The 121,896-nt window shown below is 42.2% G+C and overlaps 4 protein-coding genes across 4 annotated transcripts in view; 2 read left to right on the forward strand and 2 right to left on the reverse strand.

Moving 5' to 3' along the window:
- abcb5 (ATP-binding cassette, sub-family B (MDR/TAP), member 5) overlaps positions 1-1,918 on the forward strand; it is a gene marked incomplete at both ends in the record, with an annotated part of 7,237 nt that extends 5,319 nt beyond the window's left edge. The window contains 1 exon segment of the mRNA XM_083679402.1: positions 1,910-1,918. Within this exon segment, the coding sequence (XP_083535528.1) occupies positions 1,910-1,918 (9 nt within the window).
- On the reverse strand, positions 1,388-4,377 carry sp8b (sp8 transcription factor b; the record flags this gene model as incomplete). The annotated part of the gene is made up of 2 exons (XM_083678201.1): positions 1,388-3,790; positions 4,357-4,377. The coding sequence occupies 2 exons, from the start codon at positions 4,375-4,377 to the stop codon at positions 2,459-2,461; spliced, it is 1,353 nt and encodes a 450-aa protein (XP_083534327.1). The 3' UTR covers positions 1,388-2,458.
- A 20,589-nt stretch (positions 4,378-24,966) lies between these two features.
- Positions 24,967-95,651, forward strand: LOC310811284 (dynein axonemal heavy chain 11; the record flags this gene model as incomplete). Its single annotated transcript, XM_083679403.1, has 83 exons — positions 24,967-24,990; positions 25,099-25,290; positions 57,299-57,445; positions 57,613-57,806; positions 57,948-58,137; positions 58,245-58,344; positions 58,575-58,786; positions 58,918-59,139; positions 59,457-59,624; positions 60,236-60,352; positions 60,435-60,572; positions 60,683-60,807; positions 60,890-61,085; positions 61,248-61,352; positions 61,446-61,841; positions 62,388-62,720; positions 62,879-63,133; positions 63,239-63,408; positions 63,625-63,847; positions 64,228-64,344; positions 64,478-64,564; positions 64,664-64,822; positions 65,042-65,125; positions 65,248-65,406; positions 65,536-65,658; positions 65,784-65,906; positions 66,606-66,830; positions 66,930-67,021; positions 67,151-67,277; positions 67,378-67,530; positions 67,645-67,878; positions 69,938-70,069; positions 70,315-70,475; positions 70,633-70,789; positions 70,996-71,141; positions 71,272-71,388; positions 71,490-71,628; positions 71,745-71,837; positions 71,962-72,156; positions 72,398-72,475; positions 72,600-72,732; positions 72,888-73,015; positions 73,242-73,390; positions 73,614-73,764; positions 73,891-74,022; positions 74,171-74,344; positions 74,958-75,162; positions 75,498-75,663; positions 75,837-75,939; positions 76,043-76,282; positions 76,397-76,558; positions 76,682-76,875; positions 77,007-77,169; positions 77,981-78,104; positions 78,263-78,405; positions 79,038-79,199; positions 80,665-80,898; positions 81,199-81,345; positions 81,464-81,577; positions 81,798-81,941; positions 82,381-82,563; positions 83,091-83,192; positions 83,304-83,438; positions 84,941-85,114; positions 85,399-85,634; positions 85,814-85,936; positions 87,781-87,985; positions 88,137-88,301; positions 88,605-88,745; positions 89,029-89,199; positions 89,713-89,835; positions 89,986-90,179; positions 90,279-90,427; positions 90,503-90,630; positions 91,011-91,238; positions 91,408-91,599; positions 92,751-92,870; positions 93,913-94,155; positions 94,314-94,496; positions 94,669-94,784; positions 94,914-95,026; positions 95,120-95,260; positions 95,404-95,651. 83 exons carry the CDS (start codon positions 24,967-24,969, stop codon positions 95,649-95,651), a joined length of 13,389 nt encoding a protein of 4,462 aa, XP_083535529.1.
- A 2,567-nt stretch (positions 95,652-98,218) lies between these two features.
- LOC310811530 (rap guanine nucleotide exchange factor 5-like) lies at positions 98,219-120,824 on the reverse strand (the record flags this gene model as incomplete). Its single annotated transcript, XM_083679719.1, has 18 exons — positions 98,219-99,999; positions 100,397-100,451; positions 100,555-100,619; positions 100,780-100,867; positions 101,121-101,171; positions 101,277-101,367; positions 101,686-101,864; positions 102,010-102,129; positions 102,421-102,518; positions 102,930-103,079; positions 103,465-103,543; positions 103,818-103,848; positions 105,819-105,916; positions 106,023-106,172; positions 106,495-106,604; positions 112,630-112,730; positions 113,546-113,685; positions 120,636-120,824. The coding sequence occupies 18 exons, from the start codon at positions 120,822-120,824 to the stop codon at positions 99,881-99,883; spliced, it is 1,914 nt and encodes a 637-aa protein (XP_083535845.1). The 3' UTR covers positions 98,219-99,880.
- Positions 120,825-121,896: the final 1,072 nt, after the last annotated feature.

Below are 121,896 nucleotides of genomic sequence, written 5' to 3' on the forward strand. Positions count from 1 at the left end.
GCAATTAACCAAATGTCCCTCATGTTACCTCATGTAGATATGGCTATGTATCACTGCAATGTTTCTCAAATGTCTAAATTACTTAGGAGAATAAACGTGAATATAAAAAATACACATAGTAGGCTACACGCAAATCAGTGATGCGGAATTTTCGTATTGTGTTCCATATCGTCTCAAGTGAAACAAAACACGTTGAATTTTGAGGCTATTCCAAGAAGCACATTACAGTTAGGCTACTTTATCGCATATCGGAAGTCATTCAGTCTACTTATCTAACTTCTGCACCATTATGTACTTACATCACTTGAACCAAAGCCTAACTTGTTGATCCATCATTATGACTTCAGTGTTCAACTCTCCTCTGAAAGGTAAAGCAGTATGAAAGTTTTGCACTGCAAATTTCTAAATATTTCCTAATGTTAAAACACAATAATACAGAATTATATATTAGCCTGGGTATTGACTGCACTGAGAATGTATGTTTTATCTTCTTTTGGTTGTCATCCACTTTGTGTCCATAGCCTAATGTTTGCTTTTGATATAACTATAGTAGGCTTAATAATATGAACAGTATCATTTTAATAACTACTTAAATATATGACTAATTACCAAACCCACAAAGAGGGAGTACCTTTAAAAGTTCTAAACATAGAGCTTTGAGTTATAAACCATAATTGGAATACCGCGCGACAACATTTCTGCCTGGGTAGGTCTATACGGGATTGTTAAAGACCGATGCAAAGTTGCAAACACATTTGTAAAAAACAAAACAAAAAAAACATAGACTCTAAAGGATTTCAATTTAACTAAATTGTCAAGAAATTCCAGCAAACATTTTTTTCTAAATGTTGTAGGCTTACCTTACCATACTTTCTCGGCGTGAAAAGTAATTCTTACCTCTCTTAAATTGATCACAATTGTCTTTTGTAACTTCCTTGGGCTAAAAGACAATTGCTCAGAATATAGAGATATTCGTATAGCATGTAAGCAACGTTTAGCTTATTTTGGGATGGACATTTATGGTATTATCAGAAAGGAATTTCAGTAGACTAATAGGTCTCCGTTGTTTTCCCCTGATTCATTTCTTTAGAAATGTATGCAATTGCATAATAGAAATAACATGTATTGAAGAATTTTCTATTTTCTCCAACAAATTGATTAATCAAAATACAATTTGATGGAGTAAAGCTTTGTGAATTAGGCCTAGGCCTACTTCACTTCAAAAGAGCTGTTACGTAATTTGCCATATTCCCTGATATATGAAATACCAATAGGAAAACTTTCACCAGGCCTAATTTTGTCCGTTTTTGTTATTTTATAACATTGCAGAGAATACACTTTTGTGGACGCAATTATTAAGCAAACAAACTGAGTCTAGGAATTGATGCTGAGTCCATACTGACTTTATTGAGTGGCTTAAATTAGAAAGCCAATCTCGGAGAAATTATCATTGTGAAATTAACGTCACTTTACAACATGCTTACTTAAATTAAAATAGTGAATAAACAGTGAATGATTTCGAAATCTTACAAATAAATTCAAAGTGCGTCTAATGATAGACCCCGAAATACAAGTAAAACTCGTGGTTAAATATAACTCCCCACAATACATTTTTCATATCCTGACAAAAAAAAAATCCAAAAACACTTCCGTACATTTTCTGATATTTACTAGAGCCAATGTACAACTAGAAATTACTATACAAAATCGTCTCCTGGACAAATACACAACTCACCTTTACATTGGTGTGTAATAATTTCCTAACCTATTACATTTCTCATATACAGCCATTTTGCAGTGACGTGAAATGTAAGTAGATTTCTTACAAACTTGGTCAGGCTCTGACAGTAGGCCTATCTGAGGAGCGATTACCAATGTGCGATATAATTGTATCTCCAATATTAAACAGGTGGTGTGATAAGGTAGGTAAGGATATAACGAAAACGTTATCACATACAGTGATTTGTTCTTACAAAGCAGCCCTACGAAAAGGACACACACTGATCATTTCTAGTGTTCAATATAAAGTGCCACAGTTTGGTTTTGAATAAAAGTACGTCAGCAGTAACACGATATTGCAGGCCACATAGCACTAATTGACAGAACAATGTTTTCAATTTCTTGCTTATTTGAATATCCATGTTGCGTTAAACACCCAAGAGTACCCCAAAGTACAGTACCCTAGATCAGTCTGTGCATTAGAAGAACATTTGTTTTAATCGTGCCCCAGTGTTCCATTGCCGAGGATTAGGCTACTTCATCACTATTGTATTTGAGCTGTACTCCCCAAATGCATCATAGGCTGAGATATATTTTGATCAGTAGTCTTAAGCACTTGATTAACTCAAAGATATATCACTTCTCATTACTAAATAGGAGCATTTTGCACACACAGTATGTCCACTGTAGTCCCCACCCTTCCCTCAGATAATCTGTTTTCCCAGCCATTATGAGGGAGTTAGAAAGGCCGTTCTGTCCCTGGGGCAGAATCTGGAGGCAACAGGTCGGGGCCCGGGGAATGGCATGGAGGACTCCCCGGTGCGCTGTGCTCGCTGTCGGTGTCGCTTCCCCTTTTTCCCCCGCTGCCGGAGCCGGACCCAGCGGATCCCCCGGCGCTATGAGTTTTTACATGTTTACTCAGGTGGTCGCTCCGCATAAATCTCTTGTTGCAGACCGGACAGGCGAACCTTTTTTCCCCGGTGTGTGTGCGTAAATGTCGCTGGAGCTCGTCAGAGCGCGTGAATCTTTTCCCGCAAAACAGCCAGTTACACACAAAAGGTCTCTCACCGGTGTGCCACCTCAAGTGCGCCTTGAGGTGGGATGTTTTCCCGTAAACTTTCCCACACCCGGGGATGTGACAGCTATGGAGACCTTTCCTTCGGAGACTCGCTCCCGCCGGCCCCAGTCTCTCCGCCTCCTGACAGTTAGGGCAGTCGCAGGTGGCTCTGCCCGAGTAGCGCCGCGCGGATGATCTCGGAGAGCCCGCTAACGATGCAGGTGGACCTCCAGACAACATAGTCCCCCCCGCGCCGGCTAATGGAGACGGGCTTGAGTCCGGGTAAGAGGACAACACCGGCTTGAATCCGTCCATCAGGTGCTGACCGGATGTCAAAAGATGAGGAGAGGGACTTGTACTGAAGGCAGAGTGACTTAAACTGGAGTAATCGGAATTGTATCCCCCCAAAGGAGAGTGCAACGACGTCTGGAGTCCACCGGAGTGCAAGGACGTCTGTAGTGCTGCCCCATTCGGGTTCTGAACATCAATCCATCCCGCTCCCACATCCCACCACGCAGAAGCGCCGGTGGTGCCAACCTCTCCTGTGGGGATACCAGGATGGGAGGATTTGAACCAGGACTCATACGGGTGCGCAACGCTCATTCTCGGATAGATACCTTGTAGACTGTCCACTGACGTATGTACCTTTGAAATAAAAACTGGCTGGTGGCTGGGTTCTTGAGAGCTGTTTGAAACAGAGGCCTGAAATACAGAATAGTCGTTTCCAAAGTGGGAACTGGATGGGGTACCAGATGTTAGGGAGAAGGCACTGGATCCGGCGGAGCTGTTGCCAAACGAGTCTGATAGCCCAGCTCCGTTACGCGACACTCCGAAACCGGACAGGCCGGATCCTAGGCTGCAGCTGCTCGCAGTTGCTCTCTTCCACGGGTGGAAGCCTTTTCCAAACGTTGAAGAATTATCCGATATGGACGATGGTGAAGGGCTCGGACTCCCTATCTTGTTACATGTCGCAGCCAACATGGCTAAAGGAGTCGATCCTAACCGCGGCTCCTCCTGAAATGAAACGAATACGATGTAAGTTATTGCTGTTAACGAACGTTTCATATAAAATGTAAATGCTTACTTGGTTATATAGGCCTAGTTACTCTGTTATAACATGCGCTACAGAAAAAAAACATAGGCTAACAATGATTATTTAGTCAGTGAAAAGTTCACGTCGCCTACGTAGGCGAGGGCAACTTTGTAGCCTAAACCATTTCCATTTGTAATTCTAGCGAGTCATACGTTTCAATAGACTAGGCTACTTTTTCCAAGTCATAATAGAAGCATAACATACCTGTAGATCGAGGTGAAACAGAAAGCACAAAAATGTAGCTATAGCAAAACTATGAATTTACGTGAAATATGACATGCAACAACATGCGCGTCTTGAGCACATCAGTAGAAAGTTCTATCCCGTCTCGTAGTTGCGAAATGAATCTCAGCTTTTTTTCTTGTGACCCACTTGCTTAAAACATAATCAACGAACTGTCTTTCCTACTGTGACCGAAGTAATTTTAATCCCCTCCGCTGGACAATAAAAGAACTAATTAAACCAGCAAGAAACCCCATAGACTCACCCCTAGAAGTGAAGTTGCCATCACAAAAAGTGCCCTCCTCAGAGGATCTTTTTATATTTATGAATCAGAGCACTGTTTTTTTAGAGGTGTGCAATACAATGATGTGTTCCGCCCATTCCACCACAATTGTAGGTCCTCTCTGGCTTTGAAGTACCGCTGTGACACGGGCGACCAATCAGCGCCTCTGTACCACCACACTGCCACATTCTAACGTGAGGTCATCAATAGACTACTTCAGACAGCTCTCCACCCCCTCCACCACCTTCTTCATAATAAAGGAACGGAAGAAGGTAAAGTTAAATGAGAGTGAAAGGAATTACTTATTGAAATTTACAGAGAATGTTGTTTCGTAACGATAAAATAAGAAATACGATCTGTATAGGCTAATAATATTTTCTTATCTGTATAGCCTATACGATGATAATTATAATTACTAACATTGTTATTGCCCTTTTTAGGCTATAGTATTATTACAGTGAGACATATACTGTATTGATGCCATGTATACGTCCTTATTCCGAACCTTTACTCCATTCACACGGTTACTTCTAGGAAATGTGTCAGTCACCCCTCTCTGGCATATTTCCCTTCGAAGTTTTACATTAAAGTTGTTGTCATTACTTTAGTTCATATCAACAACGATTACACGGCATACAAAAGACTGCATTGTGCTCACAGGACCAATATTACCATTTGAAATTTTCACTTTACTGTAATAGCATTCAATTATCTTGACAATTTTGATTAAAACTGTAATGCATTGCATTCCAGGAAGGGGGTTACTCATGCCAATATTAGCGATGTTAAACTAATATTTTTTTCCCCTTTTTATCTTGATACTTCAGTCTGGCAGTAAGAGTGCGTGTGTGTGTGTGTGTGTGTGTGTGTGTGTGTGTGTGTGTGTGTGTGTGTGTGTGTGTGTGTGCGCGCGCGCGCGCGCAAGGGGGCACAGCTCAACAAATAAAGCATCAACTTTATTGCATCATCTTACCTCCTTTATGTTTCGCAGCTCAAACTGTTTAGCATTGTTGACAACACTGCATCAACTTTATAGATAAGCCTTATGTCATGACATTTAAACAGTATTGCATTGGGCCTTACATTATTGCAAGGGCACAAAAAGGCCTTTTCAGTTGCTATTATGCGTTGCCCATTTGTTTCGTTTACTTTCTCAAGCTCTTACACATTCGATCAAAATAACACAAACTTTAAAATATATATATATATCGAATAGAATTCATAACGTATCAACGTGTTGTTATTAACCTATGCAAGTAGGTCTACATGGTAATAATTTGTCCATTCTGTTGCATAATAAGGACTTGTAGGCCATACGTAAGTTGAACCCGAAGGTTCTCTCTGGGCTCTATTAGCATGCAGTGTGCATTCACAGCATAAATTTCATTTGAATTTCAAATTTAATAACGCAGGAGGTTTTTAATCATCCGCATTTTTATTTGTTTGATATTAACATGCTTATTGACCGGGTCTGTTGACCAGCTTGGTCATTACAGGACAGCGAAAAGTTAATTAAAACGACCACGGATTATTCATCACATCATCTGCCTAACCCATGTCGCTTCCTTTATTACATAGCGTGATAGATGGACTATCTGATTAATTCCTCTGTTTCTTCGATTGGACAACAGCTTTTTGGATTTAATTTACGCTGCTTGAACAACCCCAGGTGTATGCTTAGTCAAAAATGTGTCCAACGCGGTGGAAAAAAACAACAGCTCAACCAATTCTTTTTTAGGATCAGAGAGAAATAAACATAGGAAAATCCACAATTCAGATAGGGTGGTCATAACAAAAATGCGAAAATACAAAATTCAACAGTTCTGTTGTTGTTTGCAGTTAAGTCCATTCCTACCCTATATTTACATGCTAAGCTATATTCTGCGTGAACACACCACTCATAATGTTTTTGGAATATCTGGTCTTTAGAAACAGTTCATAAATGTCAAAAAGCCCACATGTTGAAGGGACCACTTTGTATTGATCTCAGTTTTACATTTTAACTTTGCTTTTGTTTGCATAATTCGTTCTCAAACAGGTGTAGAATAGAAACATTCTTTGAAAATGAACAAACTTTTAGTGGCGACAACTGCGTCCATTAGTTCTAGCCTTATTTCAAGAAACGGAGGATCAAACATTAGTAGTAAACACTCTATTCAGTACTTTAGATAATGATGAAAGAAAAAGACAAATACAGAGGTTCCATGATAACAAAAGTCCTGTACGAAACCTAACAGGCTGCATAATGATTTGTTGCCGTCGATTTTGCCATTAAAACTATTTATCTCAAATTGCAATAAGATCATCTGAAAACGAGGCAAGAGCGAACAAAATTATTTTAATGTCCATAAATGTGAAGAAGCCTACATACCGTGCTGAACTCCGCGCTGTATTGATTGACCCTCGATGTTTGCTCTCAGCAGAGCAGAGCGCACCATCCCCTGCAGCCGGTGTGTCGTTACAACAGTGGACCCTGCAAGATAAATGTTACTTTGGGAATTGAGTTTAATTACGAATAACTGGAGAGCGAATCGACCACCGGTGGTCTAATCAAAACATGTGTTCGAGCCATCTGACAAGGTTGTGGAGTCATGCTTACCTAAATATCCACAAATATAAGGTTACAACTGAGGACAAACATAAGCGATGAAAACATATGATGCTCGTTCGTTTTGCTATAGGCTACATTTGGAATAAGATTAATAAAATATTTTTTCTTTGCACGTGATTTTCACGCATATGTAGCCTACACCGGTATGCGCTATCTCTTTGTCACAATTGACAAATTGGTAGGTGGTAGGCTATTATCAACACGACTGATTTGATAGGTCAGTGTGATAACGGAGCCCACCATGCAACATGTTTCAGCGTGTCTCTGATGGACGATCTGAAAGTGATGGTAGATATAAAAGACTATAGCATCTTGAAGAGTTATAACCCACTTCTAAAAACAATCAAATGAATTCCACATTCAACTCAGGGGTGAGTATTTTAGACTGAAAACAATGCCTTTTGTAGGGCTGTTCTCTCATAAACCTTACACAGTGAGGGTTGGCCTAAGTTCACTGGGTGGGTGCACAGGTTGTTCTTATCACTCGGCAGTAACTGTAAGCCACGTTGAACAGATGTCCCCATTGAAGGCTTTCTTCTTCCTACACGCATCGGCTATATTACCATCATGAAATCAAACTCAAAACCTGTCCCCTTCGCCGCCATAATGACCGCGTTATTATGGGCCGCTGAGCACGAACAAAATGTGCTCAATATTGCGTGCTTTAGAATTATTCTGCTTAGAAAACGAAGGGAACCGGGTCTCTGCACCTAGCGATGATTTACAAAGCAACTCGATAATCTGAAGGCCCTCCTGGTAGACCACTCTTAAGTAAACTGCCGGTAATTACTTGCGGCTTGACACAGCTATTAGTGTACTATCATGACGACATTAGATCGCTCATCGTTGCATAAAATCATGCGAACAATTGTGTTGGAAGAATTGAAAAGGGAGACCAGTGTTTTTGGTTGAGGCACAACTTCACTTCACCTTGGCTCAATTGAGTACAAAAGTGTTGCCAAGTTAAGGCCCCTCAAGATTCAAGTTAATCATACTTTGTTTAAAATGATCGTTTGTGCCTTAAAAGTCTAATCTACATTGTATGTTAGACTAGGCCTACATGATCATAATGTACAATCAATCATTGACTGTTGATTCTTCTCCACCATTCAGGATTTATTCACTGTACTGCCATAGGCAGTAGAGGCTGGACGGTATTGGTGTAGCCAAGATGCGTGTGCGGAAAGTGGCAGAGCAGGATTTCAGCACACCACTAGTTTTGAGTTTAGAATCTGCTGGTGTTGAGGTTGCTCTCTGTTCACCATGAGGTTGGAGGGAGCAGATGTCCGTCTGCACTGTGAGCTGCCAAGTGGGTCCGAAGCAGGGGAGCCACAGACACAAGGGCCCAAATGGTGTGACAAAGGATGTTCAGGAAGCCCCTCTCCGCCTGGGTGAGCCACAGAGAGGGCCTCCCCTCTGCCAGCCAACAGGGACAGAGAGAGCCAGAGCGGGGGCAGCAAATCCATGTGTTACAGGATACTATTGTTGTTAAGATGCATGCACACATAAACATGTACACGTACACATACAAGTGCATACACACACACACACACACACACACACACACACACACACACACACACACGCACACACACACACACACACACACCAAACACAAAGCCCCACAGTTGGGCCAAGATGGCCTTACATGCAGTAGATTGTATATTGAAAGAACGTAAACTTACTAAAATATTGTTAATAGATAAGTACATAATTTATTTTTTGTTTGTGGCTCATCCCTTTTTTTTCTTCTAATCTTAAGTTTTCTGAGATTCATTTAAGTAACACCATAAACCAGAATTGTCTCAGTGACTTCCACATCATATTCATGTCTATCAAATGAGTGTCCGTAGGTGATAGGAGAAAAAACTCTCTGAAACATCTCATTCTCAATCTTTGTTGAGTTTAGTCATTTGCGCGAATGATATTGTCAATAGTCTTTATGAAATTACATCCCAGAAAACTATAATGCTCTCAATAACTGTGATACGCTATCAGAATTATTCTATTTTAAAGAGATCAGTCAGGTGGAAAATGTTTGATATCAAGTATATCTGAAATCTCACTTTAGTTGAGTCCGGTGGGTTTCCCGGGCCATGAGGTCATCAAAAGTGGGCGAATATAGGCCCTGAAAGTGTTCCAAGCACAGGTGTGCAGCATGGCCTGTACTGAAGGGGAGCACTGGACCATAAACAATGATATAAATGTCTGGCAGATAAAATGGCTAGTTAACAATCTTTTGACTGCTCTAACCTCTGAGCTTTTGTCGGGTATCGATCAGCCAGCTGCTCCTAGCATTGTCTAGCAGGACGGGAGCCTCTTTGGTTTAGGCATGAATGGACGGGGCCTCCAAAGGCTTTTCCCCCCTTTTAACTCCTCTGTTTTTGAAATAGAAATCAAACAATGGAAACGTATTGATTACTGCTTCATGAAATACATTGTTTAAGGTTTGATTTGAAAACTACTTTAGCACTCAAAAATAAGAGTTCCATTGGAATATACAGTATACAGTTAATTCCCTTGGGTAATTTCCTTGTTATCCCTGTTCTATTTTGGATTTTCCATTTCAGACAGCTTGTTGAATAAAATCACACATGGACATTCTGTCCTCTGCACAGGTGTAGTGTAGTAAGTTTTGGCTATATGTTTAAAGAACGGAGCCGCTCAGTAATTTAGATGAACATAATTGGGCTCTATATAATATCGTGATAATTGTATGCTAAATAACAAATATCCCCAGAGGTCCAGCCCGCATGATGGGTGCTGTGCTACAGGGGATGTCAGTGACGGCATGGTAATGATCACTCTTAGCACCTGTCTGTCAGAGTGACTGCATACACCAGGCTGCATGCACACTCCCAGCTGCTGCTGAGGCTGAGCAGCCTGTAGTTAGGCCTCTGTCCAACTGGAGGGGCCAGGGGAAGGATGGCTGTCTTTACTGGGGCACTTACTACCACTGTTACACCCGTTTGTTCTGCTCTCACTCTCACTTGATCAATATGTGTCATCATCATTGTGAGACACTGACAATTCTGTTCTTTTCTTCTGTCCTCTCTGAGTCAGTCATCATAAGAAGGGCTCTGTCTGACCACTCAACTACTTAACTAGCGTGTGCTCAGGATGAAGAAAAAAGAGAGGCAGAATTGTTGATATCTAGTTGACATCTTCTGAAATATTCTCCATAATTAGTTTACATAATTATTCTCATAGCATCTCAGAAATGTGTCATGATCATCTTCTACCAATTTCAATGATGTCATGTGAAGTATTTCACAGTGTACTTGTTGTTTGTTACATGTCTGAAGCGATAGATTACTGTGTCTCCAACAGTTCATGATAAAGGCAGAGTACAGTGTATTTTGCTGCCATTTGGTTTGACTACTGCGTCTCTGGGCCATGAGGTCTCCTTATTGACATTCACCAAGCCCAGCTTTGCACTTTGTCAGTGTGAGCGGCAGTCTAAGAGACAGGCGGGCGAGGCAGTCATACAAAGTGAAGTACTTAGGATTAGCCCTGGCTCTTCAAGTTTCAGTAATTATCCTCCTGGAGGCATTCTGGCCGTGTGGGATAATAATGGAAGTCCGTGTGTACGCCTGTCACCTCTCAAGTGTGGGTGGAGGAAGCCAACCAGAGGCGCAGGGAAGAGAAATGTTTGCCTTCCTTGTTATGTCATCGATGGAACACAATAGCTACAGAGGACTTTTATTGTTCATGGATGGGGGCTGAGGCATAGCTTATACTTGTGATATAACTGATGATGGATCTAAACAATGATGGTGTTCTCCAACTTTAGCAACAGTATTTATCAGACTAACAATGTTCAAACAAAGTGATAATAGGCAGTGAAAATATGTTAACAGATTTGGTGTTGAATCCTTAAATTAATATAATTTATTGCAAGATGAAGTTGTAGAAGTAAATCTTTCCAAAACATTTGATCAAAAACTGAGTGTGAGGCAGTAAGCAATTATTCCATTTGCATGTTTAGAGTGCCTGATCCTGTGTTATTCATTTAATGCTAGCCACAGGCGGAAAAACATTTTCTCTTCTCTATTGCCCACCAATGACAGACAACATGCTGTCATCTCGCTTTACCTGATGCGCTTGCTCTAAAGTTTCTTTCAATGTTCAGATAATAGAAACCTCCTATCTAGCAGAGAAACACAATGCTTTAATTAAGACTTGATGCAATTTCCCAGAGGGGAAATTGTCTGCTTCCATTAAGTTAGTTTATCATATAGTAAAGAGGTTGCCTTGTCCTTCCCTTCCCTGACAATTGGTTTTAATCAGCTAGCATGCCTCTCCAGGCTTATAATTTATGCTAAATTGACAAGGGTGGTAGATATCTCAGAAAATCATTATGACAGGGCTCAGGTCACTGACCGCCACTAGCTTTGACTCCAGTACTTGTGATTATTCAATTCAAACAGCTTATCATTGTTTACATACATTTTTATGAACAAGAATATTTGTTATTGTATTGTTCTCTTTGCTCTAGGCTACTTTTAAGAAAAGTGATTTCTGAAACTGCTTTGATATTTTGATGAATTGTTTTGGTGAGAGAATCGTAAACTGTGATGTTTTTAATCATAAGAAATACTAACTGACACAAATTGATCAACAGGTTTGCTGGCTTTCAGTCCTTTGCGCATAATGCATTAATGTCATGTTTTTAAAATGACAACGTAATTTGTGTGTCAAAGGAAAACCACAATGCATATCATTGGATTATTTTGATGATTTCACAATGGGCTCCAAGATGTCTGTTTTGACTCCACGTGGCACTTACAAATGCAGACTATGCAAGTGTGAAAGTACAAATTGTGATTTGAAGTAGGGGGGGTATGGAGAGAAAGGGGGGAGGCAGGGGGATGAGTATGAGGAGGAAGCTGGGACACACTTCTCGCCCTGCAATTTAATCACTGTATACCCAGGGAAGTATTGACAGTTGTCCTGTGGAAGCTATTAAAGTTGCTGTCCAAGGTTAAATGAAATTGCAGTTTATCAAGGCAGCATTGAGAAAATAAGGGAATCTGTTCATGGCTGTTGATTAATGTGGAGCGTGATCAACACAAGGGGTTCATTAAGCTATACATCACGGGGGTAATTTAACATGTCATCACGCCTGCTGTCTCTCCCCTCCAAACGTTTGGAGTGTGTGTGTGTGTGTGTGTGTGTGTGTGTGTGTGTGTGTGTGTGTGTGTGTGTGTGTGTGTGTGTGTGTGAGAGAAGACTCCAAGCTCCCCACGGCAACAACTGACACAGTCACAGTCTCAAATATTGTGGAATGGACGTGCGTCCCCCTTTGTTTCTGCATGACCCACCCTCCTAACCCCTTGTTATCTATTTAGAGAATTACTGAGATAAAGACAAGTGCCTCTAGTATAACATATCATATACATTACTTATGTACATAGTGTAATGTGTATGACAGTGATACACATGACTTTGTCATATCAGCATGGAAGACTATGGAAGTATGACATTCAATATACTGTACTGTCTACTACATTCCATGTAGTGGTGCAGAACCAGCATATAGTGGATCCGTTTCTCCCTCCTTGTTATGAATGCCAATCCCGTCATTACCGTCCAGTGTCCAGCTCTGTCTTATCAGGGAGGATTTTGATCACTTGTGATTTCACTGCGGCAGACGTGCATACATAGAGGTATGCTAATCAGCCCTGGGTCCTGGTGGCGGTTTTTTCTTCTTCTCTGGGATTTGTTTACTGGCGGATAATTGATGGTGCTTGAGGGACAGGCGTGAGTCGGACATGAATCACGGGCGACGCGCCTTGTGATAAGGAGCTGAAAGTCGCCTGTAATTAAGCCGGGCACTAGAGACCAATTGTTTGTAGAATGATTTGGCCGGGGCTAATTGACACTAATTGTTTAATCTGATTTTCTTCCCTTCCACACCGTAACTATAGTCAGGCCCTCTTGTGCACTCATCCACAACAGTGGATTAATAAAGGCCCACACTGTGTTATGAGAAGGGGTGGGGTGTTGGGGTGTTGGGGTGTTGAGGAGGCAAAAGTGCTGTTATGGTATTTGTATCAATATGTAACATATCATAGCTGGCACTTTATTCATGACTGTAGGTAGATAGTGATGAAGATAGAGAGCTTTTATCACATGTTGGATACAAGTTGTACATAGAATGAAGCAGTAGTAGCTACAGGGGATTGAAGCCAACTGAAGCACCTCACCTCATGCCTCTAGCATGACCACATATTATTATAACAATAGCTGTAATGTACTGTGTAGTAGACATTTTCTAGATACTTTTTGACATGAAGTATGACACTTTAGCTTTTAGAACATCTCCACCTGTCTGTCTCCTGTACCTATTCTTGTTGTGTGACAGTGGTTGTGGAGATGAGGTGTTTAAGAGAGCTGATTTATGAGATTTGGAGAGGGCTCATAAATTAACACAGTAATACTCCTTGGCCCTCCCACCCTCCCCACAGGAGCCATCCTAACTAGTGGGGTACAACAGCTGGCCTGATTTAGCAGTGCAGGCTAAATTACAATGCAGAGCATCACACTGAGAAACTATTTTGGTTGAATGACACATAATGGTTTTTAATACCCATAATACTTTATAATTATTGGGTCAACATCAAAGCGGCTAAACATATTTTATGGCTCATTAACCAAAAATGTTCGGATCTCAAAGGAGAATATGTACAGGCATGTTCACAGTAAGGCCAACTTTCTTCTTCTAGTGTATGGATATAAAAACCTCTAATGACAATTGTAGCAACATGAACATGTTAGGAGTAAGATATCTGAGCATTGCTGACCCGTACATTTCGGGTGAATTAACATTCATGATACTATTATGATATATTTCAAACTGCGTAGATAACTTGACAATTTACCAGAAAATAACTGAAGTCATGACAGTGCAGTTGGTAAGCGAGAAGTGAAAGTGCTTCATGGCCAGTCTGCTTTGGACAATATCTCTGTTGCTTTGCAAGCCTGCATATTCTGGAGTGTGTTAATGTCAACGAGATCAAGATCTTCTGGTCTGAAATTAATGGCTGAAATGAAATTGGTCAGCCCACCAACCACTCACCCACTTTGATCCTCCTCTGTCCGTGCTCCAGATGAATATGGATATATTGGCCTGGGCGGGCCATATTTAGCATAAGACACATTAATGTTGATGAGTGACACTTCCCAAATATGTGTGCAAGATAAAGTCAATTAAGTTGTCTGGACACTCAAAACAAGGTAACAGATGATTCCCTTATCTTGGCATTGTAAAAAAAAAAAAGAAGACATGTTGGCAATATGCAAGATTGATCTACATACCATAACTTGTTTTATGCTGTGTCCAATTATATGATACAGCTACTTTGATCATGTGAAGTGTTTTCAAACAAAATATGATGTTTGTTTCTTGTTTGTTTTTGTTACTTTGTCAATGAAGTCAACCATCTGCGCTGAACAAGTTAAGATCAAGTTAACCATCTTAGGCACAATGTATCATTGAAGACAGATGTCATGCGAAATTAACGCTTCCTACATTCTAAATGGAACTGAAAGACATTCATATATAGTTATTGAATAAGCAAGAAATAACTTGTCCATGTATTGATATATATATATAGCTATAGCATCGACTATAGAATCCCACCACCTTGATCAAACCTACACAATCATGCATATATAGAGGAGCCCACATACTGTGAGATGAATATTACCACACACAAAGCATGCTCAAAAGCAAACAAAGATTCACATGAGGCAAAACATGGCTGCTTATCGTCAAATGTCTATGATTGATGTTGTGTTTGGCTGTCAACTAAGATACTGTTTAACTCTCCAAGCATGAATATTGGCAACATAAAGCTAAGTCTCTGATTCTGTGTGTGTGTGTGTGTGTGTGTGTGTGTGTGTGTGTGTGTGTGTGTGTGTGTGTGTGAGTGTGTGTGCAGAGTAAATGATGAAGTAGGGCAGATGATTAGAGACAGGGGGGATAAGACTTCCCTCTCTATCTGATTAAATTCACCAAGTCTGAAAAACGAGACCGTGATGGATGGCTCCTTACACATGAACATTAGATCTAACATCATTACATTTAACAGCAATTAAGCTTGTAGCTTTTTTAATTAACACAAACTATAATGGGATATTAATGTTTATTAGAGAGGTATAACACACACACACAGACACAGACACAGACACAGACACACACACACACTCACTCACTCACTCACACATACATACACACACACACACACACACACACACACACACACACACACACACACACACACACACACACACACACACACACACACACACACACACACACACACACACACACACAGCTTGAACTCTGGCTTTCCAAAATCATTGGATCCATAGGCCTACAGTCTTAGATAGAGGCTTGGTAAAGCTTACACTGGTGAACCTTAATAGAATAGTATTTAGCATTGTTGGTATGGAGTTTCAGACACAGAGTTGGAGTTTGATTGATTATCATGCCAATTCTGCTCAATTTTATAATGAAATGTCATTGAATTGACTTTAATATCTCATCAAACATAACCTGAATTTGAAACATCTCAAATTGACCGTCTCTATTGGAGGCTGTTGTAGCACAGCATTGTGCATTATTTGCATTCCAATTAACATTCATCTTCTCTGTGTCTCTTTTCAATGAAGTTTGCTGATTTATAGTGGAAGGTTGCCTTTACTTCGTGCTAATAATTGGATGCTATTGAAAGGATGAGTTTCATTGATTTTGTGGATGACTGGGAGCATTACTGGCCCAGACCCTAGATTGTCAGCAGGGTCTGTGTTGAGCTGGGATCGATGTCTGTGAATCTTCCCTCCTGGTTTTTATTTACTTCTGTCTCCATTGATTGAAACATGCAATAGTTCAGGGGCCTATTATCACACTGATGCAAAGTTTCTCTGTCTATCGGTGAAATCGCTCCCTGTGTTTTCAGCAATATCTCACTCCAGCCAGTACTCTCATCTATTCCTTTCTAACTAATGAATAAAGAGTATTACTATGACCTATAAGTATCAATCATGGACACCAAAGCAGACAGTGACTGAATGCTCCAGCAAGAAAGCAAGGAAATGAAATCAAAAGATGCTGTGATACTGGAAAAGGAACATTTCATAAACAAACTTACTTTCATAAACAAACATACTTTCTCAAAGTAACTCATAATTCATCTAGTATCTTAACAGTATTAATTAACAGTATTAACAGTATAAATAAACGTATAATATAGAAAACATTAAACAGCAAATATTGTCAATGCATATAGAGATGTTCAGTAAAAGTCCTAGAATTATAAAACAAACAAACAAAGAAATATAAACTTTTTGTTCTCTCATTGTGCATTCAACTGAGGGTCCTTAATCCAATTTAGTGCTCTCAGAGTCTCCAAAAAGCCATGCATTTTATATTCAGGAGCTCCTTCAAACAGATAACTTGTAGAATCTACCTTGTAGTTGCTGCCCGGGTTGATTATTTTCACAATACAACACGTATGTGCTTCTGTAGCTGTGGCCCATCCTGCGTTTACATATCTGATTTCCTCAAGAGTTGGGAGAAAGGTCAGTGTCCTATCCAACTGGGATTCTCCCGATTGAATGTAATCAGTATATACTTGTTATTCTGAGTGCCAGGCCTTTCTTTTATTTGCTGGCCCAGAAGTTAATTTCCCTGGTGACCTTTTGTGTAATAAAACAGTATTATCTGTTTCTGGAGCCACTGGGAGGAAGCAAATTAGCTTTCTCAGCAGCGTTTTGTCACTAAGGTGATCAGTTATAAGTTTATTTACTTTAATTAGATTAAGGGTGCAATAAAGGCATGCGTCTGTGTGGGAACTGCTCCCTTGTCTAGTTGCATTATCTGATCCACCCGGCCAGTGAATTGGACAATGGCTAAGCATTTTAAAGATTATTCACTCAGTCTCCGTGACAAGTATTGGTGGTCAGTGCATTCAAGGGGGTTGATGTTCTCTACATATAAGATTGAAAAAAGTAAGTGCTTAATATTTCAAGGAAAACACTATAAAGAAAAAGAAACAAAATGTTATATCTCACTTTTATTTTTGAAAGATGTAAAGAAAATGTTATTGACTCGGTTTGACAGAACATTTTATGAATGCCAAATTCAGCCTGTTGACAAAGGTTTAGTAATTGAAGTGTTGTGAGCATATACACAGACATCCAAGGGGGGAATAATCTGTTGTTTAAAGGTGTTAATTTCTCACACCTCTGCACGAACATATGCCATCTGATACCCAGGAATTTCTCTAATCCTTCCCCGGTGTTTGATGGGAGTGGAGCAGCTCAGTTTAACTGGATCTCCTCTGCTTTGTCAAACCCACTTAACTGCTCATAAATGCTCTCCACACCTCTTGAGATTTTATTCTATTTTTCTATTTTACCCTCATTTATGTTCATATTTACCAGAAATGTATTCACTGTAAGGAGTTTGTAGTGTACAGAATAACTCAGATATTCAAATGTTCCACAGAGAGCCATACAACTAAATAAAAGGGTTCATTTGCATTGCTTCAGACTGATTCTACCCATAGCCTCAACTCATAGCTTTCTACACCACTTCTACCCATATCTTCATACCCACTGTACATGGGTAAATTCCTCTGTACATTGGCTCGCTCAAACTTACAACTAGTGAAACCTAATGTGGGAGAGAGTAGAAGCAGAGCTGCGGAGGCCGAGGTGAATGCAATGCTTTACTGACCCGAGGAATCTCCTTTATTATGCCCTCTTTGTGCCTCTCCCTCCGCTGCTCTGTCAGGCCATTCAGGCCCTGTGGCAGCCACCTACATTATATCCTGGATGGGCAGGACATTCATGCCTTTTTAGCCCATTGTCCTTCCCCCCGGGGTGAGGGCCCAGAGCGGGATGTGAGAACCCCAGGCCGGCCATTGTGTACCTCCGCGCTCTTCACACACCCGGCGGGGGACTTCCTTTCTGGTGTCACCGAAACCTGTGTGGTGTAATCCGCAGCTCCCCGCTGAGCAGGATGGGAAGGTTATTAAAAAGTGCCCCTAATGTCTCGTTAATAAATCGCTTCCATTTTCCGCTTCATTTCAAAGTAATCGTGTTGGGAATCCGGAGAAGGAGGAATGTGTTATCGTTTCCCTGTATTTAGGGGGTATCAAAGCAGCCCAACGCAGCATTCTGGTCAACTACATGGATCACAAATAGTACAGCTACAGATCCATTAGACATGTTGACATGTGACCCTCTTGTCCCAAGTTTAGTATGTGAACTGTTGCTCCACACGGATGTCAGATTGATATTGCGGGGTCAGGCTAAAGGGTGCTGATGATAGTATGATTGCTGGAGGAGGGAGTTTTAAACAAGGCAGCGCATATTGAGTCCAGACAGAGGGTTTGGGTTAATGGTTAGAGCACTATACTCTGACCCAGTGGGTGCTGTGTTTAGGTCTCCTCTGGGGCATCACTATGGTACTCTTCGCAGAGGTCACTTCAGTTAAAGTGCTGTGGTTAAGAGGTTAGAGAGCGGGGGTCCCCACAGCGTGGTAACACAAGCACTCTCCATGATGCGATAGAGGTGGCGATCCCTGAGCTGCTGGGCCTGATTGCCACAGTGGGACCTGGAGGGGAGGTTAGGGACAGCCCAGGACTGCTGGGGTAATCCCATTAACTGTGACTCCTCCGGCCCCCAGTGTGCATGTGTGTGCGTGTGTGTGTGTGTGTGTGTGTGTGTGTGTGTGTGTGTTTGTGTGCATGCGTGCGCGTGCGCGCGCGCGCGTGTGTGTGTGTGTGTACGTGCGATTGTGTGTGCGATTGTGTGTGCGATTGTGTGTGTGTGTGTGTGTGTGTGTATTGACCCCAAAGACATTAGCCTGCCCTATGGGTCAAAGGCCAGGAGAAATTAAAACACACGTGAATCATTCATCAAATATGAGTGTCTCCTTCCTCACAATGACCTGTTAGTATGAGTAATTACCTGTCACAACTTGTGAGTTGAGAGGCCTAAATCAGTCTACTGGACTAGCCTACATATTTCACATAACTACAAGTTTGCCCATAAAGTCCTTGCTCTTGCTTTTCCTAGGTCTCTGTTCTTTTTAAGTTTCGTTGTTACAATGTGTCACAATATGCTTACTCTTTATAACAACTTACTTACATACTTGATATAAGTACCGTAGAACGAATTGCAATTGGATCTTTTTTTAGGAAGTAAGGGCAAAGTAGTAATTTTCATAGAGCCTGTTGTTTGACAGTTGAAAGTAAGTGTGGCTCAATTAGTGTGTAGGTGACTGATCCTGTTTTCAAAATCAGGTTTGACAGCTTCATGTGTTGGTGCAAAGCTCAGTCATTAGTTAAGACACAAATAATTACTGAAATGAACGACACAGAAGTCCAACCTTCACTGTACTGACAACCCTCGTCTGCAGTTGAGTGGTATCAATTATCATGTGTCATTTAATTTTGGTGTGAAATAATTAGTCTAAATTGCATCTTGAATATATACAATATATATTGAAGTCCTTTTCTTCCATGATTTCAGCATTGAACTTTAAGATTTAAGATGTGAATTATTGTGTTAAATGCTCAGAGATTGTGGCTATTACATGCTATATATGCCCCTAAACCATCTCTGCTGCTCTCAGTCAATCAATTCAGGACCATATCTGGAGAAGCATAAGTGGGGCAGTTATAGCAAACAAAAAGCTATCAGTGATTCTGAATGGAGAAAAAAAAACTAAAGGGGTCAAACGTCAATGGCAGCGACTATCAGAGAGGGTGGGATTGTTATCAATAATGGCTTGTATGATTGAGAGTGAGAGATTAGAGTGGAATAAAGCTTTGGGTGGGTGGTGGGCAGTTTTACTCTGGAGTGATACACACATGCATACGATACACGTGTACATACAGAGACGCTTAGGTAAACGCATGTCATCTGGGAACATGAGGACTGCACAGATGAGGACTGCACAGATGAGGACTGCACAGATGGGAGTGACCACTACATTTGCCACCACTGTGAATCACACAAATATATCTGTGGCTGAGCATTGGGTCATTTTAAACTTTAGGCTACTGATCTTTAGCCTACCTGTTCATGAGATCTAATTAAGATGTCATTTTGTATTTTGTTGCTCAGACAATGAAGATATTATTTTTGAAAAGGATCCACCGTGGATCAAAACATTGTTACCATTAAATGGTCACTCTAGGATTTTGTGATTCTGCCATCACATAAAAAAATTAACCATTCGTATTTTGCAAGGGCTTGCAATTTTAACCACACTTTTACAGTGTAAAAGGGTCCAATCAAAAAAGGGCTCACAATTTTGACCAATTACAGTACTGTTATCCAGTCCAATCAAACCACACATCAACAACTGTTTTGTCCCCTGTCAGCGTGTTCACAGTTGAAGCTGATAGTGGACAGCTGACAGGCAGAGCAAGGGACAAAAATTCGCTCAAATCCGGAGCAAATGTACTTTTTGGATTAAAATACTATACTGTATAAAATACAATACTGTGATCCAAACATCCTCCTTAGAGCATGAATGATTAGAAGACAGATGTACATTTCTGATCTAAAAAAAATGACTGTTCTAGGTTTAGTGGTCTGAGTAATAGAGTTAACTGCAAACAATGTTACAATTGCCACTGGTCTCCCCTACCAATCAAGAGTTTCTACACTGAATTATTTCAAGGGTTACCAAACCACTGGCCAATCAACCTCACACAAGCTCGCTTGGTAATGGCCAATCCATATGGTTTCCGCAAGCAGTACACAGAATGCTCTTGTGAGCTTAGCTTCTTCCTTCTACACACAATACACAATGTGAAGTTACAAGAGAATGTACAGTATGTGTATAACCATTTTCATCAGCGTCTGGAGACACACACAATATATAGCTGGCAATCAGATTTGACTATTTGTTGCTTTCATGCAATGATTTTACACTCAAATTCAGACTAATGAGGAACATTGACTTCCAATATCAGTGTACCCTCCCCCCATACCTCTACTGGCTGCACACTCAGGACTTCAATTTAACTCTTTGCACTACTAATTGTTTACACATCCCATATTTATCATATTGGTCTCTATTTATACATCTTACATATGTAACATACCCCAAGACCTATATATCATATTGATATTCATCTCATGTACACTCACCGAACACTTTATTAGGAACACCTGTACACCTTCTCATGGTGGAGGTGGTGTAATGGTGTGGGGAATGTTTTCTTGGCACACTTTGGGCCCGTTAATACCAATCAATCATCACTTGAATGCCACAGCCTATTTGAGTATTGTTGCTGACCATGTGCATCCCTTCATGGCCACAATTTACCCATCTTCTAATGGCTACATCCAGCATGATAATGCACCATGTCACAAAGCAAAAGTCGTCTCAAACTGGTTTCATGAACATGACAATGAGTTCAGTGTTTTAGTGTTTCAGTGGCCTTCCCAGTCACCAGATCTGAAACCAATAGAACACCTTTCAGATTTGGTAGAACGGGAGATTAACAGCTTGAAAGTGCACCTGAAAAATCTGCAGGAATTGCATGATGCAATCATGTCATCATGGACCAGAATCTCAAAGGAATGTTTCCAACTTCTTGTGGCTATCAATCAATGCCACGAAGAATTGAGGCTGTTTTGAGAGCAAAGGGATTAGTATAGTGTTCCTAATAAAATGTTCTGTGAGTGTATATTCACTTATTATATTCATTTATTTATACTCACTGTAATATCTATACTATAAGACCATGCACTGTCTACAATATGTCTTTTGCACTATGCCACTATTTGCACTATTTGGTTAGATGCCAAACTGCATTTCGTTGTCTCAGTACTTGTACTTTGTGCAATGACAATAAAGTTGAATCTAATTTAATCAAATCTAATCTAATGAATCACAGAACCACTTTTCTATCTCAATATCCAATGCATCCCATTTTGCTTTCAATACAGCATAAACACGTTTGTTATTTGTTGTCTGTGTTTTGGACCAGGACCTACACAACATTTATGAAGGCAGATATTGAGGGTAAGTAAAAAGGTCATTTTACATGTAGTCATTTCCATCCCAAGTTGTGTACTCATTCCAAGTAATTCAGTTGAGCCTACAATTGGGAGTTATTGGTATTTGGGACAATATGGTCAATATGTCTATTGATCAGTTTGAGGTCTTCTCTTGTCTGTCAATAGTAGTAGATTAATCTAATTATGGTTCCTCTCTCTTTCACTCATTAACTGTCACCACGGGAACCCTTAACCACCTCCAACCAGGGACAAAGCCATCAAAACATTAGGACAGTCCTGTTAGTCTCCTACTTCTCTCCTCAGCCAACTGCCATAAAGCCTTCACAATGCTACCATACACATTTCATTAACATTTATAATAGTACATCTTTGTCATGACATATGCAGTGGTTAGAGCAACTGTTTGTCTTGGTATTCCTGATGTATTGATATTATGATTTTAGAACCCATTCATATGGGCTTTCATACTATCACAGTCCAATGCTTTCCTTTTTACTACACAGTTGCTGCATATATTGTTGCAAAGAGGTCAGAATTCATTATGGTCTATCTATCTTAAGAACACACAGTCCCACTCCTGTAGCTACACTGTTTAGACCAGGTCAGCCTTAAGGCTTAAAGGGAAACTCCTCAGCATGACAGAGTGCATTGAGTTTAACAGAGGATGCCTGACACAGGATAGCAGAGCACAGAGAAGAAATGGGCAACGTCCCATCTGAGCATTGAGGGGCCTGGCACTGACATTTCCATGTAAATACTAGTGCCCCACGGTTTCAGCCAAACAATTATTTATACTCCTCCTCTAATCAGTCTTTTTCTACCCACAAACAGTCTTTCTCTGTCCACACACACACACACACACACACACACACACACACACACACACACACACACACACACACACACACACAGAGGAGGGAAAGAGGGCACACTCACTCAAGGAGGGAAAGCGGCTTGTTTGTTTGGCCTGTCACTTTGCCCTGGAGTTTGTGTCCGTTCAGTGACTCCCCTATCTCAGCAGGATTTTCGAGGAAAGTCATATGAGTTGGAAATCTTCTCTGGCAAGTGCAACACTTCATCAAGGGTGAAGACTCCCTGGCTATCAGAGATGTATCAGTCCGTCTGATAAAGCCCTCACCCAGGTCCCCGCACAGCAACATCCCATCATAAATAAAAAGAGCAGAAAAGAGGCCTTTGTCACTGTTTATCTGCTCTGCTTTTCTTCCTCGTCCTTGATTTCCTCTTCAGAAAATTGATGAACCCTTAAATTGAAGCGGAGGGCTTGACAGGTAATGGTTAGCGTGATAACTGCTCAGATTTCATCAGCCAGGATTTTTTTTCTCTCTGTGTGCAATTGTTGAACTTTCAGCTAGATTACCTGTCATCCAGTGCATCAGATACAAATGTAGAGCTGGGGAGATACAGCCAATGCTGATAGGAAGAGAAAAGATGGCATGAGATCCTGGAAAAGAAAGGAGACACATTTAGCCAATCTGATAGCAACATACAGTACAACACATCACTCCAATCACAGTATGGTTCTCTTTCAGTCAAACCCCCACTACAGGACGCACACTCTGTGTACCCATTAGCTAAAGACCCATATACAATCACGCCTGGTACAGGCCGATGACGCTTGGAGGCAGACAGCCCCACCTACCGCTCATAGGCCGCACCTACCGCTTCTTCTACCGAGAATCCTATGATTCTCCTGGGCCGTTACGTTGTCTCTACTTGAATCCTATGATTCTCCTGGGGCGTTACGTTGTCTCTACTTGAATCCTGCGGTTCACCTCGACTTTCAAAGAAGAATACTGACAAATTTGGTAAACCAAATAAGACAGTCTTCACCTTGTGCACACCTGCTACTCTCTGAGCTAGCAGTGTAACACGGGAAGGTTGATAGCTAGCTTGTGTACTTGCAATAACTCTGAATTTGTTTAAGCCCTGCTAGCTTGATAATAATTCTTACAAGAGGTATGGTATTCCTACAAGAGGTATGGAGATCTACTGTGCAGATGAAAAAAGGCAGTACAGGGACAAAGTGGAATTGCTTCACCATGGCTTCGACGCCCAACGCATGTGGAGTGGTCTTCAATCCGTTAAGGACTATAAGGCGAAATCGATCTTTGTTATGCACACCAATGCCTCTCTTTCAGACAAGCTCAACACTGTGGTTTCAGGCCAACAACACAGAGCCATGATGACTGTGTGCTATCAATCTCTGTGGCCGATGTAAAAAATACTTTTAAGAGGGTGAATACTCACAAAGCAGCCAACCCGGACGGCGTTCCAGGTCGTTACATCAGAGCATGCATTGACCAGTTGCAGATGTTTTTACAGACATGTTCAACCTTTCCCTGTCCCAGTCTGTGGTCCCCACCTGTTCTAAGGTGACCGCCATTGTTCCTGTCCTAAGAAATCCAAAGGTAATCTGCCTAAATGACTATCGCCCCTTAGCACTCACATCTGTCATCATGAAGTGCTTTGAGAGGCTGGTCAAGTCCACATTACCTAACACAACTGGACCCCCTCCAATTTGCATACTGCCAAACAGATCCACAGATGACGCAATTGCCATTGCACTGCACCCTGCTTTATCTCACCTGGACAAGAGGGGCCCCCCCAGGGCTGTGTGCTCTGTCCCCTTCTGTACTCACTGTCACCCATGACTGGGAGGCCACACACATCTCCAATTCTAAATATATATATACACATATATGCCATTTAGCTGACACTTTTATCCAAAGTGACTTACATTGCAGTTGTAGGCTGTTGTAGGCCTCATCACAGATAGTGATAAGACAGCCTACAGGGAGGAGGTACAGTAAGAGGCCTGGCAGAGTGGAGCCAGGACAACAACTTCTCCCTCAACATCAGCAAAACACACACACACACACACACACACACACCCTTCCACATCGATGGGGCTGAAGTGGAGAGGATCAGTAAGTTCCTTGGTGTACACATCGTGGTTCCATCTCGCCAGCGCCTGTTCTTCCTCAGGCGGCTGAGGAAATTTGGCATGGACTCTCAGATCCTCTCCAATTCTATAGGTGCACATCGAGAGCATCCTGTCTGGCTGCATTGCCCATGACCGCAGGGCTCTACAGAGGGTGTTGAAAATGGCACAGTACATCATAGGGAGCAAGCTTCTGGCTGTAGAGGAAATCTTCTCCAAGAAGTGTCCGGAAGGAAGATCATTATTGTCCCAAGCGAAGAGCCAATTGTTCCACCCTCATCCCAAGGTGATGGATCTATGAGTTTGGCCTGTGAAAGGTCCAACCTAGACTCGGAAGGCTGGCTGTAGCAGTTTCCTACAGTAAAGCAATACAACAGGGTAGCAACCCCTTGCCTGTTAATAGATCTGTTTAAGAGCTTTGTTTAAGAGCTCTTTATTTATTTAAGAGTCTGTTATTTTACCCTGGATTACAACTGCTTTCAATTCAAACTATTTTTTTTACAGTTTGTAACTTATATGTAGAGTAAAATCAGAAATAAAACGTTTATAGTGGTTGCTATCATTTTCAAGTATCTCCAAATATATTGACAGAAGTGTTCCTTTTGTAACACAGTTGGTATGTTACTTGTGCAGACAGTAGTTTTGTTCCGTACTCAGTATGAAATTGCTCTGGTTGTTTGTGAGAGACAACCTATGAAATTTTGTCTCCAACAGGCACAGTCTAATCTGCATTTGATCTTTTGCTCTATCAACGTTATGGTAACCAATAGAGCTGAAATCTTTGGCAGATGTGCAATAGCAAATTTTCCTCAGCTATTATAGCATTATAAACACTCGGTTAGAGTTACATAAAACATGTATATTTTTGACTGGGAGATTTTCTGACGAGCGAAACAGCTGTGCTGGCCTTACAATGCATTAAGTATTTCATCCCTTTTAGATGGTTAAATTGTGCATGAAATGTTGCTGGCGCAGGGTTCTCCCGAGCTGGACTGATTAGGCAACATCTGTTACATTGGGAGAAATCCGTGTCGTTTCTAATTAGCTGTCAGGCTGCGGCTACGTTGTGCCTGATGGTGCCGGGTCTCTGCCACAGGTTCCTCTGCTCGTCCTGTCACCTGCCTGTGTCCTCCCCCCCTCCTCTGTCTACACTCTCCTCCCCCGCTCCCCCTCTCCCTCTCTCACACTCTCATCAGCTGTAATTAGAGTGCAGGGCCCATACAAAAGAGCACGCTGGGAGTCAGCCCCAAGCCCATCTGTGCAGCCCTGTCATCAGCCAGCACACGGCTCCTCTAACACTGGGGGCCGCTCCCGAGCTAGGCCCCCGCAAGCTGACGGCACGGTCATTCTGGCCCCCTCAAACTTCTCGCTCAACCCCCTCCCTCCTTCTCTCACTCACTCACTCACTCTCCCTCTCCCTCCCTCCCTCTTTTCCCCTTCCTTCTCCCCTCTCCCCCACCTACACTGAAAGGAAATCCATCGCAACTGAGGTGATTCATCTTGCTTTAATAAGGCCAGAACATCAGTAAATATTAAGTACACCACAGACAGGAAGGATTGTCAGACAACACTGTTATCAACTATTGACAAAGTGGAAGTTTAGATGGATGGAATGTGCTGAAATCCATAAGGACAAATGAGATTACTCAGTAGCCTCAAAGAAACTTAAGAAGAGACGACTGATGAAGCATTGAGCTGATACATCTGTTGCTTTGTTACAAAATTATAATTCTGTGAGATATATTGCAGTTTCCTTTTTATGTCTTAGAGAATAGCTATGGTTGTACAGACCATATTTCAATAATTACTTCCTGACCAGCAATATCTTAGTCATAGTGGGCTTTCATATATTTATGGCATATTTACATTTTCTGGCACATTACATTTTCCTTCCTATAATGGCTCTTCATACAGTGAACACCTACTGTACGTTTGACATGTCAATGCTTAAAGGACAACTCTCATAATAAACCATCCCAATATCTTTTATGGTCAATTGATTCATTTTAACAGTAAATCGATACTTTTTGATTAAAGTTTCACAAGGTCAAAGAAAAGGCATATGTTCTGATTAGCTTGCCAATAAGTAACTGTCTGTTTTAGCACTGATGCCACAGCATCTATTTTGATTATGTGTGCTGGTCTGTACAGTTTGTTTTTCTGAGATGACCATAGTTGTGTTTCTTGGAGAGCATTATTTTCCTAGTGTGAGCTTGCATTGGACCTGAACTAACACATGCTGACCATTCAGCTGTGATTACAGTCAAGCCATTACAGCTAAATTAGCCAAAGTGGAGCTGCACAACCTTTTTACGTATTGCTTCCAACCGTGCTGCTACCTGCTACCTCCATGCAAGCACTTAACATAGTGAGACTTCCTCTTTGTTTCCGTCTCCATGTCTGACTCAGTCTCTGATCAAGACACAGACTGACACAGTGTACACATCTGTCCCCTTTGGCAATCTCCTGGAAGTTCAAATGCAGAGGCAGACAAGGGGTGGAACCGCTGGGTGAAGCGAGAGGAAGTTCCGTTTGAATAGTGCCTTAAGGCAGCAGATGAGACAAGTAGTTAAAGCAGAGAGGTAATCACCAGACTGCTGGCCTCATTAGAGGACTGTCTTCACTGTGCAGAAGCCTCATGAAATTCATAAGAAAAGGTTACATACAATTTCATGAACTTAGTGATTTGAACCAATCAAACATTCTGCTGTAGAAAGTTCTTATATGCAGTGTCAACTAGTTTAGCTAAAATGAAAATCAGTTTCAAGTCCATTGTAAAGAATTGTAGAACATCATGATAAACAATACCTTTTCTGTGTTGTATGATGTTTATTTCTTGATATTCATACGTCAGTTGGGGTACCATACACCAGCAGCTACACCCTTGGAGTCTCGCTCTTACAGGAAAAAGGGAAATGATGAGGGTAAAAAAGGAAAATGACAAAAGTGTGTCTTTGGAGTAGATGCAAGGTTGTTGTAATTCTACTGGGAGCAAATCAAGACTGAGGAGAAAAACTGTTTGTGACCAAGAATGACAGCCCTGCGAGAATGTCACAGCAATTGTGGGGCCATCACTGGCAAGGGATGATGGGTGATTGCTTTGCGTTCCACGGCAAGTCCATCCTCGGGGACATTGCACAACCTTGCTCATCCCTGACCAAACCTTTGGCGCTGACATTTAAAGTGTTGATTTTTGAGCACTTATGCTAATTGTTGTAATTTTCCTGATGAAGCGCCATTCTGATACCTTGATGTGGCCAAGATAGTTTTACATTTTCTGTGCAGTCCTCTTTGCCATTTGGTCTGTGTAGTGTCAGCTCAGAGTGCTACTGAAAGCAGACAAAATTGCAAGCAAATTGCATCAGATTGCCAACATTGTGAAAAGGTAAATTGCTCGCAAATCTATTTAAACCACTGGCCTATTTTCATCAGCTATGGTACTTGGTATTCATGATTGCTTAATTGGCGACCTTTTCTATTGTGTAGTGCTTTATGGTACGATGGAAAGCGATCTTTAACAAACCAATTACCCTTTTTTCTCCTCACTACTACATTAGAGCTGTGATTGCGACAGCGAGTCCTTTGTAAATGAACTTTCTGATTTCAATGATGTTTTTTTTTTTACTGATAGAGAATAAAGTGTCGTTTGTTTGGTATGATGTTGTGTGTGAAGGCTTTTTGTAGAGGAGATTGTCAAAGGGAATGGACGCTCCGAGTCGTGCCCTGCCTGTCAGTGACAGTGTTTAGTCTATCTAATGACCCTTTTCCATGTGAGGGACTAATCAAAGATAGACAGAAATATTTGGTCACATTGTCAAAAGCAAATTTATACTGTATGGCTGAATAAAATGCATTTAAAGATTTGAACATTTGCTAATGTAGGAGGGATGTTTTGTTATTGGACTAATACGTTGTTTTTTCTATTTTTTTTGTGGGACCCTCCTCCAAATGATTTCTCAACACGCACATTCTATTCCACACTCTGTTCCAATCTCTTCTAACCATATGAGGAAATGCTCTGCTGTATGTGTGTGTTTGTATGTGTGTGTGTGTGTCTCTTTCCGTGTGTGTGTGTGTGTGTGTGTGTGTGTGTGTGTCTGTGGCTGTGTGTGTGTGTGCGCATGGAAATATTCCAATGTGTGCACCTCAATCTTGTAAATGGACAAGCAACTTGAGATCGGTTCATTCGAAGCATAACCAATATATTTTCTATAAGCAATAAAAGGTGTCGAACAGCCAGAGGGCTTTTTAATAATGTCACAAAAATGATCATATATTTTAGGCAAATATCCCTCAACTACCTACTCATGCCTCTCAGGCAGTTTAGGTTAGTTTAGATTTGTTCCTGTCTAAAGTTCTTTGATCATCGCCTCTTTCAAATAAATCCAACACCTCCTCACCAAGTGTGCTGGAATGATAGATAGATCCAGAAGTGATAGCATGTGCCACAAGGCTATAATCAGTCTTCCAAATACAGTAATATTCATTTTGTAATTGTACTTTTTCTGATCTACATAGCTTCAATCAATCAAGTAGTCAGCTACAAAAAAAACGTACTCTCCCCAGCTGAAATGTATGATGATGAGAAAGTACTTTCCCTCTGACACAGTCACAATATTCCTGTAGATGAAGTGAAAATGTGCAGAAGTGCTGCCATTCTGTTCACATCTCTTCCATAAGAGAGCCTGCAACAGAATTAACCCTGGATTAACCCAACAGGCCTGAGTGCAAGGTAATGGGCTGGGCTAATGTGTGTGTGTGCCCGCTGCCAGGTACCATTCACTCTCCCTGGCACAGTTAACGCCGTCTGAGGGGCAGCGTGACAGCATGGTCATCACTGTACAGCTGGTATCTGCATGGCACTGCCAGGCAGGGATAATGTCCACCATGCCATCCCCAGGCTCAACAGGATCACTGGTTTCTGCCCTTGTCCACATCTCTGGAAACATCAGAGGCGACTTGTGAGAGTTCATGTTTTCTGCTAAGTTATTGTATTGACATTAGTTTCCTAACACTCTTTTTTACCCCAAACCATTTACTGTATCTGTTTGAATGGTAAAACCCAAATACTGAGGGATGGTCTCATGCTCATTACAGTGCCTTCTGAGACACAGGAAGTCAGCCCAATGAGTGACATTATGTGTGCTATATTTCGGAATGTTAATGAGGATCACTTGAATGAGCGACAGATATCTGGGAATGGGCATGCTCTGTTCTGTAATTACTACATTGAATGCAGATGGACACATTATGATGGGACTTCCAAATATGGTAATCTCCAAAAGGACTGTCTAAATGACTGTAAGACAGACAACAGCCATTGGTGAAGTCATGACAAGTTACATTTAGAGCAGTTGTCTCCTGCCAAGGGGATAGTGTACTCCTCCTCACACACAAACAGGTCTCATCCTCAGGCCTGTGGAGCTCATTATCAATACCAGCGGCAGGGGAGTGGAATGTGTGCCTGGGAGGAGAATCAAGGCTGAGCATAGTGTCAACAAGGAAGATACCCCCTCCCCTGTAGATTAGCTTATTTTGACTGTGGTCAGGCCCTTACACGGAAACAGGGGGTGGGCTGGATTTTTTTTTGTTCTGTTTGTATGTGTGTGAGGGAGAGGGAGAGAGTGTAGGGGGGGGAGGGGGGGGGGGGGGGTGTATATATTACTTCCCCTGCTGCTCCACTGGCCCAGAGCTCAGTGGCTGGGGCCCTGACAGAGGGGGGAGGGTGGAGGGGTTAGGGCTGTAAATTTTCTCTGAGTCAGGGCAAAGCTGATTGATCTCTGAGTGTAAAATCGATAAGAAGACACTGTCATTTTTGTAAAGGATGAGCTGGAAAGGGAAAATAAATTAAGACTCCCCAGATCGAGCTGGCCGTGCACGCAGCAGGCTGGGCCTCATTAATTCAGTGCAGTCTGTATTTTGGTAATGTTGTGTCCACAGCTTCAATCTCACAGGTGCCTCGCTGTGGCAGAGTGTGCTGGCGACAGCAGGCCCTTTATTACGCCATGTATATTTCATCGCCGCCGCCACGGCGACGAATCAGACGCTTGCCCTTGCTCTCTCTCCCCCCCCCCCCCCGTGTCTTGATTCCTGATTAATCCATTTTAGTATTTTCCGAAATATATCACACCAGGGGTTGATTAAATCAGAAATTGAAAGCCATTGTCTTTCTTGCATGTCCTTTATCAGAACTAATGTAGCGCCTGTGGTCATTTGTCTTGAGTTGTTACAAGAAATAAAGACTGGTGCACTTTTCTCTGCTGCGAGATATTGCAGGAAGATTAATTTACTACTTCTCATCTCTTACCTCCTCCGTTTTCTGTCTGGCATGTCTCCTTTGATATTTTTCATGCTTAGATATGCTGTTTTCACTTATTCGTTCCTGTTTAACCTTGATCTTCTCATCTATTATATTACACTTCTTCCGGGCACTGAGTGAATATAGTCCTCATGGCCTTACTGGATTGATGGTTACAGAAACCATTGCATAATCTCAACTTTCACGGGGCCATTTTTCACCATGTGCCCTCCTATGTTTCATCAGTGCTCATGATGGGCTACCGTGCTTACAGCAGCATCTGATGTGTGTGTTAGTGTGTGTGTGTTATGCCTGTGCGCTGTGTGTCCACATGTAAGACATCATGTGTCTGAGGCCGTATGCATGCATGAACATGAGATGTTTGTTTGTGTGTGTGTGTGAGTGTGAGTGTGAGTGTGAGTTCGAGTGTGTGTGCATATGTGAGTGTGTGTGTGTGTGTGTGTGTGTGTGTGTGTGTGTGTCTATGTGTGTGCGCACTATCTCACTATGTTGTCTACATTTTTTTCTCCATCCCACCCAGGCAATTCTATCTAGTCCCCTAATGTGTCAGTTGTAGCTGAGGAGCCACTTATCACAGCGCTGTCTCCATTGCACGCTGGGGCCATTAAGGACACATCAGGCCCATCAGGAGGAAACTCTCAGGGATGGAGGCCTGGCAGGCATTATGTACACCCTGTGGCCTCACTTTAAATAAGCTCTGGATCAGTTGGGCTAGCTTGTAGGGGCTTTAGTACAGCAGGTCCTATGGGAAAGCTGTATCTGACAGTATGGGAACTCCAACGGTCACACTTCACATGGATGGTAAAACCTCATTAGCTGGGGACTTTTTGGCTCTCTAATGAAAAGCGTTGCTGTTGTAATAAAGTGTGAACAATTTTATAGTGCATATAGTACACTTCTTGAGTTTAGCTCACATTTTTTTTCTAAGAGTGTATTCAATAGGTATTTTAGTGGGGTAAAATACATTATTCAAGAAGAGCTACCTGAATACAAATGAACTGTGATTGTATAAAATACTGCAGTAATATCATATGAATTATTAGTCAGCGACTGTGTGTAACACATAGTTGAGAAATTATCTTGACCACTCTTGAGGAGATCTAAATTGAATTGACTAATAGCAATGTATAAAAGCGATCAAATCAAAAAGTTTAGAGAGGATCACAGAAATCTGTGTTTTGCAAAGCACAAGAGCAAGCACTTGCAGTAGTGTGGCGCAGAGAGGTAATTTGTATGTGAAATACTAATTTAAATCCCATTCAATAAGCCGGTTATCAAATTAAATCAGGGCTCTGTCAGGCCTGCCACTCGGGCTTTTGGGCCAGACATCATGTGTAAAATTGGCCAACAAGAGATTTGGGGGAGCGCTCTGCACGCCCCTGTCACTTCATCCCTTTGGCCCCCTTTAGGGGGCCCTGCCCGGGGTCAGCGCTCCTGGAGGGCTGCCTCTATGGACTGCCACAGGGCGACAGGGCCACAACACCACCTCCAGCTGGGCGACTTATTACAGCCCCGTCCCTTTTCCCCCATCTTGCCCCTCCTCACCTGCCCCAGCCATTCACACCATCATCACGCCATCACATATTCATGAAGCTGCCGGTGGGGGGGGGGTTCCAGGGTAGGGTGGCTATGGGGTGTGTGTGTGTGTGTGTGTGTGTGTGTGTGTGTGTGGGGGGGGGGGGTAGTTGTTGGAGACGGTAGGGGGGTGCTTCTGCAGGTGGCTGTCACATCCGTAATTGCCTGATACTTCCCTCCGCGGCGTAAAATTGTTTTCATTATGTGTCATGCACACAGAGCCAGGCAAGGGGCCCTTGAGAGTGTTCCCAAGAGCCGGAGGGAGGAGGCACTCCACTTAAACAGCCGCTTAGCTCCAAATAAGAAAAGAGAAAAGGAGAGGAGAGAGGAGGTGGAGGAGGAGGAGGACAGGAGAGAGAGAAGGGGTGTGGAAAAAACAGAGGAAGCTCATCATTAACTGCGTTCGAACAACAGCAGACAAGTGCGAGCTCATGCACAAAAAACAGGCTGAGCTTATCCTAAACATCTCAGTTACCAGGGGGGAGTAGTGTAGCTTCAGCCACCCTGGGTGCTCCTGGAGGGCTTCGTGGTCATAGGGGGGAGAAAAACAAGGGAGCGGGAAAAGAAAAGGAGAAAAAGTTTCCACCTGACTGGAGTTCCCATGGTTTGCCATGCAGGAGGGTAAGCAGGTCTCAGCAATAAACTCAGGCTTTGTCAGCCAATAATGCTCAGTCAGGTCCCTCCATTGGGATTCAAGGGTGTCTTTTTCTCTGCTCCCCACGCTGCACTAATCACAGGCCTACTTTGTTTAATTGCGGCAAAAGGGAGAAAATGTGTTCAAGAAGTCATCCTAATCCCTCCCCCTTAGCCCCCTACTCCCTCCCACCCCCTCCGGCTTCCTCCCTCCAGCCCCTCTCTCTTCTCTCTCTCTCTCTCACACTCCACCCCCCTTTTCCTTTTTTAATGAATTGTGGAACTATGCAGAGACAACAAACAGCGCAGCCCTGATAAATAAGGGGTATGGATGGGGAGGGGAGAGTCGTAGGTAAGGGCCTGAGGCTTTGGCTGAGTGTGTATGGAAAAGAGATGCTTCCGCTGATTTAGAGGACGCAACAAGTGAGATTACAGTGCCGTTTGGATGCTGCTGATGCACAGGGAGGTGGTGGTGGTGGTGGTGGTGGTGGTGGTGGTGGTGTGTGTGGGGGGGGGGGATCAATTGGGGAATAAAACCTCAATGCAGTTAGCTGCTGGTAGCCTGCTGGGCATGCAGGCTCAGTATAATGACCCCAGTAAAAGCGCGTCAAAGCTCCAATAATGGACACAAATTCGCTCCTTCTATTTTTCAAACGGAGACTTAGAAACTTAAGGTGCAGCGCATTGTACTTGATGACTCCTGGGTCACCAGCGCCAGGGGGGGCAGGGGAGGGGAATTATCAATCAGGCCTCCTCGTCTTTCTAAAGCTGAATAAAGAGCGACCCATGAAGAGACAAACCAGTCCCTTTTTAACCAAGGGCTTTTCTTATTCATTAGATCCGGATTCTGGCTTCTCCCTTTACCTCCTTTTCCAGGGAATAGGGGCATCTCAACCAGCCATAGAAAACCACTCAGTGGAAGTAGAATTTTTTGGAAATAAAGGAGCCATGAGCTAAAGTTTAAAATAATGCAAAAAAAGGCCTCTCCTACTTCTACATGAGCCAACTCAAATTATGGTAACGGTTAGCTTGATCAATAACACAAAAAAGATATGATGATAAATTCAATAACAATGTTTGTGAACAGCACAGGATTTCAGAAACAAAAAATCCCTCTGAATTTCCATCTTGTTTTTTTAAAAATAGCTTTTGATAATTATAGTTGTTTTGTTGTCAATCTCTTGGTTGTGCCTTTCCCTGGCCATCAGTTTTCCTTTAATAACGCTTGACTGTTATCCAATGATTTGACAAACAGAGGCTGAGATGACAACATTCAATATTCTGAATGTAGTACTTGGTCCTGAAAAACACAAACAAATTACAAAACTGTAACTCCCAAACCTTCACTGCAAGATGATACCTAAAGAAAAAACTCAATCACAAGTCAATGTGGTACTTTGTTCGTGTTAACGGGTTAAGTGAACAAAATATTTTTAAAATAACTAGAATGTACTCATTGTTATGAGAATGTGGAGGACGCTATTAGTAGTAATGTGAGTGGAGGCATGAGGGTTTAGATGAGAAAATCCACCCTAAGTAAATGACTTCCCATGTGACCTGGGGCAAGTCACTTAACCCCTGTGTTCATGCCCACTGCCCAAGTTTAAATAAGAGGATTGCTCAGTCCCATCCCCATACACACTAGGAGTCCTCCCGGACCAAATCATTTTGCTCAGGGTGAAAAGCCCTGATCTCAATGCCCTAGAGCGGAGAAGCCCTTGATCTGTCAAAAAATATTCTATATCTATTGCAGTTCAACCATTTGCGTAAGCTACACGCTCATATACATAAACACTCTATACCTTTAATGTAAGAGAAAACATACAGTCATGAATAGCACAGTACATTGTAGTAGATACTCCAACCACATTCAAAAGGCAATTCAAAATAAACTGATGATGAGGTCATATCTAACCATAAACAACTAAATCCTGGCATAACAAATGCATAACACTGAAATAATTTTATATATAGAATGGTTCTTAAAACAGGAGATTAATCAAGTGCAATTGCTATTCATGGATTTCTTTTCTGACGAAAATGTCTGAGATTCACATTGTTCTAGTTGCTGGATGTCCCTCCCTTAGTCCCCTGACTTCTGTGAAGCCCACTGGAGACTGTAGCAAGCCAATGAGGGCCACCGTGGCCTCTGAATGTAGCATTATGTCCCAATCTCTTTCTCACTCCCTGAAAGACTGTTTAAATGGTTTGGTTTATTATTGCTCAAGGAAGGCTAAAGGCTTCTGTCAGCGTTTGGGAGAGGGAATCGCTGCCTCTTTACTGGACAGCTGTTCGGGACTTACCCCACTTTTCATATGGATATGTATGTTAATGACAGGCAATGGAGTGGAGATGAAGAGGCCTGAGCGCTAGGCCCTCTCTTCAGCGCACTTCTAAAGCCCCCACAAAAGGAGCAGTAAAAGAGACCGCAATGGTGAAGCTCCCACTTTTGTGCCCTGAATTAGTTCTGCAAGCAATGAAAGTGATCTTTTCTGGGCGACAGGGGAAGTCTGCCGATGGCTGGACCAGCTCATTAGCACAAAAGTCTGTTGGGACAGATAATTGACTGACGCAGATCCCCCCGTCTGTCACAACACTGCCCAGACTGCAGGATGGAGCGCACATAGAAACAAACACTTTTCCTTAAAAAAACTCAACTTACACTTTCTATTACAGGTTTCCTCCCCTTTTCTCTAGGTGTTGTTGTGTTTACTTCCTCCATGCTAATGCTAAATCCTATGCTCTGCTGACAGCTATGGAACAGTGCTTCCTGTTGATGTCGACACTGTTGATATCTGATCTGTTGGCTTTAGTAGAGAAGAGAAAAAAAAAGAACAGGAGAGGTTTGATAACAGTGTTTGTGCTGCGAATCAATATTTTGTTTGCCTATCCCAAGAAAATACTCATTTGCAGAGTCTAATGTGATGCAAAATGTGGGAATATGATGCAAAATCATTGTCATACCATGTTACTTTTCAACAGTACAATATAACTATAGGTATTGAAATGTTGTGGCTGTAGAAATAAATATGTGTGAAATATCACAAAGTCTCTCTTCTTACCAGTCTCAGTGCAACAACTTCATGCTATCCATGTAACTACTGAATTTAAGAGTGTTCAAAATTACTTTTCAACAGGTAAAAATGAATGACTGAACAGCATAGCACTAGAATAAGAAGTCTGCATGTGTTTCCTGATGTAAGTCAAGAGTTCTGTGCTTTTTTCATTCTCTCTTTATGGAGACTGCGTTGCACACATGCTCAGCACAGCAGAAGCTCCTAATGGCTGCCTTGTGGTTAAATTGACTGGAAAATGCTGTTTTAATTTTCATGTTAATTGAAATGGACTAATTGTTAATATATTCTGAGAGCAAAGTACCAAGATGAAATTGCTTTCTCAAAATCTGATCCATTTACAAATGGATTATGACAAGAATTTTGGAAAATGTGAGGCTATTCAAAAACAAATCAATGACATTTCTAAAGCCCTCTAACTAAATACTGCTTAAATTAAAAAAAGTTATTTTGACACAGTATATTTGTAGGTAGTTTAAAAACCCTTGCAAGTTTAGAAACACATAAGACAGGGACTGTGTGGGGGAATCCTCTCGAAAACAATTGCTATCCATTTTATGAGCAAAAGAATTTTGTCAGGCAGCTAAACAGAGTGTTCTTCATGGTCCCTCCTTCACGGGCAACTAGAGAAATTAGCCCTACGTTTCTCGGCTCTCACACATGGATACACACGCTTGCATGGACACAAGAAAAATTTCTTTTCTTCTGTCAGCATTCCTGGCCAACAATGGCTAGATTAGTGGACGTGAGGGCCCCCTCGGGGGCACGTATTGTGGCACAGAATACCCTCGGCAGGAACAGCTGGTAGGGGTTAATGGCTACTGAACCTCTCAGCCGGAGCCCTTTCTCTATTGTGTGTTCCGCTCATGGGAAGGAAGGAGGCCACTGACAGCTTCTGGGGTGTGAGGGACCCTCAGAACAGCACTAGGGTCACCCAAATGGGGAGCGGGGCAGAGGGTGGGGGGTAAGGGGCTAAGGGGGAGGGGAGGTTGGTGCTGAGGGTGGTAGGTTGGTGGCAATAGAGGGAACTCTCTGTGGACCAGGAACCCAAAGCTGCACTTCAGGACAGGGAACTGCAGAATTAGCATCAGTGCATATTCAGCAGATAACAATGAGGGCTGGGCAATACGGGGGGCACACTGTACACAACACTGAGGGCAATACAGAAGTCTGTCAATTATACCAGGGAGATTAAGATGGAGAAAATTACTACTTTAAGAATGCCATATTTTTGGTTATCTTGATGGAGTATTATTGTGGCATTTATGACTTACAAATAGAATAGCAATTTACAATCAAATGGTTGGTTTTATACAGTATTGTGAAGTACTATTATCGCTGCACAGTAAAAGCAAGTCCAGTTAAACAAATGATGCAAGATTCATTAATTGTTATGTGATCTCTATTTGCAATAAGATAAAACAAAACAAAATGTATTTTGCAACAGCAGTATTATACCTTGCAATGTAAAATTGCCATGTTTTCACTCTGTAAATGATTTCAAACTTATGTTCAAAAGGTATTCACTGTCTACATTTTCTAAAGTCAGGGGAAAGGTTGGCGAGTATTTAACCCATTCTATGTATTAAGTAGAGAGAAAAAATATTTTGACTGATGAAAGGTGTACCACCTTATTTGAAGTAAACAAAATCCTGCGTAATCAGCTTGCCAATCTGTATGTAAATGCCCACTGACCATTATGGAGATGGTGAATAATCCTTCAAAAAGTATTGTCAAAGCCCCCTTTCACACAAATGATGTCTCGCCTGGAATATCCCAGCATCTTAATGACCCTGTTGCCTCATTTTAGTGATGGGGCCTGTTGTGATCTAGGGCTGGGGGTCATTCTAATGGGGCTACTCTCCTGTAATGGTCTCAGGCATTAGTATTCAAAGCTGGTGACACACAGGAATAAGCAGTCTTCAGATGTTGCTTCTTGGCTCTCTGTGTTTCAACCACCAAGGCGAGCTGTTCTTTCCTTCTATTCCCTCTATGTGTGTGTGGCCTGCCTCCGCTCCACTCAGGCATCACAGGGCCCAGACTTTGCCACCCAGAGGAGCCTCTCTCTGTCAGGGCTGCTGGGAGCTGCACCTCAGAATTAATCCCCCAGCCACCCACCCCCCCCTGGGCAGCGTGGAGAAGCCCCTACTCCTGATCCAGTGCAGCCCCACACCGCCAGCCGCACTCATTAGACGGCTGATTATGATAGCGCTCCGGTGTAATGTTTAATCGAGTCTGACACCTGATTCGCCCTGTTACAAATCCCGTCATGCAAATTGAGCCATTTGTGTTGTTTGATATGGAGAGATGGGCTATGAAATGAAAGATTAGCCCTGAGATGAGGCGCTGGGGACGTGTGCCCTCTGCTCCTGCCGCTGTGATTACAAAGATGGGAACAAGCGCCTTTTTACGCTAGTGTATTGGGCCAGCGAAGATTAAATTAACATAGCGTTTTTCTCTCTGCCCGAATCCTAGGAATAAGGAGAGCAGCCTATCTCTGAGTACATTTCTCATTTCCCCCACAAACAAGGGCCAGGATAATAGGACCACATCCTTGGAAATCATACCAGTCTGTGACAAGTGATGTAAATAATTCAACAGTATATATTTGTGTGCACTACACTGGGCATCCTTGTCCTTGTTTTTCAGGTTTGGAGTCAATCTAGAGCATGGGGAAGGTGTTATTGTATGTGACTCAAACTTAAATTAGTACGTTTCTATGAAATATCTGAATATCTGAATAGCAACTTCAACCTCTTTCAATAGCAAGAAAATCAAGATGTTTGGGGAAATTATTTGCATTTTCATAGTGACAAAAAATCTATTTTTTTCAGGTGTGCTAGCAAAAAAGCACAAAGAGCAAATCAACTGGCAGAGAGCACACTGCTTCCCATTTCTCACTGGCCTTCTGTTGCTTCCAGTGACAGTTGGAGGAAGTCCCCCCCTTCATCTCAAGTTGTCCCCTCAGTTATCAATACCCCCTCACTGTAAACATTTCATTTCCCCTTCCCCTCACTCCTGTCTTTGTTTAACACTTGTTGGGCAGACCTTAATCCGAAACACAAATTCAGTCAGTTAGTTAGCTGTCTCATTTTCTATTTGTCTCCTCCTAGCTACTCTCCTTCTTCTTCCTCCCCTGTGATAACATCAACATTTGTCCTCAGTGCTACTTTACCTCATGCTCTGGTATTTCTTCCTCTTAAATTTGATTGTGCTTTAAAAACATTTCCTGTTAAGTGGCTTCTTATTTGTCTTTGTCAATCTTATGGTTACAGCGCTGATGTTTATCTACTGTGCAACAATGGATTACATTACCGCAAACAGTGTCAGATGCTTTCAATAGCAGGGGGGACTTTTTATATTCACTTATGTGAGGACATTTCAGCAGAACAAATTAAACAGTGTTATGATTTCAATCACTCTCCGGGCATGTGGCCAGGCCTAGACTCTGAGTTATTGCAGCAGCAGGATCCTTTTATGTGAGTCAATCCCCGTCTCAGTGGAAATCTACCTGTTTTTACAAGTCATCTCCTCTGTGAAACACCTGTACTGAGCAACAGGCTCATTGTTTTCCTCTTACCTACATCGTAAAGATTGAGAGACCAAAGAGACAAGACAACGCCAGGCAAGTTTGCTGAATCACTCATCCTTCCTGGCGCCACTGGGCTGACTGAAGAGTTCCTGTCAAAAACACTCCACCACGAGATGTGTTTGACCAGAGATACCAGATGCTAGTCATTGTTACTACCATAATGTGGTTCTCTTTTGCTGAAGGGCAAACACTGTTTTTACATCCTACATTACAGGAATGCTACAGTACATTGAATGTGCATTGTGCTAACGTTACTTACATCTTGCATACTGTTAAATTAAAAAAGTTGATCTACAATCTACAGTATCATGGCTAATTTGTCATTACAAAAGAGTATTTTCATTTAAATATCCTATGTGTTGTGTTAATGCATGTTTGCAGTTTTAATATCTGAACATATATGTATATTATTAATAATAGTATGTGAAAATGTATATATTCTGTGTAAATAATATTTTCCAGTTGGCTGACAACTGTAGTTGGCTGTAGTGGTCACATAAGTAATACATCTCAATGTGCAGGACAACAATTTCTCTTTACCAGCCAGCACAAACACAATGTGACTTATTTTCCTCCCAAGTTTCAGTCAAGCTCCTGTGACCCATACCCTTTGGCACATAAAAGAGTGACCCGCTCTTTTCTGTTAAATATAAATGTTACTGTTTTCCTAAACTGCCCAGAATATTGTAAAGTTATGGATTAGTTGTCATGTTTGGCGGGTCTTATTGATGGTGCAAGAATGTGAAAGTAGCTCGCGACCTGGATGTAAAGATCAGGATTTATTGCCCAGAATCTCTTGAACAATTTTATCAAAAGCCCATTCCACTGTGACATTTTTTTCTCCCATAAATCAGCGAAGGGAAATCTATCAGTGGACAGTAGTGAGAGATAGATGAGCAGAGGGATGAGAGGGTCAGCAGAGATTTTTCACTGGCCCTCCGCATCACAGCAGTGCCCCTACTTTTTCACCTTTATGAATTGGTCTTTTACTGACTGGCTGTGGTTTTAATTTGTTTCACACTCTTTAATAAGAAAAAAAAAAGAACATTTAGACTTTGCACATAACATAATGTATTGATTGTTAAACCACTGGTGCATTGGGTTCCTTGTTCATATTCAGATAGAGCAAACTTTAGATAAATGATACAGAGAAAATGTATCCACCTCTGTGCTATTCATATTGTGGATATATTATTTGTTGGCAGCACTATTTGCAGTAATGTTAAGTATTAAAAAGATCTTTATAAATATATTTGTTGTACAATGCTATTTCATAAACATTGAGATATATCTGGTATTGTTTGTAAAAGATGGAGAATCGGTTTAAGGAGATACAAGCAATTAAGTTAAAATGGTAAAAATAAGTTGCATTATCTTAGTCAGATCTACATCCCCATCTTTAGGCATATGCTAAAAAGATAAATTGTCTCCTCAGAGAAAAGAGCTTACAGTACTTGTAATGTCAAGGCAGTACTCTGTAAATAACTACACCATAGCCTAGTCATATCAGTAGTAGGGTCATATTCATTGTTATAAACATTTCATGCTGCATAATATGAATTAAGAAAAATACAGAATGTGGTTCTGTAAAATAAGAAATGAAGGAGACAAAAAAGCTATTTTTTTCATCACCTGTGAGTGTTTCAAATAATCCAGATTTTTAAGGACACACACTGATATGTAACCTTTTTAGAAATAGTATTGTTCACTTCTGACGATGAGATTTGCTCAGTTTTTCCGTGCTTTGATTGATTTATTCCTTTGTCATTACTCTCAGTGCTCAGTGTTTGTGTTCATACAGTCCAGCCACCCAGTCCTGGTTGATTGAAGGCCTTCATTTCCTATGCGGTCATGTAAAGTAGAAGCCTTGAAATAGCACAATGACCTTGGTGTTCCTCTCTGATTCATTTTCCCCTGACATCCCCTCCACAGATGGTATTTCTCCTAGCGTCATCTCACAGGCTAAGTTACACTTGGGTTTATACAAGAGGATAAACACAGTACTGTATTCAGATTTTACAAAAGTGCATGCTATATCATTTTTTCCCCTGCAATACAGTATGCACTGGTGCATTGTCTGGAATTTTTCTGTACCTTTTGACAGAACCCTATTTGCTAGAGCAAGACTTTAACAGGTATTTTGAGAAATCACTTTTTAACAATGGTATTATGTAAATGCACGCACGCACGCACGCACGCACGCACGCATGCACACACACACACACACACATCCTGACCCGTCCTGTGAAGTGGTAAAATGGCTCCATGGGGTTGTCAGGTGACATTGTTGGCATACTTGCTTCTTGAGCCTTCGGGGACAGAAGCGGTGCACATAAGGAATGAGTGGGCTGCCTGGCGTCTCCTACCTGTCTGATTTACTGCCCTGCTGTGTTTGAAGTGGGACAGGCGGAATTCACTCCACTCTCGTCCCCTATGATCAGTGCTCATTGATTACAGCCCAGGTGAGGCCCCTAGCAGAGCCCATCAACTACAGGATACAGGAAGTGTCTGTCTGAGAAGGACCTACTGTAGCTCTCTCTTAACCCCTGGACTGTGTTATTGTGGACTGTATTTGTGTACACAATTTACTCTCTGCTATAGTCTGTTTGAACATCGAAATGTAACAACAGTGCTCTAAGAAGTGACTGTGGCGTGAGAGTAGCCTTAAGCTATATTACTGTGGTGTTTTAACCTGTTGTGAGCCCAGACAGCAAATTGAGAGCCTGGCGTCAGAGATATTTCTCTGTCAGACCTGTTCAGCACTACAGTGGGAGACACAAGCTAATACTTGTGGTGCATTTAGAACTGGAGCTCTTTTTAAGATCTCTGCCACCTACTGTATCACTCAGAGCAAAGAGAATTGCCCTTTTGAAAGGCACACAATGAGAAACAATATGCATATCCTACTTTTTGCTAGTTGACCATGGGAAGGCATAACATATGCAGAGAGCTTTATGGAATTCTGAATATAAATTGAGAATTTTGAATATTAATTTAAATGTGAAGTGACTGAACACCAATGTAACTAAAAATAAATGTTTTCAGTTGATTGTTTATAGTGTTGATAATTGTAAATGGTTTTGCTCCTGAAATATACAAGATGCAATGATTTTGAGATAACATTTATTATTATTTAACATTAGTAATGTAGTGATTACATTGTGTTCCAGTGCAGTAACCTGTTTCTAACAAGCACTATTCCACATAGTCCCTGAGGATCCATACATATTTTCCAACGCATTACACAGCCAATCAAATCAATCAACAACAGACATCTGTTTCAAGACAGCCTGATATTGGCGTGGTTTGGATGATTTCAGTCAATCAACTAGGTCGAATACTGTAATCTCTTCAGGCTCCCTCCAAAAAACAACCACACAGAGGGCTGGGCTGTCTAAGCCCAATGTTCATAGGCTGAATGAAAGGCTGTGATTGCAGGAAGCATTTTCATTCATTCTCCAAGCAGAATTGCAATGCTGATTCAGTGTCATTAGAGGTGATACCGACAGAAAATGCAGAACACAATCAAAACCGTGAAAACTTTAATAGAAAATGAACATCAAAGAAACTGATTGGGAACAAGATATTGTAAGAGAGCTGAGCTATCTTAAATACTTAAAAATTATACACAATGTAATGGAAGACATTCCATCTCAGAGTATAATCACCAGAGGACTCATCTGCATCTGCATCTCTTATGGTCATTGTATCTACTTTCATCACAAATATAAAGGAGAGGACATGGTAAATAAGAAAAGGTACATTGGTTGAATAATTTATACCATAAAATATCTGATGTGTATTTCCTCCTAGGTCTGTTCCCATGGTATATGTTCCTTTATTACAGAGTAAAAAAAAAAAGAAGACACAATAAAAACCGACTCAAAAAAGCAGTAGTGATGTAAGCAAAGCGTTTCCAGAAAGTCAGTTATGTATATTATGAGTCATGGACTGAATAGTCAGACAGGTCTTAAAGGCAGGTCTGTGGCGCCCACTGAGGGGAAGTGACATTGTAAATGGCCAAGGTGAAACATTTGGGATTAAAAAATGACGGAAAGATTGATTAAGGAAACACAGTGTCTTGTAAAATGGTGGGATAAAGGTGATGTCATAACTTATGGTAGGTGGAATTCAAAGGGATTGATTTAGGGTCATTCTATTGGGAGGTCCACTTCTACAAAGTTAGTCTAGCATTGAGCATCAGTCCTTTACTAGATGAGATATTTCATATTACCTTGTTATTACTTACTTGATGTAAACTATACAGTAAAAGATAAGTAGGAACATTTTTGCCAGAGCAGTTATGTATCTTTCTTTTTTATGCTGACCAGCTCAGTAGAGTAATAATCAAAAGTTTATACTACATTCAGTCAGTTAAAATGCTGGAAAGAAACGTGTATGTCATATACTACAAGGGTAAGCTAAGGAGCTTACCATTATATGATTATATCTTACAAAATTCTATTGCTAGTTTTGGGTCTCTTATGGGGTGGACCTAAATGGATGTGTGTAAATGTTGCGATTAAAAAAAATCACCCGCAATGTCTCTGCTGATTGTGATTTTATGTAACTACAAAGTGTTACACTTAGTTACAGCTATTTTCTGGACTTTTTGATACAGGTTACTAGGCAACAAGAGATTTAGCTTGCTCTGTGCTGTGTTATTCTTTTTCCTGTGTACAATGTATTCCACATCTGCATCCCTGGTGGTAGCTACATAGGGAGGCAGAATCAGCTAGTAAGTTGTCCTGTTAAAGTAGGAATGGGAGTTGTATTAGCAGAGGAATGGCCTCCTTATGATGAAGGTAGCATGTCCGGAAAACATTACTTATGTCTAATATTGTATTATATTGATCTTTATTAAAGCAATTGAAGTCATAGCATGCATGACCGTGGTCAGTCGGTAATGGAGCTAAGAAAATAAAGGGTTGTCTTCATTCAAGTGCAGTGTGTCTTTTTCCCACTTTACCATATTGTACTGTCTGGCAGAGAGGAGGAAAGCATGACAGTATATTTAGTCACTGGATGAATTAGTGCAAAATGTATTTTGAGTGTAGAATAAATTTGCCTGTCATATCAACCAGGAGTGAAGGCTGGTGATTTTCTCCCACTATAGGTTTGGTGGAGAGAAGTGCTTGGTCCATGTCATGAACGGCCAGTCAGTCTGACATTCTCACACAGTGTGCACCTACTAAAGGAGAGGCATGGACACACAAACAAGAGAATGCTTGGGGAGGTATTTGATGAATCCACTTGTTTGCTGAACAAATACACAGTACTCTGGACATTAATAGAAGGGGACTGTCAACTCGCAGAGCAAGAGTTGATGTTCTAAAGGCATTCGATGATCACCACTGACACCACAACAGGACTATTCAAACTCAGGGAGTGAGAAAAAGAGGTTCAGGCATGAACCGAGATGTAAGTGCTATGTACTTCTAGTATGTATTGCTGTTACTCATAGTTGGACAAAAACAATCTATTGTATGTTTTATACATTGACAACAATAACAGCAGCTCATCAGAACTGTAACAAATACACCCTGTACCTACTGTACATACTGTATCTAGGCAATTTCTGAGGTATTATTTCAGTGCAAATTTGGCACATTTTGCAAATACCAAATCCACAGTGATCTACTCCACTATATATTGATAGTTGTACCACAGCTTGGTTTAATACACGATTCTGATTGGGGCATTCTCGAGTGTAGATTATTACAGTAATGTTAATGCGTTCTACATTGAAGATGAAAAGCACAGCACATACGCATTTGTCAGAGGAGGACAAACCAGTACTGGAGGGATTTCCTTCCTATGACCTCCTTTTTCCATGGGGCAGTAAAGCAGATGACTGCTGTGAAATAAACAAGACTACAGTGACTCTGCATTAACATGTGTCAGATAAGAGACTTTCAAGTGTCTTGTGCGAACTAAATAATTTGCTGTTGCTGTTTTAGCATTTGAATGGCCACTTTAACTCTGAAAGCTCTCATTGTTTTGAGTTACGGCTCAGGCCCTATACTCCCAGTATCAGTTAAGACTCCTATTGAAGAGGAAATCAGAAAGCCAACATTTAAATTAAGGATAAGAGGCCCTGTGCCTTTGTGTGTGAAGAGCTAGAGGGACCTGTTTTGTTTCTCATCACTATATTGTCATTTCAATGGATTACTTAAAGGGCAAACAAAGCGATGCTGATAGCACTCTCACATCATGAATAAGATCAAATGTTTCTCATGTGTGCACATAATCTCTATGCCCAAACACTCATCCTAATATAGTATAGTATCAGTCCCACATCAACTCAATGACAATTCAAAATGAAGTGTCAACACACAAGAGTCAACACACTCAAGCTAATGCTAAACAAGCTAATGAGGAAGAAAGTGTCAAGAGTGCTTTGAGACAGTCACTTACAGTTCAACAGTGCAATCACTGAATCAATTTCACCTTCACTAGTTAAATATTAGTTACATGTTCATAATATATGGTCACAAGCAACCATCTTGCAACCATGTGAGTGGAGTTGAGGATTCGCAAGGATTTGTTAACACTCCACTCTCCTGCTCTGCGTTAACTTCCCTGCTCCGCTCACTGCTCACAGGGAAAATGGTGCCACTCAAGACTCACTCCTATTCATTTAATGTTTTACAACATAATTTTTCCTTTTTAGTGAGAGCCACCATCTCAAATCCTTGTGAGTGATGAGCGCTCAAATGCTCTGGTCACGATCATGGTACCCAATCACACACCTGCTGGCTTGCCTCTATGAACAGGTGGCCCATTCAGGTGACAAAACAGGAGGAGAGGAGCACAGCATGGAACAATAGTATTTACAGTGAGTTGAGCAGCCATTGTGCCATCTGTAGAGGGGTCCTAGAGTATTCTTAACAAGGAGACTGACATGGTGACTGATAACTGCTAAGGCAAATATCCTATTTAAAATGATGAGCTTATGGTAGTTCATTGTTTTCTGCAACCCCCCCCCCCCCCAACACCAGGTCAACTACAGGGCAGTGTTTGTTTCTGGGAAGCAGTTCGAAAAGTTGACTATCTGGTCACAGATAGTTCTGTCACAACATCCAATGGTGCGTAATGCCATGCCTGGAGCCTTGACTCATGGCTTTGTTTTTTTGTGTTTTTTGTCTGTCTACATATCTGCAACATTTTGAATATTATTCCACCAGCAGAGCTGTATATTTGCAGTGTCATAAGCTTAAGTGTCTCTCCTGCCTCCTGTCGACGGTGGCAGCTTGGTCTACCTAATTCACTGTTTTCACTGTCTCTACCATTACAGCTGTGCATGAACTTACATTGAATTGACAAATCTTCACTTGGGGTGCTTGGAGCAGCAGGGAGCCCCAAATTGAATTACATGCACATTTCTCTACCACAAAGGGGAGCCATCACTAATTAAAACCATGTGATTGATGACACCGACGCTTCATGCCAAAGTAGAATAAATCACATTCTTCACTTTGCTGCATTGGTTTCTATCTCCACATCATAGCTTCAGCACACTCAGGGGTGAAAACAAAACAAACCAAACACAAAAAGAGGATCTATGGGGGTCCAAGCATCCAATGCTAAATATCTTCAAATACTTTCAGCCTTTGTCTTATCGTTCATGCATGTAAGTAGCTAATTTGTCTTATTAGTACTGTATCTAAGTAAATGAGACAATAGTAACAAACCACATGAAGATGAGTGAAACTTAACTTGTGTGATTATGCAGTATAGGAAGGTAAAAGGCCAACATGAGAATATTAATTTGTGGCGATTGTGTATAATTGTGACCTGCCATATACATCCTTGCTCTTAATTATGTTAACCCAACAGGAACTCTGACCCATAAAAAAGGCAAGCTGTCAACCCACCCGTCTAGGGACAGCACTTAGTGTGTAATCACTGTCTAATGGCTTTTGAACTGAGATGATGGCACACACACCACACACACCACACACGCACACACGCAGGCAGGCACGCATGCACGCACGCACGCACGCACACACACACACACACACACTCACACACTCTCGCACACACGCACACACACTTTGGTGCTTCATATTCTCTGTACCTGGAGCTGTCTGATCAGGGCTATGTTTGCCTTTGCTTTCCTTTGGTTAAACTTCTCAAAGAATGTGGGGAACGAACACTCTAATTGGTGACCTTTGGTGAAACACCACTGAAAATGATCCCCCCATCCCTGAAATATGAACAGCAATGATTTGATCAAATGAGTCCTATCTTTGCCATTCATTTTGCCTGTATTACAGGTAAGGCTTACCTACCGGTACATATTTCTGCTAATATACTATATACATGATACATGGCTTTACTTCACACTCCTTTTGAGGTTTTATACAGACAAACTGATTTTGGGCTGAGGTATCCCAGTAATGATGAATCTTTAAATCAATGGTTTTTTTTCAGCTCAACTGAAAACTGTATTTCAATGGCATTTCATAAATAAATCAGTTTTAGAGGTGGCCATCAAATATAAATGATCTCAGGAGTAACCTGTGTTGTCACCCCATGCTGTGATCAGGGAGGAAGTGCATTCTGGTGTTCAGATGGACTATTACAATGGCCTGCTACTGCTGTTTTCGGCCCAGAACAATTTTGCACTCTTAAGGTGCATGCAAGTTTGATCCTGTCAGTGGGTTACTTTTGTTCCAGGGACCAATTAGTGGGTCCTACCTTAGCCTGCAGCTAAAAGGCGTCTAATGGTGGGGGCATCCACCTGAGAGGTGCAGAGAGCTCCCCACTGGGCTTTAATTTGAGAGAAGGGGGGGGGGACTTCTGAGGCTTTTACCATTACACAGGACTTCATTGTGGCTGCTGGCCGTTTGATCTTAAAATAATTTACTTAATGATCTCACTGCGGGAGCAATTGGTGCTGCTCGATTAGTCTGCAAGGTCTAATGGACATGGGAAGAAATAGGAGGAAGGAGGGAGGGGAGAGGGAGAAAGAGGGATGACACTTTCAGCACTAAACTAGTCTACTCTATAGGAGATCTTTTCTGCCTGCCGCAATAAGACTGTACAACTCCTCCTCCAGCTGGCTCGTTCGGGGAGTCAAGCTGGGGGATGTTAAATCATACTGGACTGTTCTTACTGTATATAATGATCAGATGTCTGTTTTATTTTATTTTAATTCTATTTTATATTGTCACTTTATTTTGTTGTTGTTTGTGATGTGAGCTGTCATGCCTTAATTTCCCCTCAGGGATCAATAAAGTACCTATTTATCTATCTATCTATCTATCTATCTATCTATCTATCTATCTATCTATCCCTGCTTTGTAACCTTGGAGAGCAACATTTTACAGCATCATGGTGAGAATGAGATTTTGTGACTGCAATCAGGACAAATATTTGAGGTATTTTGTATTCTGTGAAAAAAAGGGTATTAAAAAACCCTTGACATCCAGGGTGAAGACCAGCATTTAGCATCTAGGACTTCAACCAACTGTTTACTTTTACAATCGTACTGTGTATCCCAATTTTTCAGCACAAAGTCACAGTCAAGAGTCAAAAGCAGTGTTACTGAAATGAGGGTGTATTTAGAAAACCTGAACATATTCTTACTTCAGAGAAAACCTCCCTCATTCATCATGAAAAGTATACTGTATGAAGATTTGTACAGTGACCACGTGAATACATCTTTGTTTCACTGTCCCCTGCCCCTGCACATTGTCAGAAGTTCTTGGTAGGGTTTTTTGTCAGGCAACAGCTAGTGAGTCACAGTAATGAGGGGGATAACTAGAACACTGGCGCCCCCGTTATTAAAATAATTACATTTATGATCAGGATTTCCCCAGACGATTCCCCATTTTATGGAATTGAATGAACAGCAATTAAGTTTAATGGGGAAGTTTAGAACTCATTTTAGTTCACAGGGGCAAATTGAATTAAGAGCGCCACATAATTGCAATAACACTGATGTCTGCCTAATTTGACTCCCTGCTAAAGGAACTCTGGAAGACTTAATAGAAGCTTGAAACACTGTAATTTAACCTTTCGCTATGTTGTACAGTATTTCTTACCGGTAGGAGAGAAGAGATGGGTATGAACACAACTACCTATAGAATCAAGGGAAATACAGTTATATAATCCAGCAGTGTAGTATTATGCATTACAGCTTGAGGGCAAACAGGTATTCAAATGTGCAGAACACAAGGAGCTTGGGGTCATGGTGGAGAAAAGGGAAGAGTTGAAAATGTTGCTTTTCTCACACTACCCAATGAGGAGCAGTGAACTCTCTGCCACAGGGCCAAGAAGCCTAACTGACCCCTGTCCTTGGTGAGAACAAGGAGAGAGATGGGGGAAGGGTTGTAATGCACCCATTACAAGACAGTCGGACTCAGGTAAATTGGTGCAGTTTATAGCAATCCCTCTGGCAAAGAAAGAGAGAGAGGGATGGGGGTGGGGACTAACACAGATCACTGTTATTAAACCACAGAGAAAGGTTGTTAGTGCACATGAAGTTGTTTGCAACGTGTCGTGACAAAACCCTACTCAAGCCATTCATTTACAACAGCACTCCAATAAAATCTCTGAATGGACATTTTTTGATAGGCTATTAATCTGATGTCACATTTGATACTTCACACTAGTGTTTGATACTTCACATAAGTTCAGCTACAGTGTATTCATCATGGACTTGCACAGAGTGAATATTTGTATGGCTACACACATACTGTAAAGGTTTTGAATAACTAAATGAATCAAGTAAAATAAAGCAGTTGTTAAGTATCAAGTTAGGTTTGTATACTTTAGTTCTCTTTTCTAATCATAAGGGGTTGATATTAACATGTGTAGAGGGGAACAATCAAAGATAAAAACACAATACCAACCTAAGTACAATATTTTCTCACTTAAAATAAAACTTCATATATTACTACACATATTTGTAAGAAAATGAAAATGTAAAATTATGATCTGTGACATTCTCAGTTAAAAGAGAGAGGATGTATCCATAAAACATATGCACTTAAAATATTGCTGCGTCTCCTGCTAAAACATGCCACAACATATTTGTAAAAACAACCGTAAATCTTACAACAATGCCGGCGGGGAATCTTGCCTCAATGGAATCTTTATTTCTCAACGTCAATACTTAAGTTAAAGCTCACTCTGCTTTGCATGAGAAAAAGATGTGCTCTTGAGGCTTCAATTACCTTTTAAAAGTAGACACCATCGCTGTGTGTGCTGGAGAGAGGACAAACACTAGAGCACTGAAGAAATCCCTCTCCATTTGCGCTTTTGATTTTATGTTGTGACTTTCTATACAACTTGGGCAAAGGTCAAGCCGGTTGCTCAATAAAGCCAGGAAGAGCTCGGCAGTTAACGTTGCATAAATTATCAGCAACACTGAAACATGTAAAGATGCTACTACTGGACCTACCTAGTAATCGTTGTAATATTGATGTCAATTCAATCTAATGTTTATTTCCCACACTTAGCTACTGTGTAAGAATACAATGATAATCATTTATACAATTACTTATTGGTGAACTGTGTAAAACTCAGATTCAACTATCTTTCTTTCAAAATTAGTTTCATTAAGATAATATATATATATATATATATATATATATATATATATATATATATATATATATATATACTGTAAATACAGATATTTTTTGCCATTTAACACAAAATGTACTGTAGCCTACCTCAAGGGGCATGGTATTTATATGTCATAGATTCTGCATTGAAAAACATCTTTCATGCATGGGGTGTTTGTATAATAGCTATCTGACTGTAGGGTCCCATATGCATTTTAAACATTTATTGACCCATCCCCCCATACAGACGGTAGTAATCCCTGTGCTGGGCTCTGCCTAGAACCACGAGATGTGCATATTAAAACTTTTTACTGGGGCTCCACAACACCTGCGATCCCCTCACCATTGAGCCCTGCGCCACAAGAACATAAATCACTGTTTGTGAGCGGAATATCTCATTGAGGGCCAGCATTCCACAGTTTGTGCTGGGATTAGAAAATCAAAAGGGCACACGCTCTGACAAATGCTACGCAAGGCCCCAAGGAAGCCAGAGTGTTGAGAGGCAGCCAAGGAGGCTCGCTCAGCTCTGTCATTTATAATGGGGCAGGACTGACAGCAACCCCCGGGACATTACCGCTACAACCCCAAACCACTGCCTGCACTTGTGCCATCCAAATACGTACAAATTATGGCCCAAGCGCTACGGAAGAGCCATAGCTAATTGCAGGAAGCGTTCTCCTGCGTGTTCATTATCTTGTTTGGTTTTGAGATAAATGTATTTTCAAGATTGTGTTGCTATGTTGAACCTTTGCATCTCTGTTCCTCAGGTTAACCTATGTTATGTGTCTCATTTTACTGTGGCTGTGGAAAAACAAATCTATTGCAGGATCTGGAGATGCTGTTACATTTGCACTGTACTTGCATGCCAACATTAGCTACATAAAGGATGGGAATTATTCAGTGTGTCATTCTTTGAGTGAATTGATTTATAGGCTATAGTATCTACTCTCAAGTAAAATCCAACTGTATGATCATCAGTGTATCACAGTAACCATCATGCATTCCCTTAGAAAATGAACAATGATGTGGGAAATGCAAATGCATCACTCAAACCTCTCTCAAGGGTCTTTTGTCCTGTATGTTAGTCAAAACATTGAGGAGATTAATTTGCATTTATGGAGTGAATAATTACACAAGTACACTATATCTGAAGTATAAAGGGACCAGCTCAGGTTAAGGCTGATTGACAGAGGTATTGTCTCATGGGGCTTCAGTTCATTTAGAGGAGCCCACAGTGATCCCAGGCATTATGACCACAGGGGCAGTGCCAGTCTCGGAGGATGCTGATTAAGTGGGATAAACCAGCCCCTCAGACACAAGTGGCCCGGCCGTCCTCGGGGGACTCCCCCGCAGGTCTCTGTGGTCTGGTCCCACCCTCCTACCCCACCCCTCAGTCTAACCCGCCACCTCCACTACACACACAACACTCCCCTGAGCACAAACAATGCAACTGTGCAGGTCCCACTATACAGAATGGTTGTTGTTATCATATAATGGTTGAAGTTATCATATCACTTGCAAATTCAAATAATTGTGTGAGGCATGTTGGTGAGCTGGAATTCCCTGGAATTACAAAACATGTACTTCTAGCTAAGGATGTGGACAACATGACCAAAAGACATCTTTCAAAAACATTTTCATATGAAATTGTGAATTTTTTTCAAATTGATGGCAATTGCATTCAAGGAATACATGTTGTTGGGGTCTGTGGCTTTAATAATCATCAAATCTATAACCAGTGAATTAAGAACAAATTATAAATAGCCTACATATGTTCAAATGATTAGCATGAATACAAAACAATGGGGGATTATATTACAATTGTAAGGTAATGGGTGTCCTTAAATCTTTTGTATCTCAACAGAGGAACACTTAAAACATGCCTTTCAAGATAAACGCCGGCTGTTGTAGTGCCGCTTACCCCGTCCCCCAGGACAACGTATCCATCAACAGATGCCCTCGGGTGTGGGATAACAAATTTGTTCATACTGGGGCTTACATAACACCGCAGGAGCCTCATGAGAAACCTGGATGGGGCCGGATTTGGCATGCTGATCTACCGTAACGAAATTCCAGTGGTATAGGCTACACAGGTTTTGTTTTTTGTTTGTTTAGGCATCCTCTCACATTGAGTTTGATGGGAGGCTACTGTGCCTATCTACGTATCTTTCTCTCTATCTCTCTTTCTATCTTATGAAGGACAATTTTGTTTAATTTTTGCTTTTCAAATAAATCTACTACTCACTCTCCAGTTCATAATGGGCCTACATCCAATGTCCAATTTCCACGAATTGAAAGAAGCTCGGCCAGACTCGCTGGCAGCTATCACCCTCAACTTTCCCTACTGTTTAGGCTGAATGTTTGTGTTATGGCACTAACCATTGTGATACATTTTCTTTTAATAATAAGATAGGCTATAGTATAGGATAGTCTTATTTACCTCATTTCACTCCTGTGCAATAAATAGGCCCATGTCTATGTAGGCTACTCGTGGTGGAAAATTACTTCAAGCTACGTTGAATAATGGCGTACACAACTTTCACAAACAAACTATAAAATATTTTACTTATGAACTGTCTAAAAACTCACCAAATTGTCTCAACTCTGCAGTACAGTGGAGAATTCCGGCGCCAATGCAATGGCATGATAAAAGTCAAGTGTTGTCTTGAGAGGAGTCTCCAATAAGAGACAAAGTAGTGCCCTCTGCAGGACGTCAGATAAACCCACTGTCAATTCCTCATCACCAGTCTTATGCCGTTCGAAATAATGTATTTCCTTGAGTTTATTGCGGTGGTTTACCTATAGGGCTTACACATTTATATCGTCATGTTTTCATAAGAAAATGAAACCGTAAGTCCTAAAGAGAAATAACATTTTGTCACTTCTAAAAAAACAGTGTTGCGCATGATGAAGTCTCTCACTAGCCAGTTATGCAATTATGTTTGGTTAAGGCTATACCCTTTTAGAAGGCAAACGAAAATGGAGCGATAAAGAGCGTCACCCAGGCCCTCTAAAGAACACATGTGGTGATCACTGTTGTCACTTGGTAGGCTAGAGTCCTGTAGAGGGCATCCTTGGAGTGCGTGGTCCTGTATCCAAGCCAAGGTGAGCTAAGAATCCCCACCACACACACTCTTCTAGTAAGAGTGGGGAAATTATCTTTTACCCTAGAATTACTACGTCATCTAGGTGTGCAAGACACTTATGCCAAAAATAGGTCAAGTTGCTATGTTATTAATCAAACAGCAGTAATGCAGATAATCAAGGCACAGTAATGTTACAACATGGGTGTCATTATCTGCAAGTAATTACATTATTGACTACACCTCAAGAAATTCATGATGCAAGGTTTCCATATCCCTCATATATAGGCTACTACTCTTTGTAAGTGAGATTACTGATTTAGGAAATAAGAGAAAAATAAACTTCCATTTTGAGGGAAGAATATCTTTGTCAAAGAGATGGGGTGGATGGTATATACATTATCTCTGCATCATTGAAATTAATTATAAAAACTGATTTTATAGATAAATTATGAATTATAGACACATTGTAGACAAACTTTGTCTTAGTGTGCAAAATTTTCACTTTTCAGCTGGTATGAATATTGTATCCAACCCTGTTTGTAACAGATGATATCTTCACTCAGCAAAGGAGATCAAGAGTGTATGCAGTACAAGCATTTCCTGTGTTTGGCATACTGTAGCTGACAATGTTTCAAAATGTTTTATGATGAAATATGTGATACAACACAATACTGTCTTTACGCTTGTATCTAAAATATGATGCATATAGGCGAACGATTTCTATAACCTTTGTGGTCTAATTGCTCACAAACACGGCCTACCCATAGCATGGTTTGTATTTAGACCTGCAATGACTCCTATTCCATTAGGCCTGTATCCCCCTCAGTCTCATTGCTCCCATTATCTACCCTAACCAGTGGTAGAATCATGATAGGGTGAGAGTTCAGTCCTTGTCAAAGAACTGTTGCCACGGACAACATTGTACACACAAACCCTAAAATGCAGATCATCCTGGCCCACATTAAAAAGAACCAGATCTGGTGTCAGGATGAGAAGAGAGCTGTATACTGTATGATATGATATCTGATTTGGATATTGCATTTCCTTTTTTTCTTTCTTTTTTTTTTAAACCTGCACCATTGTGAAGCCATTGCATGATTAAAGAGGCAATCTGGGAATCAAACACAGCAAAGCAGTCGCTTCTGGAGTTTGAGAAAAATATCTATCTATCCATCCATCCATCCATCCATCCACTCAGCCAATCTATCTATCGTGCAAACCATCTTTAAACGTTTTCTACTACCAAAATAAGACTTTGAAAGCGCAAATTTGCATGAAATCCTATTTTATACCACTGTGTGCACAGCCTAAACCGCTCAACCTATTGACTTCAAATCACCTTTTAAATGTCCAGACATTTTATACTTTTTGAGCTGTACTCGAATTTGCCTGAAATTTCAATTTGCCTATTAATTCCAATGGCCATTCAGAGTTTTGATACTATTTAAACGTTTTAAACTTCAAGCCTTTTTAAGTTGCATGAATTAACATGGATTTCTATGAGGACTATTGGGTTCCTATGATACATTTTAAAATGCATCAGCTCTTTAATCTTTTAAGCTTTTAACTACTCAATCCAACTTTAAAATGTGTACTGACTGACCGTACTTAAATAACTTATGTCCACATTTTTGATACTCTTTAGACTTTTTAAACATTAAAACTATCTATAGTCCAAACCATCTTTTAACCTTATCAACTACCAAAATAAGACTTTGCAAGCCCACGAAGTTTCTTCAGGAACTTCCTTTTGTAATTATGACTTACAATCTTATAACTCAGTCAGGGAAAGGACTTCCATAAGTATATTAGTGGACCATATAGTACGAATATAACGGAGTGGACTGGGCAGCATTATATGGTCGTCGCCAAGGAAACGATACCTGCACCGCCCCCCAACATTAGCTACTTCAGAGGAAAATCTTTTGAGCTCGCGCATGATAGCATGCACGTCTGTCAGTCGTCACTGGTGCATAAGATACTATTTACTTTTTTGGGAATTTAAATATTGATACATTGTAGCGCAAACTTGTAAGAGGCAAAAAACAGGCACAGCCATGTCTGACGAGGAGAATGTTTCTCCATTTTCGGAGGACGACAGAGCAAAGTTTATAGGGAAAAAAGTTTGTCGCATATTGCAAGTGAGAAAAGAAACATGGGAGAAGTATGTAACAATAGAGGAAAACCAGACAGTTCTTAAAAGCTTCTTTGAAATGCACAGTCAAATTCTATTTTTCACCTCAACTTCGTCTGGTGCTCTCGTTGCTTCTAAGGAGGTAAGACTGCTTGTGAAGATACTCCTGAAGTTCAGAGTGTCTCTGTTTATAAGGAGCCAGTGTGTAGGCCTAAATACTGAACTTAAGCTAAAGGCTACTGTATAACCCGTCCTGACATCTAACATTCTAGAAACTCTCATGTTTATATCTCCTACTGTAGGTCTCACCTGCTACTACTAAAAACAAAGAATTTTATGTTCTCAAGAAGAAAGCTGTGTCCATCAACTTTGAGAACTGCAGGAAGAGTTTACTTTTTGGGTTGGTCTCACCATCAGTACTGCCACAGCTGGCACACACTGTTGAACAGGTAATTCATTTCCCCCTTGCAATTATATTAAAATATGATAGGCCTACTTAGTCTGCAAACAAATGAAAAAGACCAGAACAGGTATGAATTATTATAATATACATTACATATTTTTCCAAATACAAACAAAACATGTGTAGATACTTTGCTTAATCTTCTTTCTCAAGGTGTGTGTGCCACTTCTATCAAACAAGAGAAACCATCAGATGTGGCCAAATCTGATGTCTCAAGATGTCAGCCGACATGTCGAAAACATGAGGAACAAGACATCGGTTGTCAGGGGCCAGTTTCTAGGGAAAACGCTCCTGCCCATTCCAACAGCAACAGCCAGGATAGAAAGTTCTCAGAGTACCATCAAGATGTAAGATATACACCAAATCGCAATAAAGGATTGCAGTTGCTGCTTCTGCTGTACTGCAGTAGTTCAATGCCTTTGAGTGATTTTAGGCTATAAAATAAAGTATGATTTAAGTCCCCTCTATTGTTTCATTGTATAAACCAGGCATGATAGTCATGACAGGACAGTGGTCCATGCCATTGAGTCTATGGTCATCAGCTGGACCCATCTGATCCAAAAGGTATTGAAGGAGGAGTCTGCTGAGCTCCTTCTGAAGGGATTGAACCCAGGGCCCAGTGCTGAGCTGAACTTCTGGGTATCCAGGAAGGACAATATTAACTGCATATATCAGCAGGTGAGTCCTGTCCTTCAAATGACATGCCATTCTGTATGTCAACATACAGTATGATTCCAGGTAGCCTTTTGAAATTCTTAATAAACCAAATGTATCCTCCATCATAGCTCCAGAGTCCTATTGTCCAGAAGATGGTGAAGATTTTAGAAATGGCTGAGAGTAGTTATTACCCTACTTTCAAAACTCTGATAGGAGATGTTTTCAAAGGTAAGGCATTGTGTTGATATGATGTCATGTGATGTAAATGTGTTCCATTGTTTTGGTTGTGACTGAGGTATAAGCACCGATTTTTGTTTGCAAAATATAGTGTTTAACCCAAAAGCAAAGTTTTCTGTTGATATAGACATGTCCCGACATACTAAATATGGTGCCATGCCACTATAGTCAAGTTGTCTCTTGAGAAAGTGGGTATGACTGATGTCTTCTGCATGCTGAAGCACTACAAGAGGCCCAAGATGTTGAACTACATCTGCAGCCACTGCGTTTACTACTGTCTCAACTGGAAAAGGAGGAGTTCCCACACATTGAGCCGTTCATCCCTCCTCTGTTCCACCTCCTCTTCCTCATCTGGACCCACTGTCCATCATATAGCACGCCAGCACACATTGTGGTGCTGCTTCAGGAACTGTGCAATCTACTCATTCAAGAGGTAAACTTTCTGAGAGTCATTTAGGACCACCAATTAATTAAATTAAACAATACTAGTGTGACTGAACTGATACATTAGATTACACCTTTTCAAATAGAAATGCCTAAATGTGTAACCTCTTTTCCCTCTAGGCCACAGACTACCTCTCTGCTGAACAGCTATTTAGGGATGACACAGAGGAGGGCCTGGTGAAGCTACGGGTGGTGTTGAAAGTCTTCAGATGTTTCAGGGAGAGTTTTCAGAACCTGCGGGAGAAGCTGGCAAGCCTTGCCAAACATGCACACTGGGACTTTCCGTCCTCCATGGTGTTTGCACGGTTCAACCGTTTCTATGATCGTGTACTACAGATAGAGGTGAGGTCACAAGACTTCTGTACTGAAAAATGTTCATCCAATGTTCATTTCATTGCAATAAGTTTGATTTAAAGGGGTAATCATAATTGTTTTACTCCATTGTTTGTAAAAATGAAATTGTAAACAAACACTGTGTAACATAGTTAAAACTATAATTTTGATATCGTAGATAATCAGTCCTTGCATCCATAGCTCTGTTTATGAATTTGAGTCGTTACATTTTTCCAGCTCAGCTGTTTAACCCAAAAAGTGGTGGGGTGACTGCTTTGTTGTTGTTTGAATCCCAATGATATTAGTTTGTTTGTGTGGCTTTTCAGGACCTTTTTGAGATCATGCTTGAGTTTCAAAGGTTGGAGAAGCTGGAGTTTGGTGGACTCAAAGGGAAGGTCTACAGTGAACAGGCCTCTCAGATGCACAGAGAGTTCCTAGATCACTGCAAGGTGTTTAAGGACAGTGAATACAACCCACTTGACTACAGCACTCAGGTAATGTTTGGCTTTCAGATCCCTGGTTATGAATTTCTATAATAAGTCCTCTGTCACAGAAGAGTTATGATCCTAGATTGATGTGTTTATGACAACATGCTACCATGCACTGTTGCATCTCTCCCTCCCTCTGATCAGGAGCGAGATACAGTATGTTGGTTTAGTCAGTGTTGTTAGAGAAAATGCTGCTGATTATTCTAAGACCCTCTAGAAGGCAATGCAATGCCATATCTTACCTTGATCTGCATACCTACAGTACTGTAGATAAGATGCTCAAACAGTAAAGAAGCTTGTTTGCCAACAGGGAAATAATCAGTAGGCTATGGATGCTTATCAGGACAAGTGTTTCTCGCAGTAAAAGTCACTTTGCTTTGCCAGTCAAAGCCTAGCAACATGACAACATCTACTGTACCTTGCAATATTTATGACACAAATCACATACATACATGTTAACATATGATGAGAGTCATCATTTGAGAAATGGGCATATCATTCCTACCTGATATAGCTATAGCATGGATATTACATTCTGGTCAGGGAAGTGCAATTTAACCAAGTTGTATCATTATTTGTAGTTCACTAATGATTTTGTTGGTTGATATTGTTTACAGGAGTTTGAAAGTGACTATGAAGATTTCAAAGAGAGAATTGTGGACTTTGATCGCCGTCTTGCCACCATTCTTTGCTTGGCCTTCAAGGATTGCTCAGGATTGGAATCAGCTTTCAAGGTAAGACAAGTAACGATGATGATGAAGATGATGATGACCTTGTCATTAATATCATCTAATGTTGATTTGTAATTAATTAAAGCTGTTAGCTGTCTTTGGACCTTTCCTGGAAAGAGGACTTATCAAGCAGATCTTCAGCCCCAATGTTCTTGTCTTGCTACAACTCTTCAGAGAGGAGTTAGAAAAATGCAAAGACCTGTATAACTCCCAGCTACATCAGGTATGAACCATTGAATTACACCAGTTCTGTATGTACTATATATTCAATATGATCATCACTCCTGCTGTGAATTGTTCTCATAATGTATGTGACTTATTTATGTTTTACAGATGGAGAGTGGCCTGACTTTGGTGACCAAGAACATGCCTCCAATGTCTGGAGCCTTAAAGTGGGCACAAATGCTGCGGGACCGAATTCAAACACCCTGGGAATGTTTCAGATTTGTGCTTGACATGTAAGTGTTGCTTACATAAAATATCAACTAATCTTATTGGTCATTGCCTTTGAGCCAATTTACTGCATTTACTTATTCCCAGGCCCACAGAGGGTGCAGAGATGGAGCTGGTTTACCACATGCATATGGAGATGTCTACTCTCCTAGACCAGTACGAGGAGGATGTCTACACAGACTGGTGCAGTGGCCTTGACCAGGTCTGCCAGTGCAACCTGGATCAGCCCCTCATCAGTAGAGATGCAACATCTGGCCTCCTCTCAGTCAACTTCAATCCAAAGGTAATGTTGTCTTATGCGTATGAATGACAAACGGTAGTTAGAGTTGCATCATTAGTTTTGATAAACTGTTCCTTGAAATTTACTTGCCGTTTGAGTATCATAAAAGAGCATGATTTGTTTATTTGCCAGATTGAGTGTGATTGACTGTTCCTTTCATGCTAGCTGGTAGCAGTCTTGAGAGATGTGAAACACCTTCAAAAGCTTGGTCAGACCAACATCCCTGATGCTGCAATGGCTGTGTTTGAGAAGAGAGACTTGTTCATAAAGGTTGGAAACAGCTAGATAAACTGATTAATTTCAGAATAAACTCAAAATCACAAACCATGATCACTGATTGTATTCATTGGTTTTGTTTGCCAGTATGAAGGCAGTCTGCAGTTGTTGGTCCAGTGGTACAACAAGCTGAAACAGACAGTGCTGGAGGTGGAGTTTCCTCTCATCAGAGCTGAGCTGGTAACCATTGACATGCAGCTGTACAGGGCAGAGACAGACCTCACATGGAAGGACCAGGACTGCTGGGGTTACATCAGAGCCACTAAGGATGTGGTCCACAGCCTGGAGAGGCGAGTGCAGAAGACCAAGGACAACTGTGACACCATCCAGACCATGATGAAAGGATGGAGCAATCAGGCCATGTTCTGCAGGAAGGACAACAAGAGAGACACTCTTATTCTACTGGAAGACAGAGGTGACCGTGTGAACAGGAGATACAGCACCATTCAGAGGAATGGGCACACCATTCACAAACTGGTAGAGGTAAGAACTATACCATAACTTCCAATAAGCTCTTCAACTTCCAATTTGTCGCCAACAGACGCCGGGCCACTAATGACATTGAAGCATAAAGCGCCGGTCCCTAATTCACACTGGGTCAAAATAAATTGTTTACTGGTATTTATTCTCTGTTGATATTAGCAGATGATGTGGTTAACACCTGGGCTGCTAAAATATTTTTTATGGTAGGCTATGCCTTGATGTGTATGGAACATTTCATATTGTGTCCAACATTATAAAAGTGATATTTTAGTGCATTACTAGTCTGAGTTCGAATTATACTGTACATCGATTCTTGCGGAGGCCCAATGTAGATCATTTAGCATTTTGTTGGGGGGGGGACCACATTGAAATTTAAATTCTTAGGGGGGGGGGGGGGCTGATATAGAGATTTTGCGGGAGCTCAGTCTCCCTGAACCCCACTGTAATTCTAACTATGTTACTAGTGCATACAATTCTTTGATCAATACTCCTCAGTTGACAAGTATATCAATATCACTCCTCTAATTCCTACATTGATTTCATCAGGAAAACATGTTCCTTTTCCATGCTGACCCTGCTTCGGAGGCTTGGCAGTCGTATCTGGAGTATGTGGATGAGATGGTGGTGGAGGGTTTCTTCAGTTCCATCAGCCACTCTCTGGAGTTCTTTCTGGAGAACATGGAGGCAGGTCCACGTCAGGCTCCTCTGTTTGAGGCCCACATGTTGCTGAGCTCCTCTGTGGTGACCTTTCTCCCCTCTCTGGAGCGAGATGCTGGAGATGGCCTCTATGAGCTGGTGGAGAGCCTGATCGGAGATGTATTTAAGACGTCAGGGTGGGTGGAGAGGGTGGCAGCTCACCTGGTTATGGAGAACTATCAGGTAATAGAAGGATTGTAATACAAGTTGTACTGAAATGTACCTTTCATGGGGAAAATGTTGCTGATTTATTTTGTCACATGGTCATTTATGTGACTCTTACTATAATCCTTCAAAGCTGTATAGTCTTGTTTACACCTGTTATCAAACCAACCCTATAGGATGACATGGATGAACTGCTGGATCTCCTAGACCTGAGGCAGGACGTCATGGAGCAGGTGGAGGATGTTATCAAGAAAGCCTTGGAGTACCAGAGGACATTTGACTGCTACACCAGCCTGTGGCTGGATGACAGAGCTGAGTTCCTCAGGCAGTTTCTGCTGTATGGACATGTGTTAACCACTGAGGAGGTGGAGGCTTATGGAGAGGATGTGTTCCCTGAGAATCCTCCCACAATTGAGAAGTTCAAAAAGCAGGTAAACTTGTGCTGACTTTTTTTTTCTTTTTTACTTTTGCAAACATTCTCACAATTAGAAAGTTGTGCCAGTGAATTCTTATGTGATTCATGCTGAATTTTTCAGATTGATTATTATGAAGACCTGTATGCACAGATTAGCAAGCTTGAAGATTTCAGAGTGTTTGGGGGATGGTTTAGAGTGGATATCAGGTCATTCAAGATCGGTCTTCTAAACATCATTAAGAAGTGGAGCTGGATTTTCAAAGAGCATCTTGTGACATATGTCACCGACAGGTGAAATTCCTATCATTGTTCCTGCATAATTCATTGTCTTAACTTGTATCATAGGATTGAGTATGTTTAATTATATCTGTTAACCATTTGTTCATTGACGTAATTTCAACAGTATTATCAATTGTACCACTCAGTAGTTTACTTAGCCTACCTGATTTATTGGAGCAGCAATACAATTCAGATTTAGCCAGCGTCAATACATGTTTTCATCCCCAGTCTTGATGAGCTGGAAGACTTTGTCAGAACCACAGTTGAGGGTCTGGGACAGCCTGTGTCTAAGGGGCACCACCATGGCTTGGTAGAGGTCATGGGGCATCTACTGGCTGTAAGAGACAGACAGGTAGCCACAGACAGGCTGTTTGAGCCACTCAAGGACACCATCACTCTGCTGGAGCGGTACAGTGAGACCTTGCCAGAACAGGTCTACTCCAAACTGGAGGTGAGGAGCTGTCCTATAATGAAGATGGGGTGAAATACTGTTGATGCATTTTCAAGTCCATTAGACACATTTAAACAACACAATGCATTAATATTTATATACTTTTAACCAAAGTGACTTAAAGTAGAGTGAGTGCATGTCCTGTATATGTTTAGTATATGGTCCAAGCAGGAATCAAACCCATAACCTTAGCCAGTGCAATGCTCTACCAACTTAGCCACAGAGGACCACATTTGAAAATAACACTTGTGTTCTATCACAAACTCATTCTAAACCCAACTGCACAACTGTATATCGTGTGTTTTCTCTGGCAAGTATAGCCATCCCACCATTGAATATTTGTATAACATTACATGTATATAAAACTGCTGTCACTTTAGGATCTCCCTGAAAAATGGAGTGGTGCTAAGAAGCTGGCTTTGTCAGTGAGGCATGAGGTGGCACCTCTACAAAATGCTGAAGTGACGGTTATACGAAAGCAGTGCACAGCTTTTGAGGTGGGTGAACAGTTCTTTAACCCACAAGTGGCCCCTTATTCCAAAGGTCTTTATCCTATGTTATACAAATGATCACTTCATCACTTCAATATCCACGCAAGTATTTGTACACATGATGTTTCTCACTCCACAGTTGAAACAGAACAAATTCAGAGAGAGATTCAAAACAGAAGCACCCTTCAGTTACAATGCTGTGAAGCCATACGCCAGTCTGGAGAAAGTGAGTGTTCTAATATTTAGTATTGAAACAGTATTTTCCATTCATACAAGGTGCAATCTGTATATTCATTCAGAATTATTTTCATGTGCTACTGTCTAGTCCGACAAAGAGATCAGAACCTTGGAGAAAGAGATAGTGGAGCTACAGGAGTCCAGTAACCTGTTTGAAGTAATGATCCCTGACTACAGAGAACTCAAACTCTGCCGAAGAGAGATCATTGTCCTCAAGGAGCTCTGGGACATTGCTGTATATGTTCAGGTGAGCAGCCAAACTGGTACTGTATAAACTACCTCTGAATATGTCATAACTGAAAGAGGGCTGGAAAAAAACCTCCTCATAGTTTTTTTTACACATAAGCCAGCTCCCTCTGTGTCTGTCTTTGAGTCTTTAAACACCGGTGCTGCCCTGCAGCCTCCAAATGTCCTCATTAGGCACCCGCACCCATTCACTTCTGCTTGTACGTCTTTATCTATGCAGTGCAGTGTGGAGGACTGGACAATGACCAAGTGGAGGGAGATAAACGTCGACCAGATGGATGCAGAATTGAGGAGGTTTGCCAAGGTGAGGTCACCTACCGCATCACACCACCACACCACTTCTGTTGTCTTGCTCTCATACACCATCAGTATTGGGAACAAATGTTCTAATCACTAATTGTGTTTACCTACCTTCTGTTTGTGTAGGACATGAGGAAGCTTGACAAAGAGGCCCGAATGTGGGACGTGTACTCTGGGCTAGACCTGTATGTGAAGAACCTGCTGACATCACTACGGGCTGTTAGTGAGCTACAGAATCAGGCTGTACGAGAACGCCATTGGGAACAGCTAATTAGAACCACCAAGGTGAATGAATACACTTACATACGTAGGTCTTACAGTCCAATGAGTTAATATGCATGATGTTGAAACAAAAGGCCTAGAGAAGTGTATGTTTGCTTGATGATATGAGACAGTACTCCCTCTCATGTGCAGGTGGACTTTACTATGACAGATGGGACTACCCTGGAAAACCTCCTGGCCCTGCAGCTCCATTTGTTCGAAGAGGAAGTCCGCAACATTGTAGATAAGGCAGTCAAGGAGATGGCAATTGAGAAGGTTACTCATATCACTTATCAGTATGAATATATGTAAAAGGCCTGTTGATTATTCTATATGTATACATGTAGTATTAGCAGAAATTATTCATGTTTGTTGTCTTTTGTTTGTCTTTTCTCTTTTAGGTTTTAACTGAAATTAGTCAGACGTGGGCAATGATGGAGTTTTCATATGAGAATCATTATCGAACCTCAATGCCTCTTCTGAAATGTGATGTGGAACTATTAGAAACTCTAGAGGACCATCAGGTACATTTCAGCCTTTGTTATGTGTCATGAGTAGAATGAGTAGAATATGTTTCATACTTGTATAGAAATTATTTTATATTTTTGGAGAAAAATACAGTTACAGTTACAGCTATTCAAAGTGTTACTTTTGGGCGTTGCTGACACAATGTTGAACGGAGATGAGAGTGTTGTGAGGGGGTGCTCTGCTCTCTAACTGTCCTTATACCATAGGACTAAGAGGAGAAAGGTCTCTCTCAGGCAGAACTATAGAATCACCTGATTTATTGCTGGTGGGGGAGGATGGGTATTGTTGCTCTTTGAGGGTCTTTGTTAGTATCCCACATCTGCTGGGCTGAAATGCAGCAATTAGGGACCTCTCCTCTTCAATCTCCTCCCCTCACTGTAAACAAACTATCAATGACCCACTCTCACTGAAAACTTGGGATTGCAGACCTGAAAACAAAAGGGAGCGAATATCAAATTCAAGCAGTGGCTTATTGTATAGCAACTTACCTTTCTCAAACACTTACACTAATAATAATAATAATAATAATAATAATAATAATAATATTAATAATAATAATAAAAAATAAAAAAAAGCCATTTAACGGAAATTTATCCAAAGCAGTACAGTACATTACAGAGTGCATAAATATGTTGGGGTATTTTATAGTAGAGTATATACCCTCACACCACTGTGTATGTGTACACGTCTTGCAGGTGCAGCTCCAGGGGATCTCCCAGAGTAAGCATGTGGAGCACTTCCTGTCCCAGGTATCAGGTCTGCAGGGGCAGCTGATGGTGGCAGACTCTGCACTGCTGGTCTGGCTGGAGGTCCAGAGGACCTGGGCCCATCTGGAGAGCATCTTTATAGGCTCAGAGGACATCTGCCACCAGTTGCCTTCTGATGCACTTAGGTTCCAGGCCATTGATACTGACTTCCAGGTCTCTCCTTGTTCTCTTTGAATTGATAGACAATTGATGAAAAGCTCCTTCTTGTTCATGTGATGCACGGTATACCACATGTGCATGTTTTCTCTGCAGGAATTGATGCTTGATAGCGCCAAAACAAGGAATGTCATTGAGGCCACTAACAAACCGCATCTATTTGAGAAACTAGAGGAGCTACAGAAAAGGTTCAAATTGTATACACCTATTATAATCTTACATTTAAATGTTTGTAGAATTTGGCCATTCCTACTCTATTTAGACTTCCAAGATTTACCTATGGATCTCAGTCTTTGAACTACTGTTTTCTATTCCAGATTGGCACTATGTGAAAAAGCTCTAGCTGAGTATCTGGAGACAAAGAGACTTGCATTTGCTCGCTTTTACTTTGTCTCATCGGCTGACTTACTTGACATCCTCTCAAAAGGGAGCCGCCCCAAAGAGGTACAGTCAGATTCAACAAAATGTTTTGACTTCGACTGCTCTGATCATAAGGATATGTGCAATATCTGTAATGGTACCTTACATCATCCTCAATTTACAGGTCACATGCCACCTCTCCAAATTATTTGATAATATGGCAGACCTTGAATTCTCTAAAGATAAAGGACTGGATTCCAATAATGTTGCAGTGGGAATGTACAGCAAAGAAAGGGAATATGTCCCATTCCAAACAGACTGCAACTGTGTTGGACCGGTAAGATGACCCTAATGTGCTAATACAATCTATTAATGTCAACATTTTTGATACAATCAATTACCCTAATCACGACACAAAAAAACTACTGTCATCTATGCGGTTGTGTATCAGGTGGAGGTGTGGCTGACTTGTCTGGAGACCACCATGAGGGAGTGTGTGAGGGGTCACCTGTCAGAGGCTGTGTCCTTGTATGAGGACAAGTCCAGGGAGCAGTGGGTGTTGGATTACCCTGCTCAGGTAGCTCTCACCGGCTCTCAGATCTGGTGGAGCAACGACCTGTGGATCGTGTTTGAGAGACTGGAGGAGGGCTTTGAGTCAGCACTCAAAGACTATAACAAGAAACAGGTGACTGACCAACAATCAAAGACCTTTGTGAGGTCTTATAGCTCCTAAAATGATCTATGAAGAGTAGGTTCCAGACGTACATTGCAGCTCAATAAATCACCTTTTATGATTTCCAGGTTTCCCAAGGTACATCATTATATTGTTAGAATATAAAAAGCAACATACAGTTTATGCGCTGCGAGCAGGGTTCGAACCTGCGCGGGGAGACCCCATTGGATTTCGAGTCCAACGCCTTAACCTCTCGGCCATCGCAGCTGACTGCCTTGTCACAGCCTGTAGCTGTGAGGGTGGGTTATTTTGAATTTCAAGTCAAAAGCTATGTAACTTTTCGAGTGAGTGCTTATGGCCTACAGAAGCCTATGCATATACTGTAGAGCCTTGTGAATATCATGTCACAGATCATGTATTATTAAGATCTTCAACATGGATAATGCAAATAGGCGATAGTGTCTAAATATCATATCACATTATTTTAAACATTTTGACAGTATGATGTATTGGATGGTATTTTTTGTTTGTTAATAATTAAAGTTCAATGAGTATGCATAACTTGACTCAATGCATAGGCTAGCTCACTTTCAAACATTACCACCAAAGATACAAGGTATTCTCCAAAGCCTTTAAACAAGAGATTGTGCCTCTTAAGATGTCATTGTGCATTTTCAGACAGTCACAATATTTGATAGGCCTATCATGCACAATGCACTGCATAGGCTACCTGTCTGTCACCATAGCCATGAACTATATGTAGAAGTCTATCTTTTCCTGTCCTAGATATAGTCTCCGGTCTCAATCCCGATTTAACATAAAATCTGACTCCAGTCTCGATGGAAATGTGTCATGTTATTATAGCATGTCAATCTTGTTCATGTGAAGTCTCCGCGTTTTCGTCGTGCGCAATTGTCAGCTATTTCGTCTCGCGCGTATTCTCCGCAATTTTGCATGTCTCCGCTGTCGCAGATATGAAAAGCTGCTCATTTTACAGACGAAAGCTAACGTTTCAATAGTGTCATCGAGTATAATATTCATGTTGCATAGAACTGACGGCAGAAAGCAACATCGTATGGTTTCCGTGTTGCACCAACTGATGTGTTTTTTTAAACGTCACGACTCGATGAAGTAGTAGGAAGTAAGTTGGGCATTCAGATATAAAGAGAGGAAAGAAGGTGCGCTGCGAGCAGGGTTCGAACCTGCGCGGGGAGACCCCATTGGATTTCAAGTCCAACGCCTTAACCACTCGGCCATCGCAGCTACTGCAACAGCAATAGCGATACAGATTATTTTTTACTTGGTTAGTGACTCAGTTTACTGTATGCACCTGTGGTGGAGGTGGGAACAGGTTGAATGTTGAATGTGGCTGTCATGGACTGTGCTGTTCCATTATCTAACAGGGAGCCAGTGACCTACATATGCTGAGGCCTGAGGGTGTGTAGAACAGTGTTGCAAGGCTGTGCTCACAGTTGCTGTATTATCAGTGTTGTCAGTTTCATCAGCAGTACTTAAGGTTAGCATGTCCTTGGCCGCTGTTTGAATAATCCCCCTCTCTCCCTTCAACCTACAGTACTGTACTGATTGGATCTCCTGTCATTCTAGACTGGTGATAAATGCAAGCTACCCCTTGGTTTTTTAGACAAAATAGACGACTGAGATTACTTCTCATTTGCTTTACTGTTACACTCTCTTCACACACACACACACACACACACACACACACACACACACACACACACACACACACACACACACATACACATACACACACATGTTAATCTATCTCAGGTGATTTCATAACCTCTCAAGCTTTGATGAATGAGATGCATGCTGATTTTGCCTCTAGACTCTAGTACACATGACCTTGCTTTGTGAAAACAGTGTACTTCCTTATGACGACCAGACACTTGGGTTCTATTATCTCCATTATCAACTAAGTAACCATTACAGCTAGTTCATCCTGTCATTCAAATGTACAGTTACATTATAGTAAAGCCATTACTGTAAGTATCATACTCAAAAGATACACAGAAGAGTAATACCTATATGTCTTCTTTTTATTGTCCAGATTGCTCAACTGAACTCGTTGATCTCCATGCTGTTGGGGGAGTTGAGTCCAGGAGACCGACAGAAGATCATGACCATATGCACCATAGATGTCCATGCCAGAGATGTAGTGGCCAAGCTCATTGCTCAGAGGGTTAATACAGCTCTTTTATTTAACATGCCTAAAATTGCTTCAAAATGATACATCCTTAAAACTACTGTATCTGCTCACACAATCAAGACAGGGTTTGCTACTTACTATAAGTCTGCGTGAATAATGAAATGTCTATGTGAGTATGGAATGTAATAAGTCGTGGTTGCAATGTCATACTCTAGTCATCTTCAATGTTATACTTCAGTCACTCTTCTAGTTTACAGCTATCTCTTTTGTCTTCACAGGTGACAAACGCACAAGCCTTCTCCTGGCTGTCTCAGCTGAGGCACCGCTGGGACGAGGGGCAGAGACACTGCCTTGCTAACATATGCGATGCTCAGTTTCTGTACTCTTACGAGTACCTGGGGAACACACCCCGTCTAGTCATCACCCCCCTCACAGACCGGTAACTCAGCCTGCCTGCCTGCTCAGCTGATTTGCTTGATCTTCCTATAGATTTGCCTCAGTCAGCATTAAGTGATAGAGAAGTGTGATTGATGGTGTGTTTGTTGTCCTCAATGTGTTGTTGTTGTTGTTGTTGTTGTTGTTGATGGCATGTCCAGGTGCTACATCACTCTGACTCAGTCTCTACATCTGACTATGAGTGGAGCCCCTGCGGGACCTGCTGGCACTGGGAAGACTGAGACCACCAAGGATCTGGGCAGGGCGCTGGGGGTCATGGTGTATGTCTTCAACTGCTCTGAACAGATGGATTACAAGGTAAGCAGGGCTGCAGAGAAACTAGTAGCGCTATATGCAGTTTAAACAGGGAGCTTTGTGAAAAAATAAGGAGGTCCCGGAATAGGAATAGTTAGAGAATATTTTGCAAATACACTTCCCTTGGAAATATTAAAATATTGGATTTTATTCAGATGTAGTTGAACAGTCGTTGTTAAATGTGCATAATGATCCACATCCTTTTCCAGTCAATAGGGAATATCTATAAGGGCCTGGCCCAGACTGGATCATGGGGCTGCTTTGATGAATTCAACCGCATCTCTGTGGAGGTCCTATCAGTTGTGGCAGTGCAGGTCAAAACGATACAGAATGCCATTCGCAATAAGAAGAAGAGGTGGGGGGACTCTACAAACCACTTTTTGAACGTTTTATGTGACTAATACATAGCATCTATGACATAACATAATTCATCATCACACATACCATACAATAATGTACCTCATCATTGGATCTATCTCTCTTAGATTTCTGTTCTTGGAAGAGAACATAGCCTTGAAACCCTCTGTAGGGATTTTCATCACCATGAACCCTGGCTATGCAGGCAGGACAGAGCTGCCTGAAAACCTCAAGGCTCTCTTCAGGTGGGTCTAGATCAATGTAATGAAATAATTTAACTACTGTATGCAGTGCCCCATAGTTGTGCATGGAATATTCCAAAAACACAACTCTACACTCTGTCCAGACCCTGTGCCATGGTGGTTCCTGATATTGAGCTCATCTGTGAGATCATGCTGGTGGCTGAGGGGTTCCTCAGAGCCAAGCTGCTGGCCAGGAAGTTCATCACTCTCTATACACTCTGCAGAGAGCTGCTCTCCAAACAGGTAGGAGACAGCAATGTGATAGTAGAATATGTTTAATAATGTAACACTTTGTAACACTCTTTACCTCATAAAGAACATTCATCAGAAAACATTTCCTCACCTTTGCTCTGTCTTAGGATCACTATGATTGGGGTTTGCGTGCTGTCAAGTCTGTCTTGGTGGTTGCTGGTGCACTGAAAAGAGGGGACAAGACTAGGCCAGAGGATGAGGTAGTTAACTGAAACACATTTTGTGCTGGTGACATATGGTAAAGGCATGATGCTTAAATTAAAGAGCAGTACATATAAACTCTGTTGAACTTTGTTGTAGAAATCTACCTGACTTATTTTCCAGGTGTTGATGCGTGCTCTGAGGGACTTCAACATGCCTAAGATAGTCACAGAGGATGTGGCTATCTTCATTGGCCTGCTGGGGGACCTGTTCCCTGGCCTGGTGGTGAAGAGGAAGCGGGACCCTGACTTTGAGCAGGCGGTCCGTCAGACCATCCTAGAGCTCAGACTTCAGCCTGAGGAGGCCTTCATCCTGAAAGTAAGACCATCAGCCAACTGGCCACTGGTCAGTGGAATGTGATATGGAATGACAGGATGTAGCCTTGTGTGGTCCAGTGGTTTAGTGTTGTGGTTTTCAGAGCATACATATACCCATGTTGGCATTGATTTGAATCCGCCCCTTTGCCCTTCTGACACAGTCTCTTCTCTTTATCTTCACTATCTCTGTCCGCTAAAATCATGTGTTTCAGTGTGACAGTGTATCTTGTCCCTCCTGTCAGGTGGTTCAGTTGGAGGAGCTGATGGCAGTGCGTCACTCAGTCTTTGTAGTGGGAAGTGCTGGGACTGGGAAAAGCCAGGTAGACATACAGCACAGAGCTTATATAGTTCCTACTTTATGTTACACATACCCTGAAAAAATCTAATGTCAAACTATAACCTTACAAATGCCAAATTGTTGTGGAATTCCTCTTGTTTTGACAGATACTGAGAACTCTGAACAAAACATATTCCAACTTGAAGAGGAAGCCGGTGTGGAATGATCTGAATCCTAAGGCTGTAGACACAAATGAGCTCTTTGGCTTCATCCATCCTGCCACTCGGGAGTGGAAAGATGGTAAATAATATTAGGGAACACTGGATGAAAGTAGATAGTTAAAAGGTTGACCCTTTTCTAGAAAAGCGTCTCTGATTAGTCAGTATGACATAATAACAATAGTTACAATGGCATTTCTTCCACTGATACCTAATGATGCTCTCCCCCTGTGTCAGGTCTGCTGTCATCTCTGATGCGAGAGCAGGCTAACATCTCCCACCCAGGGCCTAAGTGGATTGTGTTGGATGGAGACATTGATCCTATGTGGATTGAATCTCTCAACACGGTGATGGATGACAACAAGGTACCCTGCCTCCTGTCCACTCATACACTAATGTACCTACAGCACACCTCTACCAGGGCAACTGTAAATGGATCCCTTCAAAATGTTTTTTTTTCTCTCCATTGCAATCATTGTATTTGACAGAGTTGCTCCAAATATAAAAGAGAAATAAAGTTGCTGATTTTGTGTGTGTGTGTGTGTATTGGGATTGGTCACGTCTGTGATTTTCCCTCCCCATGTGTTTCAGGTCCTGACTCTGGCCAGTAATGAACGTGTGCCTCTTACCTTTTCTATGAGGCTGGTGTTTGAGATCAGTCATCTGAGGACAGCCACACCTGCCACCGTGTCCAGAGCAGGGATCCTCTATGTCAACACACAGGACCTGGGCTGGAACCCGTGAGTAGCAAAGGACCTCAGAGAAATACTATACTACTATTATATTATACTATATCACCAAGGTCTTAATAGGGCACTTCTCAAGGACGTTACTATGACCAAAATGTCTAGAAATAAAAAGTATGTTCCATTAATATGTGCAGTATGTAAAACATTAAATTCAATTGATTTTCTGCCTCCACATTTCAATATAACAATAACAGTTTGATTGCATCATGTCTAGGTATGTTGCCAGCTGGATTGAAACCAGGGCTCGCCAGACAGAGAGAGCCCACCTCACCATCCTGTTTGACAAGTATGTTCCCCGCTGTATAGAACAGATGAGGAATACATTCAAGACCATCACCCCAATACCAGAGAACACCATGGTGCAGGTACATCTCTCTCTCTTTCTCTCTCTCTCCTGCCCATGAACACACACACGCACACACACACACACACACACACACGTACTGTACTGTACTGTACTGTACTGTATTCTTTGTTATATTGTCCCCTAGACTGTCTGTGCATTGCTGGACTGTCTCCTAACACCAGAGAACATCCCATCCGACTCTCTACGTGAGCTCTACGAAACTTACTTCAGCTTCGCTTGCATCTGGGCCTTTGGCGGTGCCCTGTATCAGGATCAGGTATGACACTCAAGCATTCCCTATGCATGAAAGATACAGTATGTCTGGGGTAAGTCGCAAGTTTACAGTACAATACAACACACATAGACACCCCATCAAAATGATCTGTCCATACAAAACACGTGTTCATCTCTGACCCTGGCTCCAGCTGTTTGACTATCGGGCTGATTTCAGCCAGTGGTGGACCAAAGAGATGAAGACAGTGAAGCTCCCAGCTCAGGGTACTGTGTTTGACTACTACCTGGACCCGCTGTCCAGGCGCTTCCTGCCCTGGAGCGACAGAGTGCCAACGTTTAATATGGAGCCAGATACTCCACTACAAGTAAGAACTGTTCAGTTATACCCAACATGGGGAGGAGAACGTCACATTACACCCTTGACTCTCTTCACGTTTTAAAAAGTTACAACTTTCCAAAGATGATCAAAATACACGTTGCGGGAAGCAACCTTCACTTGAAAACAATTACAATAAATGAACAATGCAGTCATATCATAAATGTATGCACGCATCAGTGAGCATAATGAGAGAGGGCAGAGCCACACATCATGAGGTCGTAGTGGGGGTCCGAGGATGTAAGAAAGCCGCACCACTGTGTCTGATTACCATCGAGTACGCCACATACCAGAGTGTGTGGGGGTAAAGCCGTCGGTACAGACTCTGGCTCTCACCCACGCTCTATTGTCTTTCCTCAGTCCCCTGCCTACAGCTGCTGCTGCTGCTCCGAAGACTGACTGAGCCATAATTAGCTAGGTTTTGTTCCCAGCTAATTATGCTATTATGACAGAATAGTGGTGGTGTACATGTGAAATACAAGAAATTATAAATTATTTACAATTCACTGAACTTATGTCTGTCAATAAATTGTATTAAAAGTGAGCTTCCATAACCATGCATGTTTCTGCACTCTCTCTGCATGTTATTTCTGTGGCTGCAGGCGGTTCTGGTCCACACTGCAGAAACAGTGCGATTGAGGTATTTCATGGACCTGTTGCTAGAGAAAGGGCAGCCCCTGATGCTGGTGGGGAATGCTGGAGTGGGGAAGACAGCTCTGGTCAGGAACAAGTTAGACTGCCTACCAGAAAGCTACATAACCACCAAAGTGCCTTTCAACTACTATACCACATCCCTCATGCTGCAGAGTGAGTGTGAGAATGTTGTACAGCATGTTAGTTAGCAGTGTTGTAGTAGAGAACTGTTTGAGAAATGTTTCCTGTATAAGATAGGCAGTTATAAGATCTTAAATCAAAACAGTAGCACCATCTGCTGGTCATATTTGGAGAGAAAGTAGAGATGTGTGTGGTAGAGTGTGGTATATACAGTATATGTATAGGGTAATCCTATTTTAATAATTCAAACATGTATGTACATTTTTTAAGTAAATGGTAAAAAGGGGACCTAACAGAAGTCCTCAAAAGAGACAACAGACGTTTTTGTGTCTAATGTCATTAATGATGTTCATGTTCATTTTTCTTAGCGGTTCTAGAGCGGCCATTAGAGAAGAGGGCAGGCAGGAACTACGCCCCTCCAGGAAACAGAAAGCTCATCTACTTCATAGATGACATGAACATGCCAGCTGTGGACAGCTACGGGACAGTACAGCCTCATACACTCATACGCCAGCACCTGGATTACACACACTGGTGAGGAGGGACTGGGAGACTCATATACAGCTCAACAGTAAATAACTGATTAGTAAATCATCTTGTCAATGGATCAGGAAAAAAAGGAATGCAGTTGAATTCATATGAGGAGGTTGATTTGTGTTTTATAGGTTTTTCATATCAATCTCTTTTCCAATTCTCACATGCTATAGGTATGATAGGCAGAAGTTGTACCTAAAGGAAATACATCACACTCAATATGTGGCCTGTATGAATCCAACCTCCGGGAGCTTCACCATCAACCCTAGACTCCAGGTACTTAAGATAGTTCTTACCTCATAGCTTTGAGAGAGGTATATGGTTTATATTCACACTAGACTCCAGTGAATCTTTGACCCTCCTATTTATTCCCCCTCAGAGGCATTTCTCAGTGTTTGCGGTGAACTTCCCGTCCTCTGAGGCCCAGGACTCCATCTACAGTCAGATCCTGAGTGACCACCTGCAGCAGCACTCCTTCAGCCCTGCGGTTCTGAGGACCGGCCCGGCCGTGGTCCAAGCAGCCATTGCTCTCCATCGCAGAATGGGCCACAACTTCCTGCCCACCGCCATCAAGTTCCACTACATATTCAACCTACGGGACCTCTCCAACATTTTCCAGGTACTGTAATGATGATGGGAAGTGCTAGGGAAATGGAAGGTTACAAACACTGTAGATGGTTGTTTTAGGTTATTGTAATTGAATGAATCAATCTGGTCATGCATGTGTTTGTAGGGCCTCCTTTTCTCAGGTGCAGAGTGTGCGAGAACCAGCACTGACCTAGTGCTGCTGTGGCTCCATGAGTCCTGCAGAGTGTACTCAGACAGACTGGTGGAGCCCAAAGACCTGCAGCTCTTCCACAAGCTCCAGATGGATACTGTACATGAGTGCTTTGAGGTGCAGTCGCAATCCCAGTGAAGTGCTCTTGCTGTTGCCGTTCATGTTCATCTTCATGAACTGACTCAATAAGTTGCATGTTACTGGTAGACTGCTGAGAAAGACCATGCCTGTCTTTTACAGGGAGTTGAGGACGAGGACCTGTCACAGCAGCCCATCATCTACTGCCACTTTGCCCAGGGTGCAAGAGAGGCCCGCTACATGCCCATCAGAGACTGGGATGTTCTCAAAACCATCCTCACAGAGGCCCTGGGGAGCTACAATGAGCTCAATGCAGCCATGAATCTGGTGCTGTTTGAGGATGCCATGCATCATGTGTGAGTTGAATTAGGTTTAGATGACTCGTTGGATAATTAAAGCAATCTAGTCCACATCAAGAAGGTAACTGAACTTATTGGGTTATTTGGAACTATTACAAAGTAATCCTAGTTTTGTTGATGGCTGGCAGCTGTAGGATCAGTCGTATCTTGGAGTCTCCACGGGGTTATGCCCTGCTGGTTGGGGTAGGGGGCAGCGGTAAGCAGAGCCTGACTCGCCTGGCAGCCTATCTGTCCTCCGTGGAGGTGTTCCAGGTCACCCTGCGCAAGAGCTACAGCACGCAGGATCTCAAGGTAAAAAATACCTAGACAGAACATACCACACTGCTTTGTTGGTGTCTTATCTTAGTGGTAAAGGTCATCATGATTAACAAATCCATTTAAATTAGAAAAACTGAATTTATCATAGAGAAAGATTATATAAAAAGATTATATGCATGATAAGATGATGAAGTGAGGACAGTGAAACATATTGAATGAGACACAATCACACAGCAATAAAACATTACATTTCAACACCAAAAGAGGAACACAAGCAATGGGAAAAAGTCACTGTGATATTATAAATGTCTCACCCAGTCATAGTCCTTTATATTGTGTCTTGAGCCACCCAGTCAAGGAAGAATAATGCAAAATGGCTGTGATTAATTAACAATGATCAAGGTTTCCTTTAGACAACATTCCCCAGATCAATAAGCCCCTGGCTGCTTGCTGGGTATTGATCTAATTTAGTCTTGTTCACCCTCTCCACTGACTCGGGAAGGAATAATTGTCAGATGCTATTAAAGAGCCTTGGAAAATATTTCAATACCTCATTGATGAGGCAGGTCTTATCCATTTAATCATCTGTTTAAAGATCAAAGAGTCTCAGAGAGTTTGCGCTACTTCATTGATCGTTGTTGAAAACCTCAAGATCCTTCAATGAATGGGAACGTTAATGCTTTGTATTTCTGATTGATCAACATATTTTATCACTGTAGAAAGAACTCATGCAGTAAATGACCATATGTGAAATGTGTCTGTCATTAATGCACTCTATGATGGTGAGCCATCAGTGTTTTTAATGTATGTACACTTTGACTGTATCTCTGTATTGTTTGGCCAGCTGGATCTGGCCAGCTTGTACCTGAGAACTGGGTTGAAGCACCAGCCCACAGCTCTTCTCCTGACTGATGCTCAGATACCAGATGAACGCTTCCTGGTCATCATCAATGACCTCCTGGCATCAGGTGACAACTTATGGGGACTCCAATGGTGGGAGTCACTGTGACTTACACACTCGCTGCTAGTGTGGAAAATGGGGGATAGGCACTATAGTAAAAGAGAAACATGAACATTCAGCCATGCTCTATCAATTTGGGTGTTGACTTTGTGACCATTAACACAGGTGAGATCCCCGATCTGTTCAGTGAGGAGGAGGTGGATGGCATCGTGGCGGGAGTGCGGACTGAGGTCCGTGGGCTGGGGCTACTGGACAGCAGGGAGAACTGCTGGAGGTTCTTCATCGACCGCGTCCGACAGCGGCTCAAGGTCCAGTTACCTATCATAAACATAATGACATCTACCAACACAACAATTCAATTGTTGTATGCTACCAATGCTTCATTGTTCTGTGTTGGAGAGAATATATTGTTTAAAAAAGAGACATACATGATTTGTGCCTTGTTGAATATTTTTGGCTAGCTGAACTGACCAGACAGGGCCAGAAAGAGACTCAGGGGCTTGAGTTGGGAGGACTTGTCCCAGTCAGTGCACATGGTCCAGCTGATCCGTGGGCCTGGGCTTCTGGTGGTGTTTCCGTCTGCCTGAACCAACCAGGGCTGTGGCTCAGTGCACATGCCAGGGACCCACTATGGGCTAAAACACAGCTGATGGCACTAGAGAGAGGGGGATACAAGGTTGCCAGTTTGTGTCTCTCTGTGAGCAGAAGATGGGTTTCGCTTTTGGGAGTATCTATCTGCTGTATCACTGGTCTATGACTGTGTGTGTGGGTTGCATGTGTGCATTTGGGCATACATCCTTTTATGTCTGTTTGCTTATAGGCACATATGTGTGTGTTTGCCAGCATTACCAGTCTGGCATGGTGAGCCCCATCTCCCAGGCTTGTATGATCACATGACTGTGTCTACTGTAACTCCCTCTCCCTGCTTCCTGATCTGTAGGTGGTGCTGTGTCTGTCACCTGTGGGCAATGCCCTGCGGGTCAGGGCCCGGCGTTTCCCTGCCCTGGTCCATTGCACCACCATCGACTGGTTCCATGAGTGGCCCTCAGAGGCCCTGCAGTCTGTGAGCTACAGGTTCATTCAGGAGATTGAGGATATTGAGGTGAGGCCTTCAAGAGGGAGCATTCTATGAATCACTTTAGTAGATTGCAAATAGTAATACCATTCAAATGAATTAGAAGTGCCAATTCACTTACAGTTTTGTAATAATCGCTACATTATATGACAACATGCTAGGTGTTATTAACATGCAATAGATAAGAATAATAGTTGGCTATATTTTGGCATGTCCTCCCTAATGAGACTCTTAAAGGGGAAGACTTAGTTAGACTTTTAATGAACATCTTGTAATTACTGCAGTGCAGCTGTATTAACTTTCTCATAGATCCTTCATCATTAGTTCTACACTGAGGTACTGACAAATCGGTGATCACATGCCTGGTGACTACAGTGACTGCAGACGTATCATTGTTTTCCCTCATGGCAGTGGAACGATCACTACCCAGGATCATTTATGTTAATGAGAGCAGAGTGATTAATAAGCACACAACGACCCTCTCAGGAGGCACAGCTGTCACAGCCAGGAAGTGCCATCACATGGTCCTGTGGACAAGTGCCAGGCTAGGACTTTCTGTGGTGTGTGTGTGTGTGTGTGTGTGTGTGTGTGTGTGTGTGTGTGTGTGTGTGTATGTGTGCGTGCATGCGTGCGTGTGTGCCTGCATGTTTTATTTATATTTTCATTCTAATTGTAGTTATTCCTAAACAAGACAATATTAGTGAACACCTATCAAAAAGGGGCACTGACGTCAACTCATGAGTTCGATAGAGCGAAATAGAAACTGAAACCTGAAAACATTTTTGTGAGAAATTATTGCTGACGCAATCAATATTCAGAAAAAAAATCCAGAATGTTTATCGTGTTAAAGAAGTAGGCAAACAGCACATGAAATGGTCATCTATTTGAGGTTAGATGTGCACAACCAGGCAAATCAATGAGAAGTTTGCGCGCCTCTCAAGTGAACATGCATGCTTTGTCAAAAAGCATTATGTCAGATCTTAATTAATAATGATTTTTCCTACTGGATCCTTGATCATTTACAATGTTTTTTTTGTGAGTTATGTTCAGGTTTGAGACCTGTTTTCTATGCTCATTTGTTTTTGCATTAATTGATCCCTTAACAGTGCATGATTCATTGAGGCGCTGTGTCATTGAGCAGCATATGATGAATACCCAGCAGAAATGTGGTAAAGCTTCTCCACACAGTGTGTGGAAAGTTGGAGGACATGAGGGATAATGTAAACAGTGGCCCAGCTTTACAAGCTGCATGTCAGGGGGCTTAAACATATTATTTTCACAGGGGTTTCAAAGCCTAATCATTCCTGCTAGCTGCACCTAAATTTCAGATTGAGTAAGTCGAGGCTTGCCAAGTAAAATGGCAAAACTTGTAGATGAATTCAGAATTTATGAAGATAATATTTCAGGCCACATCAACTCGGGATGTTAAACTCCACTCAATTCAGAGCGCCCCATGCCCCCCCTCTTCCCCCACCTCTGCTTATTTTTACAGCCCTCCGTCCAGGAATCCATCAGTCTTTTCATGGCCTACGTTCACACCAGTGTCAACCAGGCAAGTGAAAAATACCAGCGCAATGAGAAGAGGTACAATTACACCACCCCCAAGAGCTTTCTCCAGCAAATCACCCTGTACAGGAACCTGCTGTGCAAGAGCCGGGCTCAGCTCCAGCACAAGATGAAGCGGCTCGTCAGTGGCCTTCAGAAGCTCCAGACCACTGCCTCTCAGGTAGTCCTCTTTATGGACTGGGTTAATATCAGGATCCAGTTACACTCAAGGCTGTGGCATGAGATTAGCAATGCTTTCCTTAGCAAATTTGTATAATGTCTTTTGCCCAACACTGATTGAATGCTGATAAACCTTGAATGTAAATCATGTTTTACTGCTTTGTACAACATTGAATTTTGATTTTCAAAAAACTCATCTGAAGTCACATTATAATTTACATATTGTAGTAGTGGAATACATTATATATGAATATGTGTAGTGCTGTATGATAATGTTGTCTGACCTAATTGTGTGGTTAAGGTTGAGGATCTAAAAGCCAAACTGGCCTCCCAGGAAGCAGAACTCACAATTAAAAACGAGGATGCAGAAGCTCTAATCATAAAGATAGGACTGCAGACAGAGAAGGTCAGCCGCAAGAGAGAGGCTGCAGATATAGAGGCACAAAAGGTGAGTTGGTACACGATACATTGGACCCAATAGATAGCACTCATTCTATCGACCTCACACTGATTCCAGTGGAGGGGATTTGGTGACATTGTTCACAGTGATGGTTTCCTCTCGGCAGGTTGCTGTCATCCAGGCAGAGGTTTCTCTGAAACAGAAGGACTGTGAAACAGACTTAGTCAAGGCAGAGCCGGCTCTGGAGGCGGCCACAGCAGCTCTGGACACTCTCAACAAGGTACTCCACTCCTACTCTTACCCATCCTACTGTAACGTTTCTCTTTTTCCTAAATGTGCAGTCATTCCCCATTCCCCATCCTGAGTCCTGACTGAGTTTGATAGTGAAAGCCACAGTATAAACACCCAGTCAATGTGAAAGTGACACAATTGTTTTGTGTGTATAAAGCTAGGATTCATGAAATGGTCATTGGTTGATTTGTTCTGTTTCTTATCTCCAGGTGAATCTGACTGAGCTGAAGACGTTCCCCAACCCTCCGGCGGCAGTGAGCAACGTGGCGGCAGCGGTGATGGTGCTACTGGCTCCCCGTGGCCGTGTGCCCAAGGAGCGGAGCTGGAAGGCGGCGAGGGCCTTCATGGGCAAGGTTAACCTGTCACCATGTCAATCACATCTGCCTGATTAATACCACTCTAATCTGTGGCTGGGCCTTGACCCTCCTGCCTCCCCCATATCTCCCATACTGACATTACTGCTGGATGACTCTATGAATATGCTCACTTATGAGAGGAGCAACACCGTTTTGAAAGAGCTCTTCTATCTGGTAACAGATAAACATAATGAAAAGAAACATATTTACATGTTTTTCTCATGTTGTGACAAATTGGTTCCAAAGACAATTTTTGTTTAACTGTCTTAGTGAGAATTGTATTCCTATTAGATACGTATTATTGCTTCCTTCCATTCTTGCTGCCTAAAAGTCTACTTTCACTTGTCTGACATAATATCAAAATATGCTGAAAAAGACTTATCAGTTTATCGCAATAGATATGTATCTGAATAGATTAATGTCTTCCTTCTGCCAGGTGGATGACTTCCTACAGGCCCTGGTCAGTTATGACAAGGAGCACATCCCTGTGTCCTGTCTGAGTGTGGTGAAGCAGGAGTATCTGAAGAACCGAGAATTCCACCCTGACCTCATCAGGACCAAATCCACAGCTGCCGCTGGACTCTGTGCCTGGACCATCAACATCGTCAGATACTTTGAGGTCATTAAGATATGAATTCCTTCTGAATGCTTCTGATAGTGAATTTGCCTGTTTGAAGTACATTAATTGTTTATTAATTAATTTTAATTAAAGGCCCAGTATGTAACATTCAAGATTTCTTCAAGCTTCCTAATGGTTGTAATGACTGTTTAATCAGTAGCGATCAGGGAATATGATTGAAATAAATGTTTCATTTACGAACGCTGTTTTGGTCCAGAAAAACGCTTTCTAAGTGTCCTACTCTACACTCGGTTTGCATACAAACATGCTGTTACTACCAGGGGTGTTCTAGGGGAGTGGACTAACTGATTTTGGGTGCCTCCTGGAATCGTGCTTGCATGCAAAAACACAACAGCTAATGTCTGACACTGCAAGTCCATTTCGGTGGTGTTACATTATTATTAGGTGAGGATGTTGTTGTTTGGAACTTGAAACTGAATTTCACCACGGTGGCCAGAGGTGGCAGATTTTCAACAAACTTAAGCCCTGCTCCTTTAAGTATTTTCCTCTGTTTGTCTGTATGCTAGGTTTATTGTGAGGTAGCACCAAAGAGGCAAGCGTTGTTACAAGCTAACACAGAGCTGGAAACTGCAACAGCTAAACTACTGGCAGTTCAAAAGAAGCTGGAGGTAAGTGAAATTATTTTCATTATTCTAGTTTGAAGCATCAGATCACAGAGCAGCCCCAGAATTACCATATTACTCTCTGTCTCATCTCCCTGTATCTGTGTGTTTTTGTAGGGTTTGGATGCAAACCTTCAGAGCCTCACAGCTCAGTTTGAGAAGGCTGCAGCTGAGAAAGTGCGCTGCCAGGAGGAAGTGATCCGCACCAACCAGACCATCGAGCTGGCCAACCGGCTGGTCAAGGGCCTGGAGGTACAGAGAGAGGGGGGAGTCATGTTAGTGAGGCTGACCTGGCATAGAGAGACCTGTAACACGGCCGGAGGTGTGCACAGAGAGGTGGTGTTGAGAGAACTGCATCACTAATCTGGACAAGGACTTGTTATGTCCCAGTGAAGTGGCCCGGCTGAGTAGCTGGGAGCTTTAGGTCTGGCTAAGCAGCATGTTGGAGATTTAGGAGGAAGGCAGAAAGGGATGGACGACAGCAAACGCACCAATGAACTGGGCAACTGTCTGGCTGGCTAAAGGCCAAGTGGTGAAGGGAAGAGAGATGGCAGGAAGGCTACACAAATGGTACTCTCAAGCTGGGCTGCAGAGTGGTCTAAAGGCGTGTGTGTGTGTGTGTGTGTGTGTGTGTGTGTGTGTGTGTGTGTGTGTGTGTGTGTGTGTGTGTGTGTGTCTCGACTCAGTTGTGCTTGTGCAGGAAAGGTAGCTCACTTACAGTGCATATTCTACAGTATTTCTAAAATAAAAAATATTTTCTAAAATGTAAAATGTTTTAAATGAGTATAGAGTAGACCTATGCAAGTGATGCTATTGTTTAGATGCTCAGTGTGCATGCTAAATAGGAATTGGATTGGAGTAATCTTATATTCAGGAAACTGGGCAGCATTTTCATTCTATCTTTATGTTCAGGTGTTTTTTCATGGTCTAGTGGTGATTTGTGTATCCAAAATCTTTACATTTGCTAATGTGAAATAAAATTAGAGTAATCTTTCTTTCATTGGACATTTATATACTTTCTTATTCCACAAAATAAATGTGGTTTGCATGGGACAGCTTGGCTTTTAAACATATCAAGATAAATTATTTGTCTTTATAGCATTGACCTAGAAGCAATAGTGTTTAGACTAATAAATCAGACCGTCTATATTTAATCATTAACTTACCTCAAAGCCTCAACAGCTGTTGGAAATTAAAAACGTTTCATCCCCAGACTGAGTGATATTACAGGCAATCCATAATGCATTAGGGTAAAATTATAGTGATTTTTAACTGTCTGGGAATGTATTATGCGACATATTCTGGACCCACAGCCCCTTGTAAGGAAAAGCCACACATGATTTATCATTGTTGGGGTGTCACAGTCATCCTATTGAAGGCTTAAATGGATGCTAAATTGATGCTGAGTGAATTTGTAGCGAAACTTTCAAAGCCAGTTTAGGGGAATCACGGTTGTATACTTTATTGCTTATGTTTTCCTAGTTTGGGCAATAGATGGGGTAGGAAGACAGACAACACACCTCAGTCTAGATTAATGTTTTCATTCCATAGTGTGAAATATTTTGGGTGGGTTTGAAGCTACATATTTTAATGTTTATTATTATGTACTATAATGCTATACATGAACAACACTGTCTGGTTACTGGTTTATACCATACAAATAGTAAAATCAACTAAACCCTCTTCACTTTTGTGAAAAGTATCGGTTGTATTTACTGTCATTAAGATGTCTGTTTGCTCTGTGTGACTTGCAGTCAGAGAATGAGCGCTGGTCCCAGGCGGTGGTTCAGTATGAGGACCAACAGAAGACACTTTGTGGGGACGTCCTCCTCGCATCAGCGTTTGTCTCATATCTTGGCTACTTTACCAGGCAGTACCGCCAGGAACTCCTTTATAACACCTGGATCCCCTTCCTGCAATCCCAAAAGGCAAGCCCATTTTCATAGGGTTTTCACCATCTAATAGCTGTAACTACAGTATTAAGGTGTTTACTGTAGCTTGTAGTTGATGTGAGTGGCTACTACACCACTGTGCTCATCCTGCCACAATTCGTTTAGCTGCAGACTCTTACTTCTGCATCTACTGTATGGAAACCTGTTAAATTAAACCTGTTAAATCAGAGATGGTCTCTACCACAGAATAATTACACTGCACATCACAGCCAGCAGAGAGCTGGAAGTGGAATGACATCATTGCCCACTGTTTGTTCCAGATCCCCATCCCTCTGACAGACGGCCTGGACCCAGTCCTCATGCTTACAGACGATGCCACCGTGGCTGCCTGGCACAACCAGGGCCTGCCAAACGATAGGATGTCCACAGAGAACGCTGCCATCCTGACCACCAGCGAGCGCTGGCCACTCATGATTGACCCCCAGCAGCAGGGCATCAAGTGGATCCGCAACCAGTGTGGGACAGAGCTCAGGGTGGTGCAGCTAGGCCAGAAGGGGTGAGAGAGGGCTTGTTCCCCTCCAGACTACACTGTTGATACTGTATTATGAGTATACAGAGGGAGTGTGAAAAAGGGAGCAAGTTAGACTGAAGTATTGATGCTTGTTTAAACCAAATGATAACATCCAAATAACAGCAATGTAAAAGCCTATTTTTCCATCTTTCAAACTGTTTTAGGTATCTGGATGTTATTGAGCAAGCCGTGGCCAGTGGTGAGACTGTTCTGATTGAGAACCTGAAAGAAACGGTTGACCCAGTTCTGGAGCCTCTCTTGGGTAGAAACACAATCAAGAGAGGAAGGTCAGTAGTAGAGAAAATGGTCTTGGGTCTGTTCCTTGGATGGCCCAGGAATTCACTAATAAAACCCTTGAACAGAATAATTAAGATCTTGTCTTAATGTCATGACTGGCCTATAAGCACAATTACCATCATAATGTACACTGTGCTTTTTCTCGTAATTTCTCTCAGAGTTTTGCTAATAGCCTGGACCCATTTCTGTATTAACATTTCAAATCGATCTATGGTTTTATATCCTTTTTAATATACAAGCCAATATGCCCACAACCTGTGTAAATGTGGGCCTGTGGTATTACACAATGCCAGAGGATTTGCCTGATGCTTGAATCTCACAGAGCATTGAAAAGCACCAGAGACACATGACTGAGTGCAATTTGATAGCCCCGCTCTTTAGATTATAGATGAATTTGTAGTGCGTGTTCTGAATCCCAGAGGCAGACATATCGATCGGCCCCTCAGGCCTTGTGATAGATGTATATTTGTGTGCTCATATTCTTTATGTGTGTTGAATATTGAGCAGTTATTCTTCAGTGTTCAGCCCTGAATTGCGGCCAGCCTCCGTACTTATGAAACTCTCTCAAAAAGGATGGAAACAGTCAGCACACTCAGCACCCCTAAATCATTACTGGATCTTAAACTGCACTCCTATCAGTTCCCCAGTTGAGGTCATTACATGTCGTTGATTTGTCACTATTCCTATTCGTGGCTTTGTACAGACAGAAACCAAAATTAAGACGCTGAACAGTATCATGTTAGTTGATAATTTGTGGAATGAACATGTTTTAACCTATTACACTGATCAACACTGTGTCCATTTGAACCAATGGAGCAAATAATCCAATCCCCAAGTATATGCATTCATTTCAGCACCACAGTGGTTACGTGGTTATATTTGTTCAATAAACAAGACAATTCACTGAACGAACAGCACGTTAAATTTAACAAATATCATAAAGTGGGTAATAACCACAGAATGAATGGAAAAATGAAAATACCATAAAATCGACATCCTCACCACCACTGAAACGCTTACATCTTGCTTCTCTCCTGGTGCAAGTGTGAATATCGAACATCTGAGTGGACATTCATTGAGCTCCTTCTGGAGTGCTGTCTGTCGACCCATGACAATTCATCGCAGTAAATCTGATTATAAGTTTATCCCTTGTAGATGACCCACGCACTTGTTTCTGCCCGTGATTAATACAACCTGCATCCAGCCATGATGGATCTGGTCGGGCTCAACAGCTGAAGTTCATTAATAATTGCAATGTTGTAGAGTGTGAAGTAATGAATACTAATTATTCCTTTCATGGCTGACGGAGGACTACAAGCCAATCCATCAGTAGGGACTTTAATTTGGTGGAGTAATGGTTCTATCAATAGTACATTAATTCCGGCTTGTGAAGATATAGAGTTGAACCAGACCCAGGCCATGAGAAACGTGTGCCGTAAAATTGGGGCCTTGCCTGACATCGGATGGGTAATTAGAGAGAAATGAAAAGCCACCGGGTTCGTCAAGCCACTCTTGATTTAATTGAAACGCAGGAACAGATAAATATTGGCTGCTTTGGAGATTATCTCTCGAATTTATTCAAGATTATTTGTCCATGGTTACATGTGGAACCATTAAACAAAAAAAAGAAATTGTATAGTAACAGCTTTTAGAAATTGAAGTAGTTGTGTTAGTATTAAGGATAGGATCAACTTTAATGTCCCAGAGGGGGAAATTGTCTTAGACACACTGTACTGTATTTCTGACTAGTGGGCCCCTGGTTGAAAGACTGAGAGGGCTAGTTCAACTAATACATCTCCTGATGAATGCCATAACCGTCCATCGTCTGATGCAGGTACATTCGGATTGGGGGTAAGGAGTATGAATACAACAGTAGCTTCCAGCTCATCCTCCACACCAAGTTAGCAAACCCCCATTTCCCTCCGGAGCTCCAGGCCCAGACGTCCCTCATCAACTTCACAGTGACACCTGTAGGCCTGGAGGAGCAGCTGCTGGGCCGGGTGGTGACCCGTGAGAGACCAGACCTGGAGACACTAAAGGTACATTAAGTCCACAACTCCACATACTGTTAGCAGTAAAAAAAAAAAAAAAAAGCAGTAAAGTTGAGGTAAAAGTAAAAAGTATTATTCATTGTTGAAATTTGCCAATGCCATGTTACCAAAGTCCAATCTGTGTTGTATGGGGATGCAGTTGGAGCTCACTACACAGCAGAACCACTTTAAGATCGAGCTGAAGAGCCTGGAGGATGAGCTGCTGAGCCGCCTCTCTGCAGCTCAGGGTCATTTCCTGGGAGACATCGCCTTGGTAGAGAAACTGGAGAGTACCAAGAAAACAGCAGCTTACATCCACCATAAGGTGAGATAGAAAACCCTGGTTGCCTATGGTTTTTAATATCACTGCCATTGGTACAAAAATGAGTCATTTATGTACAGCACTCTGCTGAAGGGCTGAAATGTAGGATAAATGAGATTTAAAAAAATGTCAATCGTCACTTGTCACTCAAATGCATGTGTTGCTGGTTTTGAATATTGTGGAACAACAACTGCTCCATTTGGTTGCATTAACTGCAAATGATGTGTACTTAAGGATAAGTGTAATGGGAATGATTTAGAGCATGACTGAGAGGCTAATAGCTCATTGTATAACTGGCACACACAGGTGGTGGAGGCCAGAGAGAACGAGACAAAGATCAACGAGGCTCGAGAGCTCTACCGCCCAGTGGCTGAGAGAGCCTCACTGCTCTACTTCATCATCAACGACCTCCAGAAGATTAACCCCATGTACCAGTTCTCCCTCAAGGTGAAACCTCTCGTCTAGGGACCAATCATGAAGGATTCACTGTGATGGGTGCCCTATTCCATTTGATGTTCTCCAAACTACCCTGATTAGGGAATTGTACATTGCCAACATTTGTGTTAGAATTTTTTATAAGCTTTGAGAAGCAAGAATAACTACAGTAGTTGTTTTTGTAACAACTTGTTTTATTCTTTCTGCTTTATTCTTTCTGCTGTTATAGCTTGTTTAGCTATGTGACAAGTGTAGCAGATTTCTGTGGATGTAACACAGTACTTGTGTGTTCTAGACCTTTAACACCGTGTTCCACAAAGCCATGGAGCGAGCGGAGTGGGACGAGGATGTGAGGGCCAGAGTGCTCTCCCTGATGGAGGCCATCACCTACTCAGTATTCCTGTACACCAGCCAGGGCCTGTTTGAGAGAGACAAGTTAACCTTCTTGTCACACACTGCCTTCCAGGTAAGGGGCCCGGGGCCGCCCAAAGGTGGGCCTTCATGTCACTCTCATCAATCAAAGCACTTTTCTGCCCCCACATTAACTTCAATTAAAAGCAGGCAGCAGGACCATACGCTCCTATTGATTACCTCTCACACCTGGCCTCATGGCTCCTCTACAGCCAGTTGCCTCTGACAGGGGGTGTGTTTTGATGGCATAATGCAAATATCTGTCATGGCGCCAACTGTTTTCATCTCCTTAGTGGTTGATGTCTAAAGGCTGTCCTTCAATCTGGCCATGGCATGTCACATTCTAAACTCTCCCTCTCTTTCAGCTGGATGATCTCTTTGATAAAGTTCAATAGCTTAGCCAATCTTGTTTCACACAATTACTTTGTTTTTACGATTGAAAACTAGATCAATATAATACAAGTTCTCATCACAATACCTCAGATGGCCAATAATGCACAGTCCCCTATGATACCTCACATTTCATAGTAGTCATAGCCATCATCCTTCTTACCTCTCTCCTCTCCAGATTCTCCTAACATGGGGCCTGATCGACAGCCAGGAGCTGGACTTCTTGTTGCGCTTCCCTGTGGAACCTGGCAGAGCCAGCCCTGTGCCCTTCCTGTCTACACAGGCCTGGGCTGGCATTAAGGTAAGCCATCTCCCCCATTCTCAAAACAGTCATGGAGATGCTATTTCCATTTTGGATATTGTTTGCGCAATTAGCACATTATAAGGCATGTCCATCCATTCTGTTTCAGTGGAGGATGGTGTAATAATATGTGTATGATTATGTTTTCAGAGCATATCTGCACTGGATGAGTTTAGAGGACTGGACAAAGACGTTGAGGGCTCAGCGAAGCGCTGGAGGAAGCTTGTTGACTCAGAGTGTCCTGAGAAGGAGAGGTTTCCCCAGGAGTGGAAGAACAAGAGCTCTCTCCAGAAACTCATCATTCTGAGAGCCATCCGCCCTGATAGGATGACTTATGCACTTAGGTCGGTCAGACATTTAACACTATATGCTAACAATAAACATAGCAAGCATATATGCGTATGCATAATGAGTGTGTTATTAAGCCTCTGATAATATGACAGGGACTTTGTGGAAGAGAGTTTGGGTGCGAGGTATGTGGAAGCTGCTCCGGTGGAGTTTGAGAAGTCCTTTGAGGAGAGCAGCCCCTCCAATCCCATGTTCTTCATCCTGTCTCCTGGAGTGGACCCACTCAATGACGTGGAAAAATTTGGTATGCTACTCAGATTTTGTGATTCTGTGTTTATGGCAGTGTCCTCTACATTCTAATGAGATGGTTCTTGTGCAGGGTTGAGGCTGGGCTTCTCCATTGACCTGGGGACACTACACAATGTGTCCCTGGGCCAGGGGCAGGAGGAGGTGGCTGACAGGGCTCTGAAGAACGCTTCTAAACAGGGCCACTGGGTCATTCTGCAGGTACAATATGACATCATCTCCGATTCTGGAGAGTCACAGTGAAGCCCACTGCTGGAGTACCATGGTGACTGCAGGCTTTGGTTTCAGCCAGCCGCTAAAGCACCTGATGCAACAGTTATCTCTCCTCCTGAGCTGGGGAAACAAACTCAATTTGGTTCAATCAAAACCCTGATTGGTTAAATCAGCTGCTTTAGTGGCTGGCGCAGATGAAAGCCTCGAGTAATTTCAGCCTAACAGAATCAGGAATGCTTAGTCCTTGTTTTCAAAATCACTTACAGTAACTTGTACAAAGCCCTAATAAGCACTGTTTATTTAGTTCATTTAGTTGGAAGAGTGTCCTGGTGTAATGCTATAATGTGGACTATAATGTGTGTTGTCAGAATGTGCATCTCGTGGCCCGCTGGTTGCCCACTATGGAGGTTCTGCTGGAGACCACAGGGGCGGACAGTCACCCTGACTACAGGGTGTTCATCAGTGGAGAGTCTGCACCGAGCCCTGACCAGCACGTCATCCCAAGGGGCATCCTGGAGAACGCCATCAAAATCACCAACGAGCCGCCCACTGGGATGCATGCCAGCGTGCACGCAGCCCTCCACAACTTCAGTCAGGTAAGAGGGATAATAACTGGTGAAAAGGCATAACTTTGTAAAAAAAGTATTTAACAAAGATGATAATTGGATGAAAATTGTGTTTTTCAACTGTGGAGAAGGTCTAAACTCTTTGGTCCATGTCTTTCCTTGGAGTTGATCTATTGCTCTCTCTCCCTCTCTCTTTCAGGACACTCTGGAGTTGTGTTCCCGGGAGCAGGAGTTCAATGGCCTGTTCTTTTCTCTCTGTTACTTCCATGCCTGTGTCACTGAGCGCCGCAAGTTTGGTCCACAAGGCTGGAATCGCAGCTACCCCTTCAACGCAGGAGATCTCATCATCTCCGTCAATGTGCTCTTCAACTACTTGGAGGCCAACACAAAAGTATGTCATATTTATCTCCATTGTCTTCATCATAGATGTGAGCCTTTGAATTATGACTTTGGTCAACTTAATCAATCAACAGTTTTAACTATATACTGTAGGCTTTCAAACTCTCAGCTGTGTACATGGGAAATATAGTCGAAGTAGTAGAAGCAGAAGATGTGATTCAGCAAGTCCTACAGTTATGCTTTCATGCAGTGAAGTCCTTTGTTCCACACATAATCATGAAAAATGTTAATTCCTATGATATTTCTACATCTCCACTCCTATGACCACTAACACACCACTAACACACAACCTATAATTTAGCTTTATCTCAGAAACACAAAGAATCCATTCTTTTCCTGTTGCGCCCCTCAGAACTCCTAATGTATTTCTCTTAGCACTCCTATTACTCTGGTCACAACCAATTATGTCCCCTGAGTATTCTGCCCCCCCAAAAACGAATGTCCTTCATTATGTTAACAAAACAGTAACCTGTGTGTGCGTATACAGAGAATTCATTAGGAGGGCAATGAAGCGTTTTCCTAAATGTAATTACATGCAGCCAATGTGACAGTTCACAACGCTGCATAAGTGATCACTGCAATTAGAGCTGATGAAGGAAGCAATTTGCAAAACAATACAGGTACAAATGATTGTGAACCTCCATCTTTTGTCATTTGTTATGAATCACAGGTTCTTTTCTTCCTCCTTCACCCTCATGGATCACAGATAATCTCCTAGTGAGGAAGAGACTGTTCTGTCATAGATAGTGTGAACATGCGTTACAAAACATGACTTTGTTCAGTTAAGATTGTGATTGCTATCCCACTGAGAATAGATTATTTGAATCTATTGAAAATCATATTGTTATTGTGTGAAGTGTCACTACCATCTATTGATGCACTAGATAATAAATTATAGATAGGCCTATTTCAAAACAAGCCCAGTATCTACTGTTGTTCTATTGTTGAGACTAGGGATGGTCAACTCAGTAGGATATCAGCATTGATACTGTGACACCCTAAATAATATCAGTGTCATGGTGTCCATCAGCATATACCTACATTGACTCATTTCATGATATATTACCCGAGATTTGGTGCTATAAGACCTTGTAAGCGGCTTTAATATTGCCTACAGTATATTATATGATGCATCCCCTCCAGGTGCCTTGGGAGGACCTGTGCTACCTCTTTGGGGAGATAATGTATGGGGGTCACATTACTGATGACTGGGACAGAAGACTGTGCAGGACCTACCTGCAAGAGTACATGCATCCCAACATGGTAAATGCCAGTTTTTTTATTTGATGTGAAGGTAATGACCGTTTAGAATAAAAATACCATCAATATTTACCAAATAAGCCATAGGCCTAATCATACTCATGGGGTTTGTCTTTTTACCATGACTCATACAGTCTATAGAAAATGATGTTAAAACTGTGATGATAACCATGAATTCAAAAGCTCCATTACTGAAAAATTCCAAAGGAGACTCAGGCTCACTACTGTACCAACGGTACAGGGTGCCCTCTTGGGATGTATGGATTAATTGCAATTTTATCTTTCTTTGTCAATCATAATCCTCATTTGAAAGTTCCATAGTCATCGAAAAAGTACAAAGTGTAAAAGACATACTTGTTAATGGCTTTTTTATTAATCAGTAACTAGTAACCTTTTTTTCAAGATGAACAATCCTTGCAATCTGCTGGTAAGTCTACATCAAACTGCTGAATGATGGCACAGGAACATTGTCTGATAGTTATTTGGTGGGCATCCTGCAATGAGAGTGGATTTGACAAAAGAGCTCCATTTGGAATTCCTCTCCACTCACACAGTCTGATTACACCTCTGCAGATTTACCTTTAACAGTCAGGTATGCAACCACTGCTCCCCCTCAGAGTGCTATTAGGCCCCAGGACTAGCAGCCATCAATCAATGTGTTTGGCTGTATGCACTGCAACATTCGTCTCACACAACCACTGCAGTCCCTCATATTGATTACCACCCAAGTACATCGGTTTAACAACAAAGCAGTATGAGACCAGCTTAAGCTTCATTTATGGATGATCATGAGATAGATCACAACAACATGCGATAGGACTGTTTTAAGCACAACAACTGAAATATTTTAGTATTTGCTAGTGTGTGTGTTAGAAATTCTGTGCTGCAATAAAATCGAATCCCACCATATTTAAATTGCAAAATAATTTGAAGGATAAATAAAGGTACTGTATTTTGTTAACTTCTTTGTGAGGCACTGTATCACATGTTTACAGTTATGAATAGATCAACAAAGGGTCAGATATGTGTTTGGTCTATTCTCCAGTTTGAAGGGGAGCTGTTTCTGTGCCCTGGGTTCCTAGCTCCTCCATACCTGGATTATAGTGGTTATCACAGTTATGTAGATGACAAGCTCCCATCAGAGAACCCTACTCTGTACGGTCTGCATCCCAACGCTGAGCTGGAGTTCCTCACAGTTACCTCAGACACCCTCTTCAGGACACTACTGGAACTGCAACCTCAAAACTCTTCTGTGGAAGAGGGAGCATCACAGAGCACAGAGGAGAAGGTATAGATAAATGCAGTAGGCACAATAGTACTTCATTATTACGTGATAATTAAATATTCAGGATATTTTTCAAAACAAAATTCAACAAGGGTAAATATTTGAGAACTGTCTATATTGCAGAGCCTGTTTTTCTAAATTAGGTTTTCAATGTTCTCCAGGTCAAAAGTGTACTTGATGATATGTTGGAGAAGCTTCCTGAGGAGTACAACATGGCAGACGTGATGGCAAAGACAGCCGAGCGCAGCCCCTACATCCTGGTGTGTTTCCAGGAATGTGAGCGGATGAATGTGCTGATAGCAGAAGTAAGACGCTCCCTGAAAGAGCTGGACCTTGGCCTAAAGGTACAGTAAAAAGTGTTTTAAAAAGGTATATACTTTTATCAATAAAGCACATTGTAAATGGTTGTTGTTGTTAACATATCAACATAACATATTAGATATCAATAGAGAAAAGCACAGTGAGGGCAGATATGTGGAGATGTTTTTTTATGGTGTGATTCCTGCGTCCTCTCAGGGAGAGCTGACCATCTCCTCAAACATGGAGACTCTGCAGTCAGCTCTGTTCTTCGACACTGTTCCAGACTTGTGGACCAGACTGGCTTATCCCTCTACAAACACACTCTCACAATGGTAACTAAAATAACACAAAATGAGGGTATATTATGTTAAAACATCATCTTTATTGTGTACAAAAATAAAGGTTGTTGAGAATTATTTTCTGAATGGCATATGAAGAATGTTGTTTCTCCCGTCTTGCAGGTTCTGTGATCTTCTGTGTCGCTGTCGTGAGCTGGACACCTGGACACAGGACCTGGTTCTACCAGCAGTGGTCTGGCTCTCAGGGTTCTTTAACCCCCAGTCCTTCCTCACTGGTGAGCCTCTCTCCCTCTCTCCAACCTCACCCCTCAGAGATCATGAAAATGCATAATTAAACTATATTTACAAAAATATGCATCCTTTGTCAGCTGTCATGCAGAGCATTGCACGTAAGAACCAATGGCCCTTGGACAAGATGACTCTGACTGTGGATGTGACCAAGAAGACTAAAGAGGACTACGGCCATCCACCTCGGGAGGGAGCATACATCCATGGACTCTACATGGAGGGTAAGAGTGGCACTATTTCTCCCACACTGCACTGCACTCCAGAGGAATCCTGTTACATTGTAAAGTTAAAGAAAAGAGACTATGCTTTATATAAGCCACAGTCTGGGGGTCCATCTGACACATCTCACATCTGGCCTCCCCAGGTGCCCGCTGGGACGTCCAGAGTGGCACGATCTCCGACGCTGTCCTGAGGGAGCTGAGCCCTGCCATGCCTGTGCTGTATGTCAGGGCAGTGCCAGCTGAGCAGCAGGAGCTGAAGAACACCTACGAGTGTCCAGTGTACCGCACCAAGCTGCGCGGGCCCACCTACGTCTGGACCCTCCACCTGAAAACCAAGCAGCCACCCGCCAAGTGGGTCATGGCTGGGGTGGCACTGCTACTGTCTGTGTGAGTCTCCAAGGCAGCTCTGGCTGCCACTAAGAGCAGGCTGTAGGCTATGTCAGGTAGGCAGTGCATATATATGTAAATTTCGTCCTCCCATACAGTGCACAAGAAATGCATTTTTTGAAACAGTATACAGTTAAAGAGATGCTTCAGGTCTTCACGACCCAATGTTTCGGGTCTTCGCGACACATTTTTAAAACCTCTCATTTTGGGCCTGGATGGTTAATGTATAGTTCGTAAAAATATTATCTATGAACTAAATCACTTTCTTACCCCATTCAGCCACGGAATCCCGAGTTTATCAGTGCCAATATTTTGAAGCGGCAGTACTTTCACTTTCACTTTCTAGTTTGGCTCATGTGCCCATGGCTTGGAATCCCCACACGCACACACCAAATGCACAGACTGCAGGGCATGCAACAGGGACCCATAAGCGCTACTTTTCGAACTGAATTATTAAAATAATCCCGTAGCATCTCTTTAAGTGTATCAGGGAACAGAATGCTGCATATACGGTATTACAGTGTTTATTTGTTGAATCATGTATGATACATGTTTCTATTAGAACATTGATGTGCTCTATGATTAGACTTTTTATAGCTTGTATAACAGGTTTATATGGAAATATTTAAATATTGCTGTGCATTCATCCAGTATTTTGTAAGAATATTTTGAAGGAACTTCTACATCACACATATTTTTCTCTGAACTTGAATTGTAATTGCTCTCAGTATTACACAATTAAAATGGCAGTGTTCCTATCATGTATGTTTCAGAGAAATTAAATAAATTATATTAACAAGTCTTAATTCCCTAACAGAGGTTGGTGAACTTGTGTGTGTGACTGTGTAGAACTTGTCCCCTGAGACTGTTTACTCGTGGGATGATTTGTCGGGAGCTTATGTCTCCATTTTGACCATGTAATTCTGGATGGGGAGCATATTTTATTGGAAGGTCAAGATTAAAAAAGCTCTCTGGTTGCCCTCTACCAACTGAATGATACACAATGCCGTCTGGAAGAGTCCCAGCCGGAATTCCCAGGAGATGATGTGCATGGCTGCTATTGACTTTTAAATGAGGTGCATTTGACATTGACCTTTTGTACGGCAGAGACAGAATACTAACAGACTGGTGTAATTCATTCTGTCCTGTGAGAGAAACCCATTCAAAGGCTGCTACTGATAGCTTTCTGTTAGGAGCACATTAGACTATCCATCCTTTATCTCTCTATGCACTGTCTGTGTTAGTGTCTGATTAACTTGTATGGACAAAATAAAACCATACACATCTTAAGCAAAATAGTCACACAACCAAATTATGCAGAGAGTATGTCTGAAGTTGACTGCTGTAAAATGGTAGATTAATTTGATAGGTAAAAATCAGATTAACCAAATATGCTAAATCCGGGTAGTATGTGTTTAGAATGAGATGTATTCCCATGGTATAATGTGAGTGGTGGTGATTGATATCTTTGGAGCTCTCAGTTATGATGAAATATTGCAGAGGGTTCAGAGTCAAGGTTGTGATCATATTCTACTAAGAGGAATTTACTCTTTAATCTACACTGAGAAGCCAAGCTCCACCAAGATTAAATTGGTATGCAATAATGATAATTAACTTTGTCTATGCTGATCTAATTAGGTTCTGTACTGATTACCTGTATAGATTCTCCATAGTGTTGTTCACACTTTTTAGCTCAATTTTTTATAATTTAAATGTCACATCCTCTTTTCAAATTGCTGAACGGTTATGTTCTCTGGGTATTTAGTCATTGGTTGCCTGCGGCATTACAGTGACTATGACGCCATCTGTTGGTACATTTTCATAATGACAAAGACATGAACTCTTCTAAATCATACACCTGTGGAAATAGATATGATTGACTGCCTTTTGTGAAATGTGTGCCTTTCATGAAATTACATGCTTATGAGCATGTTTCCAAATCACCACAGTGATCTCCACTTCCTTCAAGACTAAGAGTCAGACTCTCACCCGCAAATAGCTGTTGTGTTGTTCTTAATGTTCTTAATTTCTTCCTGGAGCCAAAGTGGCTTCTCCATTGTCAGTGACAGCAGCAGATGGGAGATTGATTCTGTGGTATTGTACTGGTCTTCCTCTGCTGGCTCTTCCTCTCATTAGCACGCCACAGCAGCTAGCCAGTCATTAGCTGACAGGGAAATGATACAGTGCTGTGTGTGTTTGGGAGGAAATGGCAGGGTAGCAGAGCCCCACACAGCAGGAGGTGATGCTACAGATAGTCACGTTAAAGGCCAACCAGGGCACCTGGTTAATAAGGCCAATGAGGGCATCTAGGGCACCCCTCGTTTGGGGAACTGACTAAAGAATTTGTTTACTTTTTTTTATTATTCCAAGAAAATAAGATGGTACAATTTCAGTGATAATTTGTATTTGCTAATTTGCTATATGCCTAAGGAGGAGACCGTGGGCCCTCAACATTGAAGTGTAACATAATGGTGCATTTAGATGGTGGCAGGACAGAGGTAGTGCAATCTAAATAAACTCAACACACATGTTAATTCTCTAAAAGAAAACATTTTCACTTTATTATTTTCTCATGATACATTCTGAAATAATTGTCAAAATGAATATATAAAGGAGGGAGTGAGAAGAGCATTGTGTTTGTGGCTTTGTATTGCTTTGTTTGCACTTTTTGAAATGTGTTTTCTTTCCTTTTCTAGAAAGTATAAGTTGGGTATTGTATCAGCATGTACAAGATTTGTCTACAAAGAAATACTTATTTACATGCACATTTGACTTGGGCGGTCAATCCATGGTTTTGCCATGTCATGCAGACCCCATAACCCATCTGAAACCATGGCAGATACCTCCCACATGACATGGATCTGAATTATCTTCAGCCAAAGAGTAAATAAATTAGTCTGTAATAAATAAGTCTCCATGTCCAACCCGCAAATGCACAACATATACAGTATACAGTATAAGGAATCTACATGATCTGCCTTAATCAACCAGATACTACTGTAGTTCACAGATCAAGTGAATCCACAAGAGAAACTATTATTTCCTTTTAAATCAGAGATGGGATGAAGGAGGTGGTTCTAAATAATCAATCTTTGTCATAGTCTACCTTCCTGTCAAAACCAATAGAACAGTTCACAAATACAGTAGTATTCCTAAGAATACAGTAGGATGCAATGAGTACTACACACCTCACAAAGGCCTATGTAGAAAGTCAATCCTGATGGTGCAACATGTAAATACAGAGCTTCAATGTTGGACAGCCATCTCTATTATCTAAACTAGAAAATAAATAGGCAAAGGCTTTTCATCTGTTTCTCTACATGTTGAAAGCCAATCTTAATACTCACCTATTGCTCTCTTAAAATGCCAAATACAGACATGACAGTTTCTGCTTGTTTTACTTGTCTGATTGTCCACAGCTAAAGACAAAATAGATGACTACACTACTCCCATCCGTAAATCTGTAAGAGAAAGAATAGCAGTAATAGTGCCAAATTTGAATGGTCTTTCTACAGTGTTTGGCACTGGTGTGCAATAATGATTATGTGACTATGTGACTAAAACTAACTCACACACACACACACACACACACACACACACACACACACACACACACACACACACACACACACACACTATAGTAAAACAATCCAAGAGGAGAAAGTAAAAGTAAAGCAAACATAATAAGGGTAAATACATTGTTTTTCCATTACATTGTTCACCATTTCAACCAACAAGAGAATGGCACTATTCCACTATTTCATTGATGCATGATGGAAAAGTCAGATCCAACACTAACCGCTAATACTAAAAGGTAAACAGTAACGAAATATGTGACACACAGTGATGCTGTAGATTTGGGAATCCCTTTTCAATAGTTTTTATTTGCGCTTAACACACGTAACTTCTCAACTTGTCCTGGAATATTTGGATTGGGTCTGTGTATTATCAACTGTTATAGGTGTGATCACCTTCACTGAAACCGATAATAGTCCTACTGTATCAATGAAGAATTGAAGCAGACCTATTTGTTTTAGCTGAGATGCTCTTTGGTTATCTCTGATCTAGCATCACTTTCCAGGCTTTATTGGCTCTCGGTGGCCGCGTTATCTCTGATCCATGTTTTGAATTGGGGGCTCTTTTGGGATGACTGAGTCCTGAGGGTATTTGGGTGAACGGTCCACTGCTCCTTGGGCGGTCCGACTGAGAGAGAGAGGGGCTCTGAACGTCTCTCTATGCCCGGGGCTCCAGCCTGTGTGACAGCTCAAACAGACTCTGCTGATTGTCAATGACGTGAAGGTAATCGACACAGGCCCGCACCTCTGGGCTGCTTTTCTGGGTAATGCCATTTCCTGGAAGAAACAGAGAACGCTTGTTTACCTCCAGGCTGACTGAGCACTACCCATAACAGGCCATAACCATTAATGCACTGTCTTCATTACTTCTTAGTGGATGAGTCCCGCAAGAGGGGGAGGAGGGGGGGAGTTCTCAACATCTATCAATGAGTCTATGTAGTAACAGAAATGTATATTATTGATCATCTAATAGAATATTGTTATACTGTACATCACACAGTGTGTAGAACCTTAACATTGTCTGACACGGCGCAATGACTGAAGAAAGACACCAACTTGGAGCTGCTCACTGTGCTGTATGTGCAGTACATCATGACCAGAGACAACATGAAGGTACAGGGGCAACTCATTACAGTGAACCTGTTGTTCAGTCAGAGAGACTGTAGCCACCCACCCGTTGGATCTCCCTGACAGTGTCGGATGAGACGCACCGTGTCCGCTATCATGTGCTGAGAGAGAAGAGAGAACATTTGAAACACATGAACAGAGAAATAATTACAAATATCACAAATTATCACATATCCACTGGAGACAGAACACGTGTCTACTTACAAGCTTTTCAAAATTGACCAGGTTATCATGAAATGTTTTGTTGCCCTCGTGAATGAATGTGATATCTAGGAAAAAGGAGCCATGTATTAGTATTACAACAACATTATGCCATTTTAACTTACTACATTACTGTTGTATTCCTCAACAACAAGGTGCTTTAGGATTCATTAAAGGGGCTGAGGGAGAGGTAATGATGATAGAATACAGCCTTTTCTCTGAGCCAACCTTTCAATAGCAGAGGAAGAAAGGGGATCTTAGGCGGTTTCATCTTCTTGAAAGCGTCTCTGTAGGCTTTGTGGTTATGAGACGGGTCCTGTGAATACATGTTAATACTTGAGTGTGACGAGGGTCTACAGGGAGAAATGTGTGCAGTGCAGGTCTCCTAAAAAACCCCACAACCATCTGTAACTATCCCCAGAGACCAAGGCTAGCAATGCTAATCAAGCCTGATGCTTTTATTAGCTCGGGCCGAGGAAACACATTTATAATGGCCAACCAAAGCAACAGGCCTCTGTATTCAGCAATGAAGTGTTCCAACACACGGACAATGAGGAAAATTGACATACTGTCATCATCTCCAGCTCTGAAAAGAGTTTCTTGAATTTCCCTGGAACCTTCTGTTTGAAAGAAAAACAGTTTGAGTTTTCTGACGATCACAATCAAAAGCACAGCTGCTTTGATGAGCTATGGCCATCAAAGGCACACAAAGAGACTCTCCTTACCTCCCATGTCTGATTGAGTCGGCTGACTGCTGCAGTGTTCAGGCCCATAATGATGGCAAAGAAGGAGTTGAGGTCCCTCTGTGCTTTACAGCTATGGGAGGGAAACCATGGACAAACTCTGTGAACTCAGGCTGCATACAAAGATACTTGTACAGTACAACATACACAGTAATATCTGTTATTCCTTAGTTCACCACAGGAGGGGGCATAATGTCCATGTGAAGTTTATAGTTTCATAAAGGTTTCATCTATAGTGCAGTGGGTCAGGTACAGGGCAGCTACTGTATAGTGAAATGGATCAGCTGGCTCTGTAACAATAACAGCACAACAGCACCATCCTGAGTATACAACAACACTCTTTGATGATGATTGCTGCTTTGTGGTCAAAGAGGAGAGGATATCTTCTTACTGTGCAGCAATCTTGATGAACTTTTTGATGAGCTGGACACGTTTGCAGAGAGTGGGGCACAGCAGCACCTCAGTCATCACCCACAGCTGGACCTCATTGCAGCGCTGCAGCAGCAACTCCAGTGCCACCGTGTGGCCACTGCTGGCATGGCGGCTGAACGTGAAGTACACCAGCTCTTGCTGTGAGGAGCAAAGACATCTGTTTGTGTTATTCTGCAGTTAAATCCCCTCACAGCTGTCATCTAACCTAATTAGTTTGAAGTAAATCAAGCTCAGAGATTATACAAATCAGTGAAAGCAAAAGTATACAAAACATGAGGCCCACCTCGTGTATTGAGTTGAATATACTCCAGTCAAAGTTGGTGAGAGCTACAGCCACATCCCATGTGTTCATGCTCAAAATGTGAGCCGACCTCTGTTGCTCTGCATTGTCTGTGAAAGGGTTCTGGTAGGAGAAAAAATATAGAATAAGATAATGAAAGATCTTTATGGGTATGTATTTACATTATATATTATATTAATCTCAGATAAGATTAAAACCTCAGGTTCATGTGAGCATACAGTATAGAGTATACAGTCAATATTAGGATAACAACATTGTGATAAGCAAAATGAATAGATAGGTAGGCTATTACAGTGTTATGACCTTCAAAAGTCTGAGAACGGTATAATCTACTATATTCTTAATTTTGTGTCCATAGGAACATTGGTCAAGATGACTCATTGTGATTCCTACCGTGATTTCACTCAGGTCCTTTCTGCACACATGCAGCCTCCCCACTGCTGTCAGCGAATCAGAGTAGACTCTGTCCTGAGGCTGAAGGAGGAGCTTTTCTGGAGAAAGAAAACATCACCCAGAGAGTAAAGCCATTAGAAATATGTCATGTCACTTGCTATCTACTGTAGATAAGTCCCTTTGTGCTGGGCTCTGCTCTGCTGCAGTGACTCATTTCTGTTGCTGATAATAAGGAACGTTTGGCTTTACATGTCTGGACTGCAGGTGATTGTTCATTTCTACTCACTTTCTGAATCTGCAGAATTTCACGTATTCATGTAACCCGAGAATATAATGTTTGGTCAGTGGGAAAGCATTTCGGTCAGGGGATAACTGGTATAAGTAGAATCACTTGCTCAGCCAGTCATGTGCTTTCAGAGCTGTACTGTATGGTATGTACTGTGGAGTGAAAACAAGAATACAGCAGAGCTAATGACTAGAACTCTCTGTGCTCTGTGCTTGGTGTTTACCTCCAGGGTAGGTGACAGCCAACAGAACCAGGTCCTCCTGAGGGACTTCCATCCTCTCTGCCACGGCCTGCAGCAGCTCCCGTGCCACTACGCTGGACTGGGTCCGCACACTCAGGTATGAGTCCATAGTCACGTATACATGGCACAACACTGACGAGGGAGAGAGACATAACACCGATTACGCATCTGCATAGACATCCTAAGTTGTACCACAGTGGAAAGTTTCAGTCATCAGACTGTTTGATGAGCATCTGGGGACGATTGTTTTATGGACAATATGGTTTGAGCTGTTCTATTAGAAAAAGGAAGTCATGGAAGGGAAGGTACAGTACGGTAGGATCGAGATTCAAATGCATGTGGGAAGTATTGGGAATGCATTGTTTAGAAACTCCCTCACAAGGATTTCTATTGTTGAGTGTTTACTGTATTACCTTAAATGGCTTGAAATGTACTGTACTGTATGGAAATGCTCACAAACTCTGGAAACAACGTAGGTGGGAGGAATGTGTAAAGAAAGAGATGTTTTACGACTCACCTTCCTGGGTCTCCCTCTGTGTTCCTCTGGGTTGGAGCCCGTTTTCTTTAAAACTCAATTGGTGGAAAAGGGCTTTGCTCTAAGTGGAGGGAAATACATGGAATTCAGAGCACATTCATATTGTATGAGAACATTCTACCTCTCGACAGGACTCTGAAGCTATGACCTACACAGGAAATGAGAGAACAATTGTCTTAAATACCCATACCATTAGACACATTCAAATAACCCTAACCCTAACCCTAACCCTAACCCTAACCCTAACCCTTCAAAAAAAGACCTTGGCCTACTGTACGTCATTTACTGTACAATAGCTACAATAGCTTTGTATATGGCAGGGTTTTGTTCCTTACCTTTCTGTGAGGAGAATACTCATCCACCGTACTGGGGAGAGAGACACAAATCAAACAATGAAAAACACCACCAGTGAAACAAGCAAAAAGCCATACACGGTACCTTTAATAAGTTCCATGGCTAGTTCATTTGCCATTAGGGCTACAATATTATTCTGGACTGTACTGTAACTGTACCCAAACAATAACACCAATCACACCCTTCATTGTCAAGGTGAAATGAAAACATACACCCCTCTGTACCGTCATGTTCATGATTAAATCTGTGTGTCACGGCAAGATTAGAGTGCCTTGTAGATATTAGACCATTCCATCTGATCCCTTCAATTAATCACACTGTTTCTCATCAGCTTGGACTGCCTTATGTGATGGATAGCTGTGACTGCATGACCATCCCTCAGCCCTCACTGAGGGATCCCCCTCTGGCCAGAAATATATTCATTCGCTAATGAAAAGCCTGATTTCAACTGTCACCTTAAAGCAGAGGCGATGATATAATCCGTTCTCCCCCAAAACACTGTGAATGACAATGAGTGGAAGACAATACGTGCTACACTAGACATAGAGAGAGGGGGGGAGGGGGGGAGTGGGAGAGACAGAGAGAGAGAGATAGAGAGAGAGAGAGAGAGAGAAAGAGAGAGAGAGAGAGAGAGAGAGAGAGAGAGAGTGTGAGAGAGAGAGAATACATTTCTGGTCCCTTTTGTTATATAAAAAGGTTCAAAAAAATGTATGACCATTCTGTCATAGGTGACCATAGGTGAACATTCCATTCTTTCCCCTTATCCCCCTTAAGCTCCATTCACAAAGGGTTGATGGGGGTTGATGGGAGCAAAAGGCTACTGCAGGTTAACAGCCACTGAGTCTTCTTGCTATATAAAAAAGCTCAATTTAGCTTCCCCTGCCAGCAGACTTCCTGCTACAGAGCAGTCAGTCTGGGCCTCCTTCAACATGACCCTGACTGAAGGGCCAATAAATAGAAGGGTCCATCTGTTACTGACACCCACACAAAGTCTACTCTGCAAAGGGAGTGGGTGTAGTGGAAGTGTCTGCCATGGGTATAAAAATGAATAAAGCAGACAAAGATAATGGCAGCAGTGTCAGGTGGAATTATCTGCATGGGTTCTTAAAAGGTCGGAGGACCCCCCTGGGAGCTGCCTCTGATTGGAGGGTGTGGGTAAAGAGGGAGGGGAGAGGAGGGGATGATAGACGTGGGAGTGTCTGAGGTTGATTTGACAGAAGGCGGTGAGTTGTTTACACTCTGAGGTCTAAGTGGTATGCAGAGCTTATCTTTATTAAGCCTTTATTCAACAACAACATCTAGTTGACAGCAGAATTTCTTTCACCAGAGAGAACGAGCCAAGATGGTAGAATAACTCACTTCTTTATGATATAGCTGAGAGGAGCATTAAATGTATGCAACCAACAATATATTTGTATGCTGGGTATTCTTGGCTTTTGTGTATTGGCCAGTCAGGAGAGAATCCTCAATGTCTTTAGCCAGAATAGAATAGTACAGACAGGCCTCTATGTCATAACTAGTCAACAAATCCTTTCCATGTGTCTCTAAACCCTTGATATAGAGTTGTAGACGAATCCAGTGACCTTCACAATTCACCACAATCCATCCCAGAACACAGCAATTACTCTTAATTTATGAATGGATCCATTTATTTAAAATGCAACAGAGGCTCTAAAAACAGCCCATCTACAGTACAAGATGTTCCCATTAGAAGATGGCATTTTGGGAATCATGAGACAGAAAAGACTCTCTCTGTGCCTGTATGCCGGTTACAGTAATCTATATTCATAAGTGTTTTCCGAACTGCCCCACATTTAAAGACGCTCTTTGAATACAAGATCATGTTTCCTGTTTACCCCATGGTCAAAATTCACACTTACAAGATAAATAACATTGAATAGAAACGATTCATATGTAATAAATTATTTTATATCCTATTTCTAATTTAACACATGGAATGAAGTCATCATGAGGTCACTCACTGTCTGCGATGCTGCCGTAAGAGTTTCTGTAATTCTTTCAGATCCTTCTCCAGGGTTGGATACTCATATAGGTCATCCAGTACATAGCGATACAGGGTCTGAAAGAGAACCACAATTCTCATCTCTACTTTCTCTCCATCCCTTATCATGACATCATTGCTATATTTGTCCACCATCCTATCCTCTCCCCTTGCTTCTTCATACCTTCATGAAGAGTTTAACATGCTCGTCTTCCCGCAGGAAGTCTCTGTAGAGCGTGGTCCACTGTGACACCAGGTGCAGGACTTTGCGCTTCCTGTCTAGCGCCTCCTTCCCTTCCTCTTTTGCCCGGTATCTCCTTGAACAATAGGTGGACTTCAGGAGTTAAGGAAACAACACAGCCACAGCCACAGAGAGAGAGAGAGAGAGAGGTCTCTCACCCAAGGTTTGTGTATGTTGACATATGGCAGGCTATGCAGCGCCCATAGAGGACTGAAGGGTGAACTGAGCCTAGGGGTGAGGCAGATGTTTGGCTCAAAACCACTTATAAAACAGACAGAAAAGTCTATCAAAACAGACATGTCAATTCACACACTTTACACCTATCAATGTAAATGAAACTGTCCCTAATGCTAGCCTCTGTGATCTCCCCCATAGTGTTGCTCCTCTGTAAGTGGGTTGTGCGGTGTGGTTGTACTGTAGGCGTAGAGGTGACACAGGAAGGATATTGTCCCAGGAGAGCCTGACACAGATCACTGGTTGACATGAACACCAGGTAGGTCAGCAGGAAGTCATCCAGGAGGGTCTCTGTGAAACAAGAAACACACTATTTAAGGTAGAGGAATATAATGTACTGTAGAAAACATTAAACAGAATTGAACACACACACTTCGAATATAATTGCGCAGAATATAATTGATTCATGTGTATGCACTCTCAGTGATGCATTGGACCATCCAGAAGGATGCCCTATATACTATACTGTAGAAATCAGAGGATTCAATAGACAAACCAGAGACCATAGAAAGAACCTTATCTCTGAAAAGCGATTTCCACCTTCTCAATGACATTGTTTTAATGCTTCTCTTATCATATCTAGCCCCTCTCACAGCCTGCTACCATTAGCAGTAACCACATTCATCATACCACATACCTTCTTTATGGTCACAGTATGCCAGTGGAAGAAAAGCTCATTCAATGGTGCCTTCCCTTGAAGAATATGGTGGATGCTTTTAATCTCTTGTCTGTATTTTAAAAGTAATAGCACTGTGTAAAACATACTATCAACTCTGACTGTCACAGAATAAGCACTAACCTGGTTAGGCCTGTGGATAGTGTTGTTTGAAACACATTATGGGAAACCTCTCCCTTGCCTTTATGAAGATGCCTCCTAGACGGTTTCATTTTGATGATATCAATATGCAAAGCACATTTGCTTAAGAAAATCATTAAGGCAAAAGGATTTTAATTAGATAAGGCCTCGCCCGATAAATGTAATTAGTTCTATCAATTACCAAAATATCCTGCTTGTGCAATGTGAAAATGACTCCATGCCTGCCATGCCTTGTACAGTGTGCACATCTTGATCTAGCAAATCTAGCAACATGAATCAAAATAGCAGCATGCTGGTTTATCCACAACATTTGCTGTTTACCAACCTAAGATTGTAAGTGTCAGTTTGATTGGGGTTGCTGTCTTTTTATGTGATTGGGGTTGTTTTAGCACAATTTTATTAGTGCAGTTACTGAATCTTTTAGTCCAGTTTAATTAACTGCAAGCCATCTTGCTGTGCTGAAGGATGCCAGTGAACACAGAAACACAGAGGACGTAAGAAGCTGTCATTTAAGAAGGAAGCTTAATATGAGTGACCTTTCTGATAGTCCTGACTCCAATTTGACTCATCATCATTCCAAGTCGTTCAGGTAATGACTGGTAGTACCAATGATGATGGTTCATTTTTTATTTGCTCCCTGTGCTCTTTAGTTGTAAGATGTCTTTACGTCTATCCCCAACCTCACATTTAATGTATTCTTGAATGTTCTCTGCTGCAAGTTGTACCATGAAGATAAGGCAACGCGCTGTCAACATGCCAGTTGACTCTCTCTAACCTCCGGTGCAGTCAATGTTTCCAATCTAATTATCTTTCAAACACAGAGGCAGTCTGATATTAGCCTAGCCATTGCCTTAATGTGTTTACATGCATCATAGTCGGTCAGTGTGTCCCTGCAGGCAAAAATCTCAAGGTGACAGGAAATCTCATTCCTAGATATGCTTTGATTTCATTACAGTACAGTATCTCTTTAGAGTGGCTTGACGATGATCTAATAAACAAGCAAATTCAGACAATGTAGAAATAGCAACTCAGTTCAGTGCATCTCGCTTGTGCGGTATTACAGAATTTAGTGGAACTTTATGATGCATCTTGAGAGGACCTGAACCGGCTTTGATCTATACAATCTATCAAACTATTTGTGGCACTGACATTCAGAAGTTTGGAGTTTATTTTGTGTTTACTGCCATATGGGTCTCGAGCACCCCTGAAAAGATTATTAAATCGAAATGTCTTCCGGAGACATTTGGAAATTAGAGCTTTGGGCAGGTTGACATTTTTCTGTCTGCTGAGCCACTCCTGATCATGCCAGTTATGTAAGTCATTGAGAGAGAGCGAGAGAGAGTGAGGGACAGTGAGATTGAGAAAGAGAGAGAGTGTTGGGGAGAGAGAGAGAGAGAGAGAGAGAGAGAGGGAGAGAGAGAGAGAGAGAGTGAGAAAGAGAGAGAGTGTTGGGGAGAGAGAGAGAGAGAGAGAGAGAGAGAGAGAAAGAGAGAGAGAGAGAGAGAAGGAGAAAGAGAGAGAGAAGGAGAAAGAGAGAAAGAGTGGTTCAAGAGAAGACGCCAGGCCAGAGAAAAGCTCTACAAATCCTATTAGTGACAACCTCTTCCCCAGCTCGCTGGAAGTGTGCCTCACACCCAGCATTGTAAATTCCCCCCTTTAATTTCACACTTACTTCCCAGGGCTTTGTATGCGTTCTGCTCCACAGAGCTCCCTCACATCATTATGTTAATCCACAGTGTGCAGCTGTAGACACATCACTCACTGCCTTATGAGTAGCAAGTTAGCAACATACATTCAACATACACAAGTATGGTACAAACAGACAACCCCATGAATGTAACACACACACACACACACACACACACACACACACACACACACACACAGCACCACCCCCTTATGCCACTGTAACTACATTAAACCTCTTGTGTCTGTTCTTTTCAGATAACCCTGATCCAAGCCCAGTCTTAGGGGTTACCATATTACACATACTAGCCTCTGAAGTAATTTGTGAGTTAAAAAACAGAATTCATATTTTGTTATCAAGAAGACCTTGAGGCTTACTCCCCTAGCAATTTCTGCTTTTCAATACAGCAAAATTGTTGAATTTACAGTATGAAAAATTCTTCACTAGCAAGGATTAAATCCAAAGAATTTTGACATAGAGGCATTTTTCTTGAAATGCACCGTGACAAACTCATATTTCGTACCAGCTCATACAGTAATATCTATAACTTGAAATAGAAATTCAAGTCATATACTGTATGTATCTCAAAGTCTTCCTCTTAATCCCTGTACATATCTAAGGACCTAAGGACAGGTGTACACATTGATCCTCAAAGATTATAGTTGGAAACCACCTCTACAGTACATAGAGGGACATAGATGTACAGAGCTTATTCACTACTAAATCCAATCCCCGGTTTTCTGTAGAAAGACTGCCTGAGGGAACAGTTAATGGCTCTGGGCATATTATAATTGATTTAATTCATGAACACGAGCCAGTTAGTCTCTTTGTCACTGGTCTGTCCTTTCTTCACTGAACATAGCACCCAGTACACTACAAAACACCCCTATTACTACTAATGGGCCCTGACCAGAGGTTTGGGACATGGTCCATGTCTTTCACTTGATAAAGGTGGGAGAGGTAGAACAGGTGGGAAAGGAGTGATGTACTGTATATGAAAAACAATACATGGAAATCATATGAGACTATATGTACATCAATTCTATTCATAAGCTTCTCTCCCTACAGAGTTTGATGCAACTTGAAAGAGGAAGAGAGCTATAGTATGTGTTTGTAATAATTTGTATGAATGTGGTATTAGTATTACTCTGGATTATTCTATAACACAATAGCCCCCATCAAATCTCTCACATCAGATCAAATTTACTTTCCAATTACAAGGGATCCCAGAATGGAATTAGTTGATTCAATACATTGATTGAACACAACATCAACTCATCAATCAAACTAGCCCCTCTTTGCATTTCAATAAGCATTATTGAAATTGATCAATTCAGCTTCCAAAACCAGCATGTTCATTTGCCAGGCATGTGCAGTAGTCAGCACTGACTACACTCCAGAGAGGAATTACATTAAATCTTAATGATGACTTCCTATCATATACAGCAATGTATGCATAATGCAATAATCTGGTTATTATAATGCAATAGAGTCAGATTTGTTGTAAATGTCATCTCTCCTAAGCCTATGTAAACACATGCTCTAGTAGGGGTTTGCAGCGAGCATACTCTGCATTGCTCATGAGTGAATCTGTGGGATGAGTAAAGGCAGAATCGATTGCAGCACTCAGAGACTTGGCTCAGGGAGAGAAGGCAAGTCTGAACCCTACTGAACACACTACACTCTGCCCGACTCCCAGAGGAACACCCTACAGGCTATCTCGGATGCACACAGAGAGCTGTACAGTTACAGTATAGGTTAATGTTCTGTATCCAACCACATGTTCCATTCCTCAAACATGCCTGTGGTGATCATTTCAAAGTGCCATCTTGCAGAAACATCTTTATGCGAACTTCATTCTGGGTACCAGAGGGAACAGATACATCTCCAGCTGTATTCAGTATGCAGTGTTACTACAAGTTGCTTACAGATGTTATCTAACATCTACCGTGAGGGCTGAGATCACATACTGACACGTACACATAAACATACACACTCAAACACCCAAACACACACTCAAACATTATTCTTTGATCCAAACACTGCACACATCATCACATGGCTCCCTGCCTTCTCATCAGCATACACAAACAGCAGTCTCTTCGCTGTGAGTGTCATAGTTGGTTTAGTGTTGGTCAATGCTTTACAGTAAAACCTGATGGTGTTGAGTGTACCAACGCTGTGTTCTCACTTGATCACCCCTCTTGTTATTCTGGGGGAGAGCAGCGATGGGGAGCCCCCCAGGGCAGGACCCCAGTAGCAGCAGTAGCAGTAGTACTGTAGCAGTGCTGCAGAACTCAAACAGACAGAGAGAGCAGAGAGAGCAGAGAGAGCAGAGAGAGCCCAGGTCAAATGGACTGCTGACTGCTGAGCATCATTGACCAATCAGAGATCAATGGCTCATTGGGACTGATCTCATTCTGTGCCAAGAGTCCTGCTGTGTGACCCTGGGACATCACTCACACTCCCCAGCCTGCCCCAGCACAGGCCAAGGGGGTGTGAGGGCTCCAATATACTAATCCTAAATGATCTGTCGACTAGCCTGCCACTACCACCTCAATGAGGGAATGGGTGCAATTTGACACAGTCATTGGACAAATCAAATGCATACACAAAGAACACTGTAAACCAACAAAAACGTTTAATTTTAAAGATGTTGATTTGTAAAAATCGAATAAAAAAAATCTAAATTTACCGTTCAACTCTGAAGTCTTTGACAGCTTGTTATTGTTGAAACCCCCCATTACTTTACAGTAATTGTCCCTAACAATTTCCTCATACATAGTACACTGTGCTTCATGCATTTTCTCCAATCATAGACACATCTCTAGAGAAAATGATGAGATCAATTCAATGACTCCACTCACTTCCTCATCAGAATGAGCAATGATCTCTGGTCTGTGGGGAGCGAGCGCACAGCCTGATGGGAGATCATCTGTGACTGCATCCATCTCCCACATCCCAGGAGCATTCTGCTTTATCTCTCTCTCTCTCTCTCTCTCTCTCTCTCTCTCTCTCTCTCTCTCTCTCTCTCTCTCTCTCTTTCTCTCTCTCTCTCTCTCTCTCTCTCTCTCACACACACATTATTTCTCTCTGTGATTTCTCTCTATCTATCTCACAATTTATCTGCCATCTCCCTCTCTCTCTCTCTCTCTCTCTCTCTCTCTCTCTCTCTCTCTCTCTGCCATTTCTCATTTCTCTCTCTCATCATCATATCTACCTTCATATATCCATCCTCAGTAAGAGGCACTCTCCTCTCTCCTGGCAGCAGTATGGCATATTCACCTACCTCCTAGGAGGAGGGGGAATGTGTTGATTTGTTGTGGCAGTGAGACAGGCCTGTACCTTAGGGAGGTAGAATTACCCCCCACTGACCTGGAAAATGAGAAATCCCTATCTCTGTCTGTTTATGAAACAAACAGGCACAAACTTAGAGTTACTCTAGGGATGACGACACCTTATTAGCTAAGTCCCAATGTCCTGGGGGAGCTACTGTACCATCTCATCAGACTGAGAGGAGAGGAGAGGAGAGGAGAGGAGAGGAGAGGAGAGGATATTCTGATTAATGACACTGTGTACTGTAAATGAACCTCCTCCATATAAACAAACTGGCTCCTCTCACAACAATTGTGTCTCTCAGCTGGCTCTCAGCCCTCCACTTTTTACCCCACCACGCCATCGATCATTCTTAAACACTCTTCGACTCTTCAGACACATCATTTAACATGCACTGACTACTGTAGAAGACAATGTAGAAAATAAGGGGAACAGATTCTCACAAGTAAAACATGCAGTGTTTGGGATGCACCCACCTGGCTCCTTGCCCTGTGTGGTACCCTGGTCATCGTCCAGCCTCAGGTCATTCAGCAGGTGCTCCAGGATCTTCTCTGGCGTCCCCGACACCACCACGTACCTGTCAGACACAACAGAGTCACTGGAAGAGTCCTCCTCTATGGAGGACAGAGAGCGACTACTGCTCCACTCCTCCTCCTCCGTCTCCTCCTCGTCTATGTAGCGGAAGTAGGGGACGTCGAAGGTGGGCACCGTCACCCCCTCTGCCTGGCTGGCACTGTCGCTGCTGCTGCCCTCGGAGCCTTCCTCGTCCTCCTCGTCCTCCTCCTGCTCCACCAGAGCAGCGGGCAGCAGTCTGCCCTCCTCCCGTCGTAGGTCCAGGGGCTGCGGCCGAGTGCCCATCCTCCAATGTGTCCCTGGTGCCCTCACACCGGCACGGTCGCCGTGGTTACTGCTGCATCATGCCCCCCCTTACCCACCCATCCATCCACCAGCAGCTGTTACAGCCCAGGGTCCACTTCCGTATACCCTGGGAGCAGCCCCAGTCTCCTGGTCTCTGTACCCCAGAGAGAGCTTTCCACACCCAGCCTGAGACAGTGAAACACTCCCCTCTGCTTACAAACAGCCAGCTAGCCAGCGGAGCTCCCTCTCACAATCCCAAGCTCCTTACACACACACACACACACACACACACACACACACACACACACACACACACACACACACACGCACACATACACACACACACTCAGTCCATCTGCCTGTGCAGGGAGCTGCAGTCCAAGCATGTGTGTGTTTAGATGTGTGCAAGTGAGTGTGTGTGAGATAGAGAGAGAGATAGAGGTGGAGAATGACTAGAGGAAGGGAGAGAGAGAGAGAGAGTGAGCGAGACAGAGAGAGTGAGAGTAAGAGAGGGAGGAGAGTGGAGAAGCTTACCTCCTGTCCCTCTCCTCTGTTCTCCCTCCTCCCCTCGCTGATGCGGAGAGGGTTGGCCGCTCTGACGACACTCTCTGGAGGACCAACACGTCCTGGCCCCTCTCCCTCAGACACACACGGACTGCCTCGTCACTGTGGGACTGGAGAGGGAAGCAGAGGAGGGGAGAGGGAGAAAGAGGGAGGGAGAGTGAGTAAGTGGGTGGGAAGGAGAAAGCGGGGAAAGGAGGGAGAGGGAGGGAAAGAGGGAGGGAGAGAGGGAGGGAGGTGTGTTATCACCAAGGAGATTCCCTGTCTTTTCTTCTCCTCACACACATCAGCATTGATTTCCATGACAATGCCTTACCAAATCCAACACTGTGAATGAAAGACTGTTTCCAGATACACTATCATTATTCTTTTTTATTCTTTTTATCAGTAAACCCATTCAGGAATTTACATAAAAAAGCTCATACATATTTTAATTAATTTATTGGTGCTGTCTAGGCATGATTTATTCATTTGCACCCAGCAACACTTAAAACACCAAAGTACAGCCATGTTGTCAGTGTGCTGGGCTTTGTATGGTGAAAACACCAGGTTTGGTGCCTGATTCACATGGGTGAGCCTCTGTGTGCTGTGTGTGTGATGGTGTCCTAACAAAGGGATAGGGACTGGTGGAGAACAACACACACATACACACACACACACACACACACACACACACACACACACACACACACACACACACAGACACAGACACAGACACACACACACACAGACACACACACACACACACACACACACACACACTGTGTTCATGCAGCTTGTGTTCATGCACGCACACAGTCACACTGCTGCAGCCATGTCACTTAATCACCAGAGTGTTATCAATCTTTCCCAGCCCTCAGGCACAGAGGAAAAACACTAAACTGGTCATCTCTCTCTCTCTCTCTCTCTCTCTCTATTTCTCCACCCACACAGGGAACAAAAGTGCTCTGTTGCTTATGCCTTTCCCCCATCCACTCTACTCTCGATCATGGGTGAAAGCAATTTAACCCACTAAGTCATCTCAAACAATGACCACCAGGACAACATCAACATATGACGGCCTCATTGTAATATACAGTAGGAAAACACAGCCAGTGCATTTGTGAATCAGAAATCACAGTAATCATGCAATCATTATGCAGGCTTGTAGTGTGGCTCCTCAGTGGAAACGAAATAAAATATGAATGCTATAAAGACTGTGTGTGTGTGTGTGTGTGTGTGTGTGTGTGTGTGTGTGTGTGTGTGTGTGTGTGTGTGTGTGTGTGTGTGTGTGTGTGTGTGTGTTCTGCTTTTTCCTCAAGCCCTAATAAAGCTCATCATAAAGTTCATCATTAATGAATATCTGAATATTATACTTGAAAGGTACATGAATTAGAGATAGCAAACATTTTATATCTGCCCTTTTTCGACAGTTTTCCCACTGGATTTCCCCTGGGACGTTTCACAGGCACCATGTACAGTATATGGGTAAATAATTGAACCTACATCGGATATTGGCTGGAAAGGAACACATGGGACCCCATAAGGGTCATCAGAAAGTGAGTTTTAGAGCTCTGCTGAGATAATGAGGTGGATGCTTAGTGGGGGGTGGTGGAGAGAAAATCATATCCAGCCATTGGAGACTGACCAACACGCCCAGCAAGGAGCAGACCTGCAGATACAGGTCTCATGCACAAAGAAACACCCCAGGAAATGAACAGAACAATATCCCTCTTGTCCTCAGAGAGGGAATGTACTGTATCACTACTGGAGAACATTTAGCACTGCAATGAGATGATGACGACAATGGATTGGTAATAGAACCAGTGAGTCTACTTCTCTATAGTATTTGACCATTCCCTCTTATCATTTCAAGGGGGATGTCTAAATATGGCAGAATTGCATGCAAATAGCCAAAATGGTTCCTGCTGAGTATAATAGTTTGCATAATATGCCAATTAAGTGGTAGGTGAAAGAATTGAAATTCAGTAAACATGTCAGTAGTCATTGACCCTGCAGAATCTCTTTGTATCTGTTACTAATATAATGGATGTCTATTGAATGTGTGAGAGTGCTGTGTCTGGTCTGGGCTTCTCAGTGGCTCTTAATGAGGAGCATGCTGTACACCACACTCTGGCCCTGTACGGGCTACTTCCTCAACACACACTCCACACCCATCACTCACACTCGCCTCTGTGCATGCAATTAGGCAGGCAGACAGGCTAGAAGTGGCTGCAGTTTTCTGCTCTGATTGCCTATTGCACTGAGGCTTCCAGGGACCTTCAGCACAGCAGGGCTTCCTGACACACTTAAACTGATCTTTACGCATGGTCTCTCACACACACACACACACACACACACACACACACACACACACACACACACACACACACACACACACACAGTGGAATGTCCATCACTGAGGAGACCAATTTCCAAGCACAAGACATTACACAGGGATTATTTTTCTCTGGTCAAAAAGGACCATTAATGGTAATGTGCCATGGGCAGCTCCTTGAGTACTGTGATTCATGACCTCTGAGCAGAGTACAACATCACACACACACACACACACACACACACACACACACACACACACACACACACACACACACACACAGTCTTGTGACAGGCTAAAGTGTGTTTCCTGGAGCCAAACGCCACACACTAGTTGGTGTGTGTGTGTGTGTGTGTGTGCGTGTGTGTGTGTGTGTGTGTGTGTGTGTGTGTGTGGATAACATATTGTGATGTTGTACTCTGCTAAATTCGACACACAAACACATACACACACACACACACACAAACACACACACACACACACACACACACACACATAAACACACACACACACACACACACACACACACACACACACACACACACACACACCAACTAAAGGTGTGGTGTTCGGCTCCAGGAAACACACTTTAGCCCATCACAAGACCCCATGACCCAGTGAGAGGGGAGGGAAGTATGGCAAGGAACTGAGAAGTTTCCCAGAAACTGACGCCTGTACTTTGCAGCATCCTGCATCATCCCACAAACTGTGAAAGCAGCATACATAAAGTTTAGTTACACACAGATCCCAAGACCACTATACAAAACCCTTGAAGTCAACCAAGTCTTGTTATCTCCCATAGATCATTGAACTGTTCTCAGCTCTTGTCTCATGCGTTCTCTGATAGGTCAACTAGCAGGCAGGCCTTTCCCCTGAATGAATTATTGATCCTGCCTCTGCAGCTGCTGTGCTGCGCTGGGGACAGTTTGGCCTCTGTGGTCACAAGTGTCCATCTAACAACAATTGGCCCTCTAGAGTAAAGTGGATGCTTTTAATGAGGGAGAGTGCCTGGGACACAATGTTCCTGTGTTAAGTGTGGAGGTGACCTACAGTACCACTGGAGTCCTCCCAACATAAATACTGTAGAGTAAACGCCATTCATCAGTCCTGCGTACGGGTCACATTCAGTCAAACAGAACTGATGACCCCCAGCCTGTAAACTCTCTCTCGATCTCTCTCTGCTGGCTTCCAGAGGCACCACGCTGGCTTAAAGGGATGCTGGTTGTCTGCATTCTCTGTGTGTCTGAGGCAGCTCAAGCATGTACGGTATGGAACACTTAAAGGGACCTGGAAGGTGTCAGTCTTGACAGAGAACAGACACATCCTCTGTATTGGGTTTAATCTCTCTCTCAAAGACGAGTGTACGTCAGAGAAAATGGGAATAAGAAGATCAGAAACTTCATCGTATGTGTTCACAAGTAATGTGACGCAAATATATCTGGTTGTTATCCAGAAGTGAGTTACTCAAATTCCTGCTTCAGCACTGAACTTCGTCTATCCATTGGCTCAGCGATGATGTAACATAAACATGGACATCTGCACATATCTCAATGTGTTTGTTCTGGAAGACTAGTGTTTGTGAACTAAAAAGTCATCAACTTAGAAAACTGAACAAAAACATAGTTGCTTGATGTCGACATTTATCCAATGACAGTTATGTAATCCTTTGGGGCGGGGGGGACGGACGGACGGACGGATTCTAAAATAGGGAAACAGAAGCCAGTGGGATATTTATTCTTCAGCAGCAATAACAAGCCCTGCCTTCCAATACAACAGAGTGTTCTCAGAAAGGCAAGACACATAATCAGTGCCATGCATCATACTGCGGTTCACATAACAGTGGGCCAGCGACCCCAGCCTGGCAAAGAGTCCGCCATGCATGGGAGGGTCCAGGGGTGACAACACGGTGGAGGAGAAACTCAAGGCTGGACGGGAGTGAACAGGGGAACTGTATCGGGTTGTACCCTCATGTTGGACTGTGGTGAATGCAATGAAGTGCAATGCAGTTGAAGCAAGTGTCAATAAACATTCATAATTGTATAATTTCAATTTCACTTGGCGTGCAGATTGGCTTTTAGGCTCTCCTACAAGGCACATTTCTAGGGATTGTGACTATGCCTACCTTGAGTTGGTCGTTAGCTGTTTTCACTTTGGTCTTGGCAGTTTAACAACCTTGTTGTACACATGTACACATGTCCTAAAGACCTCTTCACCCCCACTACCCCCCTGTACAAGTTTCTCTCCTGTTAATAAAAATAAATAAATAATAATAATTCCTTCTTCTAGCATTGTGACTGCCTATGGCCCCTGGTCCTAGCATTGATTACTTTGTCTTATGATGACTGATGGATAGATGATTAACTTACTTAAACAAATGTATTTGTTGTAAGTCGCTTTGGATAAATGTGTCTGCTAAATGCCATACATGTCTGCTAAATGCCATACATACATAAAAAAGCAGAATTCACTACATCATGTTACACCTTGCTTCATCCAGATGTACAGCATAGACGTGTTAAAATGGATTTGTTCTGGCATGCTCAAATGAAAAGTGCTAAGCAATCACATTTGCTTCAGTATATATAGTACAGTAAGTGCCATAGATGAAAACAGTGTTAGAAGTAGCAATAACGGTAGAAGTACAGCTCCCCTGAAAAAGACATTCACAACGACAAACATTACAGACTAGACTAGAAAGTCTACTCAAAGGAGAAGACTTTATACAGCTAGAGCATTTCAAAATGTGCTCCATTAAGATTTGAAATACTGTACGTTCAGACCAGTTTCACTGTTCTCAAAAAGAAGTAGACTAAACATGTGCTTAGAAAGAGGACCTTAAAAGGATTGAGGTCATATCAGACCCTGTGTTATGCAAGGAATGGAGCATAAAAATATTATTGAAGTTCGGTTCAGCTATTGCATAACATAGCCATGCATATGGCCATTAGCTCACAGACTTCCTTCCTATAACATTCAACACCTACACAGTTCAATGTAAGTACAGCCTATGCTGAATATCCCTGAAGATTTCTAGGAACTGCATCACTTGTCAGGTTTTTGTATGACAATACCTGGATGCTTTCATAAAGACAACAAACTAGGTTGCAATATTTTGGAATGTCCTCCTTTCCACTACAGTAGATGGAGACGTTATGAGAAAATGAGAATATACAAGAAAGGACAAAAAGGTCTGAGAAACAAAGAAACCATCATGACACAAATCTATTCAAGACACCAGCTTGACATAGTCCTATTGACAGAGAACGTGACATTTACTGAAACAACAACCTATACTGCACAAGATCATATCTAACGTTCTGTTTAAGGCTATGGTCCACGGTAAAGTGCATTGTGGTGAATAAGGACAGGGATAACCAGGGCCTGGTCCAGAGAAAAAGGTCAGAGTCCTTGTGCATTCAAAATCCACCCTAAAAGCACACAATGTCTTGGCATGGTGGTCAGAGTGAGGAGCCAGCTCTGGTCTGGGGTACTTGCATCAGCTCTTCCTGCCATTGTTGGTGTACTGTTCTACGCAGCGATACAGCTGGCAGGAAGGGAAAAAACTGAGCCCACAATGAGGTAGGCCAATCAGATCTCCCCTCAAGCAGCGAATTTGTGGTTGGTTTTAAGACGTGTGCAACCTTTACTATTCAATGACAGTGATAAAGCAGAGATGTAGTTTAGGGTATTGACCTTGTGACAATGACTAGTTAAGGTGGTGCTAAGAATACATGCGTCTGAGTCTTTTTAAACAGGTGAAATAGGTGGGAACTACTGTATAGCCAGAAGGCTGTCATTCATTTGTCATAGCTTTTCTCACTGACATTCTAGGCACTTCATGCTTGTTCAGGCTTCTAAGTTAAACAGTACTGTACAGTACACACTGTAGGAAGATAATACATTCCCTTAATTCATCTTCAGGGATGGCAGAGGCATTGCAGAATATGAGCATGGCAATAAAAACAGACAACAAATTAACATCAGTTTGATGAATGGCTGGGACACTCGAGAGGGAGTGGGTGCTTAGGCACAATGAATCAGCACACACACACACACACACACACACACACACACACACACACACACACACACACACACACACACACACACACACACATACACAGTGGAATGTCCATCACTACAGCATACATTACAGTATGCCCTAGAGCTAGACTTGTTATCTTATACTGTACGTGGATGTAAGACAAAGGATTGCTAATTCGGTTGGATATAGAAATGTGATACACAATAAGAGTGTGAAATGGAGCCTTATTGATGTGCCCACTGAGATAAGACCACCACAAACAACCATTATGTTTTGTGCAGCATATCAAAGAAGACTACAATTTACCTCATTAAGATGTTCTCTTACGTTCTCTTACCTTCAAACATATTTTTGCAATAGTTTCAGACTATGTATAACGTTGAGTACTGTACATAATCTGCCCATCGTTTGTAATAGCAGACATACAATACATTTACGTTGGAATATCATGATTCAATCAATCAGGTGTGGCCAACCTTTTATCACACACCACATCAAGCGATACGCTACATGCTCTCAATCGACTGTCGCTTTTATATCACATACTATCACATAGACCATCACATAGACTATCACATAGACTATCACATAGACCATCACATAGACTATCACATAGACTATCACATAGACTATCACATAGACTATCACTAAAACAGCCCTGCTCAGTAGAGCACAGTATGTGTATTGTCCAGCTATCTCACCTCAGTTGTCCTCTCCGGGGCCTTGCTGCTGTTGTGGCTGTGGAGGAAGCGGCAGCCGTCCTTGGCCAGCCTCTGGACCATCTCCAGCCTGGACAGGTCCTCCTTGTTGTCATGCAGGGCACACACGCCCCCCGGCTGCAGCGCAGGGGACACGGAGAACATGTACCGCAGGCCACAGTCCCACGACATGGCCAGAGCAGAACCAGCAGGCTGAGGCTGTACAACCAGGCAGACTCCCTGCACTCCACTTCTACAGCACACTCACAAGGTGTGTGAGGAGGCAGGCAGGCAGCTCGATTAGGAGAGTGTGTGTAAGTGTGTGTTTGTGTGTGTGTGTGTGCGCGCAGGTGAGTTACGGCCTCCTCTCTCTCTCTGAACCAAAGTGAATCCCTGTAGCAGCACACCTCCAGCTGGCTCTGTCATTGGGCTACACAAACAGCTCTGGCGTTAGAGCAAGGACTCCAGGTGTCCCTGTGTGTTTAGCTCCAGAGAGAGAGTGAGAGGCTGCCTCCCTTGTTCCCTCCTTCCCTTCCCTTCCCTTTCACCGCTGGGGAGGGGAGTGAGCCGGGAACATGGAGGGATCAGGAAACATCTGGCAAAGCAACGCCAGCCCTGCAGAGGAAGTTTCACAATCTCCTGAAAGCAGGAGAGAGAGAGCCAGTCCAAGCTGGCTGAAGGGCTGGGTTGGGTAAGCACAGGGAGGTCAGACATGCTGGTGGCCCAAAGGGGCCTGGGAACCCCCTGAGAATACACAGAGAAAAAACAATGGTTTCCCTCCAGTTATCAGCCCTGTTCTGTTATTGAATAGGTGGAATAGAGAGTTTTGAGTGCACTAAGTGACATTGAATGTCCTTTTAGTACACAAGCTCATACTGTTCCTGATCAGGATAGATGTGATAGGGGTCATGTGTGTTAAACCAGTAGGATAACAAAGGCTGAGATCTTTATGGGTTACTTTACTCAGAGTCCACATATTCATCATCATTCTAGTGTATTAGCCAATGAAAATGTGAGTCATCCTCCCTAGCCCACTGTGGTACTGTATGCCATGCGGTATAGGTATAGGTATAGGTATAGGTATAGGTATAGGTATAGGCATAATGACGGATGTTTAAAATAAAGGATAATAAAGGATGTTTTCAATCATAGGAATTAATTTTTCCACAGAATACCATTTCCTCTGTAATGCACTTTGTTCACTTGAATATGTTGTTTTCCTGACTGAAAACATAATCAAAGGATGGCTTCCCTCAGTGACCCT

This window comes from Argentina silus, assembly GCF_951799395.1.
Source record: "Argentina silus genome assembly, chromosome: 10".
NCBI lineage: Eukaryota > Metazoa > Chordata > Actinopteri > Argentiniformes > Argentinidae > Argentina > Argentina silus.